Source organism: Gobio gobio, assembly GCF_949357685.1.
Source record: "Gobio gobio genome assembly, chromosome: 23".
NCBI classification, from domain to species: domain Eukaryota; kingdom Metazoa; phylum Chordata; class Actinopteri; order Cypriniformes; family Gobionidae; genus Gobio; species Gobio gobio.
The window spans coordinates 14,617,594-14,761,772 of record NC_137119.1 but is presented as its reverse complement, the minus strand read 5'-3'; the positions used below and the strand labels follow the sequence as shown (position 1 = coordinate 14,761,772).

The following is a 144,179-nucleotide window of genomic DNA, read 5'->3' as shown; positions in this document are numbered from 1 at the left end:
AGTCGAAGGGGGGCCTTCCTTTGGATGGACAGGTGAGTCTCCTGGTAAGTGGAACTTGTTAGAACATTTGGACCGAACAGAGTCTTTAGTCGAAGGGGGGCCTTCCTTTGGATGGACAGGTGAGTCTCCTGGTAAGTGGAACTTGTTAGAACATTTGGACCGAACAGAGTCTTTAGTCGAAGGGGGGCCTTCCTTTGGATGGACAGGTGAGTCTCCTGGTAAGTAGAACATCGAGCAGAGCAGAGTCACTTTATCCATGCATGCACGTGTTTCTTCAGTACAAGCCAAAGGCTTACCACTAGGGTATACTTCTGCAGGGCAGGCAGGGGTAGGCTCACTAAGTGTCTCCCTTCCAGGCGGAAGAATGTTGGCTGACGCGTACTCCAGTCAGCAGATGAGGAAAGTTCACTGAGTGTCTCACTCTATGCGGACATCACATGGGTGGCCGTTGGCGGAGGGATGCGCTGTTAACAACAGGATAGGTTATTCAAAAACACACGCATTTCCCCATAGGGCAAGAGAACTGGCTTACGGCTGGGTGTGCTTCTATCAAGCAGGCAGAGGTAGGTTCACTGGGTGGCGCAATTTAGGCGGACATCACATGGCAGGCCATTGGCGGAGGAATGCTCTGTTAACAACAGGATAGATTATTCAACTGCACACATAATTCCCCAGGGTACAAGAGAACAGGCTTACGGCTGGGTGTGCTTCTATCAAGCAGGCAGAGGTAGGTTCACTGGGTGGCGCACTTTAGGCGGACATCACATGGCAGGCCATTGGCGGAGGAATGCTCTGTTAACAACAGGATAGATTATTCAACTGCACACATATTTCCCCAGGGGACAAGAGAACAGGCTTACGGCTGGGTGTGTTTCTATCCAACAGGCAGAGGTAGGTTCAATGGGTGGCTCACCTTCTTTTGACTCGGGCAGTCATCACATAGAGGAGCACGAATCGAGGGATTTCTTTACTGACAGACAGAGTACGTTATACAATGCATATCTTCTTTCCACATTTGCATAAAGGGGGTATTCACATTCAACACCTGAAATCCTTCTTCAGTGACAACGGATAAGGATAGGAAAAATAGGGAGTGCAACGGCAGTCAATTTAATCCCCACACACTGCAACCTCACTTCAACGCAATACTGTGCAAAACATCAATTCAGGCACTGCATATCCACTCTCACTCAATAAGGCCAGCACTCACCCGTTGGTCAATCCCTCCACTGTCGTACTGAATCCGTTTCTTCAGATGTTGGATGGGTTAAGATGCCTTTTTACTGAAGCGTGGAGGACACTCCCTTAACACTCAATCACACTCATAAGAAGAGACAATAGTTCAATGATGACTTGGTTCAAACGCTCTCTCAGGTGACAATGACACTCGTGATCAGTACACTTCACAACTTCATATTCAGTTCAGTGCAGGTGCATACATTCAATGAAATCCGATACTCATACTACTTATCTCCGTTCTGATGTTGATGGCGTTTCTCCAGTCTGTACTCAACTCTGTAACTCCTTTCAACCATATCCATGCAAATGCCACTTCACCCTTTGTACAGCCGCGCCTTTGCGCACCCTCCAGAAACCTCCGTGAACCAACACACCCAATGAAGAAAGGACTTCTCTCGGGGAAGGAAGAACGCTGAACTGTCTCTCTACTTCCTTTTTATACTCTCCTCTATCATCTCTCACACCTGCTCATCATCCGCCATTAGCCACCATTTTGTAGGGGCACACCTCCAACCGGAACCGGCCTGGTGTTACACCAACAACGTTCCGGGGGGGAACAACTTCTAACGGGACTTAGTTCCGCCTCACTTCGTCAACTTGTGACAATAGCAAGCAGAATCACTGAATGAAAGAAAAACACAAGAACTACAAATGACTTCAGCCACAGCCTTAGATGAAATCAACTGAAGATAAAAGACATTAAATCTCTGAAGATCTCAGCAGAGGAGGATTAAACAACTCCACAAACAGCATTACCAGCTTCACACATTACTAATCAGACTGACTTTATTTCTGTCAGACGTCTACAGAAGTTCTTATCGAGAGTTAACAGAGGTTTAGATGTTGATGTTTTATTTAAAAATGTTTGCTTTAGTTGGGCTCTTGGTTTGATTATTAACTGTTAACTGATAAGATTATAATATTTAATTGGCATTAAATAAAAATATGATTGACGAGTGTCTGTAACCCGTTAAAAAGACACTTAAAAAAAAAAAGAATAAAATAAATAGGCCTACACTAAATATTTTTCACTTAAAAAATTACCAAATTAAGATGACAAAACGAAAATACACTGAATCCGTTTGAAGCTTTGAAGAACCGGAATAGTTTTTTTGTCAAATAAAAATAGCAGGCCTACCTCAATCCACACCTTGCATGGTTAAATTTTTTTTAAAGTAACATGTCTAAGTGATGTAGCGACTATGAGTCAGATAAAATAATAACTCAACGGGGAACTGAATTAAAATGAAAGACTCGAATGACACTATGTATTATAAATAATTCAGAATTAATGTTTACACCTTAACTTATTCGCCCGCCGATATGTAAGGACTTAAAGGGGGCTCTGTTAAAGGGAAACATGTATATTTAGCTCAAATGAATGAATTTAATGAATTCATAGGGAATTTTGAGAGTCTATTTTACAGCCGAGCAAATGACTCGTCCAGCGTTCATTTGAACGGGCCGTAAATATCAACTCTGCAGCGGATATTAATATCCGAACAATAGTGAAACACTATTTAACAGCCAGGTAACTTAGATCGGCAGTTCAAGGCATTAAATTGATAAGCACATAACACAAGAACAGTTATCTTTGAATACAAACGGAACTTTATTGATTAATCTAACACATCAAACTAATATCTAACATAAACACACACGCTCGCACATTCACACGTTGCAGAAAGGAAGAAGGTGAGGAAAGAATAAGTTCTAAGAGAGAGAAATTATGAAATCCTAAGCAATCTATGCATTTATGAAACATGACCTGAAGAAACCATTGATCAGTAATTTAACCTCCTATCGTTTCTTAGGCAGGGTTATTACATTTGATCTAATGCACCAGTTCAGCTTGGAATCAAAAAGGCGTTACTTGCGTTTGGGTTTCGCGTGTCATCTTACAAAGGGGGATTCCCTTCTCCTGGCTGTACAGGGATTTTCCCGGATCTTTGATTCGCTGAAGGTCTGGTTGACGTCTGTGGAAGCCGAACACGTGGGGTGTTGGCGGCTGGATGAAAGTCTTGTGGGCGTTGTTTGAAGTTGGAGCGCGCTGTTAGAAACTCGTTGTTGAGAGACTTTTACGGCGAAACTTAACAGACCCGAGACTTAGCGGAAATAAAATAAACTTTAAGTAAAAGAAAGGAAAGTGAGAGAAAAGCAGATGGCCTGAATGAAATCGTTGTTAACCCATTTTCTCTGAAGTTGGTCTGTCACGATCGTCAGATCGTCTCCTGGTAGCTCCGTTCAGGACTCTCTCTGGTCATACTGCTAGGACTGAGCTCATCTCTGAACTGCGAACAGGCCGCGAACCAGCTCGAACCGAACTGGAACCGAACTTGAGCTGAACTCTGCACTGCTTCTGGTCTGAACTGTACAGAACTGTAGACAGAACTGCAGACAGAACCGTACACAGAACTGAAAACAGAACTGAAGACAGAACTGAACTTTTCGTTCGTGTTCTGAGACTAAACTCAAACATTTGCCCATCCCCTGGATGGGTTCTGGCCAATTAGGCTTCAGGGGTGACTGTGTCTCCACCCCTCCCACAAAATTGGGTTATCTATAGAATTTAGTTTCCTGCTCTTAAGCAGAGAGTAAATTTAGACCTAATTTCTTACTATAAGGACATGATCCATTCTATAAAGATTTCATTCAGCTCATCTGTTGGATTATACCCATACGAACACACCGGTATCAAACACAATGCTTTTTCATCCACTCATTCAATAGTTACATAATTGCATGAATTGTGAGTAATATACATGCCTAATAGTCTAACTAACGTGTATTAGTTGTAAACACACTAACAAGTTATGTCGAAGGCTATTTGAATGGAAGTCCAATAATCAGTTATTTGATGTACTCCATAAGCTAACAGTTTCTGTGAGCTTACTCTGAGTTTTAGCTGTGTCGTGGAGTTCATTTACCGGTCATTGCAAAGACAGAGGTCTGGTTGTTTCTTTGTCTTGTGACAACCACGAGCCCTTTGTCCTCTTTTAACTGAGTTTGGTGGCGAGTCCATAGGAAGTCAGAACTAGTAGCTCTGGGCAGAATCAAGCCCCCATCTCCCTCGTGATGATGATGAATTCCTGGAGCTGAATTGTGCTTTGTTGAAAAGGATGTTAATTTGATCGAATCATTGGAAGATAAGCTCATCTATATGTCTGCGTCCATAATTGCTACAGTGATGTAGTCTGGAGCGCAGCCTGTTGACAGTTAAACTCGCAGCAGAAAATAACCTCTCGCCTTGTTTATACTTTCGTCTGGCTCTGCAGTGCGAGCCTCCAATGCTCGTGTAGCCAATGATAATAATCTTTCTCTGGGGCGTTCCCTGTTTTTCGTGGCCTATAAAGATAGCTTCAGGTGTGGTAGGAAGGTGCGTCTCATAGTCACGTGTGACGTCATCCATTTCCGGTGTGTCGTGGGAGTGTTGGTTTGGTAAGGAGCTGCAGTCGCGGCTGTATTCCTGAACGTTTGTATTGAACTGGGGTTTTATGTACTTATTTGGCTCACGTATCTCTCTAGTGTGGACTGAGGAAGCCTGCGGTACAACGCATGTGGTATCCGATTGATTTTACGTCCTGGAGTTTAAATGCCCTGTGCATCGCAAGCAGTTTAAACCGGTAGGTTGTGTCAATTTATTGTTTGTTGCACTAAGGGTCTGGATTGACCACCTTAAACTTGTATTTATCTTTCTAGTCTACAGACTGAGGGAGAAACATTGCAGTGGGTTTCTCGTCGGGACTTTTGTGGCTGTCTTCGTATACGTTGACTGCTATACCACTGATTATCGTTCAGTATTGTGCTGCATATGGTCACGTTACAGACTGTCGTCGCGGGGTGCTGCGCCGGCTCGACTGCAGGAATGGATGTGTAATCTACCGCGACCTGCATTCACGTGCTGCTGTGGTAAACGTACGTTTATTTGTGGTTACCGCTGGACACTTGCAACATCAGCTGCCTGGTTGCCTGGCGTGCCGCAGATTCGATACGGTGGCCTATTACTCTCGCTTTGAGGCATCAAGTGGTTTAACCATCCAACAGTCATTATTTTGATCTGGTTTCTTTTGGAGTGGCGTAATTATATATAATTTGGATTATCTTCTTGTTTATTCTGTTTGCTTTCTGTCTTGGTTTATGTGAACCCATTGCTTTAAACATTTAGTATTCTTTTGTTGTAAATTAGTTTTGTTTGTTCTGAATTTATTATTATTTTGTCGTGTCAACCAAGTTTGTGAACTGGTTGTTAACCGACTATTCTTTTTTTTTTTTTTTATTAGGTTTGTGTATTGTTTTTTTTGTCATCCACCGTTTCAGTGAACTGGTCTATTAGTGGATGGCAACCAGAAGTGTGTAATTGCTCTTAAATTCATTAATACTAGTTTTATAAGAATGTATGTGAGTATGTATATTTGATTGTATGTTTAACGTGTAATTCTGCTTCTCCCTCCAGTTGTTGGGGTGATTAGTATTCGTGTTTGTGTGGACGACTCTCTCTCTCTGCTAGGTGGTGGTCTCTTACGATTGCAGTGTTCCACATTTGTGGTCTGAAGTGTGAGTGCACGAGTGTTTGCTGTGCTATTTTCAAGAGAAGGAGTGAGTAGTCCCCAGCGCTGGAGAGGAGGCTTAATTGTGTGTTTCTTTTAATTCTCATATTTATATATGTACTAATGAGGTCTGAATAAAAACTGCAATTTTGTATTTCCACCTCTGACTCTGGTCTTATCTCAGCCGCAACCGAACCTGTGTGCTTTAAGTTAACCTTATCAGGTGATTTTTCCCTGGTAAATTGCCTCCCGGGGTGGCGTAGTCGGGTATCTTAGAGGGGTAGAGTTTAAGTCTGCCTTCTGGGGGTGGAGCAACCCTCCCTGGTGTAAATTTTCTAGTTTATGCCCATTCAAAACCAAAACGCGCTGCTACACTCGAATGACTGCGCACGCGCCTTCTGCGCTCTCCGTTGTGCTGTTCTTTGAAACGACAGAGGGCGACTCGGGGTAATTGTTCTATAAACCATCAGGAAACAGCGGCGAGAAGAACATACGTGACAATGTTTACTTTAGTAAACTTGACCAAAACCACACTACGAAACGCCTTAAACAAGGCTTCAGATGGCACTAATGCCCCGGGAATACAGAGATAACGCCTCGCTAGAGTGGCCAGCCTTGGGAAGCGACTTTCATTTGCTTTCCACCAGTCAGGAGCTTGTACTACTGCTGCATTTTAATACCGCATAGCATATTTTGCAATATGAGCATCATTACACTGCTGTGGACGTTGTTTACTTCATTCATGTGTTTACTGTGTGTAATGGACTGAGGATGGGAGTAGGATTCAGTTTTCAGTTTCGGATTCGGCAGAATCTTAACCAGTGGATTCGGTAATCGGCCAAACCCCAAAAATCTGGATTCGGTGCATCCCTAGTTGTGTCCAATCTTAGATCTTTGAGGCTTAAACCATACAGTTAAAGTACTCAAGTTCAAGACTGTTAACTGTAAAGACGTTCGTGTCGCAAATTCAACATCGCGATTGGTTCGGCACGATCGATCTGAAGGACGCATGTGTTCACATGTAAATACTGCCACAACAGGAAGTTCCTGAGGTTCGCTCTTGGGGGCAAAAGCTTTCCGATTTCAGGTTCTTCCATTCGGCAAGCCTTGTAACCGCACATATACAAGATGCATGGATGCAGTACTGGCTCCATTTGGATTCCGGCGAATTCACATTTAGAATTACATTGGCGATTGCTAATATTAGTACAATCGCGAGAGATGGCGCTTCAACACAGAGACAATGTGTTAGCTCATCTAATTCCTCTGAGACTCGACACCAAGAAAAGTGTTCTTTCTCCTGCCCAGAGAACGACTTATCTAGGGTTTGTTTGGTTTTCAGTCACAAGGTGGGCACATCTGTTTCCCGCTCGAACTGAGACCATTCAGCTCACCCTGAGCAAAGTCAGGCTAGGCCAAGATCTCACTGATCGTCAGCACCAAAGTGTGTTGGGTCGCATGGCATCAGCATCCTCGGTTTTCCCTTTGGGGTTGTTGCACATAAGACCGTTTCAGTTGGGGCTCAAAACCAGAGGATTTAGGGCCAATCGTCAAGGCAAATAAAAGTGGTGTATTTTTGTCGCAAATTGTTATCGGCAGATGCCTCCCTGTCAAGTCAAGTAAATTTTATTTATATAGCGCTTTTTACAATGCAGATTGTTTCAAAGCAGCTTCACAGTGTTAAACAGGAAAATAATGCAACAGAATTTTATTCGGCCGTAAAGCCGCTCCGGAGAAAATGGTGATGTAAAGCTAGCTCATTTCAACTATCTGTTACAGTACACAGGAGGCAGACAGACGTAACAGGTAATGGTAGTTTATTTGACCACAGTAGAGCAGATGAAGTAACACAGGTGAGTAAACTGGTTGTAGATAGACGTTGAATGGATATGATAGAGATAGTTACTGTCCTTTGCTTTGCAGATAGATGAACGTTGGAGCTTGGAGATCGCTGGAAAACTGAGGAGCTGACTGGAACATACCCACACAGCTGACGAGGAACACAAAGGGAAGGAGACACGCTGGAGACTGGTAAGTATGCGAAGAGAAGTCCTTGAGGTAAGCATAGCACAGAGTATATGCGAACGAGACCGGACATGGAGTGCTGTGTGAGTGTGTGTTATATAGTGCTGGTGATGAGTGCCGTGATGAGGTGCAGGTGATGGTGATCAGTACTCAGGAGATGGCGTGCGTTGTGATTGGTGGAGGTTGGAACCTGACGTGTCTGTGACACTATCATACAGTGACAATGTGGGCAGATCAGTAATTTAGTTTATTTGGTTAATTTAGTTTACTAATTAGATTTATTTGGATATTTAGTTGAGAATTTAGTGTCCCCAACTGAGCAAGCCAAGCCAAAGGCGACAGTGACAAGGAAACCAAAACTCCATCAGGTGACCTAATGGAGAAAAATAAACCTTGGGAGAAACCATGCTCAGTCGGGGTGCCAGTTCTCCTCTGGCCAATTAACAATCAGGGCACGATTATTATTCTGGCAACTTAAAGGTCAGGGGTCATATTAGATCGGATGATGGATTGATCGATTCATATTAGATTAATCGGTCATATTAGATCGGAATATTCAAAAGATCGGAGTCATCACGCCGGAGACGGGTTTATTGAGGATGACATATCGATTAAAAAATTATTAAATTGCAATTTTCGAAAAATATGAGACATCACGCCGGAGACGGGTTTACTGAGGATGCCATGACGATGAGGTAATTTCACGGCGAGTCTAATTAACACTGTCTCTGCAGACACTTCAGGGTCATGCGTTGGTCATGTCTGGGCGCAGGTCCACCATCTGATCTGGAAACAGCCCGGATCCGGCTGACTGCAGTAAACCTCGGGATAAAACAGAGAGACTAACATTAGAGTAGATGCCATTCTTCTGATGATGCAACGGGTACATCAGGTGTTATGGGAAGTGTTCCCAGTTCCGGCTGACCTAGTTAATGCAGCCTAACAATCATATAATTGAAAAAAGTTTTTTATGTGTATACCATAGTAAAGAGATGTGTTTTTAGTCTAGATTTAAACTGACAGTGTGTCTGCTTCCCGAACAATGCTAGGAAGACTGTTCCAGAGTTTAGGTGCTAAATAGTGAAAGGATCGACCGCCTGCAGTTGATTTCGATATTCTCTGTATTATCAGCTGGCCAGAATTTTGAGACTGCAGAAGACGTGATGGAGTATAATATGTTAAGAGCTCGCTCAAATACTGGGGAGCAAAACCATTTAGTGCTTTGTAAGTAATAAGCAAGATTTAAAAATGTATGCAATGTTAAATAGGGAGCCAGTGCAGTGTTGACAGAACCGGGCTAATATGGTCATACTTCTTGGTTCTAGTAAGAACTCAAGCTGCTGCGTTTTGGACCAGCTGGAGTTTGTTTATTAAGCGAGCAGGGCAACCTCCCAGTAGAGCATTACAATAATCTAGCCTTGAGGTCATGAACGCATGAACTAACTGTTCAGCATTTTGCATTGAGAGCATGTGCCGTAATTTAGATATATTTTTAAGATGGTAGAATGCAGTTTTACAGATGCTAGAAACGTGGCTTTCAAATGAGAGATTGGTATCAAAGAGCACACCCAGGTTCCTAACTGTCGGGCTGGGTTCTGCCTTAAGTGGTCGTCCAGCCCAAGGGGAATGGGAGGGTCATCAGCTCGATTGGCACATCAATGGCCTCGAGTTGATGGCTGTATTTCTGGCCCTGAAATACGTTCTCCCCAATTGAGGGGCTGTCATGTCCTAGTGCGGGTGGACAATACAGCTACAGTCTCATATATAAATCACCAGGGAGGTCTGCACTCACGCTATCTGAACAGAATAGCGAGACAGATTTTTCACTGGGCCCAGGACAAGCTCCTGTCACTCAGAGCAGTGTAAATTCAGTTGAATGTGGGAGCAGATTTACTGTCCAGACAGAAATTACAGATGGGGGATGGAACTCCACCCAGAAGTAGTCAAGCAGATCTGGACCAGATTTTACAGAGCGGAAGTGGACCTCTTCGCCTCTTTTCAGAAAGCGCAATGTCCCCTACTTCTCTCTCAGGCACCCAGCGCCGTTCTTGCCAGGGTTTCGCCATCAAGGGTCTTGCCTTTTATCGATAGCACTGCGTTGGTCGAACAGAGTTTGGTTCTCGGAGATTGTGTATCTCCTCAACGGATCGCCGTGGGCCATTCCGGTGAGGAGGGACCTTCTGTCTCAGTCGGGGCCATCCTAAGTGCTAGGGTTTCCTCCACTTAGAAAGTAAGGACCCACTTTATATTAGGTGGCCTTAACTACTATGTACCAACATTTTAATTAATCATTTGATACAATGCACTTATTGTGTACATACATGTTTTTACATTGTACTTACATAAAAAAAACTGCATGTAATTACGTCTGTATTTAATTTCTGTAGTTACATTTGTAATTACACAGTTGACACTTCCGTTACATTTACATTACATTTACATTTATGCATTTGGCAGACGCTTTTATCCAAAGCGACTTACATTGCATTCAAGGTACACATCTTACATTTTGTCAATTCTTGCTTTCCTTGGGAATCGAACCCATGACCTTAGCGTTGCTAGCGCCATGCTCTACTGTTTGAGCTACAGGAAAGCGTTACACCTAACCCTACCCTTAAACGTACCCATACCACCACACCTGTCCCTAACCCTACCCGTATCCCACCTCAATATCAGCAAAGGTGTTTTGCAATACAATTTGAACTCATTAAGTACATAGTACTTAAGGCCACCTAATATAAAGTGGGGCCGAAAGTAATTTTGCATCCTCATCCTGACTACCTGCCTAAGGTTCCTTTCTCGGCTGTACATCCTGTCACTCTTGAAACCTTCTGCCCTCCGCCGTTCACAATGCCGGGTCAGAAGAAACTTCATAGACCATATTATAAACTACATGTCCAGTCCATGCTCTTCAGGCCTACATCCACCGCACTAGCCAGTGTGGCGTAAGTCAGAGCACCTGTTTGTTTGTCTTGGGGGCCGTAACAGAGGTTCTGCCACCACCAAACAAACCATGTCACATTGAGTCAGGGATGCTATTGCTCTTGCCTATGAGGCGCGCGGTCAGGCTTCGCCTATGGGATCAAGGGCTCACTCCACTAGGGGGATCGCCTCCTCTACTAAAGGCATTAGTAAGGGGTGCCCCCTTTCAGAAAGTGTTTGTGATGCAGCAGGTTGGTCCTCTCCGCACACATTCATAAGATTTTATAGCTTGGATGCTCATGCCACTCCGGGCTCTCATGTCCTTGAGTCGACATCACAAGCTAATGTATGAGACTTTCTTGCATTTTTGTGCACACCTACACAACCGTAGGGGGTCCAGACACCATCAAGCACGGCGGTGTGGGTATTCTTGTTCCCATATGCATTTTGTGCAGCATTGAGTGCAGCTTTTGAAAGGGAATGCTTGGGATTACTTGACTGTAACCCTGTTCCCTGATAAAGCGGAACGAGATGCTGCACTGCACTGCCATGCTGATGATGTCCCAGGACTGGTCTTCAAACAAAAGAGACCTGAAGGTTTACAGCTGGGGCTCATCTATTTATAGCCTCGTGTAGCAGGTGCGCTGATGACGTCACCGACCGAGACTATAATACCTCCAGGTCAATTTCATTGATGTGTTTAAACACACTGTTCACAGTGTGTCGTGATAAGACACTTCCCATATGCACTTCGTGCAGCATCTCGTTCCAGTTATAGTCAAGTAACCTCAAGCGTTTTCATTTAATCTGGGCTAACCCATGTGGGGCCTCCATGGAAACTGAGGTCAAACCCATCTGGGCCCCACATGACTGTGCTGGCTGGGTGGCGGTCTGAAACATTGAAAGAAAATGCTGGTTACTCATGTAACCTTGGTTCTAAGAAGTGAAATACCACCAGAGTATCTGGTTAGTCAGACTGAGAAAATGACTTTAGCTTCCGTCATGTCACCGGTGCATAGTCACTGGACAAAACGGCGCTCTTTAGTTCAAAATATGAAACAGGTTCTCCTCACTCAGTGACGCACCCACTGAGAAACCTGTTGAAAGTGCTCTAGTTATTGTCGAATCTATTGGACGGAACGTGAAAATAGAGACTCCAGCCACCATAGTCAAATGTTTGCAGGGAGCCAGAGTGTCTGACATCAAAACAAATTTACAAGTGCTGACTAATGCTAAATGTAAATACTCTAAGATAATTTTTATGTTGGCACTAATGATGCCTGACTTCTTCAGATGGAGATCACTATAAATAACATTAAAGAGGTGTGTGAACTTGTGAGTAGGATGTCAGAAACTGCTCTGGCCCTTTCCAGTTTATCATGGTGACAAGATACATAGCAGACTGTCGTCACTCAATGGCTGGAAATCTGAGTGGTGTCTGCAGAATAACATAGGTTTCATAGACAATTGGACAAGTATTTTTGGCAGACCTTACCTGTTAAAAAGAGATCTTCATCCCTCCTAGGGTGGTGCCACTCTTCTCTTCTCTCCCAGATAGCATTGTGACATTGAGTCAATGTTGAAATTCCATCAGAATCATCAATTTGGTTGAGGTTAAAATGTCAATGCTAAGTAATATTGGATCAATGTTGAAAATTCTATGCTAAAAAAATAGTTGACCAATGTTGAAAATTCAATGCTAAATAATATTGGATCAATGTTGAAAATTCTATGCTAAAAAAATAGTTGACCAATGTTGAAAAATCAATGCTAAGTAATATTGGATCAATGTTGAAAATTCTATGCTAAAAAAATAGTTGACCAATGTGGAAAATTCAATGCTAAATAATATTGGATCAATGTAGATAATTCCATGCTTTTCAGTGTTGAAAAGACAAACATTGAATCAATGTTGATTTTTGGTCAGCTTAATTCTCCACTGGTGAGGCTTACTCAATCTATCTGTCCCATCATTCAACATGTTAAAGCAAATCCAAAACAATTGGGTACATTTCTGTGAAATGTTAGCACATTCATTATCCTCAAAGGATGAATCTCTACCAACAAGTGTGTGGATTAACAAAGAACTACTACCATAAATTGAACTCAATGGGACGAACCAGTTGATTATTATTAGGCATATTTAATATTAATGTTTTAATTATTGTTTTAAAATCTCCTCCATCATGGAAAACATCTCCAATCCTCTGTTTTCGGCTAGCTGCTTCAGTGAATTCAGTGAAAATATCTACAAAATGTATCAAGTTCATGGATAATTGTGCGTGTATTTATTAATCATTTTGATAGTAAAATCATCCTATATTTGTCCTGTGTACAGGGAGAAATGAGAGACGGTCAGATGAATGTTTTTTTTTTTCTGATCTGCTTTAGGCTTGTTTGTGTTTGTCTGGTCCACTTGGTTATTTGTGTTGCCATGCCATGTGCTCTGTCTATTGTTACTCCGCCCCTCTTGTTACCTTGTTATCTCATTATAGCTCACACCTGTTTTTGTTCGTTTGCCACCCTTTATATTCCCCTCTTGTTTTCTGTCCTGTGCCAGATCGAATCTCTGCTCTGCTGAGTTACCTGGCTCTTGTCTATGGTCTCTGAGACTTAGCTCTTCTGCAAAAGTTTTAGTCTTGACTCTTAGTCTAGTCTAGTCTTGAGTTCCTGTCTACTTTCTTCAGTTTTGGTCATTTCTTTATTCTCTTTATTTGTCCCTGTTTTCCTAAACTAATTTTGAGCTCCCGTCTGGCTAGTTTTCGTTTTTGTTTTTCCCCTCTCCTTTTCTTTTTGCCCCCAGCTCCCCTGTCTGCTATGGCTGCCAGATCCAGGACTCCCTCATTTTTGGATCTTCCCTGCCTGCCTACCACAAAGGATTTCAGCATCCACTGCCAGGACCCAACCTCCACCCTTCAGGTTTACTCATCTCTCTCTCTTCCCCCGGCCATTGTGACGTTACGTCACCAGGTGATCATCTGTGAACTCGCCTACTTCATTGTCTTTGGATTGCACTCATTTCTACCTCCACTGTGTTTACCGTTAGGAGGCTGCTGGACGCTAGGAAGCGTGGTAGAGGATACCCGTACTTGGTGGACTGGGAGGGGTACGGTCCTGAGGAGAGATGCTGGGTGCCGTCTCGGGACATCTTGGACCACTCCTTGATCGAGGACTTCCAACGTCGATGGGCCTCTTCCATACCTGGAGCGTCCGGGGTCGCTCCTGGAGTGGGGGGTACTGTCAGGGTGCCGGTCTGATCTGCTTTAGGCTTGTTTGTGTTTGTCTGATCCACTTGGTTATTTGTGTTGCCATGCCATGTGCTCTGTCTATTGTTACTCCGCCCCTCTTGTTACGTTATCTCATTATAGCTCACACCTGTTTTTGGGGTGTGAATGTGGGGTGTGAATGGGGGGGTGAAGCCATTTTGTATCGCTGCTTCCCCGCAGCTCCGTTGTTGTGGTATAGTTGGTAGGCTGGAGTGTTGTTGCCGCAATGCCGACGACACGCTGTTATTTTCATCCAGATTGCAGGTCCACTTTGTTCAGCCTTCCTAGGGACGGGGGTGCGTTGCAGTGCGTTTAACATACAACATGTTATATGCATGTGTGTATGAGACAGCAGGGAACAGGTCGCATTTGCAGCAGATATAGGTATGCTGCCCATCATAAATCAACACACGAGACAGACAGGGGTCGGAGGAGAAGACCGGAAAATGTTACATAATGGACAATATTTGTCTGTATTTGCAATTTGCAGACGAACACTGCCAGTGTGAATACACACGGGCGCGCGCGGCTCCCGCTGCACATTTCACAGAGGAAAGCTTCCACAATCTTCGAGTTCAATGAAGGATTCGCACAACGGCTTGTCCTGAAAGATGGATTTAAAAACAGAAGCTGTTTACGGGCCACAACCTGTAAGTATAATTTATTTTTCGTCTATGTGTTTTCCTGTAATAGTTCGTATTGTACGTTATAGCAAGGAAGTACACAGATGACAACGCTCATTCATACTTAACCTTATCCGACAAACACCTAATGTTACAAACTTTTTTTAAAAATCTCAACAGCGAACTTGGTATTAGTGTAAATTATTCTTTGATTAGAGTTTTTATGTATTGTTTATCTACGGGCATGCTAAATATGCTTCTGTGTTTGATTTGGCTACTATAGTAAAGCCAATGTTTAGTGTTCATTTTGGGTTAATAGTTCTTGCGACAGATAATTGGCTATAATCATTCAAAAAATACAAAAGTAACAGTGCCATTCAGTAGCGATCACTATAGATCCGCAGTCTATACTCTTGAGGACTGAACAGGTTCTGCTCGATCATCTTCACTAAAATGTTCTGGGTCCGATTCGGGCTCGAATTGGTATGGTTTTATTGACGCCATTGTTTCTAATACTACCAAAGCACAGTCTACCGGTAAAGGGAAGGGCCGTGACGTTTCCGACAAACTTGCACCAGGCGGTTAGCGAATCACAACACATTGGGCCAGCTAACCAATCTGAGCCCATTGCGTATTTTTGAGGGACCGGCTTCATACAACCCGGAAACCATCGGACCATCGTTTTTACAAGGAGGGACAGAGCAGTGTAGAATAAAGGTAAAATATATGAAAAATAATGCAATTTTTTTTAAAACGAAGCATGAACACATGTTACAGTGCACCCCACAAACACAATCAAGCCTTCAAAAGAATGTGTTTTACCACCCCTTTAAGTTCTGTAGGCAGCTATATCAAACTGCAGAAATTTAGAAAACTACGCCTCCAGTTTGTGTTGTAAAATGGATAATCTCTTCCAAACCACTGTTTAGCCTATCCAGCTCCTCTTGTATTAATTTAGCAACTTGATTATTAATTTGTTTCACTTTCACACTTTATTTGTTTATTTACTATTATTTACTATTAAATACAGAATTAATATTAGATAAAACAAGATCGATTTTCACCTGGCTTTTCCATTCATCCCTCCTGTGTGTCTGCAGGTGCTTTAAAGGGGAAAGTCTATACTAAAATTAATTAAATAGTCTTGCATTTAAATTCAGCATGTTTTAACTGGAATGTAAAGATTTTGATCACATTTCAAGTTTCACTTCATTTTGTAGTACATTTGTTATGTATAATTAGTCACATTTCCAAATATTTACTAACATCTTGTTGTTTAGGTGCATTACAAGTGAATGCTGATAAAAAGGAGGTAATCTTTGCTGGGACGGTGTAAAAATGGCTCCGTTACGCCCCTGAAAGGCTTGGGGGCACTGCTTGTGGTGGAAACCCCTGAGTTTAGAGTATTCAGAGTATTTCATTCTTTCTTCTACCTTTTTTCTTTCAGTATGTGTTTATGCAGTAAGATAGTCACTGAATATGTTCTTATCTGTGGCGTCTCCTGGTTCAATGGAGAGAAACATGACCGTCTAAACCTCTTTGCTGGAAATTTTACACACTTTATTAAAATGCTAAATAAATCTGTTAAATTGATCATGTTTTTGTGTTTATTTGAATTTAATATGTCTTTTCAATGTTATAGGTTACTGAGGGGTTAACAGATAACAATGTAAAATTTACAGTATGTTGTTAAGTGTAAATTAAGAGCACATTGCTGGTTACTGAGTTGCATTACTTTTACACTGTAATTCTACAGAAGCATACTGTAAAAAATTCTGCTGTGATTTTACAGTAAATTACTGGCTACTAATTGCATTACTTTCACAGTAAGGTACTGTATTTAATTTCCCAATATACAGCTGTGATTTTACAGTAAATTACTGGCTACTAATTGCATTACTTTCACAGTAAGGTACTGTATTTAATTTCACAATTATTTACTGTAAAAAAATATACAGGAAATTACTGTGAATTTCACAGTACCTTACTGTGAAAGTAATGCAATTAGTAGCCAGTAATTTACTGTAAAATCACAGCAGAATTTTTTACAGTGTACTACTGTCCCATTTCTGTCTTTATTGGCGAGTTTCCATTTGTATTTACTTCCATTTTGCATATGCAGGTTGTCATGTTTTTCACTTGTGTTATAAATTCTGATGTAATTGTTTTAAGTCAAGGTGAGATTTCCTGTTGAAACTGTGGGGGCATAAATAAATACATTTGCATGTAAACTGAAGGATGTTGTTGACTTTGAGTGACTTTTTGATACAAATCATATCAATTGCAGCCATACATGAAAATTAACTGGCATAGAATCCTGCTGTACATAAAGCAAGACTGATTTTATAGTGTTTCTATGTTGATTCAGTGTTAAATAAGTGATTTAATTAAAGTTGAAAAAAATAAAGATTTTATGGCCATCTTGATCTATTTTTCATAGTTTAAATAACATTATTTCAAGGTGCAAACCTGATGAAAAATCAATGTTAAATATCAACATTGTTTCAATGATAATTTGATTCATGCATTAACATTGATTCAATGTTGATTCAGTGTTAAATAAGTGATTTAATTGTAGTTGAAAAAATATTTATTTTAAGCCCATCTTCATCTATTTTTCATCATTGAAATAACATTATTTCAGGGTGGAAACCTGATGAAAAATCAATGTTAAATTTCAATATTGATTCAATGATATTTTAGTTGATGCATTAACATTGATTCAACGATGATTCAGTGTTGGTCTGCTATCTGGGTTGGTATTTGACTAACTGGGGCCCAGGTCAGGAAGCAGACAGACTGGCTAAACCGACCGTCTACTAGCCGCCTCGCATCACATGAGTCATATAAATGTCAGCACATAAAGACTCTTTCACAGTGGCGGCTGGTGATAATTATTTTTATAACGTTTTTTTTTGGCGGGGGGGGGGGGGGGGGGGGTGATGTGGGGGAGACAGTGTCTTCACTTTTATCTTTTTACACATTAATTTCCCACATATAATTGAATGAGGAAAGGAAAAACAAACAAAAAATCAGCAACAGCAAACTAGCATGTTGTAGCCTGGCGTGGCCATACTCAATTCTAGTCAGAATATGAGTCTGGTACCGCTCCATTGAGTTTTGATTATGGGGCGTGTTTCAACCGAGCCAGGAAAGACCTCAATTGGATAGACCCACAACCAATCAGAGCAACGGAGCGACGCATAACGTTAGTTGTCAAATGTCAACAGAACTCAACTGCACTGTGTTGCAAGTCCGTGTTTTTCTCCATGTCCGCGGGTTGAAGCGACCCCAATTATGTGATTATATAAACCCAGGAATGCAAATTTTAGCAGGCAACCTTGCCAAAATAACATATTTTGCCAACCAAACGCCATTTTTTTCCGGAGAACCCCCCGGAAAGTTATTGTTTTGGGCTATAGTTTGGAGTAGCAATTGTGCGCGACATTGCAAAAACACTTGGCAACCCTGTCTGCACGCACGCTGGATTAAGTAACGTTACAAGAAAAAGATGAGTGTAAACGATCTTTGCCAGTAATAAAATAATTTAAGGATACACAGAGTACTTACCAACACGATCATCGTTTCTGAGAGAAATAGTGAAGGTGAATGCATATACGAACAAGTTCTCCGTTTAGGATAAGAGCAAATTCAACCCAAGAGCCTTCGATGACGTGGATGATTACGTTACTGTTGATCATCTGTCCATCATCGTCTAAAGCCCGCCCTGACAATTTAATTGGTCCGAACAGTTTCTGTTCGGGCATAATTACTCCTCTATGGAGCGAGTCCAGACCAAATTGCCCGAGCAAAATATTTTGTGGGCGGGGCTAAATTCGGCTGGCATCCAGGCTAAGCATGTTGACTATTTGAACATAAATTTTGCTCTCCTTTCTTTCTGGCCAGCAAATTTCTCAATGACTCTCTGATTAAAGTCAGTCATCTCAGTAGTGTCATGACTTTTTTATTGTTCAGTCAGATATTTGAGGTCTCTTACCCCCGTTGTTGTCCACAAAACTTCAGTCCCGACACTGAAATAAAAGACAGGGAAAGCAATAAAGGGCATTGCTAACAACACATCCAGCCAGCCACCTACGTTTCTCATAACAAGCGCGTGAAGCTCTGAGTGCAGCTGCATCCTCTGTCACTTGCCTGCTGCTGGATTTGTCAATTTGGATCAGTCAATCTATGAAGTCGAAGTTTAAAATCCATGTTGGCTGAACAAGTCCTACGTCCGAAAAACGGTATACGCATGTGCAAAATGCACTTGAAGAAAACTGTTTGTGTGGAGATTTCAAATGCGGAGACGCGGGAGCGGCAGCGCGAGCGGAGCCGAACCAGCAGGTGCTGAAGACCGAAACAGACATTCCCAAGAGAATAGAGATATTCATCTCACAAAGACGTTGGTGAGTATTTAGCACTGAAATTATTCTCCAGAGTTTTGCTTTATGACCGGGTATGAAGTTTAAAAGACATTTTGTAGAATCACAAGTTCATGCATTCATTGGTTTCATGAGTGTGTTCTCGTTTACCACATAATTATCTAATGGTAGCCAATAGTTTTATTTTCCTCATGTCTTATATGTCTAAAACAATAGGTAATAAGGAAATTAAGTCATTTGTGTGATATGTGTGGCATGCGACTGTTGAACACGGTGCGTTTGGCGCCGGCCTCTTTCAGGGCTTGAGTTATTGCCTTTTAATATCAAACACGTCAAGCTCGTGATTTTCTTATGTCCATTCATTCGTCTCATCCACATTATATAATGAAGAAACTTCTGTTCTGTCTCATGCCAGATGTGATGCAGGGGAGCTTTGTCATTAATGTTAGTTTTTATTTTTATGTGCAGGTTTTTAGCTTGCATTAGCGTGTTTTCTTCACCACTTTAAGACATCCTGTTATGCAGAAGACTTCTTGAATGTATTCAGAGTTTTTCCTTATTGAAAATAAGGTATTTTCACCCAAATATCCTGTGTTGGAAATTACTTGTTAATAAAGTAATGTGATAAAATGTCAACCCTGTTGTCTGTTTCTGTATTTTGCTTAATATATTTATGTTTTTAGTCATTTTTGTCTTTTGGGACAGTGAGAAATAAACAATTGTTACTACAATTTAAAATATTTAATTGGACCAACCACACAGTTTCACTGTAAAACATTTCTCAAATTCAAAATTTTCTAGTGACTGATCACATCTAAATGTTTTAGTTGGTCAAATTGAAAAATTTAGATGTGATCGGTCACTAGAAAATTTTAAATTGGAGAGGCCTTACATTTTTTACAGTGTTGGTAAATTACATTTTTCCATTGGCTCAACATAGTATTTCTAATTGAGCCCATTCAATTCACAGAAATTCAATTTGGCCAATTGAAAATTTTAGATGTGACCAGTCACTAGAAAATTTTGAGTTGGGAAGATTATACATTTTTTACAGTGTACAGAAACCTGGCTAAAACCAGATTACAATATTTTATTCTTATAATTCTCTATGTAGAAAAAATTTTACATTACTTGCAGTTATTTCATTAGAATGAAATAAAATTTCCTTTGGCTGATTTCCTTTGGCTGTGGAGGTGAAGACGACAACTCCCATAAGGCTGGCCACGCAGATTTTAAGCCCGATTTTGAGCCCATTTTGCGATTGGAGGGCGTGGCCCGATTCAAGGCTTGTCGCAAAAGACTTTTAGTCCAGAAAATTCTCAATTGTGTGGGGTCATTATGATTATTTTACTGCTCCCGATTGTGTCAGAGCCTCCACGATCCCAAATAGTAAATATCAAACATGTTTGATATTTCCGACTCTTGATCGGGTTGCCTCTGACGTGATATCCGCGATAGCCAATGAGAGCAAGCAAGCGTCACCTACCAGATGTTGAGTGCTGAAACTTGGCAGCCACAAACATGCCACGAAAGTGGAGTATTGAGAAAGAAGATCACCCAAATAAATTTTTTCTACTTCGTTTTTCACTGTTAAACAGAAGAGCCAGCTGACAACACTGATTGTCCTCCATTTGTTTTTTTTCTCAAGTCACGTTTGATCTTGCGATTCTCTGTGAGATCTTGTGTCACTGTGAAATAATTCCTACAATCAACAAAGTGTGTGGTCTCACAGTCCGACTGAATCATCTAGTGTGTGTGTTCAGAGGATTATAATGCTAAAAATCGGTTGAAACTATCATTGTGTCTGTGGTCTCCCACAGTGTTAAAATCGGTGAAAAAAAAAAATCTAGTGTGTCCCAGGCCTAAATCCATGCTTCTTCACGGTGTCATCAAGCTATGTCTTTGTTATTGTTTTGAATAAGCAATCTCTAGTGGTGAAACTTACATGCTGTGCATTTAAGTCTCCTGCTTCTCGTATTTTTTTTATATCATATACTCTAACTCTTAACATTCTGACATTTGGCTCTCCTCTAAAGTCTCAGAAGAGGGACATGGCTGTTATTTTGCTGTAGGAAAGCGGGAGTGCTTAAATGCTGGGAAAGATAGCAGTGGTGAAGAGGTCCTTGTTGTGCATGCATCATAGAGCTCCGCCGTGATTGTTGTTGCCGTTCTGTTTTCTCTGTCCTGTCCTAGATATCCAGCGATTTTTGTAACAATGCAGCCTAACAATCATTTAATTGATTTCAATAATTTAAATTGATAGTGTGTCATGTGTATGCCAGGGGAAAGAGATGTGTTTTTCGTCTAGATTTAAACTGACAGAGTGTGTCTGCTTAGTAAGACTGTTCCAAAGTTTAGGTGATAAATAGGAAAAGGATCTACCACCTGCGGTTGATTTTGATATTCTAGGTATTATCAACTGCCCATAATTTTGAGATCACATTTTTGTTCTCTGTGCGGGCCTTAACACCGGGTATCCGGTGTGGGAGGCGGGCAAGGCTAAAGACTGCAGCCTCTAGTCAGCAATGGCTCTTTTAAATGTGCTTTAGAAATAAGTGCCTTGCCTTGGCTAAATTTCTGACACTGTCAGAAAATTATTGCATGCTATCTTTGGTTGCCAGACCGTGACAACAGATGTCAAGTCAAGTCAAGTCAACTTTATTTATATAGCGCTTTTCACAAAGTAGATTGTTTCAAAGCAGCTTTACAGTGTTAAACAGGAAAATAATGCAGCATAATTTTATTCAGCCGCATAGCCACTCCGGAAAAAACGCTGATGTCATCAGCCCATCTCAACCATCACACAGCGACAGTGTGGGATTTAGATCAATAATTCGATCAGTAATTTAGTTTAAATGGTTAATTTAGTTTATTATTTAGATTTATTTCGATGTTTATTTGAAAAATTTAGTGTCCCCAACTGAGCACGCCAAGCCAGAGGCAACAGTGGCAAGGAAACCAAAACCCCATCAGGTGACCTAATGGAGAAAAATAAACCTTGGGAGAAACCAGGCTCAGTCGGGGTGCCAGTTCTCCTCTGGCCAATTAACAAACAGCGTATGATTATTATTATTATTCTGGCAGCTTTACAGCTCAGAGGTCATAATAGATCAGAATATTCGAGGGACCGGGGGCAACATGCTGGAGACGGGTTTATTGAGGATGATGTTGATTAAATAATTATTAAAGTGCAATATTCGAATGATCGGAGGCAACACGCCGGAGACGGGTTTATTGAGGATGACATATCGATTTAAGTATTATTTAATTGTAATATTCGAACAATCTCAGTCAACACGCCGGAGACGGGTTTATTGAGATGCCGTGTCGATGAGGCAGTTGCAGGGGGAGTCTAATCACGGTCTCTGCAGACACTTCAGGGTCCTGTGTTGGTCTTCTCTGGGCGCAGGTCCACCATCTGATCTGGATACGGCCCGGATCCAGCTGACTGCAGTAAACCTCGGGATAAAACAGAGACTATCATTAGCGTAGATACCATTCTTCTGATGATGTAACGAGTACATCAGGTGTTATGGGAAGTGTTCCCGGTTCCGGCTGACCTAGTTAATGCAGCCTAACAATCATTTCATTGAAAAAGTGTTTTATGTGTATGCCACTGTAAAGAGATGTGTTTTTAGTCTAGATTTAAACTGACAGAGTGTGTCTGCTTCCCGAACAATGTTGGGAAGACTGTTCCAGAGTTTTGGAGCTAAATAGGAAAAGGATCGACCGCCTGCAGTTGATTTGGATATTCTCTGTATTATCAACTGGCCAGAATTTTGAGACCGCAGTAGAAATGATGGAGTATAATATGTTAAGAGCTCGCTCAAGTATTGGGGAGCTAAACCATTTAGTGCTTTGTAAGTAATATGTAAGATTTTAAAATGTATGCGATGTTTAATAGGCAGCCAGTGCAGTGTTGACAGAACTGGGCTAATATGGTCATACTTCCTGGTTCTAGTAAGAACTCGAGCTGCTGCGTTTTGGACCAACTGGAGTTTATTTATTAAGCGAGCAGGGCAACCACCCAGTAGAGCATTACAATAATCTAGCCTTGAGGTCATGAACGCATGAACTAACTGTTCAGCATTTTGCATTGAGAGCATGTGCCGTAATTTAGATATATTTTTAAGATGGTAGAAAGCAGTTTTACAGATGCTAGAGACGTGGCTTTCAAACGAAAGATTGGTATCAAAGAGCACACCCAGGTTCCTCACTGACGACGAGGACTTGACAGAACAGCCATCAAGTGTTAGACAGTATTCTAGGCTACTACTTGTGGAGCTTTTTTGTCCAATAATTAAAAATTCAGTTTTTTCTGAATTGAGTTGCAGGAAATTACCGGTCATCCAATGTTTTATATCAGCTATGCATTCCGTTAATCTTGTGAATTGGTAAGTTTCTTCAGGGCGTGAAGAAATATAGAGCTGAGTATCGTCAGCATAACAATGAAAACTAACGCCATGCTTCCTAATGATATCTCCCAGTGGTAGCATGTACAGGGTGAAGAGTAGCGGTCCTAGCACTGAGCCTTGTGGTACTCCATACTGAACTTGCGATCAGTGTGACATATCTTCATTTACTACTACAAACTGATAACGGTCGCATAGGTATGATTTAAACCATGATAATGCAATTCCACTAATACCTACATCATTTTCGAGTCTATTCAAAAGAATGTTGTGGTCGATAGTATCAAATGCAGCGCTAAGATCGAGTAACACTAATAGAGAGATACAGCCACGATCAGATGATAAGAGTAAATCATTTGTAACTCTGATGAGAGCAGTCTCAGTGCTATGATACGGTCTAAATCCTGACTGGAAATCCTCACAGATACCATTTCTTTCTAAAAAGGAACCTAATTGTGAAGACACTGCCTTTTCAAGTATTTTTGACAGAAAGGGTAGATTTGAGATTGGTCTATAATTGACTAAATCTGTAGGATCAAGTTGCGGTTTTTAAATAAGTGGTTTAATAATAGCCAACTTAAAAGTTTTCGGTACATATCCTAATGACAAAGATGAATTAATGATATTAAGAAGAGGATCTATGACCTCTGGTAGCATCTCTTTTAATAGCCTAGTCGGTATAGGGTCGAGCATACATGTTGTCGATTTTGATGATTTAACGAGTTTAGCCAATTCTTCTTCTCCGATAGCAGTGAATTAGTGTAATTTTTCCTCAGTGACACTACAATGCTCTGTCTGATGTGATGCTGTAGTAGACGGCTGCATGGTTAAAAAATTATTCTAATATTATCAATCTTACATGTGAAGAAGTTCATAAAATCATTACTGCTGTGCTGTTTACAATCATCAGAAGTTGAAGCTTTATTTTTGGTTAATTTAGCCACTGTATCGAATAAATACCTTGGGTTGTGTTTGTTTTCTTCCAAGAGAGTTTAGAAATAAGCAGATCTATCAGTTTTTACGGCCTTTCTGTATGTGATCATGTGCTCTTTCCACGAATTACGAAATACCTCTAATTTTGTTTTCTTCCAGCTGCGCTCCATTTTTCTGGCTGCTGTTTTAAGGGCCCGGGTGTGCTCGTTGTACCACGGCGTTGGACTATTTTCTTTAATCTTCTTTAAGCGCAGAGGAGCAACTGTGTCTAAAGTACTGGAAAAGAGAGAGTCGATAGTTTCTGTTGCAACATCGAAGTCTTCTATACTATCTGGGATACTGAGCAGATGATACTGATGAGGGAGATTATTTAAAAAGCAATCTTTAGTAGCGGCAGTGATTGTCCTGCCATTTTTGAAGCGAGGGGGCGGCTTTGCAACCTTAGCTAAATTAAGTATACATGATACTAAGTAATGATCTGAGATGTCATCGCTCTGCTGCAGAATTTCAACGGTATCAACATTTATTCCATGTGACAATATTAGGTCTAAAGTATGATTATGGCGATGAGTGGCTCCTGACACGTGTTGCCTAACTCCAATAGAGTTTAGTGTGTCTTTAAATGCTAATCCCAATACATCTTTTCCGTTGTCTACATGGATATTAAAATCACAAACAATAAGTACTTTATCTACGGCCAGTACTAACTCTGATAGAAAATCAGCAAATTCTTTGATAAAGTCTGTATTATGCCCTGGTGGCCTGTATACAGTAGCTAACACAAATGTTGAACGGGTTTTATCATGTACACTACATAGCGTTACATAAAGCACCAAAACTTTGAAGGAATTATATTTGAAACTAGACTTCTGAGTAATACTGAAGATATTATTATAAATTACAGCAACCCCTCCCCCTTTACCTTTCAGACGCGGCTCATGTTTATAACAATAATCTTGGGGGGTGGACTCATTTAAGGTAATGTAGTCGTCAGGTTTTAGCCAGGTTTCTGTCAAACAGAGCACATCTAGATTATTATCTGTAATAATATCATTAACAATAAGCGCTTTTGGGGAAAGGGATCTAATATTCAGCAACCCAAGCTTTATCAATTGTTCATCTGTATTATATCTTTTGTTTATTTTTTGGACGTCAATTAAATTTTTACTGTTGAATGGTTTTGATGTTTTTTTGTATTTACTAATTCGGGGAACAGACACAGTCTCTATATGATAATATCTAGGTGAAAGAGTCTCTATGTGCTGGGATTTATCTGACTCCGGTAACGTGAGACAGCTAGCAGACGGTCGGTTTAGCCAGTTTGTCTGCTTCCTGACCTGGGCCCTAGTGAGTCAAGGTTTAGCTCTAAGACTATGTGCCAAATTACTAGAGAGAAGAGCGGCACCACCCCAAGAGGGATGGATACCATCCTTCTTCAACAGGTCAGGTCTGCCCCAAAAACTTTTCCAATTGTCTATGAATCCTATGTTATTTTGCAGACACCACTTAGACAACCAGCCATTGAGTGATGATAGTCTTCTAACTATCTCATCACTCCTTTTTACAGGGAGCGGTCCAGAACAAAAAACAGCCTCAGACATCGTACTAGCGAGTTCACACACCTCTTTAATGTTAATTTTGGTGATCTCCGACTGGCGAAGTCGAACATCATTAGTGCCGACGTGAATAATAATCTTAGAGAATTTACGATTAGCTTTAGCCAGCACTTTTAAATTTGCTTTGATGTCAGGTGCTCTGGCTCCCGGTAAACAAGTGACTATGGTGGCTGGTGTCTCTATCTTCACGTTCCGTGTAATAGAATCGCCAATGACTAGGGCACTTTCAACAGGATACTCAGTGGGTGCTTCACTGAGAGGGGAGAACCTGTTTGATGTTCTAACTGGAACGGAAAAGCGGTTCTTTGGTCTGCGACTATGCTGCCTCACTGTTACCCAGTTTCCCTGCTGCGAGGGCCCTGCAGCCGGAACCGAAGAATGTACAGAGTTCACTAAGCTATTCGCATCCAAATCAGTGTCTAAAACTGTTACATCCTCACTACTCTCAGATAAAGTATGGATGCGTGTTTCTAATTCTGAAATCTTCTCCGTCAGCCTAACTATCTCCTTACATTTATCACATGTGAAGCCCTGTTCGCTAGCGGAGAAGCCTACACTAAACATGCAACATGCAGTGCAGGTGATAATGACAGGAGAAGACATGACTTACCGTGTTTGTTGATTAATCCAACTTACCACTTACCACAATCGTTTGCTGGACACAATTTACTAATCCAAGTTATGAACTCAGAAAAAGGGAGACCCGGGTGCAGAGATAACAAGCTAACAGGCTAGCGAAATGCTAACGTGTGATGGTGATTTAGATTAAAAGCTAGCGATGTCAAATTTAACGTGATAGGCAATTTTTAAACAATGTATGGTGATGAGTAAGTTATATTTAGCAGTAGAAGAAAGAGGAAATATCAAAATAAAGATTCAAACGTAAGCAAGGCTCTACAGAGCTACAGACTTGAGCTACAGAGCAACAGACACAGCAGGCAGACAGGAGCAATCGATCAGATGTCTTTGAACCTTTCTCACTGTATGAAATAGGACCACCGTTCAGGAGCCACGACCACAGATTTCACTATGATTGGTCATCTTTCGTCTGGGAAAGCTCAAAATCATACAATCAAGTTTCAAGTTTGTTTTTATTTATATAGCACATTTAAAAACAGCAAACATGGCTGAACAAAGTGCTGAACAAAACACAAGTTAAAGAGACAAGGACAAAGCCAAACATTTATGACATAAACTCACAGTGAATTAAAAGCTAAAGAAAAACATTTGGTTTTAAGAGGTTAAAACCAATTTAAAAATGGTTAAATATTGTGCCGATTTGATGTAAAGGCTGTTCCACAATCTAGGGCTGGCAATAGCAAAGGCTCTGTCTCCTCTATGCTTTAATCGTGATTTGCGGACAGATAAAAGTCTCTTATCACCAGACCTCAGATTTCATGTGGGATTGTGTGGATAGAGTAGCTCAGACAAATAGCTTAATGCCAGATTATTTAATGATTTAAAAACAAAAAGTATATTTTGTTAATTTAATTCTGAAATGCCCAGGTAGCCAATGCAGCCATTTAAAAATTGGAGAAACGTGATCAAATTTACGTTTTCTTTTGAGGAACTTTGCAGCAGCATTTTGAACTAATTGAAGTCGAGCAATCGAGTCTTTGGACATGCCATAGTAAAGAGAAATGCAATAATCCAAACGAAATGTAATAAGCACATATGGATAGCAATCTCTAAGGTATTCTCGGAGAGGGAGGATCTAATCTTAGAGAGAAGACGTAGCTGGAAAAAACAAGAGCTGATCACCGCATTTATTTGTTTTTCAAATTTGAGGTTCTGGGGCCCGTTTCAGAAAGGAGGTTAAGTGAAAACTCTGAGTATGTTAACCCTGAAATGAGGGAAACTCTGGGTTTTCTGTTTCAGAATGGGAGGTATGTCAAACCCAAGAAAGCAGGGTAAGTCAAGCCCATTTCTAGGGTAACTTACTCTGTGAACCTAACCTGGTCTGGAGCAGGTTTTCTTCTGTAAACCCAGAGTTTCTTTCGGTCTCCTCCTCTTTTAAAAGTGCCATCAGTTTAAATACTTCATTCATTCATTCACACTGCAAAAAAAGTATTTATATCTAGTAGGCCTAGTAAAAAAATTTGAAATTCTTAAATTAAGATGCAACTTCTATATAAGAAAAATTATATAATATATTTAGTCTTGTTTCCTGGGGGGATCTAAATTAAGTGTATTTTACTTAAAACAAGTAAAATTATCTGTCAGTGGGATGAGAAAATTAATCTTAATGAAAAAGGAAACAAGATTACTTTACTTAACACACTGGCAGATAAATAAAAGATAAATCTCTTTTTTTTTCTTTTACCTTGTCTAATACCTTATGTTATTTTTCTTATGTAGAAAATGCTCCTTGATTTAAGAATCTTTAGACTGGAAACAACAAGACAAAAATACTAAGAAAAGGATTTTGTTGCAGTGCAAGTTCATTCATTCATTGCTCCTATTTCCATCATGCAGACACCGTCAACGTGGCAAAAATGGCATGTCCTTTACAGGATCCTGTAGATGAGGAGGCTGCATTAATTCGTAGAGAGTTAGTCTACATATTGGCAGACTTTTTTGTTATTTTCTTCTTTTTTTTGCCATATCCACATGCATATTTATTTGATCAGCGTATTCCCATCATTGCACCTTCAGAAAATTACACAGATTACTGTATGGAATGGAAGGATGCCAGATGGAAGAAGGGCAGTCCAAGATATTATATGCCATAACCACCACCCCCACAGTTGTTTTATTCACAATGTATTTGGTCATCTTTATTTCCTACAAATACAAAAGCAACAGTTTTTTCCTGTTGGATTTTATTATTCTTCCTCCATCTCATCTGTCAGTGGTGCTGGTGTTTTGCAAGCCTCTGCTTTTTTGCTATTGGCTGAGTAGAAGTCAAAAGTTAATTTAGACTAAATTGACAAAACTAAATATTCAACTAAATATTCAACTACATTTTCAATAACGGATCTGCCCACATTGTCACTGTATGAAACTGAACAGGGCTGGATAACATCACAGTTTTCTCCAGAGCGGCTGTACGGCCGAATCAAATTCTGTTGCATTATTCTCCTGTTTAACACTGTGAAGCTGCTTTGAAACAATCGGCATTGTAAAAAGTGCTAAATAAATAAAGTTGACTTGACTTTATTACCCTGATTAAGAAATGTAACTGGTTGAATCAGAGAACATTTAATTATATGAAAAGAGCATTAGACTAACATAGACTATTATAGATTATGTGGAAGCAGCTGCACATTGAAATAGACACTGAATATTTATTTAATATGTCAAACATTTGTAAAGTTATGTAGCCTACAACCAATATTTTATGCTTAAATCTGATTTAATTGCTTTTTATAGGTAATTTTTAGCTGCTGCTAAATTCTTCTTGCTTCTTTTTTTTTTTGGCTCTTTGAATACCATGAATATTAATATTAGTTCAATAACTTACTGTTCTGCCAGTTTTCACCTCTGATATTATAACACTGATTAAGAATTAAACTTACGTTTGACCCGGAAGTATGCAGATTACTTTTTGTTGGGTGCTGTTGCCATGGTGAATCCTAATTTCGGAGCTCCATTGATAATGGCTTTTCATAGTCGAGATCTTAGTGAGGTGATCTTATCACAGAAAACCCTTGCTACACAATGTTACACAAATTCACAAATACAATGTTTACAGGGCATTAGTTATGGAAAAAAGTTTAGCGTTAAACATTTTACATCATAGATTTTGTTAACAAAATTAACACTTTCTAGCAACTGCCAATTTAAAGAACTTAGAGGTAAGCGATATGACAAAGTCTTTACCACAATATAGTAATTTTACACCAAAATATAAAACAATATACATCATCATAAAAATGGCATTACTAAATAGTAATTCTGCCTGAAATTATAGATGTTATTAATTGAAGCCATAACCTTTATTTCTCAACGTTGTTATGACTGCTAATTACTTTTGGACACTCTTTGACAACCAGCAATTTTTTACTTCCAACAACTGATTGTTTAATACGATTTGTATTTTAATATCCTTGAATGCTCAGTCGTGTACCCGAGTCAGTGTGGCACTGATATATGTGCTAGACAACACTGTGAATACAATATAGCAAGACCTAAATCCGGAGGATCACTCATATCATTACTTTATATTGACATATTGTCCAGCCATATTCTGTTCGGACTAATCAAATTGTCAGGGCGGGTTTTATACGATGATGGACAGATGATCTACAGTACAGGACAGACCTACAGTGCTTGGGTTGAATTTGTTTACTAAACGGAGAACTTGTTCGTATATGCATTCACCTTTACTATTTCTCTCAAAAATTATGATCGTGTTGGTAAAGTACCCTTAAATTATTTTTACAACACCAGCAAAGATCGTTTACACTCATCTTCTTCTTCTACTTCTTCCAGCGTGCATGCAGTTGAGTTCTGCTGAGAACTATGCGTCACTAAACATACGTCACTTACTCCGTTGCTTTGATTGGTTGTAGGTCTATCCAATTGAGTGCAGAGGCATTTTCGCCTCATAATCACAGCCCAATGGAGCAGTATCAGACTCATATTCTGACTAGAATCTGAGTATGACGACGTCAGGTGGACCAGAATTTATGCCAAAATCTAAAAATATTTCTGTTCAACACCAGAAGAGCAGTCAAAACAACATGGCTTCAAATACTAATGAGCGCTGTTCCAGCAGGTAGCAAGTCAAGTCAACTTTATTTATATAGCGCTTTTAACAATGCAGATTGTTTCAAAGCAGCTTCACAGTGTTAAACAGGAAAATAATGCAACAGAATTTTATTCAGCCGTATAGCCGTTCCGGAGAAAACGGTGATGTCATGAGCTCATTTCAATTATCATACAGTGACAATGTGGGCTTTAGAACAGTAATTAGATCAGTAATTTAGTTTATTTGGTTAATTTAGTTTAATAATTAGATTTGGTAACACTTTATTTTGATAGTCCACTTTAGACATTCTACTAACTATAAGTAACTTTGCAACTACATGTCAACTAACTGTCATTAGAGGATTTGTAGACTGTCTGATTAATATTTACTAAAACTTTATTTTGTTGGTCCCCCAACAGACATTCTACTGACTATAAGTAACTTGGCAACTACAACTCAACTTATTCTACTAACCCGAACCCTAACACCTAACCCAGGGGCGTAAATCGCGGGGGGGACGGGGGGGACAGGACCCCTCCAATCTGAGGGCTGTCCCCCCCTGAAAACCATGCTGAGTATTGTAAATAATATAATGATATATACTTAAAATAAATGTGTAAGTAGTAAAACAATACAAACGCAAACGGGACAAAAAAAATGCGTTTTAAGTTTAGAAACATTTTGAGTCCCCCCTCTCCCCTTGCCCCACAGTGGTTTGATCCACCGCGCACCTCAACTAACGTTACCCATAGACCGTAGATAAAGTACCACACAAGTTTGGGGAGATAACAAAGCTCTTCAGACAGCAGTTGTGAAACTCCAGTAAGCTGTTTTATTCACTTTAAACATCAGATGAAGTGATTATTTTCTCTTTAATACAGATTAGGCAAAACACTGTTAACATCACTTGCCCACACTGCGGCACTGCCCCCGGGCCACCGTCGTTTTAATTTTTATAGTAATAAAATCATTTGACACAACTATTACAAACTGAACGTGTCTGCTCAATACAGCACGAGCCGAACGGGCAAACAGCTGACAGACAAGATGATCACGGAAGATTTGGTTTCAAAGCGAAATGTAAAAGCGCCTATTTAAGGGAGTGTGTCATTGTACTGTTTTGTAGTTGTGTTTTTCATTACGAATAATTGGCTAATGAACCCAAAATACAAGCAACCCGCCCCCGAATTGGCGCTCATTCTAAACCTAAAGGTTTTGCTCAATATGAAGTGGCAGATCAGAGGGCTTGCTGCAGTTGAATATCTAAAGATCTGAATATTATAGTATAAAATACTTTGTGGAGGACGCAAGATAATTTAATATTTATAATATGACTGCGTGGTGAACCTTAATCGTATTTAAACAACTATCACTTTGTGTTGTTGGTCAGATAAAATGAAAGAGAAAAGAAAAATGGACATTACATAATTTTTCAGTGCACCAAAACGCCAAGTAGCCTAAGTACGAAATGTTTTTTGTTTTTTGTGGTACACATATCCTTATAAGAAACGATTTTGGCTGTATTATTTGTGTCCCCTTCAAAATTTGCTCTTGAGAAATTTCATGTTTATTGTCCCCCCCAACTGTTAGATGAAATTTACGCCCCTGACCTAACCATAACCTACCAGTCTACTGACAGTGAACTAATACTCTAATGACAGTTAGTTGACATGTAGTTGCAAAGTTACTTATAGTTAGTAGAATGTTTAAAGTGGACTATCGAAATAAAGTGTAACCTTAGAGGTATTTGGATATTTAGTTGAAAAATGTATTTATTTATTGTCCACATCACACAGCACATCACACAGCACACCACATCACTTTATTTCCCTCATAACTGCACCAAACTAACTATCAACAAGTCACATGCAGCTATCAACCTAGTGTCAATAAACAACCTTACACCTGATCATGAATAACAATTAAAATATAAAAGCAAAAATAATTACCGTAATACAGCGAACAATCATTTCATGCTTGGTAGATTTTTTTTAGACTGTAATTGGTCTGATGATATATTGAATGCAACAGTATTCATAATCAAAAAATGTAAAAACAAAAATTAAAGTTGCAAGCAGTGATGAAAGGATTTAAAAAAATAACAAGCATGATTTCATCTCTTTAATGTCTTAGTGTGTGTTTTGGTCATAATTTAGTCAATCTAATTTCAGCTTTTTATTTCATAATTAGGACTTTTAATCATAATTTAGATTTTGTAGTCATAATTTTGAATTTTGAAGTCATAATTTTGAATTTTAGTCCTATTTTGAATTTTGAAGTCCTAATTTCAACTGTTCATCTCACAATGACTTAGATGTCATATGTTTGACTTTTTACCTATCTAATAATGAGGACTTTTAAAATCATTATCATTATCTTATAATTATGACTTAACATGTCGTATTTTCGACTTAATGATAATTGAAATGAGTTGATCAGTAACATAGTTGAATATTTAGTGTCCCCAACTGAGCAAGCCAAAAGCAAAGGTGTTCAAAGGGCACAGTTCAAAAAGCAGAGTCCTCCCTGGACTCGGAATAGGAGGCAGAGTCCTTCCTGGACTTGGGACAGGGGACAGAGTTCTCTCTGGATTCAGAACAGAAAGACGCTGGTCAGTGGCTGGAGCCATCTCTGAATGCTGGTCAGTGACTGGAGCCATCTCTGGACGTTGGTCAGTGGCTGGAGCCATCTCTGGACGCTGGTCAGTGACTGAAGCCATCTCTGGACGCTGGTCAGTGGCTGGAGCCATCTCTGGATGCTGATCAGTGGCTGGAGCCATCTCTGGATGCTGATCAGTGGCTGGAGCCATCTCTGGATGCTGGTCAGTGGCTGGAGCCATCTCTGGATGCTGGTCAGTGGCTGGAGCCATCTCTGGATCTCAAGGACGGGCCATGGCAAGGCAATGCAATTGGGCAGCTCTGGGACAACCTCCTGGACGGCCACGGGCTGCTCCGGGACGGCCCCAGAAGTGCCTGAAGGACTGGAGGAAGCCCTGTGCTTATTCCAAGCATGCAGGTATGCCATCACATAAAACCCAAACACAGCCCTCTTGACAGTGTCCGGACTGAAGGGAACCTCCTCGAGGTTGATAGCAGGCTCTCGGGCGATCTCCGGGCTTGGGATAACTGGTATCAGGTCATCCACCAAAGTTGGGTCCTCCCAGACCACCGGACTTGGGACCACCACGGTCTGGTCCTCCTGGACCACCGGGCTAGCAACCCCCGAAGTCAGGTTCTCCTCAGTGGAGGTAACCGAGGAGGTGGACCTCTTCTTCCTCCTCCTTCTCCGGGTCACCAGAGGGCTGGGGCCTCCACTGACTGTAGATGGAAGAAGGGAACAGTCAGTGGGCTGGGACTCTGCTGGACGTGGATGTTCAGTCTCTCCAAGATGGTAAACATGGTCTACAAAGTCCCAGAAATCAAAATCCGGGCTGAGAGGCATGTCCAAGCAGAGATTAAACACCTCCTTAACCACCGCCTCAGTATGGTCCAGATCAGGCACGTGCAGAGGGTGCTCGAGCCCCTGCCCTTTTTCAAAATGAATCAAAAGTGCCCCTCTCAGACAAATATCAATGATAATATCGTGGTCAACAAAACTAAATAAATGTGATTATAACATGACAATGTATACAATAGTAACGAACGGCTCAAAAGTCGGACAATTTCTGTTGAGGCGTTGCCATAACGCGTTGCTATGGATCGCGTGCGTTTTGATTGACAGCTGATTTTCCTCTGTTCGGAAGCGGCTCTCGAGCCAAATATGGTCCTTTCAGAGAGTGTGTGGCCTTACGGGAAAAAAAGTAAACCAATATTTTTTTTCATCCATAATCAGAGCTAATGTGTTGATTTAATTACAAATCTATATATTATATATTTTAAAGTATTACACAATTCACCAATGCCCGTTTGTCATGTATATACACCAACCAATCGTGATCTGGCAAAGCAAGTTCAAATTCCATTGGCCGATGTGAAGGGGAGCGGTAATTTTCTGTTCTTATTCATAAATCGGTTGAAAATTACATGGACAGAAGAACTAACGTTTGTGGAACGATTTCCTGCGGTTTGTCTCATTTTATAAATTGCATCACTGACAAAATGGATTTTAACAGACAACAAACAAATCCCTGCACAAAACCACAGCAGCAGCAGCAGCAAACGTCGCATTAATGGTAAGTGTTAAATTCACTTGTATTTATGTATATTGATACACCGTTTACCATTTCATGAAACTATCAAAGTTAGCAAAAACCAAGTGCCACCGGCATACAGGGCTATTATGTGAAGATACGTGAAAGGACTTTATTATATTACCATTTTTGAATATTATGCAGCATTATGAAAGTCTCTTATGTTCATCAAGCCTGCATTTATTTGATAAAAAACAGCAATATTGTGAAATATTATTAAAATAATGTTTTTCTATTTTAAAATAATTTAAAATATAATTTATTCCTGTGATCACAGCTGTATTTTCAGCATCATTACTCCACTCTTCAGTGTCACATGATCATTCAGAAATCATTCTAATATGAGGATTTAATGTCAATGATTGAATCTGTGATACTATTTTCAAGACTCTTTGATTAATAAAAAGTAAAAAAGAACATAATGTAATAACATTTCACAATATTAGGCTACTGTTTTTTTCTGTATTTTTGATTAAATAAATGCAGGCTTGATTGAGCATAAGGATAATATAATATATATATATATATATATATATATATATATATATATATATATATATATATATATATATATATATATATATATATATATATATATATATATATATATATATATATTTACATATTGCCCCTTTTTTACATTTGAGCCCCTGCCCCTGAAGAACTCTCTGCACGGCCCTGGTCCAGATGGTCAACTTTGATGAGGAATGAGCATGCAAAGTCTCTCACGTCAGCCCCCTGCTGACGGATGAAGCGAGAGTTGACATATCTACCTAACTGCAGGTGGGGAGTTGGGGAGGACGGAAAAAGAAAGACACCCATCTTCTGCTGAGTCCTCTAAATGGCTGGATCGTTATGTTAGGGTTGAATAACGTAGAAAGGAGCAAGGAATCAAATGCAGGAAGAATATGAAATTTAATTAAATAAGAAAAATATAAACAGAACAAACAAAACACCCATGAGGGGGAAACCCAAACTAAAACTTACAAAACACAAGGATAAGGGAACAAGAAGCCAATGGGAAGCACATGACGGGAAACAGAAGACAACGATCCAGCAAACACAAGGGCCCGGTTTTTCAAAAGTAATCCACAAGGATTTTGGATAACGGATTGGATCAAATCTTGAAAATATGTTTTTCAAAAGAAAAAACGGATTACATAATCGGATTAGATCATGTAATCCAATCTTGGTTTTGACCCGGATCAAACCTTTAGTTTGGGTTTTTCAGAACTTTTTTGTAGGATTTGGATCACTTTGATCCAAAAAATCTGGATTAAACTGATCCCATCAGAAGGGTGGATTCAGCGTGGATTTCATGCCCAAAATGTAATGAAAATGTAATGAAAACTATCTTACAAGATATCCTATTTATTCATAAGGTTTTAATTTTATTTTTTCATCCGTCAGGCTACAGTGATTAGATAGGCTTTAACGTATTCGGCCTCTCAGTATAGGCCTACAGCAAAGTAGAAAGAGTTTGGCCTCATAAAATAATCCCCCAAACAGCTGTCAAAATTGAGCAAAAACAATAAATTTTATTCTGTCACTAATTGATATATATATTCATTACAATCGAAAATATTTTTGTTTTTAGAATATTTATTAGTGATGCAATGATTACAGAATAACCAAAAAAATGCAAAGAATGGCAATCACTGATTTTTGAAATCCAAAACAACTAACTATTGCGTCCCTTGTTGCACGTCCTGTTTGCTCGTTCTGGCAGAATGCAGGAGGTTGGTTAGGGTCTCCAAGGGGCTCAGGTGCATCATTGTCAGCACAGAGAGGGACATTGCGCTTAGTAGCGATGTTGTGCAGGACAATACAGGCAAGGGTTTTTCTTGTTTTTAGTTTTTTTTAAATGTGTGTGTTTTCATTTCAAATAAAAATAAACTTATATTGACCCCACACTGGCTATGCTACTTGTTGCTCTTTACAACAGTCTATGAGTCTATGCGCTCAACGCGCAGTCTATTGAGTCTATGCGCTCAACATTCTATTCATTTTTCTGTCTGTCTAATTTATTTTAAAAATAAATAAATAAATAAATAAATAAATAAATAAATAAATAAATAAATAAATAAATAAATAAATAAATAAATAAATAAATAAATAAATAAATAAAAATCCTGTGTGTTCTGTGTTAGATTAACTGAGACTTGTTACAGCACTTGCATACTGTAGCCTCTGACTGTTGTAGTTGCTTCTATTGCTCTCATTTGTAAGTCGCTTTGGATAAAAGCGTCTGCTAAATGACTAAATGTAAAATGTAAATGTTACATATCTATAGTTCTACATTGTGATTTCCTATCCTGTTTGAGCACTGGTTATCCAGCACTGGTTATCCAGATTTGGTGATCCTAAAAAGTTCCTATCCGGATCAGATTGATCCAATCCGATGTTGCTTTAAAAAATTGTCTCCAAAAGTAAACTGGATTACGTGATCACGGATCGCAAAAAAAGGATTACTAAATCCGGATCAATTTTATCCGGATTAAACCTTTTGAAAAACCGGGCCAAGGAGATTATAAAGGGAACAAACAAGGCAGGATGATGAGGGAGAACAGGTGGGGCAAATCAATCAATAATCAGGTAACAAGAGGGGCGGGGTCAGGACAAGAGACATGACATTACACCCAACATGGCAAACACAAGCACATGACTAGCAATGACAAATACTATCATGTGCTCACACAAAACAAGACAAACCCGGAAGTGTCAGAGCTCTGTCACAAACCAAGAAAATACTAAACGGAAGTGACAGAACTCTGACAGCGCCAGACTGGACATGCACCGTGAATGACAATGCAGCCATGAATGAATGCCCGTGCGGCCGTGCTCATTTTAATTCAGGGGTGGGTTGCTTGAATTGTAGGTTCATTAGCCTATTATTCTTAATGAAAAACACAACAACAAAACGGTACAATGTCAAACTCACTTGAATAGGCGCATTTCGCTTTGAAACCAAATCTTCCGCGATCATCTTGTCTGTCAGCTGTTTGCTCTCGTGATGAAGGAATTCTGACTCCTACTGCGTTTGTGCTGTGACTCTCATTCAGCTCATGCTGTATTAGTCAGGCACGTTCAGTTTTTCATTGTAGTGTCTGCTCTCTAACTGAACTAAATGATTTTATTACTATAAAATTGAAAATGACGGTGATGTAGCCGGTAGGCGTGGCTTGGGAGTGGCCTCATAGGGCAGTGAAGCAAGTGAATTCTGGGAGTTGTTGTCTTTCATCCACATGAGCCAAAAATACATTTTCTGTTTTTTTCTCAGTCTAGAAGGCACCAACTTCTAAAATAATTTCATATTGCTACTACATAAATGACCCAATTTAAATACACATTCATCTTTCCAGCGGTGAAGTATCCCTTTAAAGGGTAACTAAACCCTAAAACAACTTTTTTTAGTTAATGATCTGCAAGACTGGGGCTTTATTAGTGCTGTTCATTAGGGGTGTAACGGTACACAAAGCTGACGGTTCGGTACGTACCTCGGTTTTGAAGTCACGGTTCGGTATGGATTCGGTACAGCAGTTTTACAAAATTGCTTTTTATTAATTTTTATTCAACAGTGGTTTAATGAAAAAAAAAAATTGTGTCTGTCCTTAAATGAATTCAGTTGCCTAATAACTAAAAGTTTCTTAAAGAGAATGCTGTAAACTATATAGGGAGCCCTTACTTACATATTGCTATTAAAGATTAACAACAGAGCCCAAACTATTAGCCTAAATTCATTTGCTATTTATTTTTTAGATATAATAATCAACACTCATTAGCTTCACATAAGGCAGTTTTTGCATTAACTTCTAAATCTAATTATTATTATTTTTTCTCCAATTCGTTGTTGAAATATAATCATTTAGTGGCTGTAATTTTCATGACAGGTTTATTTAAACATACATTATATAAACAAGACATCACTAACAGGCTACTGAGGCTAAGTACAGGGCCGGCCCAAGCCCGTATGGGGCCCTAAGCAGAATTTTATTTGGGGGCCCCTCGGCGCCACCAATACAATTGACTATTATCATTCGCACATCAATGTTAGTAGTTGTAGCTGTGTTGCTTACATCATGTCTGCCTGGCATGTTTTTACCCTTATACAGTTTTTAATTGTGACAGTAGCAGACCCACAAGAGTGGTCAGGTGTTAATATTCAAAGCCTTATAGTACTACAGTTCAGACTGGGATATTAATGTTTTTATTTATTTTTTATTTATTTGTATTCTTTTAAGTAGTCTCTTATGCTGAATATGCTCACTTTTCCCCAGGATTCTTTGATGAATAGAAGGTTCAAAAGAACAGCATTTCTCTGAAATAGAAAGCTTTCAAAAAATCCAAAAAATATTGTACACAACTGTTTTTAACACTGATAATCATAAATGTTTGTTGAGCATCAAATCCTCATATGAGAATGATTTGTGAAGGATCATATGACACTGAAGACTGGAGTAATGATGATAAATTCAGCTTTGATCAATTATATAATATAAATTATATAATCATAAATTATACTTTACTATATATTCACATAGAAGACAGCTGTTTTACATTATAATATTATTTTACAATATTACTGTTTTTACTGTATTTTAAATCAAATAAATACAGCCTTGCTGAGCAGAAGAGACTTTTCTAAAAACAAGAAATGTTGATTTATTTAAAACATTAAACAGAGCTTTTATTTTGGCGGAAATTAAATTAAATTTTTTGCATTCCATTCGACTGTGTAGAAAGAAACTTTTAATTTTTTGAATACAACTTCCAAAATGTAGGCTACACAACTTATAATTCCAAGGGGACGATATAGCACTTGCAGAAAAAACATTTACTGAGAAACTGGAAGCTATGCTGTACTCCGTCCAAAACATGCAGCACATCAGACAGGATATTCGCACTAAACCATAGCGCATTCTCAAATCCATCCATTCATAAAATGGTTACGGGGCAACTGACGAGTACGTTTTAGAGCGCATATTTTCTCGCAGTTTGGACTTTGAACCCTGGCTAACAAGCGAACCGGCCGATGTTTAAGGCCATTTCGCGATTTCAATCATCATAAAATAACATATAGCTTACAGCAATAAGTACTTTCATGTCAAGTCAAGTCAAGTCAACTTTATTTATATAGCGCTTTTAACAATGTAGATTGTTTCAAAGCAGCTTTACAGTGTTAAACAGGAAAATAATGCAGCATAATTTTAATCAGCTGTATAGCCATTCTGGAAACATTTCAAGTATCATACAGTGACAGTGTGGGCGTTAGATCAATAATTCGATCAGTAATTTAGTTTAAATGGTTAATTTAGTTTAAATTTTTCAACTAAACATCGAAATTAATCTAAATAATAATGTCCCCAACTGAGCACGCCAAGCCAGAGGCAACAGTGGCAAGGAAACCAAAACACCATTAGGTGACCTAATGGAGAAAAATAAACCTTGGGAGAAACCAGGCTCAGTCGGGGTGCCAGTTCTCCTCTGGCCAATTAACAAACAGCGTATTATTATTATTATTCTGGCAGCTTTACAGCTCGGAGGTCATAATAGATCAGAATATTCGAGGGACTGGGGGCAACATGCTGGAGACGGGTTTATTGAGGATGATGTTGAATAAATAATTATTAAAGTGCAATATTCGAATGATCGGAGGCAACACGCTGGAGACGGGTTTATTGAGGATGACATATCGATTTAAGTATTATTTAATTGTAACATTCGAAAAATCTGAGTCAACACGCCGGAGACGGGTTTATTGAGGATGCCGTGTCGATGAGGCAGTTGCAGGGGGAGTCTAATCACAGTCTCTGTAGACACTTCGGGGTCCTGTGTTGGTCTTCTCTGGGTGCAGGTCCACCATCTGAACTGGATACGGCCTGGATCCGGCTGACTGCAGTAAACCTCGGGATAAAACAGAGAGACTATCATTAGCGTAGATGTCATTCTTCTGATGATGTCACGAGTACATCAGGTGTTATGGGAAGTGTTCCCGGTTCCGGCTGACCTAGTTAATGCAGCCTGACAATCATTTCATTGAAAAAGTGATTTTATGTGTATGCCACAGTAAAGAGATGTGTTTTTAGTCTAGATTTAAACTGACAGAGTGTGTCTGCTTCCCGAACAATGTTAGGAAGACTGTTCCTGAGTTTAGGTGCTAAATAGGAAAAGGATCGACCGCCTGCAGTTGATTTGGATATTCTCGGTATGATCAACTGGCCAGAGTTTTGAGACCGCAGTAGACGTGATGGAGTATAATATGTTAAGAGCTCGCTCAAGTATTGGGGAGCTAAACCATTTAGTGCTTTGTAAGTAATAAGTAAGATTTTAAAATGTATGCGATGTTTAATAGGCAGCCAGTGCAGTGTTGACAGAACTGGGCTAATATGGTCATACTTCCTGGTTCTAGTAAGAACTCGAGCTGCTGCGTTTTGGACCAGCTGGAGTTTATTTATTAAGCGTGCAGGGCAACCACCCAGTAGAGCATTACAATAATCTAACCTTGAGGTCATGAACGCATGAACTAACTGTTCAGCATTTTGCATTGAGAGCATGTGCCGTAATTTAGATATATTTTTAAGATGGTAGAAAGCAGTTTTACAGATGCTAGAAACGTGGCTTTCAAACGAAAGATTGGTATCAAAGAGCACACCCAGGTTCCTCACTGACGACGAGGACTTGACAGAACAGCCATCAAGTGTTAGACAGTATTCTAGGTTACTACTTGTGGAGATTTTTTGTCCAATAATTAAAAATTCAGTTTTTTCTGAATTGAGTTGGAAGAAATTACCGGTCATCCAATGTTTTATATCAGCTATGCATTCCGTTAATCTTGTGAATTGGTAAGTTTCTTCAGGGCGTGAAGAAATATAGAGCTGAGTATCGTCAGCATAACAATGAAAACTAACGCCATGCTTCCTATTGATATCTCCCAGTGGTAGCATGTACAGGGTGAAGAGTAGCGGTCCTAGCACTGAGCCTTGTGGTACTCCATACTGAACTTGCGATAGATGTGACATATCTTCATTTACAACTACAAACTGATAACGGTCGCATAGGTATGATTTAAACCATGATAATGCAATTCCACTAATACCTACATAATTTTCGAGTCTATTCAAAAGAATGTTGTGGTCGATAGTATCAAATGCAGCGCTAAGATCGAGTAACACTAATAGAGAGATACAGCCACGATCGGATGATAAGAGTAAATCATTTGTAACTCTGATGAGAGCAGTCTCAGTACTATGATACGGTCTAAATCCTGACTGGAAATCCTCACAGATACCATTTCTTTCTAAAAAGGAACATAATTGTGAAGACACTGCCTTTTCAAGTATTTTTGACAGAAAGGGTAGATTTGAGATTGGTCTATAATTGACTAAATCTGTAGTATCAAGTTGCGGTTTTTTAATAAGTGGTTAAATAATAGCCAACTTAAAAGTTTTCGGTACATATCCTAATGATAAAGATGAATTAATGATATTAAGAAGAGGATCTATGACCTCTGGTAGCATCTCTTTTAATAGCCTAGTTGGTATAGGGTCGAGCATACATGTTGTTGATTTAGATGATTTAACGAGTTTAGCCAATTCTTCTTCTCCTATAGCAGTGAATGAGTGTAATTTTTCCTCAGTGACACTACAATGCTCTGTCTGATGTGATGCTGTAGTAGACGGCTGCATGGTTAAAATTTTTTTCCTAATATTATCAATCTTACATGTGAAGAAGTTCATAAAGTCATTACTGCTGTGCTGTTTACAATCATCAGAAGTTGAAGCTTTATTTTTGGTTAATTTAGCCACTGTATCGAATAAATACCTTGGGTTGTGTTTGTTTTCTTCCAAGAGAGTTGAGAAATAAGCAGATCTAGCAGTTTTTACAGCCTTTCTGTATGTGATCATGTGCTCTTTCCACGAATTACGAAATACCTCTAATTTTGTTTTCTTCCAGCTGCGCTCCATTTTTCTGGCTGCTGTTTTAAGGGCCCGGGTGTGCTCGTTGTACCACGGCGTTGGACTATTTTCTTTAATCTTCTTTAAGCGCAGAGGAGCAACTGTGTCTAAAGTACTGGAAAAGAGAGAGTCAATAGTTTCTGTTGCAACATCGAGTTCCCCTATACTATCTGGGATGCTGAGCAGATGATACTGATGAGGAAGATTATTTAAAAAGCAATCTTTAGTAGCGGCAGTGATTGTCCTGCCATTTTTAAAGCGAGGGGGTGGCTTTGCAACCTTAGCTAAATTAAGTATACATGATACTAAGTAATGATCTGAGATGTCATCGCTCTGCTGCAGAATTTCAACGGTATCAACATTTATTCCATGTGACAATATTAGGTCTAAAGTATGATTATGGCGATGAGTGGCTCCTGACACGTGTTGCCTAACTCCAATAGAGTTTAGTGTGTCTTTAAATGCTAATCCCAATACGTCTTTTCCGTTGTCTACATGGATATTAAAATCACCAACAATTAGTACTTTATCTACGGCCAGTACTAACTCTGATAGAAAATCAGCAAATTCTTTGATAAAGTCTGTATTATGCCCTGGTGGCCTGTATACAGTAGCTAACACAAATGTTGAACGGGTTTTATCATGTACACTACATAGCGTTACATAAAGCACCAAAACTTTGAAGGAATTATATTTGAAACTAGACTTCTGAGTAATACTGAAGATATTATTATAAATTACAGCAACCCCTCCTCCTTTACCTCCATGTGCTCTCGGGGGCCCCCTGGTGGCCAAGGGGGCCCTAAGCAGCCGCTTAGTTTGCTTATGCCTTGGGCCGGCTCTGGTAGTATATAATGAATATATATAGGCTAATATAACAAATATATAGGCTAATATAGTGCATGTATTCAGTGAAAGAGTTAATCTCTCTAGTGAATTCACAGCTGTGGACACTGAATGACTTCTGAGGTAAACGTGATTCTACATGACATTGTTTACAAGCTGTTTTATTGTCTTTCCGCGGTTGAAACACCAATGGAGCGATTACACAATATATGATACATTTCAGTAAGTTGTAATGTATCCTCAACATACCTTAAGATATTAATTTATGTTTATTCTTTAGAAGAGATGATCGCGTTCACTCGCGCGCAGCCGCAGCGTGCTGCCGCTTGAAGTTGAACTGATACGCGTGTATCAGTCATCACATTATAGAGCGTTGAAACGGCATTTATCATTTGAATTTCGTAATAAAATGGACTGAATACTCAATATGTTCGTGTGGCAACTCAGATTGAAGTGTGTTCCGCGCTTTAAACAAGCCGACTGTTAACTGTTAAAGATTGCATTCATAACCGTTCGGTACACGCGTGCACCGTACCGAAAGCCCTGTACCGAAACGGTTCAATACGAATACGTGTACCGTTACACCCCTACTGTTCATTGATTCGAGTAAATGTTTTGACATTTGGGTGTAAAGTGTTTTAATTCTACAATATATGGTGTAAAAACGTCTGAGTGCTGCCCTCTTAAGGTTGAACGGTATTTTCCTATTGGATGTTGTTTTTGCCATCGCTCTTCCAACGGCTCACTGCCCACGCCCCTGACACAAGCTCACCACGCCATAAGAAATGTTTTCCCAATCACATGAGAATGGCTTCACTCCAGTATGAACTCTCATGTTACATGAAGTAGAAACATTATGATAGAAACTTACTTGACACTTGCTATCAACATTCTAATGAAGAAAATATGGTTAAATAATGCAGTTGTCAGTACACGTCAGGCTTTTCTTGTGAAATTTTTGCTGCCTGTAATGTGTACAGATACTTTTCATACATGAGACGCGCTTTCAAACCCTGACACACAAGTGGTTGCCGTGGTAACGAACAACAATACCGTAACGTGCTGGCGTATATAGTCTAACTTTTATTTGAGGAAATCTGTTTATAATAATCTTTTAGGTTTGAACTTATTGGTCCTGCACTGCCTATTGATTCAGTTCATTTTAATAAAAATACATTGCATGTATCTGATCTATTTTTTTGTGGCATTCAGTATAAGGACTGTTCATAGATTAGGTCAGTGGTCCCATTCTCACTTGCACTGCTGCTTCGCTAGCATTATCGGCATCGGGACTTAAGACCGCAGTTTGAGCCAGAGGCTCGAACTGATAAGACTCTGGCCCTGTGTTCACAATTCACCCTCCTCCACTTCAGGTGAAAAGTCCTCTACTTCGAATGACAGCTCTGTTACAAATCTACTGGCGTCACTCCAGTCACTTTCCATCTTTGCGAGCCTGACAGCTGTCAATCAATCCATCACTTCGGGTCTCAGGTGCACGCCCCCCACTCAGCCCCGCCCTCGGTTCGTCCCCTCTGTCTCCACTGGGCTCTGCCCACTTTTCCAGCATTTTTCAGATATTGTCAGTGGGTGGAGTTAGGCTTTGATCAGGGGTTGAGTTACCCTTTAACATCGCTAAGGCCTTAAGATTAGACTGACAAAATATGTTGTTGTTCTGGTTAAATCTCTATGAGGAGTTAATCACATGCCATTTCCTGTTGCCAGTAGGTGGCCCTATGACTGTAACTGAATATTGGCAGGTTGATGTCTTCAGGCCAGGACTCTAATAAAACTTGTGAAGTTTGGGGCAGAACGGACATTGTATGCCCAAGTTACAACAAATTCCTCTTCAATGGCGAAACATCAAACTTTGTCAGACTGCCATGGACACGCCCTTCAGCGAAAACTCAAGATCTTCGCAATTTAACTTCGCCAAGGCCTTTAGATTAGACTGTACAAATATGATGTTGATCTGATTAAATCTCTAGGAGGAGTTTGTTAAAGTACAAAGCCTGGAAGTGGCAAAATTTGCAAACATTTTGCCAAGAAAATTCAAAATATCTCACTTCCTGTTGGTTTTCAGATTTTGCACCAGGTGACTTTTTTGTAGGTATTGGGCTATTACATGTGTCTACCGAATTTCATACCTGTATGTGTTGCCATGCTTAATTCTAAAACCCATATCAGACATTTTCACCACTTCTGACGCATGTGCAAGGTTCCATGAGTTTTCAAGCATGTTTAGGCCCTCAAAAAAGCGATTCATTTTGAAAAAGAAGAAAGATAGGCTGAGCAATTATAATAGGGTCCTCACATCTGCTAATAACCGTCAGAAAGGCATCTCCTAATGTCATCCATGCATAGGTGTAGCTGATAGCTGAAAAGCAACCACTGTGAAATCTTCATGCATGCATTCTTACTCTTCCCAAGAAAAGTGTGCATAACCTTGCCTTTGAACCACAAACATTCTGCTTTTAATCTCCATATCTGAATCAAACATAACCTTGTATAGAACATTGTTTTAGGTGGCGTTTGGGCTGAAATCATCAAAGAGCTATTATGGGAAACTCACATTTTTTGATAAAGAGTTCTGATAAATTTTCCAGTGGGATTCAAAACCAACCAATGACTCAACTTTTTTTCACCTTTGAAAGTTTTTTTTAGATCACTGCTTGGAGATACAAATAAACTAAATAATGTAGTAGTCTGTCCTAACTAGGTGCGATGAGACAGGATTCTAGCAGCAAGCATTTAGTCTATCCACACTTAATGGCTGGACAAAACTTATATTGCTTATTATTGCTTGTCGCTTTATATCATCTGGTTAGTACACAATGTTGAGGTAGGCTACTAGAAAATACAAAACAGTTTACTAGTAACATTTAGCTCTCTGGTTGGTTATTGGAAGCATTCTGCAATCAAATATTTTTGTATAATGAGGGCTACACTTTACCGTTGGTTTATTGGTTGTTGCTCCAAACAAGTTATTCCCTATAAACTAGCTGAGCTAGTTTAATGTCTTTCCTAATATTTCACTGTGGCGGAGGGGGCGTGGTTTCGCGAGGTCTGCAGCGGGAGAGAGAGGGCGGAACCGAGCGGTGAGTAAGTAGGTCAAGTGCAGATCACAAACACCTGTGTCTCATTGCAGTAATTGGCGTGGAGAGACCGCATAAAAGCCGCTCCGGGACTCGAGAGAGGGAGAGAGAGACACGCACCACTGGGACTCGAGAGACGACACACTCAGAGAGGAACTGCCCAAACCGACGAGTGATACGGAAAAAGAGAGTTTATGCTGAAGTTTATGTTGTGCGATGTGCACACTGTTTGTTTATTGAGCAACAAGAATAAAAGAGAGTACTCACGAGTCCCAGTACGCCGACCCCGTCTTCTTCCGTCCTACACCCACAAGAACCTACACTACACTGGTGCCGAAACCCGGGAAGGGAGAAGATCGCCGCCGCCATGCAGACCCCGCCAAAGACGCCGCTTGCGGACCTCGTCACCTCGCTCGCCGGTCTTCACCAGGAGCAACACCAAAACCTGCTGGTGGTGAGGGAGGAGTAGCAGAAGCACTTCAAAGCTCTCCTTCATGCCCAGCATGAAGACCGGGAGCTGTTCCGGAGCTGTATTGGCCGAGAGATTCAGGCCGCCCCCCCCCCACACCACCGACTCGGCCGCCGCCCTGCACCTCTCGAAGATGGGCCCGGAGGATGATCCGGAGGCATTCATCGACCTCTTCGAGCGGTCTGCCGAGTCCCGGGGATGGCCCAAGGCGGACTGGCTGATGCGGCTCCTGCCGCTGTTGTCTGGGGAGGCGCAGGTAGCCGCCCACCAGCTGCCAGTCCAGAATCTCCTGGCTTACGACGATCTCAAGCGCGCGATTTTACAGCCGGTTGGCCGGAGCCCAGAACAACATCGGCAGTGGTTCCGCACCCTGACCCTAGATGACTCCGGCCGACCCTTCGCCTATGCGCACCAGCTCCGGGACTCCTGCCGCAAGTGGCTGACGGCCGACGGAAGCGACGTCGAGGTCATTATCGATCGTGTGGTACTGGAGCAGTTCGTCGCGCGGCTTCCTCGAAAGACCGCGCAGTGGGTCCAGTGCCACCGCCCGACGTCGCTGAGCCAGGCCATCCAGTTGGCGGAGGATCTGATGGTGGCGTGCCACGGGGTCGGCGAACCCCTTCCATCTGCTTCTCCCTCTCTCTCTCTCTACCCTCTTCTTCCCCCGCACCCTCTGTCTCCAAGCCTGTCCCCTTCCCTAGGTCCCGCGGCGGCTTGAGACACAGGCCGGCCCCACGATGGAGGATGGGCGGAGCCAGTGACCCACCTGCACCTCCCCGGCAGGCGCCGAGGGGAGGCGCTGTGCTGCCGGATCCTTACCTGTCTTCCTCCGCCCCCGCGCTCTCTCCACGCCAACCTGCTGACCTACTTCCGGCCACTAGGGCAGCGGGAAGGTCTGGGCCGGCTTGTTGACGCTGCGGGGATCCGGGCCATTTTATTGACCGCTGTCCGGTCATGGAGGTCGGAACGCTGGTCCGGGTCCCCGACGCTCTGCAAGCCGCCCCTGATCATTGCTGGATTGTACCTCATACCTGTGAGTATCAAGGGGGGTACTTATCAGGCCTTGGTGGATTCCAGTTGTAACCAGACCTCTATTCACCAAAGCCTGATTCAGCCTATGGCATTGGGTAACAGCCGTGTGGTTACGGTGAGGTGTGTGCACGGGGAAGTGGTGAACTATCAGTTGGTGCCCGTCTCTATTCAGTTTAGGGGGCAAACGCATAGTGTGGAGGTTGCAGTTAACCCGCACCTCCGGCATCCGCTAATTCTGGGAACGAATTGGCCATCATTTAACAATTTATTGGGACATTTGTGCGCGGATGCTTCTTGGGGAAAACGCTCGGAAAGGAAGTTGGCGGTTGCTCAGATGCGGTTTCAGGGGAAACGAGCGAGCTGGAGACACCGGTGCTCACAGACCGCAATGACCTTCCCCTGGAACAGTCCCAGGATGACATGCTCAAAAATGCGTTTAGTCAGGTCCGTTCCATCGACGGCCACCTCTTCCATCCTGGACAACCACTCTCCTTTCCGTATTTTGCGATTATAAAGGATAGGTTGTATCGGGTGACCCAAGACACCCAGTCAAAGCAGGATACAACCCAGTTATTAATTCCTAAAAGCCGCCGGGAAATGCTTTTCCAGGTGGCTCATTCTAACCCGATGGCCGGGCATTTAGGGCAGGCAGCTACATTAAACCGTCTCATGGCCCGGTTCTTCTGGCCGGGCATTCACGAGAATGTACGCAAGTGGTGTGCGTCGTGTCGTGAATGTCAGTTGGTGAATCCACCGGCCACCCCAAAAGCACCATTCTGCCCACTTCCACTGATGCAGGTCCCCTTCGAACGAATTGGTATGGACCTCATCGGGCCATTAGAACGGTCAGCACGGGGGCATCGCTTTGCATTAGTCCTAGTGGATTATGCAACGCGATACCCGGAAGCAGTTCCGCTCCGCACTATTTCGGCGAAAAGCGGCGCGAGCGCGCTGTTTTCTTTAATCTCCCGGGTGGGAATCCCGAAAGAGATTCTCACCGATCAAGGCACGGCGTTCATGTCACGGACGGTCCGCAAACTTTACGAGTTGTTGGGCATTAAATCCGTTCGCACCAGCGTCTATCACCCACAAACAGACGGGCTGGTGGAACGTTTTAATCGCACATTGAAAACCATGATTCGGAAGTTCGTTCACGAGGACGCCAAAAATTGGGATAAGTGGCTAGAACCTCTGTTGTTTGCTGTTCGCGAGGTCCTGCAAGCCTCCACGGAGTTTTCCCCCTTCGAGCTTCTCTATGGGCGCCAGCCTCGGGGGGTGCTGGATGTCCTTAGGGAGACTTGGGAGGACGTACCGTCAGCGAGTAAAAATGAAATTCAGTATGTCTGGGACCTGAGAACAAAACTCCACACTTTGGGACGGCTATCAATGGAGAATTTGTTACAGGCTCAGGACAGACAAAAACAGCTGTACAACAGAGGGGCTAGGTTACGTCAATTTGCACCGGGAGATAAAGTGCTTGTGTTACTCCCTACCTCTAGCTCTAAATTGCTCGCAAAGTGGCAAGGGCCCTTTGAGGTCACACGGCGAGTTGGGGACCTCAACTATGAGGTTGTGCGTTCAGATAGGGGCGGGGCACGTCAAATATACCACCTCAACCTGCTAAAAAAGTGGTCAGAGGTGGAGTCAGTAATGTTGGCGACGGTGGTGAGCGGAGAGGAGGATCTCGGGCCAGAGGCGGTTCAAAAGTCCCAATCTCTCGCTCGGTCTGATTCTGTGTGGACTACCAAAAGGTAAACGCGGTGTCGAAGTTTGATGCGTATCCAATGCCAAGGGTTGACGAACTGCTTGATCGACTAGGGACCGCTCGATTTTACTCGACACTGGACTTAACTAAGGGTTATTGGCAGATCCCCTTGTCTCCAATGACTAAAGAAAAAAAACGCCTTCACCACGCCGTTTGGATTGCACCAATTTGTCACCCTTCCTTTCGGCTTGTTCGGAGCTCCCGCCACCTTCCAGCGTCTGATGGACAGAATTCTCCGGCCGCATGCTGCGTATGCCGCTGCCTATCTCGATGACATCATCATCTACAGCGCAGACTGGCAGCGGCATATGCAGCACCTGCGTGCTGTCGTGAAGTTGCTGAGAAGGGCGGGGCTCACGGCCAACCCAAAGAAGTGTGCGGTTGGGCGGGTGGAGGTAAGGTATCTGGGCTTCCACTTAGGTCATGGTCAGGTGCGTCCCCAAATTGATAAGACCGCAGCAGTTGCGACCTGTCCAAGACCTAAGACCAAAAAGGAGGTCAGACAGTTCCTGGGGCTAGCAGGATATTATAGAAGGTTTGTGCCTAATTATTCGGACCTCGCTAGCCCGCTGACTGATCTGACTAAAAAAGAGGTACCAGATACGGTTCAGTGGACGGAGCGGTGCCAGCAGGCCTTCACCCAGATAAAGGCTGCTCTGTGTGGTGGGCCGCTCCTTCAGGCTCCTAACTTTTCTCTCCCTTTTTCTCTGTGGAGGGTGAAGAGCGGCCGGTGCTGTACATTAGTCGTAAGCTCTCTAAGAGAGAGACTATGTACAGCACCATAGAGAAGGAGTGTTTGGCCATCAGGTGGGCCGTTCTCACCCTTCGCTACTACCTCCTGGGGCGGGAGTTCACCCTCTGTTCGGACCACGCCCCCTTGCAGTGGCTCCACCGCATGAAGGATACCAACGCGCGGATCACCCGTTGGTATCTAGCTTTACAGCCTTTTAAATTCAAGGTGATCCACAGGCCGGGTGCACAGATGGCGGTGGCTGACTTCCTCTCCAGGAGGGGGGGGGGGGGGGGCTGCAGGCCGGATGGCTCCCCGGCCTGAGTCGGGCGGTGGGGGTATGTGGCGGTGGGGGCATGGTTTCGCGAGGTCTGCAGCGGGAGAGAGAGGGCGGAACCGAGCGGTGAGTAAGTAGGTCAAGTGCAGATCACAAACACCTGTGTCTCATTGCAGTAATTGCCGTGGAGAGACCGCATAAAAGCCGCTCCGGGACGAGAGAGAGGGAGAGAAAGACATGCACCACTGGGACTCGAGAGGCGACACACGCAGAGAGGAACTGCCCAAACCGACGAGTGATACGGAAAAAGAGAGTTTATGCTGAAGTTTATGTTGTGCGATGTGCACACTGTTTGTTTATTGAGCAACAAGAATAAAAGAGAGTACTCACGAGTCCCAGTACGCCGACCCCGTCTTCTTCCTTCCTTCTTACACCCACAAGAACCTACACTACATTCACACTTCATATATTACTTCTAAGCAATATTTTATGTGTATCTATTTTGTAATGTAATAAGAGGCAATGTACATGATCCCTTACTTTTTGTATTTTTTTTAATTTTCAATGCTTTATGTTGATTTGGTGTTTTGTGTTGGGCAAAAAAAAAAATATCTCCAGTTATTCATTATTTGAAGGTGTCCTTACTAATTAATAATAGCCTACTTACTATACACTCTCAGAAAAAAAGGTACAGTGGAGGTACAATTTTGTTCCTTGGGGAACAAAATGTATAACTGTTCCTTTAAAGGTACACAATTGGTCCTTAGGGTACAATTATACTATTGTTTTCCGCTACTTAGAGCAGGGGAAGGCAAGTTCAGTCCTAGTGAGTCGCTGTCCTGCAGAATTTGGCTCCAACCCTAAAAGACATAGAAGCTCTTATTGAGAATGAACAAAGGTTTAGATGTTGATGTTTTATTGATGTTTATTGATTGGTGATCAGTGTTTCCTTTAGTTGGGCAGTTTGACTCTTGGCTTTTTATGTGAGTTTGTGTTTTTTGTTAAAGTGTTAACAAAACATAATCTGTTCAAATCAAAATAAGCCATAACCAAAAATGATCATGAAGAAAATTTTTGACTAAACTCATCACTGACAAAAAATATTAATAAATAATATTCACCAATAATACTTTCTTGCCACAGATCAGACATTCTGAATTCTTATTTTTAAATACATTCTAAGGGGAAAAAAGATTAGATGCACACAGATATAAAGAATCAGCTTATGAATCTCAACAATGGTGACATACTTAATGGTGCAATGCATGCTGGGAGCCATGTGTTTTATGTGGTGGCTTAGTAGGGTTGGAGCTAAACTCTGCAGGGTACCACTCCAGTGACGGCCACTTGTACCTTAAAAGGTACAATTTTGTACTCTTTGTTTTTTGTTTTTTTTGAGAGTGAAGGGTTTGGTTCAGGGTTAGTTGCTTGTACTATAGTAAGTACAGGATATGTATGTGTAACAAGGACAGTGTCAAATAAAGTTTTTCCTAAAATATCATTTAATTAAATAAGACTGTCTTGTTATTTTGAATCTATTTTTATTGCTGCTTTTGAAAATATCAGATGGAATGTTTCTAATGATACAGCTATACTTCACAGGAAATGTTAGACGCTTGGAGACCTGTGGGTGAACTCTGAGATTGAAAGCAGGGATAAAAATCGAGGGATGGTATCCACCAGACATGTGACATACAAGACAATTCATTCAAATATGTAAACTAGAAAGAAGCCCTGCAACGTTGACAGAGTGGGCTTGTTTACACGTTGGTGGATTGCACAATGCCAATTCTGACATGTTTCAGTGCCGGCATATTAATCACTCTTGGTAACTTGCACTGTCTTAGGTATAACGTTTGTCATCAGCACCTTGAACAACAGAAGAAACTGGCTGCGTTCCAGACAGACAGCAAGCCGACCTGAAAATTGTGCCAAAACATCCCACCAGTCTCTTTGTAACCCAATGCCAGATGAACAGATAGAGCACAATGCTTAGAACATCTGTTGAGGTGTACAATGCAAAAATTATGAGCACAGCTTCACAAAGATGAGCAAAATGGATGCCATCGTATTTTGAGCCTTCCTAGTTTATGTGTCTGGTCATTGTATACAGTTACATTCTTTGCAATCTCCAGACATCAATGATTCACAAAACATGCTCTCTTGTTTAGATGATGTGGAAATGCTGATACTTTATCAAAGTTACCTGCATGAACAGGAGTTTTCTTGGCTGCTTATTGGCATATGGCCGATAAGCGTCAGTAATGTCTACGTGCAGATCAGAGATCTTTAGTGTGAACTGGCAATGGTTTTCGGCCTTGTCGGGAAGATTAAAGACATTTCAGTGAGTCTAACCTGAACAGTTCGGCATCAGCGACTCATGCATTCATAGTAAACATTTCTGAGCATATTCATGCACATACTCTTCCAGTGTGCAATGATCTTTAGGCTGCTGGGAACAGTGTTAAACTGGTTTAAAAATAAAATAAACTAATTAAAATAAAAAAAGCAAGATGATATATAGATAAATAATATATCTTTCAGTTTTGTGAGAACATCTTAAATCTATTTTTAATGTGTTTTTAGTTTACAAAACAAACCAAAAGAGTGAAACACTTCTTTCTAAGAATATGGTACAAAAAAAGGTCTGAAAGACATTCTTTTAAATTTTTCAGCAAATGATTAGTGAAAGGAGAAAAACATGGAACACAAATAAATATTATGCTTTTGGAAATTACAGTGAGAACCTTTTGGCCTCTTTACTGGCTGAGATTAAATATATCTTTGTACTAAGTGTACCAACAAAGAGGCAGTATTGACAGTGTAATTTTGCCCATTGCATGATTTTGTTATTATGCAGGTAACTGCCCTCATGATTAAAGAGGTAGCACCACACGGCTGTGTTTTGAGCCCATACGCTTAAAGCTTACATGCGTTTCTCCACAGGATGTATGATGTGGTGGTGGTTGCCCAGTGGTTAGGAATATGGGCACAGTGGTTGCAGGTTCAGTGGTAGATAGAGGTGACCTAGGATTGTATCCTGTCAATGTGCCCTTGACCTGCTGCAGTATAAGATGAACTCTACCTAATCTATGAAGATCAAGCTGTTTCATGCTCAATAATGCAAATACATTTTGAAAAAAGTAGAATCTATTAAACACTGTGTCACATGCAATGCAAAACTTGGTTACACTTTATTTTAAGGTGTCTTTGTTACACTGTAATTATACATTTAAGTACTGAGTACTATTAAGTAACTACATGTACTTACTGTAGGATAAGGGTTTGGTTTGATTTAGGGTTAGTTGCATGTAATTACGCATAATTTATAGTTATTACTATAGTAACTACATGTAACATTTGTAACAATGACACTGTAAAATAAAGTGTTACCCAAAACTTTTTAAAATATATTTCATTTTTATTATAGATTTTGCCATAGATTATGCCTGCACAGTACTTATTTTTAACCGGTAAGAGATGTTTTATTTGATTTTTGTTTTTCATTTTTGTCATGCCTAAAACCCCCTTAACAATGGCAAAGTGAATGTAACACATAGTCATGTAACTTATTGCTTTTATAACATGGATGCAACAACATTACAGTAATATATTTTATATTAACACATTAACTGTAATAAAAAAATAGAATAAAATTTTTTCTACTGAAGTCACAGACAACAATCACTAAGCCTACTGTAATAGTACTGCAAACCTCACCCTTCATTTCTTACAAAAGATTATATCATTTATTACATAAAACATTGACACATTGTATAGTCTACACTGAAGTTATGATGAGGTCAAGAGTCACAAGTGGCTGTAATGAAGCACTTCATTACGCTGATTGGTTGAGTTCACGCAGCATTTTGATTGGTTGACTTCATACAGCATTTTATTTCAACCACCATTTTTTAAAAGTCTGTTGCGATGCGTGCAGTAAGAGTTGTTTGTTATTCGAATCAACAATGGAGTTTAACAAATTTGACCAGTAGACCGATGACAAGGTTCAGGCTTTATTAAGCTTATATGCGGAGGACGAAATCTTATTTTTATGGCGCTGAGAACACCAGAGCCTGAGCACACAGCTTCATTAGTTTACGGTCTGTTTAACAGTCCTGTCTAGTATGTTATTAGATAGAACTGTTATACAAAGAAAGTAGACAGTATATGAAAAAGTATTAGCGTTTGCCGTGTGGTTGATGTCCAATGTTGCTAGCTGAGCAGAAATACATAATCATGTTTTGCTTGATACCCTCAACGTGGCATTGGATTTTCTCTTTAGCGTAAAGGTTGAGAGGTCCATCTATCACTGTTTTCCATGTTCGTAGAGTTAGTTTCTGGAGTAAATATATAGATGGTTATCTGTGTGTAGATGGCTTTTGGTTGTGTGGCTTGTGCTGGTGTTTCACGTGCATTCAGCATACACTTCAGTCCACTGGTAGTAGGAGCTAAATTAGTTCCCCCGAAAGGAGTTCCTGTGGTGCAAAACTTTTTTTACAGCCTATGCTGTGAAACACACCAAAATCCGGGCACTTCCGCCAATAGTTCTAGGAACTATGAAAAGGTTGCTCCTTCAGAAAGCCCCTTCAGGGAACTAGGACTAATCAAGACTAAACTGAACTGAGACACAAAGTCATAAAGCTCAGCTAAATTTCTCAATTTATCACAGTGCAACACAGTGCATCAACTGCATTCTACTTTATTACAGTACAAGTTAGGAGAAATTGATTAAAATCAAATAAGATTCAAATTCTTAGCCAAAGGGACACTAATCATAATGGTGATCATTGAAACCAAATGCAGCTATTAACTATTATTTTCAAATTCTTAGCCAAAGGGACACTAATCATAATGGTGATCATTGAAACCAAATGCAGCTATTAACTATTATTTCACAATGCAGCAAATGTGTTTCTTCTTCTTCTTCTTCATATCGCAAAACTGGCCCATTATCTGCGTCCTGGTAATTAAGCTGGGCTTCTCAAAAATGGCTCAGTTCTGAGCTTGCTTGAGTTGATAAGACTGAAGAGGACACCTTTCCGTGAGAATCCTTATCTCAGCAGGAAGAGAAAGCCAAAAATGTACTGTCTTCTTAAAGAGGCATGAATCTGCTGGCTAAGCCACCGCCTTCCTGATAGTCATCTTATAGTCAGGATATTGTGCATCTCCAATGATAAGCAATCTGCCAGCTGCCTCTCCTGAACCCTGGATTCCATCGGGCTATTTGCCTTTTCTCTCCCTCTCCCTCACTCTACCTCCTTCACCTGTTTTTTTGCCCTTCTGTTTTTGATCATCACCAAGTGGCATTACTAGCAAAACAGCCATTAGCTAGAAGCCACATCTGAGGCGCAGCAGGGGCAGGATGGTTTTCCCTCTTTCTTTCTTCCCATGATTGGAGCTTCTGAGAAAAAAAAAAGTGGACGTTTGGAAATGTGATCACATTACACTGATATAGTGATTTATTTCTATGTAGAAAAGAAAGCATTTGTGTGTAAAAAGAGATGCACTGATTAGCTCTTCACAGATGAGAGAGAAGGTGATCAAACAATTGATTGTGTAATAGATCTGTCCTGACGTAGTTGGACCGTACAGAGATAGGAGACTCATCTGGTCATATACTCATAAGTCCTGGAGCCATAGGGGCCATTAGGGAAAAAAACGATAAGAGCTGCTGCCGCATAAACATCACCACTGAATGAAACCAGAATGTTCAATGATATTAAACTATTTATTGTAAAAGTTTTTTTTTAAATTTATTTATTTATTTTTTGAACTTGCATTTATAAATTATATGTAGTTATAAAGGCTTGACATTGTTTCTTTTATTCTATAATTTAAAAAGTCAAACAGCATTAGTAAGTATTAAACTATTAAATATTAAATTTAGGACATTATGCAATGCAATTTAAACAATCAGAACAATTTAGCAGCCATATAGCAATTGGGGTGGTGAAGGTTCAGAAGGTAAGCAGCATTTACATTTTCTTGTTTTATATTCTACTCTCGCAGACAAAAAAAACAGAATAGAACAACACACCATGTACAACATGTACATGTTTTCAATGATCACGTTTTATCTGCCTTGTTTGTTCTCTTCATTTTTCAAAACACAGCTAATTTTCATGACCATGTTTTCTTGCGTGGGCCTTTGCACATGTCAGTCTCTGTTTGAGTAGAGAGATCTCTGATTGCCAGAGATACGGGGCCCCGATTTCAGCCTCTAGTCCTTTGATGAGTCCACAATAATGCTGTACTTCAGAAGCTGATAAGCATTTCAGTTGATATTATTGTCTTCTGTATACTGATGAAAGTGGACTACACTGTGATGCTGCTGAACAGGTTTAGAACATTTTTTAGGAGTGGGGGGTGACTCCATTAGATGGTGCCATTTTTTTTCAATTATTATTTTTTAGGTTACTGCTAAACTTTAAAAGAAATTATATTTTCCCACCTCAGTATCAGAGCCATAAAATCCACAGACTGTGGGAGCCCCTCCAATTCTGATTAGTGGTCAACCAATATGGGTTTTCAAGGGCCAATTCAGTTTTCAAATGGGCAGCCTTATTAATCTCAATAAATACCCCCAAAACTAATCCTGTCACTGTAAGTCTGGAATTCATATAAAATATATGAATAGATCAATTCTGCTAGTATCATTCAGATTTGGTGTAACTGATATTATTAATATCAGTTATGATTATGATATAATAATAACTGATATTTCTTTTTCAAAACATGCTTTTTTTTAAAAACAAATCTGTTTATTCTAAATGTTTTAACGAAAGTAACAAGGGTTAATATCTTTAATGTTATTTACAAAGCTATCTCACAACTAATTCTTATGTATTTCACGAGGTGGCTAATTTGTACGAATTTGTACAACCTCACTCATATAAATTTGTATGATTTGTGTAAATCCCAGTGATAGGGGGAGGTCATTCGTATGAATTCATAGGAATTGGGCAACTCGTCAATTTAGCAAAAATCATACGAATTCATACGAGTGAAGTCGTACAAATTCGTACGAATTAGCCACATCATAAAATATGTACGAATTGTCGTGAGATCAGCCTGTTATTTACAGAAAGTATTATTGTGCATTTAGTGACAACCAATCAATCAATTAAACACTAAAATCTGGTTTTGTCAATAACAGAATTAAAATATTGTTTATACTTACATTGTGTTTTGCCATTACAAGTATAAACATGGTGGTCAACAAAATACCAGTGTTTTAACAGGAACAAAGGCAAATTTGGCATTTTCACAGAAAAATAATTATCAACAAATATACATGAAAATGGCACTTCCACTTTAACAGCAGAATAATAGATTCTGACAAGATTCAGAAACCCTGATAATTTAAAAGTTAATTGAAAACCACACTTGGTTTACCGTCCAAACATAACTTTTTAAAAATGGTTTTCAGTGATAAAATGCCCCTCTGTAGTGACCTCCAGTGTGTGCCCCTGCCTTCAGGCTGCACTGGTGTTTGGAGTTCTAGGGTAATGAGGGGGAACAAAGAACAACACGCAGGAGCTGCCCAACATAAACATACAGGGGAAAGTATTTAGTACAAACTATGAGCCCAACAAGGCTGAGTGCAGTCAACGGCACCTAATTCTGCTCTTTGTAATCTGATGCGTACTATAAACACACATCACACCCACTCACACTCACATAATCGATGGACAGTGCAAAACTCAACATGAACAGGCACACCTGGCTGTCAGGTGTAACATAGTCAGGTGTGTTTCAGGGAGTCAAAGGTTAGGGGTGCTGTTTGATTTATGATGAGGTGATGATTTGAAAATAGTACATGGAAAGTCTGTTGTTGTAGTGCAAGTGGATCTGATTGTCTATATAAATCAAATATCTATATAATTGATACACCTCATTGCAGTACTTTCCGGCAAAAGTTTAAAGTGAAAATCTTCCTATGTCTTTTTTTAGATATCTTATTTCTTTTTGTGAACAGCCATCAGAAACCATATTACTGTTATTTCAGTGACAAATGAGTTTTTTTTTCCCTTTGTTTTATGTATTACCATCATAGTCAAGTCATCAGTAATTCACTTTTTTTAGCAGAGTTTAATAAACTATTTTCATTCAGTTTGAAGAATGCTTTACTCTACATTACATCAGTGTGTATCCCCTTATAACTTAAATGTCAAACTTTCACTTCACTTTCATGTCACACCCTCTTACCTAAGCCTTCTGCATACCTCTAGTCAGGGCTACTGCTCCCTATAAATAGATCATGCAGTCCAATCCCTGGGCGAGTATTTCTTTCATTTAATACATGTATTAAGTACCAAAAAGACTATTTGTCACAATCACATGTCTAATACAATTGTTAAAAATGTATGTCATTTTGTAAAACCTACAGTCTGGTTGCGGAATAGCGGAAATCATCAAGAGCCCAGAAAAAGTCAATATAGTATCATCAAAGGGCCAAAATCCAGCATGTTTCAGAATTTTTGATCAGTAATGTAGTTACCAACTGAATTCATCACATGAACATCAAGAGGATCATGTCATCTATGTAGTAAAATGACACACTGTGCACATTTGTGTTTACACAACAAATGTGGACAACTCCAAGCCTGGAGATATGTACATTTAGATCTAAACCAAAACGCTGTTTGTCTTGCTTGAGTTGTTACTACATTGTTCTAGGTGCTCCTCTATTCAAACTAAATATAAAATAAATAAATAAATCAAACAAAATTCAGTTTGTCTGAAAGGTCTTAAATCATAATCCCTTACTGAAATTTCCAGTATGTATTAAATACAGTCTATCTGTGTAGCACCGACAGCATCAAATCCCACCTGTCAACACTTCATTGGTTTCACATGGAGGGCGCATATCGTCTTTGGCTTCAAGTGAAAGAGTCACTTGACTTTTTTAAGAAAAAAGAAAAAATACAATTCAGTCCCTGCTGTGGTTTTGCGCTGTTGTCAAGAGTAAACTGGAAAACTGAATAAAACATATGCAATATTCATATTACAGTGACAAATGAAAATTAATGGAAGGTAGCACAAATGTCAACATCAGGTCATTTTGTGTGTGTGGCTCCAACACTGAATGTGGAAATGGAGGTGGCAGAATAAAATACACCCCTATGAAACTTAACCCAGACATATGCAGGATATACCGCCTTTACGGTGATGCTTAATGAATTCCAATGCAAACCAAATCAAGTTGAACTTCTCAATGACAGATGGATTACTCTTGCATTAAGTCAAAACAGATTACGCTATGGATTTTTTAAAATTTATTTTTATTCTCTGAATCACCAACCCAGGATTGCCAAATTATAAGAAGCCTCAGATTGAAGAGCAGATAAACTAAATGTGAAATAATCTTACAGTCAACAATCAACATATTTATCACATCTTTCAGTTCAGATTTATTTGTTCCTCACCTTTTTAACATTTAATTTTTGTTGATTTAATGCTAAGCGTATTTAGAAGTTCACTGAGAAATATTGGGTATAATAACTATCTAAAGAATAGTTTTAGTAATAATAGAATTGTAAAAAAATATATTATAGTGAGATTTTTATTTTCATGAAACAGGAAATCACCGCTGCTTTGTTGGCTTATACAAAATGAAAACCCTTGTACTGCATGGTGCTGTAGTTAATGTTACTATTAGGGTGTGTTTTGTTTTGGGTGAGACCTAAGCCGCACAAAGCCCTTCCGATTAAAGTGCAAAAACAAAGAACAGTAACTACCATCATGTTGACATATGACATCTTTAACTACCTCACTGCCCATCCGGCCTGACCTTCATAGGCCTGTATCAAACAGTATGGCCCACTGGCTTTCACCTGCTCATATTCATCTCATTTTGGTATAAACACTCAGCAGCACTTCCGCTGTGGGACAGCACGCTGACCTCTGTGACTGTTAAGAGTGCTTGACTCTCTTGCAGGGCCTTCAATCTGTGTACCTGTGCACCTTGACTATGAAAATACACACACACACACACACACACACACACACAAAGACAGAACTACTGTCTTTTACTTTTGTATTGTATTGTACAATACAACACAAGATGAAAGTTAAATTTTGTTAGTTAGATCAGTTAGCGTTTTCAGCTGTCACAAGAGGTCTGACATTTATACTACGTATAAGATTTTTTTTTATTTTAACCACTTCTAACATAATTGTTGTATTTGCTGAAATGAACTTAATATGCAATATTAAGGCAGAATACATATATGTATTCTGCCTTAATATTGCATATTAAGTTCATCAAAGAAATCCCCCAAAAAGTTATTTAGATTTTCTTTACCTTCTAAAACACCAAATATCTACAGAAAGTAGCCTACAACATTCAAAAATTCCATGAGGTCTATGAGGTCATGGCGATTGATTTTGATTTAGCCTAATTTAATCTAAATTTTAAAATAGTGTGGGTTTTATTAGCTAATGATAAACCCCTTAAGTTATCACTATAGCCTATATTTTGAGACAACAGTTATGGAAATGATTTCTTTTTAGCATTTCCTTTTACACAAATTATGTTTCTCCATTTTCAATCAAAAGAAAATATTTTTTTTTTAAAAAGTACTGGAACCATAAAAAAATAAAATAAAATAAAAATCACATTTAGCTCCTTTCTACCCTTATAATGAAAGTGAAGGTGATAGGTATTAACAGGAAGAGTGCAGTGAATGGGTGGACATAAAGAAGTAATGTCTTATTCTCCAACTGATGTCAAACTTTCTTTCCGACTTAACTCGCTATGATCTGGATCTGAGTAAGCAGATTGCGCCATCTGTCGGTGAAACAGTTAATCATACACCTTATGCGCAGCAATAACCTTTCTTACTTTTTTTTAATAGGCTAGTCTATGCTGATATTTTACCAGTGCTATATATAACCTCACAAACGTGAATCTGACTGCATATTAAATGTTGTATTTGCTTTGATGAACGTTACCAAAATGTGTCCTTTATTTTTTCCTTATTCATCCATTTTAATAAAAACGACAAGATTAGGATTTTATGAAAATAGAATGTTGTTGAGTTGCATTAAAAACGTGAATTTATGAGAGTCAGCGGAACTGAGGCACAACAAATTATCGGCCAGTGGCAGCTAAACTAATTCGGACTCGGCATCTTGTAGAGAGGGTGGAGAATAGTAACTTGTAAAATAAAATGACTCGCATGAAACCTCGACTGACCAGTGCCTCAGGGAAAACATCACAATAAACATGAATTCTTCTCTCCTTTACAGTTTTTTACAATCGCTATGACATTTTTTCCCATATTTTTAACAATTTTACTAAACTCTTAACGCAGTTAGCACAACATATGTCTGTGTACCAGAGCCGTTGAAAAACAGAGTTACGACACTCCCATAGACTTCCATAAGAACTGAGGAATGCGGAAGTAAAGCGTGAACCCCATTCATTTCAGTGTATCTCAAGCACACTCGCTTGCAAATTGATGAAATCACTGCATATTTTGAGATTTTATGACATTAGTTGACCTCTCAGGAATATTAATAGAAGTGGTATTTTATGAAGCGCGTTATAGTTAAGTTTATTGTTATAGATGGTAGACTCTAACTGCAGTTAGATTACGTGAGCAGCACTGCAACAGCTACTGTATCCAGATGCTATCGGTCATATTTCAACAGTTTTTAGTCTCTCTGAGATCTTTCTGTCCAATGCATTTCTATGAAGTAGCCCATTCAAGGTATAACGTAGCCTATAACGCCTTTGAATAATAAATAGCCTATGAATAACGCCTGGATAAAAAGAGTTGAATTAAATTGGTTGCCCTGTTTTTTTAAACACTATTTAAAACTTCTTTCTTAGGTTAAATTCTGTTTATGCTAGAATCATTCATTTATATTCACCTGTTGTGTATGCTTATGTGAGTATCATAAAATAACATTCGGACGTTAACATCATTTCAATTATAAAAGAAATTAGGCTACCACTAGTCTAGAGGAACACTTATTGGCTCATTAGCCATTTTTTCTCTTTTTTTAAATGAATTTTTATAGATCATCAAATCACTATTATAACTTTAAAATATCTATTTTTATTACTGTATTTGTACTGAAGTGTTAAATATATAGGCTAATTGTTGTGAAAATCACAAAGTCTCATGAAAAACAAAAACTAAGACTAAACTTCACAATAAATCTTTAGCGTCTCTGTGCTTTGTTTGTTATGATGAGAGGATTTGTAGATAATGGAAAGATTTGTGTAAAATGTAAACGTGCACTTAAAATTCATTCAGCTTTTTGAGACTAGGCCTATATAAAACTTGTTTTAGTCGGTATGGATTCTCATTCCTGGTAAATTAAACATATGACTGGTCATTCATTTAAACAGAAATGCCCGTGATAGGCTAACGCTGTAAAATCATGCTCACATGAACCCAAATAAAATAACCAGATCACTCAAAAAAAAAAAAACATTAACGTTATTTCTTCTTTATCTCTCCCCAGAATAAAACGCTACTGTAAAGCCTAGTCGAAGTCGATGCACATATTGTGTTAATATTTACCCGAAATTGCTGTAAATATAGTGAAACTGCTGTCTGTCCTGCTTAATCCTATTCAAACAGATTGACAGCACAGAGTTGTTTGGAACTATTGAGAGCTCCATGAACCACGTGACCGCGTAGCGGCGAGATCAATTGAGTGTCGCAACTCTCTTTTTCTATGGCTCTGGGCTACACCAGAGTAGCATTTTATTCTGGGGAGAGATAAAGAAGAAATAACGTTAATGTTTTTTTAAGTCTATTTTAAGTTTTCAAGTCGTAACTCTGCTTTTCAACGGCTCTGGGCTATACTATTAACATTGTTGCTTTTAAACAAAATGCATACAGTTAACACATTTAAAATGCTTGAACTTCTTTTAGGCACAAGCTCAACCAAGACCAAAACACTGGATTTTTACTGCCAAATTTACCAATGCTTTAACGCTGCATGTCAGAACAGATAACATCATGTTCTAAACATATAATTATAGGCTAAAGTCAATGTAAACAGCTGTTTATATTGTGAAGTGAAACATAAATATATCCCCTGAATTTTATTCCATTGGTACTGAGAAACAGCTGATTGAAGTTAGGCTATGCAAATATATAAATCACAGCTGATTACCATCTAGGAATTGCTCAGGTGTTGATGTTCTTTCAATCACATGACCATATGGTAAAAGAGGGCCTATTTGGGTTTATCTTGTGTGAAAAAGAGACAATAGAGAGCAACACAAAGAAAGTAAGAAAAATGCCTGCAATTTTTCTGTCTATTGTATAAGGGCAGACCGGACACATAAATAATGCAGTTTCTGTAATTCCATCTAGTGTTAGTGTTTTTATGACATTGTGCTATGATTGACTAAATGTTCCTGTTGGAAGAGAACATGTGTTAGTGTTTTGGTAGAAATAGTGTGTTAGTGTAGGCCTATTATTGTATTTTGAAAATTAGTGTTGGAGTTTAGTTTACAGTGTGTGATTTTGAGCATGAAATTAACCATTTTGGATCAGAACGGGGGCCTCTGGCTCCAAGTCACTTGCGAGCAATCTGATTTCATTGGAGGTGGCTCATCAAGACGTAGAATACTTTTCATCCAATCAGAGTGAGCTAATATAGACAGACGTCCCATCCCTCCAATGCAAAGCAAGTAGCCTATTTATATGACATATCGGCCACAAGGTTTTTTAATTTTTAATTTTATTTATGAACATGCAGATGTTATAATCATAACAGAATGACAACGAGCAATAGAAAAAAATAGCTAGAAATACATTTTTATAATAATAGTAGTAGCTATACATTGATAATAATAATAATAATAATAATAATAATAATAATAATAATAATAATAATAATAATAATAATAATAATAATAATAATAATATTTAGCTAGAAAAACTATGTTGAACGTTTAGGCCTATTTGTTAAGTTAAGTGGAATTAAAATTAACAGAGAAAAGAGTTTTCTTGTTAAATATTGTAGGCCTATTAGGCTACTTAAGTTTTACATTCACAAATGTAAACGGCCTCAAAGAAAACCTAATATAGCCAATTTCAAAACTGACATCATGATTTATTTTTTAAATAAAAATGGCTTTCAAACTGTACAGCTTTCAGAACTGTGGACCTTTACAAAGAACTAAATTCCTCCTTTTTATTTTGAGTATATAGGCTTCCCTTCTTTATAGGCACATTATAGGCTACTTCTGTCATGGTAGCCTACATTTCTTTGAAAACATTTTGACACATGAACATTTTGCTTTATTGTTGACTTCTGTCTTGCAATAAGGTACTTCAGTTTCTATTCATTCTTCAGTTTCTTCTTCGCTTCTTCATTTCCTTTAATTCTCACTAAGCCTAAATACAAAACAATTGAACAAAATCCGCTCTTTTGAACAACAAGCCCCATGAACCTTTGCGCATCCATGTGACTCCAGACTTCCGGCTGGCTCTATGTTGTTGTTGGCTGTCGCGACTCGCGAGTGTCGGTTGCCAGGGTGAGGATGGATCACACCTCTTTAACACAGAGATAAACTCACATTGTATCTCTTTTAAACACATCTGCCATATCTACACACACAGGCAACGACTAACAGGGAGGAGTGCCATCACAACGGGTGAGTTTACGGAGCAGAACTGTGCGGAAGATCAGGCTAATGAGCAAAACATGTAACGTTACAGTCATCCCACAAGAATCAAATGAAAACACATTTCAGATTAATAATGGTGAATGATAATGAATAATTCAAAGCTAATGGCTCTTTATACGTCTTTATTTTGCAATACTAATAAATAACCTTTAGGTTTGACATATTATGCTGGTTATGTTTAAAAGCATTCACGGAACACTCGTAAAACCATGTTTCTACTTACATTTTATGTTTATAGTTTGATTTTCTGTCCCCCAATGTTAATTCACACGTGTTTAGCTTATTGAGTGACCTTGAAGAGCATTTTAACTCCATGTGTCCTGTAGATCCCGTAATACCTCTTAAACCAGATTACTGGCAGAGATCTGGTTTGTGAATCTGTAACTAACCGTTACTCTGTTTCACATACAGAACACCATTCATGTTTGGTCTCATGTATTTGGGCATATTTATAATGTATTAACATTTTAAGATCTATCTAATGATGTTACATTACAGTTATTTTTGGAAAGACCTGAATGATGTTATATAATCGGCCTGATGAATTTATTTCATTTAAATGTTCTTTAGCCAGACTCTAAAGTCCACTATATATAGTGTCGCCCTGCACCGGTCAAAAGCATTAGAGTGAATCTCATTGCGTTTTTTTAAGTACATATTTACATTACATTAAAGGGTTAGTTCACCCAAAAATTTAAATTCTGTCTTTAATTACTCACCCTCATGTCATTCCAAACCCGTAAGACCTTCATTCATCTTCGGAACACAAATTAAGTTATTTTTGATGAAATCGGAGAGATCTCTGACCCCTCCATAGACAGCAATTTAATTACCACTTTCAAGGCCCTGAAAGGTAGTAAAGACATCATTAAAATAGTCCATGTTATTGAAGTGGTTCAACCTTAATTTTATGACGCGACGAGAATACATTTTGTGCGCAAAAACAAACAAAAATAATGCCTTTATTCATGCTGTTGACGTAGTACATACAGGGTAGCGTTTCCGAGTTACGCTAGAGCTATGCCAGAACGCCGGCTTACCATTGGCTGAAGCTGTTCACCACGACACATGCGTGTGATGCTGACGCAGGAGCTGGCCAATGTAAACTGCGTAGGAGACTGACACAGATGAGAAAAAAATTGTTGAATAAAGTCGTTATTTATTTTTTGCCGGACAAATAGTGTTCTTGTAGTTTCATAAAATTAAGGTTGAACCACTGTAGTCACTAGGGGTGGGAATCTTAAGGCACTTAACGATTCGATCCGATTCCGATTCTGGGAGTAACAATCTGATTCCCGAAACGATTCTTAACATACTTTTTTGGTAACTAATTATCCTGCTGTGCAAATACATGAACTTTACATTTTAACCACAATTGGAGCTAATATGCTTTTTTTTATAGTTAGAATATCTGTTTGACAGTATTGCCATATTAAAAATTACAGGGAGTGCAGAATTATTAGGCACGTTGATTTTCTGATCATTTTTTTTTCCAGGCACTGCATTTTCCAAAGCTGCAACCTACCTAGAGTCTCCAGAAGTGCAAGGTGTCAGGATCTCAGAGACTTCAGTTAGGTAAAGAATCCTAAAAAATGACCCCCACTAGATAAGAATCACAAGCTGAAGTGTTGTAAAATACATGAAGAAGGTTTTTTTATAGGCTTTATGGACAGATAGGTTGAGAGTGACTCTTGAAGGACCAGCACCACATCCTCTAGTACCACTGTTTGAAGAATTCATCTTCCAGAATCTGGCAGTACGTTTTGGGAGTTCATTTTAGTCCATCCTGAAGTCCGTTTTGCAGAGATGGACTAAAACTGAACTCCCAAAACGTACTGCCAGATTCTGGAAGATGAATTCTTCAAACAGTGGTACTAGAGGATGTGGTGCTGGTCCTTCAAGAGTCACTCTCAACCTATCTGTCCATAAAGCCTATAAAAAAACCTTCTTAATGTATTTTACAACACTTCAGCTTGTGATTCTTATCTAGTGGGGGTCATTTTTTAGGATTCTTTACCTAACTGAAGTCTCTGAGATCCTGACACCTTGCACTTCTGGAGACTCTAGGTAGGTTGCAGCTTTGGAAAATGGTGGCGCTGGAAACTAAGGGGTTCCTGATGGTTTCACCCTTAATTCTTCACCTTAATTCTTAATTCTTTTGCAGTTAACAGGTGTCTTTTCTCCGCCACATGTTTTTGTCTGACCCTGCTGACCCAACGAGCATTTCACTGTCCAATGGTCATGCCTTAACTGCAATGTCTAGTATTGCATTAGTATTGCATCCTTCTCATGGGCATTTAATACTTTTTGACTTTTCAGTCTGAGTTAAATCTCTTTTTTGGCTCAATTTATCTGTAAAAGAAAACATGCCTAATAATTCTGCACACCTGAATATAAGGTGATTTTCATTTCCAGCCTTCATGAACAATTCTATATCACTTATACATTATTAAATACTAAATCAATAGTAGTTATTAGGATTACTGTGGTTTGGAAATGGTCAAATGTGCCTGGAAAAAAAATATGATCAGAAAATCAACGTGCCTAATAATTCTGCACTCCCTGTATTATGAAGATTTATTTCAATACTTTTATTTTATTAACAAAGTTATAGCCTATTCAAGATGAACAAGCTCTAATGAAACCTAGTAAGCCATACAATTGCAAAGAACAATCATTAAGAATAAACAGTTCTCAATTTACAACTAAGTGTGACAATTTTTCAGTTTCTTTAAAACATTTAAAAAAATGTCTTTAAAGCAAAAAAAAGTTTACTTTGGTTAGAGCCACAAAAAAATCTTAAAAACATAGGAATGCAGAAGAAAAAAATGCAGAAGAAAAAAAAAACTTTAGCGCTCACTGAGAAGCCAAATTCAGTGTGTGTCACATTCAGTCACATGAGAGAACTTGCTGAGCTGCAACAGTCATGTTAGAGACATTCAACGAATCACTCACTAAAACAAAAGTCTTTGTTCAGAATTTTCCATTCGTTTGAAACATTGTGCAGTAGTTCAGCAATATTCGATAAGTCATTCCAGAAATTATGCCACGGATATGGGTAGGTTTATGTATATCCCGGCCACCACATCGGAGACATTGGAGTGTTATTAAGCATTAATGGCAAGGAAAGCGCCTTATAGCCTACTTGAGCACCACTTCGTTATTTTGGCTCAGAATTTCGTTTGTTGGAAATATGAACTTAATTTAGAAATGCTTTTGAAATTAAAAACTTTGCATTTAATAAGCAAAATACATTTTTGAAATGGGGAGGCAGCCGTAGCGAGCGCAGACACAGAGCAGCCAGAGAAACGGAGGAGTGACTGCTGTAAGGCGTTTGAGCAAAACTGCGGAAAAACTGCATAAAACGTGCGGGTGTTGAACCATCTCACCGGGAAAAGTGTCCCCTCAGGTGCGATGCCCCTGAGCAGGTCGTAGTTTGTCCATTTTATCTTAAACGAAGCCAATTCACCAGCATACGAACGTTCGCCTATCAACAGATTTTTCACGCACGCACAGTGGTGAAGTGGCCGTTTGATGAACACAGAATCGATTCTGAATTTTTGAGGATCATTGGATAACGAATCGTGATGAATCGATGCATCAACCTTTTCTCCCACCCCTAGTAGTCACATGGACTATTTTAACGATGTCTTTACTACCTTTGTGGGCCTTGAAAGTGTTATTTAAAATGCTTTCTATGGAGGGGTCAGAGAGCTCTCCGATTCATTCAGACCCATTGCCACGTGTATAAAATCAAGAACCATGCTATGCAGTCTGCATTTATAAACATTTCTGGAAAAAAATGGGTTTGTTCTGAAGACCTCAGTAAATTTAAGTGTGGTATTGTGTTAGGATGCCTCCTTTGCAATAAGTCAGTTCGTAATTTTTTTTATTATCCCTGCTAGATATTCCACTTTTATTTCACCATTTTTATTTGAAAGCGGAAGCATTTCGGAACAGCAGCAATTTGAAGCGGAAGAGCGCTTTAAGTCACAAAGCGGGGCCCGGAGTGTTGAGGTGCATGGTGCATAAAAGTCACCAACGCTCTTCTGATTTAATAGCTGAAGTGTTCCAAACTTCCACTGGCATTAATATCAGCATACAAACTGTGCAGAGCTTCATGGAATGGGTTTCCATGGCCGAGCAGCTGCATGCAAGCCTCACATCACAAAGTACAATTCCAAGCATCAGATGGAGTGGTGTAAAGCACACCGCCACTGGACTCTGGAGCAGTGGAAATATGTTCTGTGGAGTGACGAATCACACTTCTCTGTTGGCAGTCTGATGGGTGACTCTGGGTTTGGTGGATGCCAGAAGAATGTTATCTGCCTTACCTATAATAGTATGGGGCTGTTTTTCAGGGGTTGGGCTTGGCCCCTTACTTCTAGTGATAGGAAATCGTAATGCTACAATGCTATACTTCCAACTTTGTGGGAACATTGTGGGGAAGGCCATTTTCTATTCTAGCAATACTGTGCCCAAGTGCACAAAGCAAGGTCAATAAAAACATGAGCCCCGTTTCCACCGAAATTACCCGGAACAATTTGTACCAGGAACTTTTTTTACAGGACCTTTTCTCTCTAGACCTGCTACTGTCTGCGTTTTCACTGCGGTCTAAAGTACCGTGAAGATTAGGCAAATTAGTCTGGTGATGTAGGACTGCGCGCACCTGCTCCTCCCAGTCAGCGACGGACAGTAATCATTTTTGTGCGACACTGTCTGCAACTATATAACAAGTATGGAGGAGATTCAAGCAGCGCTCCTTTTGCTAGTTATGTATTGGTTTACTAAAGAGGTCATTAACAAAACGGCGGAAAAGACACACTGATACTAAAGCATATTCTTAAAGCTAGATTTAAACTAAGACGTCGTATGTTATTATCAGCTATTACGGACATTGACCGTTAGATGGCTGAGACGAACGCGTGCCATCGGACAGAAAGAGCAAGACTGATATTTACTGAACGCAGAACGAACCTTGCAAAATACTTTTAAAAATGCCGGTTGAAATAAAATGCTGCATGAACTCAACCAATCAGCATGTTCAGCGACCATGTCCCACCCCCGAAAGTTCCTGAACTTTGAAAAAGTAGTACCTCGGGCTGTACTACCTTCAGAGGGGGAAATATTTACCCGGAACTTCATTTAGACCCTGGTTCCTGCAGTCGAAATGCACCAAGTACCACCCCAAAGTTCCTAGTTCCTGGGGAAAGTTCCTGCGGTGGAAATGCGGCTATGGTTGGATGAGTTTGGTGTGGAAGAAATTAACTGGCCCGCACAGAGCCCTGACCTTATCCCCATCAAACACCTTTGGGTTGAACTGAAACAGAGATTGTCAGTGCCTGGCCATATACAATTTTCGGTTTATGTAGCCTACTATAAACTATTTGATTTGCCTGTCACTGTCATTTTTCTATGAAGAAAACATGAGAGTATGCATGCATATTAATTAATAAAAATGTGGCTTGCATTAGGACAATATAGGCTATCTATGTCTGTATCTGTGGCCGAGAAACCACGCTGTAAAATGGGCTGATGGCGCAATGTGGCTGTGTGCATTGTCCTATTTGCCAAGTTCAAGGGTCCATAAAGACAAGTTCATTGATACATCTAATATCATGGCCTTATGTGCTCTTTAACGGATCCTCTGTGGCGGCCGTGAAACCACACTGTGAAATGGGCTGGTAAAAAGTGCTCAAATTTCGGATTCCATAGTTTGTCTAGTACAAGGATGAATTCAGCTTCATTTGTTTGAAGGCTGAGACTCCCCTTTATATTTAAAGCCCTTTATGTTTATGGCTCTGCTCGCAATCAGGGGCTGGAAATTTCTGAAATTTCCTAAAGTTTCCAAAAAATTCCTGGAAAGTTTCCAAAAAATTCCTGGAAAGCCCTGCGCAATAAGCGCTGTAAAAATTGAATGAAGAAAATAAGCATTTCTCTGTCACCTGTAATTAAGGATGCTTTAAATCCGACAATAATGACGTTTTTTTTATCTTGTGAAATATGAAATATGAATACATTTTAGGCTACTGTTCCAATACTTTTATATGGGACAATATAAATATACTGCCCTAAGAAATCCACATTTTTATTATTTTTCACTGTACCAATGTTTTTTATGAGCCTTTAAACTTGGCATATGCCAATGCACACTGAGCCTATTTTGTGGCACGGTTTCACGGCCGTCACAGGGTTAAATTCGTCAAAGTGGACATAAGGCCTTGTAATATGTTGCATGGTATCAGCCTTTTTATGGACCCTCGGACTTGGCAAATAGAAAAATGCACTCAACCGTGTCATCAGCCCATTTCAGGGTGCAGTTTCTCGGCCGTCACAGAAAATGCTTTAAAGTGGACATAAGGCTGTGATATTAGAGGTATACTGGCCTAACGAAAGCCAAATTAAAAGCAAATTGATTTTTATTAATTCATGCGCATACATACTCTTGTTTTTGTAATAGGGGAATGGCAGAAAAGTAAATATGTAGTATACTGTACATAAAACTGAAATTGTAACGCGTGAGCATGCAAAAAAAAAAAAAAAAATCCTGTGAGATCTAAATAAAAGTCCCTGTTTAGAATAATGAATAATGATACGGTACAGAGAGTTTGGGAGGAAAAAAATATATAAATAAATATACATAGAAAAGCAAAAATACGAAAATAAATAATTATTTCTACATTTATTTTCTTATTTATGTATACATTTATTTTTTTCCATATTTATTTATTTATTTATTTATTCTTTTATTTATTTCCACATTTATTAATTTCTACATTTATTTATTTTTACATTTATTTATTTCTACATTTATGTATTTCTACATTTATTTCTTCCTACATTTATTCGTGCGTAGGGTAATGATGAGGGCGTGGTTTATCTCAGACATAGCAATCAAGCTCAGAGTAGGCGAGGGCGAAGGGTTGAGGCCACAGTGACACCCTGTGGTCGACATACAACAAGTAAAGCTTACTGATGTTCATACTGTCTGTGACTTCGATAGGTATATGGTCAAAATCTTAAAGGGTTAGTTCACCCAAAAATGAAAATTCTGTCATTAATTACTCACCCTCATGTCGTTCGACACCCGTAAGACCTCCGTTCATCTTCGGAACACAAATGAAGATATTTTTGTTGAAAGCTGATGGCTGAGAAAGGCTTCAGATAGGCCTCCATTGGCATTCAGTACATTTACACCCACAAGACCCATAAAAGGCACTTAAAACGTCGTTACAAAGTCCATCTCACCACAGTGGCTCTACAATAATTTTACGATGCGACGACAATAGATTTTGTGTGCAAAAAAAAATTTTGTGCCGCTCATGACTGGGATCTCAGAGGCTCTGCTCAGAATGCTGCTTCATCACTGCGTGCAGTGCCGCGCAAGTTCTGAGGAGGGCACTGTCAAATTATTTGTGAATAACTACATTAGGCATATTGCTTGATTTATAGGTTTTATGTCTTTGTGTTCAGTTCAGTCTAGAATGTTTCAGTGGTAAGCGAGTCCCCGGCTTAAGACGTGTGATTAATAATAAGACCACACTAAGAAAACCCCATTATATTCAGTGATGCTGTGACTGTCCACACGTGAAGTGACACGACAACAAAATTTTCTATTGTAACCAACGCCTCGTTCTATTTTGGATCTTTGAAATAGCCTATGTGTTGTAGTTTGTCACGTGTTGTGCATGTACAAATAGGAAATATGAATGTGAAGTGAATAAGTGGTCTCGTTCCAAATGCATTGATCAATAAGCTTGTGTCGACTCACTGTAGCCTATATATGTGCAGCTTCCTTTCTGTGTGTTCTGACCGCTATGGAAAGTATAAGAGCTTCCATTTCAGAGTCCCTGTCTGTTGAAGATGTTGTTCATGTTTGTTAGCCCAGGACATTACAAATCCAGACCAGACGATGTTCTACGGCCATGTCCGGAATAAAGAGTAGCCTATCCATGTCATACAGTAAGATTTAAGATTTTGACCATATACCTATCGAAGTCACAGACAGTATGAACGTAAGTAAGCTATACTTGTTGTATGTCGACCACAGGGTGTCACTGTGGCCTCAACCCTTCGCCCTCGCCTACTCTGAGCTCGATTGCTATGTCTGAGGTAAACCACGCCCGGCCTCATCATACCCTACACACGAATAAATGTAGAAATAAATAAATGTAGAAATACATAAAAGTAGAAATAAATAAATGTAAAAATAAATAAATGTAGAAATAAATAAATGTGGAAATAAATAAAAGAATATATAAATAAATATGGAAACAAATAAATGTATACATTAATAAGGAAATAAATGTATAAATAATTATTTATTTTCTTTTTTTGCTTTTCTATGTATATTTATTTGTTTATTTTTCTTTTTTACATATATTTGTATATTTATTTATGTATTTATTTCTTTTTAATAATGGCAGGTTTGGAATTCCATACATCAATCTCATGTTTGCAGTAAGCGGGCAGCTTTGTCTCTTGTGGAGTTCTCGATTATTGCTCATTACACACGCACAAAAAAAAACAAACATGCAGGAACCTTGGAGAGATGTTTGCTCAGCCTGCAAATCCCATTGGCGGCTATCTGATGGTTGGAGAGCACCTCTAGTCTCAAAAGCGTGACCATGATGCAAGATTCTATTGCGATCTCACAACATGTGTAATCTGTAGCCTGGCTGACACATTTGCCCCATAATACTGCAGTCCAATTTAAAAAAAATCATGCTAACAGAAAATGTAAATTTACAGGAGCAATGATTGAAGAAATTGATGTAATTTTGCAATAACCTCTTTATCAGGTATGTGTTCAGTTGCTGTAGTGTTCTGTCCCATGCAGCAATAATGCAGGAACACATGAGATGGCATTTCTCAAATAACCAGTTGAAGGCCAAAATACAACACTGAGAAGGTTCACTGCGCTCAAAGACAAGTTTTATTTGTAAATGTTTGATTGGAGTATAGTATCTCCTTTTAGAGATCTCATTAAATTGGAAATGGACATTGATAGTTGATGTCCTTTGGTTTGACATGCTGTACTCTTACTCTACATTTTAAAATATTTTAGACAGCATTTTACAAATGTTCTATAACTATTCATGCAGCTTTCATATTAACTAAGAAACTACATGGAATATTTAATAAAAGGCAAATGATGAAAACCTAAAATATGTCATCATCAGTTACAGGACCTAAGATACAGTCAAACCAAAATGTATTCAGACACCTTCAACATTTTCTCACATTATCACAGTTTATTCACTATAGTTTAGAAAACAGTAATAAAATATGACAAGAACACAGAGTCAACTGTGTCAGAACAAATTAATATTGATAATGTCAGATAACTTTGATAGAAAGGTATGTAATGGATTTCAATCAGCCAATCAGCTGTCAGCTGTATACACTTTGCTTTATACATTCATATCAATTTTAAAGTTGTCATGAAATCAAAATTTACTCGATTTATTTTCATTCATCTTGTTGCTATTGTGAAATTTTTATTTTTTATACATTGTTTTCCTCTTTGGAATCAAAATGTCATAACTTGTTTGATAGCCATATCTACATGGTATTAAAATCGGTCGGAACTTCAGTTTTATGCAGACTATGTTGAAATGTTTAAAAAACTTCCATGGATGCGTTATGCGTCAAGTACTAATAATAAACAAACTATATACAAACTGCACATACATCAGTAATAGTTCTTCAAATTAATTTGCTATCAGTAATTTCTTGAAGCATAGATTAATATTAATAAATTTGATGGATGCAACATGATGCATGGCTTTTACTCAATAGACACAGTAAATCTTCTATTTTCTGTATTTGTTTTCAGTGCCAACAGTGGGATGGAGTGGCGTTCACTGCTTTACTTCTCTTAAGCTCATCTATAGGACAGGTATGATCAGGTGATCTGTGAGAAGAGACCGTCAGTACTGTTTCTCTGGGTGAAGGTGAAGATGAACCGTTACACAACATTCAAACAGCTGGGCGATGGGACCTACGGCAGTGTTCTGATGGGGAAAAGCAATGAGTCTGGAGAGCTAGTGGCCATTAAGAGGTGCGTCAAACAATTAAACAATAAATGTCCAAAACTTCAACTAATGTCCAAAGCATCTGTTTTTCTTCCCAGCCTATTAGTCACTTTGACTTTGTATGAAGACACCTTCTAAAGAAATGGACAGTTTAGGCAGCATAACATCTGATGATTATAGAGCAAATTCAAGTGAAGTTTAGAATGCTTGTCAGTTGAAAAAATTGTGCAATCTTAAATTAAAGAAAAGGACATGAATTAAATACAAATATGAATTAATTACTATTTTAAACTGTTCCATCAGCCACCAAAACATACGCATGGTTGTGGGATATCATAGGCAATGAAAGAAGCATCTATATTGCCTTATGTTGCATCTTGTTAAGACAAGATGTTATGCAATTGCAAGCATTCGATTTGGACATGTCTTAATGCTTTCCTGTGAAGGCAGCATTGATCAGGTTTCAGACACATGCAGATCTGATTCTCTTCTGCTTCTCAAAGGCAGTTTTAGCTAAGTATGTAGCATTTGAGGTCAACATGAAATCAGAATTAACCACATTTACTTTCCTAAAACACGTTTATTAGTGCACACCATTCCAAATAAAATTATAATCTTTCATCAAAATGTAATAGCTTGCTCTGCCAGTAAACCGTCTTTACATTTTGACTTACACTCCAGTGCCCTCTCTTCTACATCCAGTTAATTCCTGAAGTATATATTCAAGTCCTGTTTAACATTTTTTTTTTCTCTATCTGATTATAAAAGGAAATATTAACTTTAAGAGTATACTGGATGCCATTTAGTCTTGCACCTATTCTGAAGAGAGATGGATGGATTGCCTTTCAGACAGTGAAGACGTTTAATCTGTTTAGTAGTAAGAACCATATCTATGGTTTATTGTAATTAAAGTGTTAATCAGCCTCTTGAGTTTGTATGTTTCAGCCTTAAGCTCATTTTAGCATTCCTCAAAGTCTTGACATTAGAAAAATCGGACACACAAACAAACCAAAATTGCATCTGCACAGACTTTCCAGTATGTTACTATGTTAATATTTTCTCTTTTAGTAAGTGTCATAAACCCACCTCACCCAGACTTTCCTATGGGAAAAGTTCAGGTTCACCAAACACATGCATCTGCTCATTGAATGGGGGCTGCATGGTGATGTGAATTATAAATGCCCCTTAGGTGTAGTAACTGTGCAGGAACAGGCGGTCACTATGCAAATTGATACCTGGGTGACAGTGAAAGCGGTGAAAGTGGCCAAGCCCGCCTCAGTATCAACACCACTCTCTCTTACATAATTCCAAGTGGACTTTGAGGCTCAGATCTCATTCAGTCCTGTATATCAGCTGCTGGTGAGGTGTTATTATAATGATAATAAGAGTTCTAGACTTCTTTAGTTTCTTTAGCTGGTCAGTATAGAAACAAAGTTCAAAGTAGATTTTAAAAGTTCAATGCAAGAACTAAAATACAGTAAAAATCTATTTTAAAATAATTAATAATTTTCACTAAAGGAACACAAAGAAGAGTGGCATTACATTATATGCACCAGTATAACTACATTATAATAAACACTAAACAGCAATAACTACATAACTATTTTTTACTACACATGCACATCAATATATAAAAAAGACATGAAGACTTATGTGAGTATTTCTTATGATGACACTGATAAATTGTTGAGCTGGAGTTTAGAAACGATTCTGAGACTAAAAAAGTGATTCTATGTAATCATGAACACACCTGATGAAATCACTTGTAAAGGTATATTAGCATTGTTCTATTAATAACGGGGTGGTTAATTCTGAGGGTTGACAAACCGTTTGTTGGCAATGAAACTATGGAGATGAGATCAGTCATTGTGTTTCTCACAGAATGAAGAGGAAGTTCTACTCTTGGGAAGAGTGCATGAATCTGAGAGAGGTCAAGGTACGAATTCAGAGAACACAAATTCAGGAATAATTCATCCAACAACAATAAAATTTAATCAGATGTTTAGAATTTACACTGTGCCCTAACTAGACAATGCGACAAGCTATTTGTCCACACCAGATGTGACAAGGCTACTAGACATCACAAAATTGGTCACAAATCACAGCCAATCAGAAGAGACTGTGGGCGGGCTTTACAAGTGCTCTCACACTAATAAATAATCAAATTTATACAGACAAATTCAATCGGAGATATATTAAAATATTTCCTGGCTCTTCCATTATAATGGCAATGAATGGCAGCCCAAAACTGCAGTGCTTCAGAAGGGCTTTCCCCAGGAGGCTTTTATTATGGATGGATACATTTTTTTTGGGCTTCAAATTTTGGGCTGCCATTCACTGCCATTATAATGGAAGAGCCAAGAATTTTTTTAATATAACTTCGATTGTATTTGTCTGAAAGAAGAATGTCATAAACACCTAGGATGGCTTGAGGGTGAGTAAATCATGGGGTAATTTTAATTTTTGGGTGAACTATCCCTTTAACAGTAAAATTCAAACTAAAATTAAATCTTAAAAAATAAAGAATTTCCAAGGCACTCGAATGGTGTAGAAAAAAACTCACACCCTGACAAAGGCTTGTAAGCCGCAACGCGTAGGTGTACTTGTCACCTGTTTTAAAAGAATAAGCCATGATGAATTAAAGGTTTTTTTACTTTTTCTACACCATTCAAGTGCCTTGGAAATACTTTATTTTTTGAGTTGAACCATCCCTTACATCCAAAGAGCAATATAAGGAATTCACACCCCATGCAGCACTTCTTTTGCATTCTCTGGTTTTTTTTTTATTTAATCTTTTTAAGATTATACAAAGCACATAATCATTGTTATTAGACACAGTTTTTTTTTTTTTCTCAGCTGTGACATCGCAGAAATCGAAACCATTCCAAAAATAAAATACCTTGTCGCAAGGCCTGTATCGCTGATGTGCTGGTTAGGACACTGTTAAAATGTTAAATCTGGATGTTCATAGTGTTTCTGCTGGTTTTCTTCATGTTTTTGTTTCAGTCACTGAAGAAACTGAATCATGCTAATGTGGTGAAGTTAAAAGAGGTGATACGAGAGAACGATCACTTGTACTTTGTCTTTGAATACATGAAAGAAAACCTCTACCAGCTCATGAAAGACAGGTATGAAGAGATTCCATATTCCATCTACCATTTCCAGCTAATAAGTGCCCATGATGCCTTTGATATACAAATGAAGTCAAACTTAACCTTGGTCACAATGATTTGAAATGGTCATTGTGGTTGATGAACAGCTGTGCTGATTCTTTATCTCCAGAACCAAATTGTTCCCAGAGTCAGTCATCAGGAATATAAGCTTTCAGATATTGCAGGGACTATCATTTATTCATAAGCATGGTAGGTCACAGGGTCTTCATATTCATGTCCAACAAACCAGAACAACTGAGTCTGAGTCCAGTATAAGATAGACCTACTACAGACTGAATCTTTGGACTGTTTCTGCTAAAGACTCAGTTGTTCTTGACTGTATCTCTGTGGTGACAGGATGTGTGAGTATCTCAGCTGCTGCCAAAATGTAAAACTAAATCCTGTAAAATCTGAAATGCCCATGACTTCCCATCAGACACATTGTATTATAAGCAGCAGAAGGGGTCATATCATGTTTATTAAAATATGTTTATTTTATGTTGGTGCCTTATGATTGGCTAATCTCTTGCCATGTGAAATGGTTAACAGCACTTACTCGCAAGATGTGAGTTCAGCAGATTTGTGTTGAGTTCAGCATAGTTTTCCCTCAATAGTATCCCTCAATAACATTTACAGTTGTTGCTGAAATGTGCCTTCAAACTAAGATAAAACCAAACTGGATCTTATTAAACATTAATTTTAGCTACTCCTTTATAAAGGCTAATTCACACTGGACTGACAGATGCTGACCAACGGCAACGCACCCTTTCGTCCAGTTTTGTTGGATCAGTGTCTTTTGCCATTGGTCGGCTGTTTTCGCCGACTGAACATATTCCATATGTTTTTGGTCAGTGTCTGTTGCAGTGCGAATTAGCTTTAATGTTGATATTGATCAGAAGGATATGATAAGCAGCAGTTGCTTCTCACTGCCAGAAACAGCCGTTTGACAGATTTTACCACTTTTTACACATTGTTAGTCCCTAGAACTTTTAGTGTTCTTCTAGTTCTTCCAACATTTATCCTGCTCATTACTTTACCTTGAATTGACTAATTGAATTTCTGAACTTTAAAAAGGTGTTGATGCTAATGTTTCAAGTTGCTGGGAAGCCGCTTTCTAGCTTAGTTTCAATACATACTGTTTTTTGTACTGTGGAGGACATTTTGAGTTCTGCAAGATGCAGTCTGTTTTCATAGTACAACGACCTCTTAAAATTGACCTCTTTTCCATGATATGATCTCTTCGAAGAAGCTAATACGTCTTCAGTGGTAGCTTTCTCTGCTTATACTATTTTCCCAAGAGCTGTAACCAAACAGAAAACCATTGAGTCTCACACGTCTTGTGGATGAAATACTGTCCTCTCTTATCCTCTGCCTCTGTTTCTTTTTTTCTTTTCTCCTCTGTCTTTTTTGTGTGTGAAATTCTCTGACATCAGGGAAAATAAGATGTTTACTGAGAATGAAATAAGGAACATCATGTTTCAAGTTATCTCTGGTTTGGCATTTGTGCACAAACATGGTAAGATTTCCTCTTTCTATACACTTTCATTTGTTCTTCTCTAATGCTTTAAGGAGCTTTATAACACCCTTATGAGCTCTAATTAGTCCTTCTATTTAGTACATTTTTAAATTTGGGATGTTTCTTTAAATTATTATTATTTTACACCCACTGTCAGGGTGGGAAATTAACCTGTTCACCGACCAGACACAGAGGCTTTTTAATCATTTTTAATCATCACCTTAAGATTGGATATATCTTAAAGATATGAACAATATTTTTGAAAAATCTGTTTAAAATCTTGTACACATTGCCACAAGATGAACACTTCGGTCATGTCAGTGGCTTAATTAAAGCAGTTCCCGTTCCAATGGGAACTCGCACTGTGCCCTAGGATGCTAATAGGGAATGTCTCCGGCATGACCAAGCTTACATTCGTAATACGAGACATTTTATATGGAGCAGGTCATCTTTTTAACAAAACAGGTGTCTAACAGGTTGATAGCCACAGTGTCTGGCAGGTAAGTAAAAATACCAGCCACTGCCAAAAAAATAAGTGGATTTGACTGGTAATAGGTGTTAATTTTCCACAATGTACACAATCCAAGTTTAATGTGGTATTTGTTACTTAAAATTTTTAAAAAGCTTTAATGGTGTTATATAGGCTCCATATCTCTGTATTTGGGTGCAAACAATACAGATAAAGACGCTTTCTAATCTGCATGTTGACATTTACTATCTCTTTGGCATGAACCTGTAGGATTTTTTCACCGGGATATGAAACCAGAGAATTTGCTATGTATGGGTCCAGAACTGGTGAAAATTGCAGACTTCGGACTGGCTCGAGAGATCCGCTCTAGGCCTCCTTACACAGACTACGTTTCAACACGATGGTAAGTGTATATACAATAGTTTAATAGGACATCACATTAGCCCCTTTCACACAGCAATACCGGTAAATTACCGTAAAATTGCCAAAATGACTTTACTGGTAAATACACAATAAGCGCTTTGGTTTCACTATCTGTTTAATTTGACAACATCTTTTTGACGTCCGAGTGACAGGCATAACGGATGATCAAACAGAACGCGTGTTTGCTCTTAAAAACACGACACTTGCATAATAGTATCCAACTGCAGAGCTGCAACGCTGGTGCATGGAAAAGAAGGCTGGGTCTCGAGCGCGACATGTTGAAAAAGTGGCGCAACGGTCAAAGATGATCATTTAGTACTGAAAACGCACCTCTTCCATGAGCACTTAACCTCATCTTAAAAAAAAAAAAAACCTTTTCCTTCTATTTTCCTCTACTCCCTCCCTACCCTAGCGTATGATGCTTTGTGTAATAACTTAGTACTTCAGGCACTTTTTGTGTTTCGTTGCCTCTTCATGACGGATCGCTTCTTGTACTCCGAAGTTGTAAGTTCCCTTTGGATAAAAGTGTCTGCTAAATGCGTAAATGTAAATATTTAAATAGAACTATTAAAAACCTTACTGTAAACAGCGCGGAGTAATCACGTCATCTTCATAAGTCTTTATGATTGGCCCAAAGCAGACGTTCTGATTCCATACGTGAATATACCAGTAATCTTCATTCCGTGTTCAAACAACACACATTACCGGTAATTTACTGGTAATTTTCCAAATTCCCTTACTGGTAAATTGCCGGAACAAATTTACCGGTATTTTTGAAAAGGTCCTGTTCACACATGATTTATTACTGGTAATTTACCAGTAATTTACCAGTAAAGACTATTTGTGTGAAAGGGGCTATTTTCACTATTTAGGAGAGCTGAGGATTGGATGTGGACAACAAATGTGCGATTTTACAACCTGAAAAATGCACAACAACATAAACCAAAGCTAAACTAAGTTAATTTTGTGTATTGAGTACACATGTATTGTGTATGAAGACATGGCCATAATGTTACTGGAGGGCTAAGAGCAATTGTGTAATTTTAAAATACAAATATGCCTATTCTTTTAGTGAAAGCAATATATGTGCATTTTATCTGGTGCTAATTCTTCTGACTGTCAGGTATAGTATGTGTTTCTAGCAAAAGTCAAAGTGGGATAAAAATTATATGAAATGAGTTAAATCCTTTTTTACTATAGATCAGCTAATAAGTCAAGGACAGTCGTGATACTTGAGTAAGATATTTTATGTTTGTAAATAATTTGTTATGAATGATACCTGCTAATGACAGTGATGGCATCTGCAATTCACTTTCAACCAACAACAACCTAGAGATAAAAGAGAGAGCTTAAAAGTTCTATCAAAATTCCTCAAAGTATAACTGAGCATGTGCGACTGCAGCAGATTCCCCTACTGGCTGAACATTTCAAAGCTCTCTCTTATGTGTTTGTGTTCAGGTATCGAGCTCCAGAGGTGCTGTTGAGGTCACCAGTGTATAGTTCACCCATAGACATCTGGGCAGTAGGCTGCATCATGGCTGAACTCTACACGCTACGACCTCTGTTTCCTGGCAACAGTGAGGTGGATGAGATCTTCAAGATCTGCCAGGTCCTTGGTACAGTAAAGAAGGTATGATCATGTGAAGATGTACCAACTTTATCAGGGAATTTGGAGCAGTCACAGCAGCTTAAGGTGTCGTCACACTAGCAGACTTGATTTTGAGGACGGTGATTTGTCAGTCTTTCTGTGTGAAGAAAAAGCTAATTGTGACCCCGTCTGTGAAACCCCGGCTAAAGTCGCATAATCTAATTAGGAGATATAGAGCGTCAAAGTAGTCATAGCCATAAAAATGACCAAAACAGGCAATTTGTGTTTATTGCTGTAAATGATAGATTATACCAAGGGCTTTGAGATGCAGTACTCAATTTTTCATTTATAATATTATAAATACTGAAATTAATGATTTTATTGACGCTACGTTTTATTATTTTGCACCAAAAAATACCGGACGTGGGCCCTCTTAAATATTGATTTAATGTTTACTTTCGACGCAGAAACAACTGCTGATTCTTATATCATTCGGTTCAGAAACGTATTTTTTACAATTACAAAGTGCAAACAGACCATAATATCAATCCGCACGACCAAGGATCAGATCAGTGTCGGGAAAGGCAAGAAAACGGCGACTTAAGCCGGGTTCCGATTTCTGTGTGGATTTCTTTGTGCCATCACCGACATTTCAGGAACAGTTTATTTGTTTCCTAACTCCACCTTCTGCCTATACATCTATCTTATTTTAAAGACATTTAATGGCTGCTAAGTGTCTAAATAGTTTGGTTTTTGGATGCCGAGGCGCTGAGTTTATGAATTCGCTCTCTGACAGGGCGGCCGAGGCAAGTGAAGTGCAAGGAACAGAACAGCTGATAGTTTAATTAATAATGATTAATATAGGCCTACTGTTTTTTGTAGGCTAAATAAAGAACCCGTATTATATATTAATATAAAAAAGTTGCGTGTGTCCTTCGGAAGCAAAGCTCTTGTGTCTGATGTTTTGGTTTCGGTTTGTAAACCTATACGAATAGAACATGTATGAATGAGAACATAAAGTGCAGGACGTGCTTTATGTAGGCTAAAAGAGTTATTAAGCACAATGAGCCATGAAAAAATCCTAATGAATCATAATATAATCGAATTGTGAGACAAGTGAAGATTCACAGTTATGACTAACTATGTGCAGAAAGTTTGAGACTGACCTGTTAACTTGTTAGGGCATTAGACCTAGTCCTGGATTTACTCCAAATGTTACACAGTGAGATTTTCTATGGATGTTTTATATATTAATGGATATATATAGGCCTATTAATGACATATTCTACTGAGATTTCATTTTACTAATAAAGTTATAGCCTACAAATCATTAGAGGGAACTGACTTGGTAAATCAAGCTCTTGTGGTGCCCCCATTCGTTTCAATGTTTCACGCTTTTTGGACATGCACATCATAATAAATAGACTTGTTTTACAAAACTAAGAATTTTCCCATAAATGTGTCCTATATCACTGAAAATGGGAGAATCTTAGCTTTAATGTGGTATATGGCACATTATCAGAATAATAATGGTTAAAATGTTTTACAATTTCAAAAATAAGCTTGATTTTAAAATTGGAATTTCTCAAAATCATGATTTTCTGAGGCCGAAATTCAGCTAACTTTTGACATGATCTTACTCAGTCAATATTAAAGATATCAAGGTTATATCTACACAGAATGTTCTTTACATTATGTAGGATGATTTTATGTATAAAACAGCGAATGACAAAAAAATGACTTTAGCTGGGTTTTCACAGACAGGGTCACAATTGGTCACGATCATGAGTCAGCCCCAGTGACTGAATGATAATTTCAAGCAAGTTTGGTTGGGCCATTAATTCAGAGTTAAGTCCTCTGATTCTCCAACGACTATATAAATGAGTCTTATAACTGAAAATTGTCTGGAAAAATTTGCTTGTGTGGCATAAGATTTTGGGCCTGTAGAGACTGACCTCCAGGCATCTTTCATATGTGAAGTTGAGCTAAATGCGACTTTAATAGTCAAGTCAAGTCACCTTTATTTATGTAGCATTTTTACGATACAAATTGTTTCAAAGCAGCTTTACAGTGATAACAGATGCAACAAAGTGCACATTCTATTATCATTTTTAAAAAGAGGCTGAAAACGTATCTCTTCTCCCAGGTGTTTTAATTAATTTTTTTAGAATTGTTTTATTGTCTGCTATTTTGTTTTATTCTGTTTGTCTATTTAAATTTATCTTACTCTGTTCAGCACTTTGGTCAGCTTCGCTGTGTTTAAATGTGCTTTATAAATAACATTTATTTACTTACAAAGTTTGTTTTGGCTGTACAGCAGCTCTAGAAGAAAATTGTCCAGCTTATGTAAGTTCAGTGTTGATTAATTTCCATTGTAAAAATCATTAGTTATAAATTTACTGTAGTTCATTTATCTATACAGCAGCTCTAGAGAAAACGGTGACGCCATCGTCCAGCTTCGTTCAGTTGGTGTCAATGCAGGCAGATCAGTAATATTGCTGAATATTAAAGGGTTAGTTCACCCAAAAATGAAAATTCTGTAATTAATTACTCACCCTCATGTTGTTCGACACCCGTAAGCCCTCTGTTCATATTCGGAACACAAATGAAGATATTTTTGTTGAAAGCTGATGGCTGAGAAAGGCTTCAGATAGGCCTCCATTGGCATTCAGTACATTTACACTCCCAAGACCCATAAAAGGCACTTAAAACGTCGTTACAAAGTCCATCTCACCACAGTGGCTCTACAATAATTTTACGATGCGACGACAATAGTTTTGTGCGCAAAAAAAAATCAAAATAACACCTTTATCCAACTTGTTCTTGTCTTCCGTGTGTGCCTCCACGACGCATTCGCGAGAATATGACGTAGCGCCGGGGTTCGGGAATCCATGAAATGCACACTTGCTCCCATTTTGAGCACTACGCGGAGACCTAAAGCACGATCAATGTAGAATTCAACAGCTTAGATACGCATGTCTTCCTCTGCTTGTAAACAAATCGCTTCTGGGTCATGTGTCCGAATGCAGGAGATGCGCCTATTCTCACGCATGCGTCGTGGAGGCACACACGGAAGACAAGAACAAGTTGGATAATGGTGTTATTTTTTTTTTTTTTTGCGCACAAAAACTATTGTCGTCGCATCGTAAAATTATTGTAGAGTCACTGTGGTGAGATGGACTTTGTAACGACGTTTTAAGTGCCTTTTATGGGTCTTGGGAGTGTAAATGTACTGGAGGCCTATCTGAAGCCTTTCTCAGCCATCAGCTTTCAACAAAAATATCTTCATTTGTGTTCCGAATATGAACATAGGTCTTACGGGTGTCGAACGACATGAGGGTGAGTAAATAATGACAGAATTTTCATTTTTGGGTGAACTAACCCTTTAAGTGTCCCTAACTAAGCAAGCCAGAGCTAAATTGTTGAATTATTGTCTGTGATCATTTTATGATAGTAAATAGTAAATTTTATAAAGTAAACATTGATTATTTTCCCTTGCAGTCAGACTGGCCAGAGGGTTATCAGCTAGCTGCTGCCATGAACTTCCGATTCCCCCAGTGTGTTCCTACACCACTGAAAACACTGATCCCCAACGCCACCAATGAGGCTTTAGACCTCATGAGAGATTTCCTCCATTGGGACCCAAAAAAAAGACCCTCTGCTGCAAAGGTAAATGTGTATGTGTTCATGTAGACTCTAGGACTTTTGGGATTGTAGTTATGTATGCTATCTGAAAAAAGTTGCAGTCAACCACTATTAATGGTGTAGAAATATTACATGCTTATCTACTTATAATAGTATAATGCTTCTTTCCACAGCAAGCATTTCACATTGTTTGCATATAAAATGGCAATTCAAATTTGTTACCTAGCTACAGAGCCGGCCCCCCCATAAGCGAATTAAGCGGCTAAAGGCTGATTTATACTTCTGCGTCGGACCTACGCCGTATCCTCTACGGCGCAAGTTACGTGTTGGTTTTCATTTATACTTCTGCGTTGTTGTCTGTGCAATTCCATATGCAGACTGCTAGTTGGCAGTGTCCACGGGCATGTTGATGGTAACCCACAGTATCAAGGCAAAAGCCCGAAGAAGAAGCAGTCGGAGTATCAGCAGCCGTCATGGCGGCAGATATCGGCTTTTCTTGCGGCTTGAGTTGTTGTATGTAATACAAATTAAGCATCTCTAGTTGATTAGTAGAGTTACATAAGAGGCGATCTGGCGCTGGAATGCGTTTTTGAAATCATGCAGAGTGCTCGTGGCGCTGTTTTAAGTATCGGTAGCTCGTGCAGACAAGCGGTTCAATCGATTGCTATTGCGGAGACTTTATTAATTCCGTTGAAATCACAAAACGAAATGCACCCATTGTGATGTGTCCCTGTTCTTGATATACAATCACTGATTAACATCTTTGGTTTTAATGAGAAAATAAATAAACTATACACAGCGGATCTATGTTTTTATTCACTAACATAAAGAATCTCTGCATTACAAAATATTGTTATATAGCAGATATAAGGATGAAACTATCATCCCATTTCTGGACACACACACTTCTATCGATTTTTTTTATTTATTTATTTATTGACCTGAGGGAGGGGTTCTGGCAGACCAATCACAGCGCTTGCGGTCCGCGTAGAATTGACGGGTTGTTACATTTTTGGAGTGGTGCGCGTCACCCTACGTTGTAGGGTACGCGCGCATCACACAGCCTACGGCGTACACTCGACACAGAAGTATAAATTGGCCTTTAGCGTCACCACTAGGGGGCCCCCAAATAAGCGTCACCACTAGGGGGCCCCAGAGAGCACATTAAATGACAGCTTGATTTTTTACAGCGCTCAATCTATCAGTTGCAGTTCTGTCGTCTCCATCCCAATACTGTACAACTCAACGTATGTAAAAGACTTTCAAACAGCGCCAGATTACTGGACTTTATCTTTTGCGTCTGATTGCGCTAATACTGTCAAATACACACAAGGTTTATATAAACACAGTTGGTTACATTTACATTTATTAATTTAGCAGATGCTTTTATTCAAAGCGACTTACAACTGAGGAATACAGGAAGCGATCCGTCACAAAGAGGTGCCTGAGACACAAAGTTTTGGACATTGCTTAGAGTAGCATTAGCTAGAATAGGGAGGGAATACAGGAAAAAATTAGTTTTTTTTTTTTTTTTAGATGAGATGTGTTATGAACCACCCAGCCAAATTTGAATCATCATAAAATCCGCCAAGCAAATAAAATAGCTCATCAAAATCTTGAAAAAATAAGCAGCATTCTCTGCTCTCAAACGGTGGGGGCGTGTTCGCTGTCTGCGCCAAAACCATGCCCACTCGCGGGAAAGCTGCCGTAAGTACACAAGACAACACTCACGTACAGCTCACGACGACACTAGATGTCGGCAGGACAGGAGGATGAAGGCCAGGGCGGGAGATAGTCGGTTCGGCCCCATTCTGCAGCGGATTATCAGTGAATCCCAGTTGTCTCCGATGAAAGTTTGTAAAACTATCCGTTGTAAAGTCACTGCAGTCAGCTCTCCATCAAGGTAGCTCTTCACAAAATGAATCCTCCTCTTTTTGATATCATCGTTTTTGTTTTGTAAGCTGTTTTGTAAATTGTAGGCTGTAGTAACTAATGCTACTGACAGTAACTCGAGATAGAGCAGGTGAACTGATGCGACTGTGCTCTACATATGACAGTGTTAGGGTAGGAGCCAGGCTCAGTGGCTCCAGTGTGTCATCAACAGTTATGATAGTGTTGGGGAAGGGGCCATATGCTCAGTGGCTCCAGGGCGTCATCGAGTCACCGTTTTAGCCCCGCCCAAAAAATCCTGAACACAGCAAACTGTTTAATGGTCTTAACTTCACAATTCAGTGCTACACAGTTCACAGTCTTTGTAACATGTTTCAGAAATATATTTAGAAACAAATCTCAGAATTGCCTTTACAGGGACTTTAAGTGCTCACGGAAGAGATGAGTTTTCAGCTGTCTTTTGAATGTTTGTGTGATTCAGTGATTCTGCATTCTGGATGGAGGTGGAGAGATTGTTCCACCTGCAAGAACCAGTGGATGAAAATGTTCTGGATAGGGATTTCATGCCTCTCTGTGGTGGTTCCACGAGCCATCTCTCCTTTGCCGAGTGAAGGCTTCTGGTGGGGATGTAGACTTGTAGGAGTGAGTCGAAGTATGCGGGTGCTGAGCTTGTGGTGGATCTGTAAGCAAGCGTCAACGCCTTGAACTTAATGCGGGCAGCGAGTGGTAGCCAGTGCAGCGAGATGAAGAGAGGTGTGACATGGGCCCTTTTGGGCTCGTTGAAAACAAGACGCGCCACTGCGTTCGGAATCATTTGAAGCATATTGATTGCACACGATGGAAGTCCAGCCAGAATTGCATTGCAGTAGTCAAGCCTAGAAATGACCGGGGCCTGGATGAGAAGCTGTGTTGCATGCTCCGTTAGGAATGGTCGGATCTTCCTGATGTTGTGCAGTGCAAACCTGCATGACCAAGCTGTCTTTGAAATGTGATCTTTGAAGGACAGCTGGTCATCAAAGGTTACTCCAATTTTTCTGACCGACCTTGAAGGAGTAATTAGGGATGAACCTATTATCTGGTTGAAATGAAACGTAGAGCTGTGTCATCAGCATAGCAATGGTGTGAGAAGCCATGTGCCTGTGTGATGGGTCCCAGTGATGTAGTAGTGTAAATGGAGAAGAGGAAAGCTCCAAGCACTGAGCCCTGAGGAACCCCGTGGTCAGTTGATGTTCTTTGGATACCTCCCCTCTCCAGGCAACCTTGAAAGACCTACCTGTGAGATAGGATTCAAACCAGTGCAGCGGAATCCCTGTGATGCCCAGTGATGAGAGGGTGGAAAGAAAAATCTGATGATTCACAGTGTCAAAGGCAGCAGATATATCGAGGAGGACGAGGACTGATGATTTGGAATCAGCTTTCACAATCCACAGGGCTTCAGTGACCAACAGTAATGCAGTCTCTGTTGAGTGGCCCCTTTTGAAACCTGATTGGTTGACATCCAGCTGGTTATACTGTGAGAGGAAAGATACATGTCTAAAGTGAAAGTAATCAGTTGAGAGAAAATCAGATGCGTGTCTGTATGTAGATGCATGCAGGTCTTAAAGTGACCTTGTCCTTAAAGGGATTGTTCACCCACAAAAATGAAAATTCTGTCATTATTTACTTACTCTCATGTTTTTCCAAACCTGTATTAATTTCTTTATTTTGCTGAAAAAGATATTTTGAAGAATGTGGTTAACCAAACAGTTGCTGGTCCCCATTGACTTCCATAGTAGTTAAAAATATACTGTGGAAGTCCCTGGGGACCAGCAACTATTTGGTTACTGACATTCTTCAAAATAACTTATGTTCAACAGAAAAAAAAAAATTAATTGAAGTTTAAAACAACTTGAGAGTGAGTAAATTATAGATTTTTTGGTGAACTATCCCTTTAATGTTAATAAATGTATTATCTTGTTACAGGTCCGATCTGATCTGTTTATTTTATGTCATTTTTTAAGTATTTAATTTAATATTGTTCGTTTTGTACATTTAGATGTATTTTTTTGTATAAGATACTGTTTATCTTAAAGGGTACATAACACAGTTTCTGACAATCTCATGTTAATCTTGAGTAGTATTGTATCCTTCATATCTCCGAAGAGTCTTTACTTTTATCATATTTATAAAAGTACCGATTCTTTCCGAAAACAGCCAAACTCGTGGAGGCGTGCAGTGGGCGGAGCAAAAGAGTCTCACACACACACACAGCAAAACAAAACGTCTACCGCTTCGACACATGATCAGGACCAAACAAACACAGTTGCACAACTCCATTGCTGCTTCGGAAAAACATACTGCATCCACTGTTTCTTAACACTGGGTTATTTGGGAAGCCGAACAAGGTTATCTTTCCCTCACAACCAAAAACACACTTTTTAGCTTGATAATTCAACCCTTTAACAGTGTAAATAAGTCAGAATGCAGAATTAAGTTATTTGTAGTTGATTGTTCTGCACTTTTACATGTTTATCCAAAAGAAAATCAAGTGGTGAACTTGTTTACAGTAAATGCATAGTCCGCTGGTTTATTGAGCTACTTTTCAGTACGTTACATAAAGTATGCCACTTAGTACTTTAAGACTTTGAATATTAAATAAATGAACCACTCTTATGGGTTTGCTACTGTTACAATTAAAAACCATATAAGGTTAAATCATGCCAGGCAGACATTGATATGATATAAGCAACACAGCTACAACTAATAAAATTGATAATGGGTGTGTTAGATTTATAGTGTGCGAATAATCAAGCATTGACAGTAGTCAATCATATTGGTGGCACTGAAGGGGCCCCCAAATAAAATTCTGCTTAGGGCCCCATAAAGGATTGGGCCGGCCTGCCTAGCTATGGTGGTAAACAGATGTCACTAGTATTAAAGTATCTAAACAGTAATAACATCTCAGATAGGTTTGGTTCACCAAACCAAATTGTGAAATAACATAAACAGTCTTGAAACGATTATTTTTTCAATTTACTTCATTTTAGACATTAACAAACATCATTTTTGAATCTTCTTATGTAGACAGTATTAATGTTTGTGTAAGTAATTGTTTCTAAACATGATTTCAGGCGCTCAGATACCCCTACTTCCAAGTGGGACAAGTTCTGGGTCCCCGTCCCATGACCCCCGATGTACGGAAGGCTCAGATAAAGACAGTCCTACCCAGTGAACCCAGATCAGAGCTCCAGTCTGTCTCAGAACCAGTGCTGCCATCACAGACTAAAGGCCAAAGTAGAAACTCCCATCAGCCACTGCAGCAGATTCCGCTCCCTCAGTCTCTCTCTCAGCCAGACCCTCTCGCTTCATACACACAAAAGGTACAAAACCTCCATAGTAAATTTAGTCACCATGAAATCAAAATAGGCAATCCTTATCCTTTTATTATAAATTATATATATATATATATATATATTCATGGTATAATAGTTTACTTGCCCCATTGATTCCCACTGTTTTGATTAAAGATTGCGAGGTGTGTATACACACATATAATTTTTTTTATTATGTGCCCTCGCAATCTTTAATCAAAACAGTGGGAATCAATGGGGCAAGTAAACTATTATACCATGAATGAATATTGAAAATAGGCAACTCATTGTCAAGTTGTCAACATTTACAAAAGTTTGTACATATCAATAGTTAGAATAATTTAGTTTTTTTTAAATGTTTTTATTAAACGTAATCATATTAGAATGATTTCTGAAGGATTTCATAAGAATATTTTTTTTTTAAAGATTTCACAATATTACTATTTTATAGTATTTATAAAATAGTATTACTATTTATAATATTTATATATTTTAATCAAATAAATGCAGCCTTGGTGAGCAAAAGAGACTTCTTTCAAAACATAAAAAAAATCTTTGTCTTGTAGTGTAACCATATCACTAATACTTTTTATATGTTAGTATAAGACTGTTGTAATAGAAACACTTACCAACCTTGTCTTTGCAAAGTTACTGTATATCCAATCAACTCATGAATTCATGATGAGTCATGATTAGCAAAAAAAAACAAAGAAAACCCAGTGTTACTCTTACCCACGTGAGGACACCATAAAGGGACATTGAAGACAGGCAATTTTCTATACAGCCCCTTTTCCTTTTTACAGGAATTACATCAGTAACACATAAGCTGCTTTTCCACCGTCGGGCCAAACGGTTCTTAGAAGGAATGGTAAGGAATGGTTTCAGTTGTGTTTTCTCTTGAGCCTGGTATGGCACGGCACGATTACAAACCGTTCTCGGCCCGGAATTCTCTGCATGGCTGTCTAACTGTGCTGGTAGAATCTGTGAAGTGAAATCGCCACTCAGGATTGGTCACTTGTCCGTTACCTGGCTACCAGTTTCCCTGTAGCTGGCTAAGAACTTTATTTGAGCGACAAAACACAAATTAGTAATAAAATTCAAATAAATATCTGATCATCCTGCATAATGCGGTCAATATTTACATCTCATATCATCAGTAAACCGTTGTGTTGCCAAGGCAATGACTGACGCTTTTGTATAACATTCCAAGGAGCAGCCGTTATCAGCCCCACAGTGGGAAATGAAACCAGAACTGTATCAGCTGGCCTGGATCGGTACGGAATAGAACGGTTATGCAATGAGAACCGTTCGGCCCGATAGTGGAAAAGCTATAAACCATAACCAGAAGTATATGCACCTGTATGATGGGTGAAATTATTTTCTGTAGTAATGTCAGTTTCAGTACATAAGCATAAAAAAGAAAATGCCCCAAAATGTTACTTTAAAGGGATAGTTCACCGAAAAAAATTTAATTACCCAATGATTTACACACCCTTAAGCCATCCTAGGTGTTCTTTCAGACTATCGGAGTTATATAAAAAAATGTCCTGGCTCTTCCAAGCATTATAATGGCAGTAAATGGCAGCCCAAAATTTGAAGTCTAAAAAAGTGTATCCATCCATTATAAAAGTAATCCACACGGCTCCGGGGGGGTGGGGGGTGGGGTTAATAAAGGCCTTCTGAAGTGAATCAATGTTTTTTTTCTAAGAAAAATATCCATATTTAACATGTTATAAAGTTGACCGCCTTCTGTATTCAACTTACGAAAAAAGCAAAACTGGTGCGGCAATGACGTCGGTCGTAGCGTAAGCATTTTGAACTGCGAGAGGCGTTACACTTTCTTCATAAGTTGAATATGGATGGCGGTCTGCCGGAAGCTAGATATTTTAGTTTATAAAGTTTTAAATATGGATATTTTTCTTACACAAACCCATCGATTCGCTTCAGAAGGCCTTTATTAACCCCTCGGAGCCGTGTGGATTACTTTTATAATGGATGGATGTACTTTTTGGGGCTTCAAATTTTGGCCTGCCATTCACTGCCATTATAAAGCTTGGATTAGTCACAACATTTTTTTATGTAACTGATTGTATTCGTCTGAAAGAAGAATGTCATATATACCTAGGATGGCTTGAGGTTGAGTCAATTATGGTATAATATTCATTTTTGGGTGAACTATCCCTTTAATAACAGTACTAAGGGTATGTTGAGGTAGTCTGTTACTTATATAAGCCAAATGTCCACTGAGCCATTTCTACCTTTCTTGACAAAATAAAATTGTGATAAAAAAAAAAAACTATTCTCTGTTGCATTGATGAACATCATCAGAATGATGCTTTGTGTTTCTAACATGAGGTGGTTGGGGGTGAGAACAGTTTGATCGGACTGAAGAATGGTCGGAGAAGGTGGGGACAGACAAACATGAAACCCTCAGACAGCTGGGATGAGTCTGACTGTTCTGATACCGCAGCTTCCCTCTCTAAAAAACCCAGCAAAGGCCTTGAGGAGGAGAAAACTACTCCACAGTATGATCGCTATATTCAAAGATTAACATCAACAGTTTTTACACTGATTTTATCTATAGTCAATGAGCACACTATTCTGAAACCTAGTGAGCAGCCTTGGTCTACTGACCTACTAACACAGCATCCAAACTGAAATGGAACCGTATGATTTGAAATGCTCTTCATGGGGTTATGTTTGTCATTAGCATGTTGCTAAGCTTACAATGTGATGCTCTAATAAGCATGAAAAGACACAGAACACATGAGGATTGGGTAAAGTAGCACAGTTTTAAGTTGTATTATGTTAGGTTAAACTATTTTTATCAATATGTTTTAGTACTAAAAAGAAACACTTTTCTTTTGACTCTACATTCCACCATTTTTAAATAGATAAAAATGTTCTGGGACCTGCTACCTTACATTTTGTCCATAATTAAGTTTTTTATAAAGCTACATAATGTTGCTGCTTTTTAGCAGTCTGTGTTGGGAACGTGCCTATGAAACCTACAAATAATATCTAGTATCATGGCTGCTGACTAGGTTTGAGAACAGGGCTCAAACCTCTGTATTCTTTCTCTATTGCACTTTCCATTCCAATTTCATTTCAGATTTGACTCATTCCTCTTTTTATGCTATGAAAAACTAGGCCCAAGGACCCGAAACCCCTTTACACATTTAGCACTGTAACCAAGTTACCGAACACCAGCAGACTGAACCAACCAGACTCTAGTCACCATAGCACCTCTTCAGCCAGACAACATTACCTGCGCCAGTCCAGATACCTGCCAGGTAAGATTTCAGTTTGATTTAGTCACTTCATGGGTGGTGATTGATCTTTTGTGTATAAATAGCAAGCGGTGCACAATACATCATATCATGAACAAGATGAATGATTGTAAATGCATATCAAACCCAAGCACAATGCAATTCCTGACACAGCTTTCCACACGTCTTTAAAATGAATAACCCTGCGTCAGGGTTTCCGTGGGTCTTAAAAAGTTTTAATTTGACCTTCCACAATTTAAGGCCTCTAAAATTGGTCTTAAATTGGATCAGAAAGTCTTAAATTCAATATCATTGCATTAAATTAGGGCCCCATGATTTCTGCGATGCAGGAAACGTGGACGGAATTGCAGAATCCATTCATAAAATTTTTATTTACTGTATAATGCAGAATGTCATGGAATTTGTCAAATTTTGGATGAATAAATCAAAAGTAGATCAGAACTAGGGATGCAACAATACAGTTTGTCCACGGTTCAATACATACCTCGGTTTTTAACCACGGTTTCCGGTTCGGTTCGGTTCTGATGGCTTGTCACATAAATTTTTTGTTATTCTATTCTTAGGCGACAGGAACAGCAAGAGGTTAAGGAGAAAAAAGACTATTTTTTATTGCAATACTCTTTCTTTATTTTACTTAAAAGAATTGAAAAACCTACCTTAAACTTAAAACTTACTATTCCTTGTATTCCTAGTGTATTTTATAATATAAAAAAAAAATATATATAAGATTTACACTGGCAGCTCAGAGCTGTACAGCAGCATTAAAGTATGAAATTGAATGAATGAATGAATGAATGTAAAAATAAAACACTACATAGACTTCACTATAAAATATACATTGATTCTTAGCTACTGTATTAGTTTTTCAGTCAAGAGTAATGAGAGATTTTCTCTTTGTCTTTTGTTGTTGTATTAACATTAAAGGGATAGTCATTCAAAATAATAGAAATAAATAATAAATAATTCATTCAAAAATGAAAATTCTGTCATCGAGAAATGAATATAGGTTTGAAACAATATTAGAGTGAGTAAATGATGACATAATTTTAGAGGTGAACTGTCCCTTTAAGGACTGCGTGTTCACTACTGCACTATTGTCAATTTAAAGGGGCTATATGCGTTTTTCTGAAATTTAAACTCGCGACTGACACCTGTGGCCAAAAAACAGAACTGCTCTCATTTTCTGATCGCTCTCGCAGCGGTGGTGACGTCACATCCGCAGACAGCGCGGGAAAAGACGACCCGCCAGAAAATAGGAAAAATAGGATACAGGCTTATAGGTGCACCCACTGTGAGCGGACAAGGTGTCAGTAGGCTCATCAGGAGATGTTTGAGTCATAAATGGTAAAATAAAAAGGCTATTGTTACGTTTATTTTGGGGAAAAAGTTGCATATAGCCCCTTTAAGACCTGCGTGCATCTAATATTCAAACACGCGATTTTACTTTCACTTTAGACATAACCGACTGTGTTTATGTTAACCATGTGTGTATTTGACAGTATTAGCGCAGTAAGACGACTATTTAGTCCTTTAATCACGTGTTTGACAGGCGTTTAATGCGCACGCTCTGAAAAACGCATGTTAAAACCGTGCACGCGAATGAAACCGGCAAGGCTTTAAAACGCATGCAAATAATGAACTTTCGTAATTGTGAATAACTATAGTGTTCCGTGAGTATAACTCTACCACTAACGTGTGATGTGAATGTATGTCGCGTTGTTGTATATTGTATATTGGGATGGAGGCAAATTATATAATTTGTAGAAAAATAATTAATTAAATGCAATACCGAAAAAAAAAACGCAATTCACAAGCGCGTATTGAACCGTGAATGCCGTACCGAGCGGTTCAATATTATATTGAGAATTGTGGCATCCCTAATCACAACACTTAAAGGGGTCGTTCACCCAAAATTTTTAATTGTCATCATTTACTCACCCTAATGTCATTCCAAACCGTAAGACTTTCGTTCTTCATATAAAGCGATAGAGTCTCTTCTGAAAATTTGGAATAAACTGCTTGATTCATATGAATTCGTTTTACGATCTCTTTATGAACTTTTTGAAGCGTCAAAGTGGAATTTGCTTAGACTGTCAATGGAGGGACAGAAATCTTTCCGATTTCATTAAAAAAATCTTCATTTGTGGTACGAAGATGAATGAAAGTCAGTCAAATTTAATCTAACCATTAAAGCAGAGTCCAGAAAAAATAAAACGGAATAAACTATAAAAAAATTAAATAAAACCGATTTCATAGGGCTCTAAATTTATTTGCAAAATTAAATTGCATGCACTGCAGAAAATGTTTATTTTTTTCAATTATTTTCTGAGAAAGAAAGTTGCCAGAATAATAATCATACACTGTTTGTTAATTGGCCAGTGGAGAACTAGCACCCCGACTGAGCCTGGTTTCTCCCAAGGTTTATTTTTCTCCATTATCCCACCTGATGGAGCCTTTGGCTTGGCTTGCTCAGTTGGGGACACTACATTTTCAACTAAATATCCAAATAATTGGTCTTAAAAAGGTCTTAAAGGGATCTCCTGGTTTTAAGACTTGTATGGCTTAATATAACAAATGATGTCTATTACTGAAATATGTAGTATAAAACCCATGAAAGATCTATGTTATTTAAAAAATCCATTATATATTTGGACAATGGGCGGCGCCATTTTGTTTGCGTTCTAGGTCGATGACATAGAATGGTTGCACTCTGCAATCAACTGGCGCTACCTGTAGCTATTTTTACCACAACACAACTCGAAAAATGTTTCAGAGTTAAACAAAACCAATCAATTGCTTGGTTGTGCACACAAACTCACACACACAAACAGATCGGCGAGCACACACACACGTGTGTTTGAGTGTGTTTTAAATGCAATTACATAAATCTACGTCATCGACCTAGAACGCAAACAAAATGGCGCCGCCCATTGTCCAAATATATAATGGATTTTTTTAAATAATGTACATCTTTCATGGGTTTTCTACTACATATTTCAGTGTCTTGCAGGAGACAAATCACAAGTGGCGACTGTCAATACAATCTTCATATCATTTGCTTGAAGGTTTACATTTCTCAACTTTGTTGAGCCACATCGACTTTGTTGAGACATAAATCATTAAAAGCTAAGGAATTGTAAACATATATTCCTTTCATGCAGCAAATTGCTTTGTGTGTGAAAACCCTTTTCGGCTATTTTGCTTAAATTAGTCAGAGTTTTTACTCATTGATTCTGTCAATCTTAGGGTTAATAAGCAAGAACACACCATCGCTGAGCAACAAGGAGTCTCAACAAGATTTGTGGGACACCTCAGCTCTGATGAACAAACCTCTCGCACCCATTGGAGGAGCGTCAGTGTCCAGAATCAGCCCAGGTGAGCACACAGCCACACACCTCATATCATATCATCAGACTTCAACAATACGCAATACACTATTTTTTTTACTCAAATTCATGTGCAATTATTTTAAGACACAGTGCTTGAGGTCTTTTAACCCTTTAAACCTGAATTGTAACTCTTATGGTGCGTTCACACCAGACATGTTAAGTCAATGCTAAGAACAGAATAGACATTCTGCGGCGTGAATTGAGCGTTTCGGGCAATTTGAAAAATCTGAACTATGGCAGATATTTGTATCGCGTTAACCAATCAGGAGCTTGCTGTAGTAGTGACAACAATGAGGACAAAATCATATGTGGATACCCGGAGCTGTACGATACATCTTCGTACTTTAAAGAAACAGGAATAAAAAGGATCTTGCTTGGAAGAAAGTGAGTGAGGAGGTCGGACAGTCTGGTAAGTTGTAAAAAGCACTCTTTACTCAATTTGAGCTATATATATATATATATATATATATACACATATTGAGACTACAAGCTAGCTAAAGCCGGCAAAATGAGTTTATTCGCCGTATTTTAAAACAATCCATGTCAGCCATTTCGTAACGAGACTGGAGCTGCCTGGCAGAAGCCCCTTCCATGACGCGAATTTGCGTCAGTTGTGAAGTGTCACGTGCGAATGAAGCGAGTAAACTCAAAATGTTCAAGCGTCCAACTACGCGCGAATGGCATGATTTATTAGCACGACTGCTACGACCAACATCTACTGACTTGCAAATATAAAATGCAACATGACATGACATATTGATCAACTCGACATGGCACTAAAACTTAAAAATACTTACCTCAAGCTCCATTAAAAAAATGTGCATGCCAAGTTGGCCTCTTTTCCCTAACAATGACTGAGTCCACATTCTCCTCCTTCGCTTCTTTTTTTCAGTGCACATTAAAACCCACAATTGCCACAATTGAATCACAAGTGTGATTCCTCTTGCTCTATTTGTTTACCACTAGCGCATGCTGATGACGTTTTATTATTCTATACTAACTTGCGTCATAGCCTACGATCCAATAGGTGACATCGTATAGCCGTTTAAGTTTATTAGATTCATGTCATGTACAGTGTAATTTGTAGTGATCTTATAGGATTGTGAAATCTCACAGTCTGTAGCAGGCATAAAGATTGCTGTAGTCAAAATGTTCACTCCTTCCTGACATTTCTTGTAGAATGTGAATGAGTAAGTAAAGGACATTTTACTGCCTTTATGTATGCAACCTTGGGGTTGAAACCTTTAAAATCGTCTCATCCTTTGACCAATAAATATGACCAGGATCAGAAACAGTTTTTTCAGAAACACAAGAATAAGTGAAACATTGAATAAACAAATGTTTTTTATCATAGTTTTAAAACCAAAAAGGACCATGAGTCCTCCTTTATGCATTCTAAGATAAGTAAATGAGGCATTGTAGCAACCAACGCAAAACTCCCTTAGCCCATAGCTTAGTAGTTTTAGCCTAGTATTTGTCTTGCTAATTTGCTTAGAATTATGAGACCCCACATATAGGGGTGTAACGGTACACGTATTCGTTCCGAACCGTTTCGGTACAGGGCTTTCGGTTCGGTGCGCGTGTGTACCGAACGGTTACGAATGCAATCTTTAACAGTTAACAGTCGGCTTGTTTTAAGCACGGAACACAATTCAATCCTTGTTCCCACTCGAACATATTAAGTATTCAGTCCAATTTATCACGAAACTCAAACGATAAATGCCGTTTTGACGCTCTTTAATGTGACGACTGATCACTGTATAGGTGCGTCAATTCAAGCGGCCGCGCGAGTGAACGCAATCATCTCTTCCAGAAGAATAAACACAAATTAATATCTTAGTTGAGAATAACACTTACTGAAACGTATCATATGTCGTGTAATCGCTCAATCAGTGTTTCAATCACGGAAAGACGTCAAACAGCTTGTAAACAATGTCACGCAGCATCATTTAAGTCATTTGATTCAGTGTCCACAGCTGTTAATTCACTAGAGAAATCAACTCTTTTACTAAATATGTGCACTATATTAGCCTATATATATATATATATATATATATATATATATATATATATATATATATATATGTGTATATGTATATGTATAAATATATATATATGTGTATATGTCTTGCTTATTTAATGCTATGTTTAGATAAATCTGTCATGAAAATAACTAGTGATGCACCGATCATGATTTGACATGGCCGATTCCGATACCGTTTTTTTTTCAAGAAAACTGGCTGATTCCAATACCGATTTCCGTTTTTTTTTTTTTTTTTTTTTTTTTACACAATAAAAGAACTAAAGTATACATGAGCAAGATGTTTATTTGGTATTTAACAGGCTAAATTGGCTTTTGGCTAATGAAATCAAGTCCGCAATCTGAAATTAACGGGAAATTGAATTGGAAATTAAAAGGCTGAAAGGTGAAATTAAAGGCAACAACTGCATATTCTGCAATCCAAACAAAGATGTTACTTAAATCAGCATTTGTTTTTAAATTCAGTGTAAAGAAAAAAAGTCTTTACCAGTGAAATTAAATAAAACCAAAGTATTTAATTGTTAAATACAGGGCTTAAAAACGGAAAAAAAATATCAATCGGTTCACTCCGAGCAGAATCGATATTATAGCGTTTCCGTTTTTGCGTTCCTCAATAAACATTACTGTTCCGAAAACGGTTTAATTTAAAAAAATACCGGTTAATAACGTTATTTTAATTTAGCCTATACTTTAAACAAATATGTATAAATAGACTTATTTTCACTCAATAATAATATAACGCATGGTAATTAAACTTGAATATTTATTTCATAACATTTTTAAAACCACAACAGAAATACATGCATTAATTACAAAGCATAAACAGCGGGACAAATATTGACCTGTTTTAATGGAGCGGAAAGTGGCCCTCTATATGCCTATTCTTTTCAGAAGAGTGATAACATTCTTTGTACATAACTTTTTTTCAACACGACTTGTTTTAAAAATTGCATGAATAAAGAATAAATAAACTGGATAACCATTGCTCTTTTAATGCACCGTCAACTGCTAATTTCAAAGCAAACACTGTGCAACACGTCCTTGCATCACATAATCAAATTCAGTCAGCTAATAAAGCTTGATCATTTCATGCAATATAACATACCATTTAATACGAAGCATCAACCATCTATATAGAAAACATTGACCTGTCCTGTATAGGCAATCTGAAAGACTATAGGAAAAATGTTTGATAGATGCTAGTAGCTTACTTGGATAGGCTTAAACGAAATCCACAAACTAGCCTAAATCAGACTATTTGAGCTTAAAGTCCGTACTGCTTATTTAAACGTTCGAAAAGAATGTCCTCCAATACCTGCACATTCATTGTAGACCTCAGCGGGGAAAGAAATGTACTTGAGGCATGAAAATGCACGCTCTATACTGACTTGCGTAACCGGTAGATTCATAGATGACTGGTGCGCGGGCATTTCACTCACGCTTGATACGTCAACGTCACATGCTGTACTACTCAATTCATGATTGGTCACTTCCAAATTAAAATATTAAAGAGAACGATAAAATAACGTTATTAACCGGTTAATGGTCATTTCAAATTAACGTTTCTGTTCAGAACGATTCAAATTGATTTTGATTTCGTTTTTGTTCCTCTTAAAATTCTGTTCGTTTCCGGTTTTCGTTTTCGTTCCTTGAACCGGTTCAGAGCCCTGGTTAAATATAATTGTAAATCAAATAAGGTTTAGTGCAACGAAAAAAACTAAGATGCTAAGGCAGGTGCTTTTTAAATCAAATTAAGTCAATGTAATTTTAAGGTAAAATAAAAATGATCATCCTATAGGCTACAGAACTGATAGAATTTCATTTCAAAAGTGCATGCATGTTCTTCTTTAGGCTACAAAAAGAAGTATTTCGGCTTTGTCACAAGTTAGTCTGTTTCGTTCTCATCCGATCCAACACGTGAGAAGCTGAGCTGAACAAACGCTCACTATCTACGCTTGTGCAGGGCGCGGAGAGGTAAGCTCGCGCAACTTCAGCTCGCGCAGGAAAGCGGCTCTTCATTCCCTTCAGCATATATCTCGTCTCTTCCCTCAGTTCTCCAGTTTCCGTTTATAACACACAAGTGACATGTTCGCAAATGATTGCAATATAGGCGTATGTGCACGCGGGCGCACTTCCGGAAAAATCGGCAGAAAAATACAAAGAAAACCGGCCGGTTGCCGATCACGCACTAGAAGCAAAAACCGTCCAGTTCCGGTTTTTGGCCGGTCAACCGGTGCATCCTTAAAAATGACAGTCACTAAGATTATATTTCAACAACGAATTGGAGAAAAACATAATTTTATAATTAAATTAATGCAAAAACTGCCTTATGTGAAGTTTACATGTTTGCACACAATGTGTTATTTGAGTGTTGATTATCCTATAACTAAACATGAATATCAGCTGAATATAGGCTCATAGTTTGGGCTCTGTTGTTAACCTTTAATATTATAGTAATAATGTGCAAGTAAGGGCTCCCTATATAGTTTATAGTTTACAGCATTATCCTTAAGAAACTTTTAGTTATAATTTAATTCATTTAAGGACAGACACAATTTTTTCAGTAAACCACTGTTTAATAAAAAATAAATAAAAAGCCATTTTTTAAAACTGCTGTACCGAACCCGTACCGAACCGTGACTTCAAAACCGAGGTACGTACCGAACCGTCAGTTTTGTATACCGTTACACCCCTACCCACATAGTGTTCATCCAATCATATTGTTAACTGTCCCACTGTCGCACTACTGTGTTGTGTATCATTCAGAATTTCATTGACAATGCCTTTTAAATTCAAAAATGTTATTTAAATAACTGAATTTGAATTAACATGGCAAACAGGATGCAGATTTGTAATTCAAAATGGAAATGAATAAAGTAGAATTAAAATAGGAAACTGTGTGCAGTATAGTTTTGATAGAAATTGTAACTGTAGAAATGATACATTTTTGTTTTTTGCATTTCCCATCAAAAACACAACATATAATTAGGTAAAAAAGATACCTATAAAAAATATAGAAATGCCTATAAAAATTATGGTAGACATTTGGCAAAATCTGTTTCATGGCTGTATAATTGTTTTGGACAGAATAGGACTTTAAAGAATTGTTAAAGCATTTGAGAAATATTATTCTACATATCAAAGCATAATTGGTTAAAATTATGAATACAATTATTTATGTTTTGTAACAAAACTTGTAAATAGATAATTAAATTATTTTGTTGTGACTGTTTTGAATTTCTTTGAATAGCAATTTCTACATTTGTAACCTTCCATTTCAAATTCAACAGCTAGATCATTTTTATTAAAAAAATTTAATTGACATGACAACAAAATTCAGAATTTTGCACAACCCGGCTTCATGTTATTCTAAGTCTTGTCTTTTTTTACTGTACTGTCCATCGTTTCTCCCTGCATGGATTCAGAGGAAAGCAGCAGTAAAGCCACAGATAAAGCAAAAGAAAGGACACTAGAGCAAAATGAACAGGTCAAAGGTACATAAAGCAACAGTGCTGTTCTGCTTTTCACCACATTTTCATTTTGTTCTGGGGTGTAAATGTCTAAAAGACATTTCAAGAAAAATTGTCCAGTCATTGAGGAAATTAATATCTTAATACTGACCTTTGGTAGAATGAGTAAAAATATAGAGAATCAAACACTTCTTTGATTGTTTGTTTAGCTGGTGGTGTTCTCTTTATTGATTCGTTAGTTGTGGCCTCTGCTCACAGGAAACTTTGTAACCACCACATACAATCTCTCTGGAGGATACATGCCTTCTTTCCAGAAGAAGGAAGTGGGATCCGTAGGACAAAGGATTCAGCTCGCCCCTCTCGGACACCAGCATGCAAGTAAGAGTTCAGTTTTACAATTCAATATCTAATAATTTACTTCTCTCCATGTTTTGACTTTCTTTGTGTTAAGACATCATTGTGGAATCATGATTTTTATGCTTTTCTACATGGCCGGCATATATTGATATAATTATGTTGGCTTCGCAATACTGATATTGAATTTAAAGGTTGAGGGCCCTATCATACACCCAGCGCAATGCAACAGCAGGTGCAACGCAAGTGTTTTTACGTTATTTAAATAGCAAATGCATTTGCGACCATGGATGTGCTGGTTTTGAGGCAACTGAAATAGACCATGTCATTGACCAACAAAAAGCTGGTCTAAACTCATCAATATTTTTTTGTGTTATTTAAAGGGTGCGTTAGTAATATGCGCCTATAGGCGGGTGCACAGTGCAAGTACACTCTGCTTATTATACACACAAGGACACGCAGCAGCACACAAACATGCCAAATATTAAAAATAAAAGGATTACAATGTAAAAGATCATTATTGTGTACATAAAGATAAAAATGCCCACATCATAATGGATAGTCATTGCATGTATCAAATTACCTATTTGCAGTAATGACGAATGAAATTGGCTACTTATTTAACCAATCGTGGCAATACACACATGTATTTAAACTGACTTGTCAGGTTGAAGTTGTCTATATTCCACCATTTAAATAGCGAATCCACCATAATGCAAGTGCAGCTTAGCCTGGCTCTGCCCTCCAACGTACTTCCGCTCAATTTTCATTTTCCTTCAGTACTCCGTCTGGGATTGCTGTATATTCTTTGGTTTTCTCCCATCAAATTTTAACTGGTCCAATCAGCGAACAGAGGGAGTGGCTGAGAACGATGGCATTGATGTCGTGCTCTAGTTTGAGTTGACATGCGTCACGACCAAACGTTAGCGATTGGTTATGGCAGATCCAGAGTGGCTCTAGGCAGATCCAATAGTTTTAAACTTCAACAGAGTACCCGCCTTCAAGGAAGTAAACGCTTGTCAATGGAGAGTGGGCAAACTCTCTGTACAAATGAAATGTACGAGAGTCTGGTAGGACCAGGCTAAGTGCAACTGTCTTTTAAAGATAATAGTAGATGAGACTCTGATTGGTTTATTGCACGTTACACCCAAAACAGGGACAACCCTTTTAGACCATGTGCTGGGCGCGCCTACCATTTTTTCTGTCGTTAAACTAGCAAAAGTGGATTCGGACATGCCCTAAATGCACTTGCGCCGTGTGCTTTAGACCATTCACTTAGATCATTAAAATAGGGCCTGAAGTGTATACTTTTGTAAAATATTTTCTTCTGTTTACACTATTAAAACATTGCTCTGTTTGTTTGAGCAGCCCGACCAACCAGAAAATTTCCAAAACAATAGTAGAAGGCACATTAATATTCATGATGAAATCAGCCTTCCCCCACCATCCTATACATGTCTATATTACTAGTCTGACATGGCAACATTGCCTCAGATAATGGCTTAATGGTTTGAGGCTTAAAGGTATGGACTATCTGTTTGTCCCAGTCTTGTTTAAAATCAATTTGGTGACACTTATAATGCCACAAAATCTACACGCTTACTTCTACAGAATACTTACTATTATTCTTCTGAGCCACAAAATGTTTAACTCCTCCTAGAGCTTTCAAGCTTTTCTTTTTTTGTGTTCTTGCTCTTTACAAAAACTCACACAGGTTTGCTTTATATTGCTCTACACGTCTGTTTCTAGAGCTCTTTTAAGATCTGTTGTATCTTTCTTCATTCAACTATTCAATCACTCTCTGTCTGACTCTCAACTCATTTATATCTGCTCTTAGTTGATCTCTCTGCCACTGCTGACTCTAGAACTGGCAAAGCTAAACCTTCAAAGTCCAAATCTTCCTCTTCAGTTTCAGTCAATGAGATCTCTGAAGGTAAAAGCTCAGAACAATAGTTGTCTTAGTCAACATCTCTTCTCAGGGTCCAAAATTAAGGTCGCGCCAGGTTTTTTAAATTTTTTTAAATTAAAAATTATTTATTTTTTGTTGTTCTTTGTACTGTGGGATTTGTAATGGAATCCTTGCTATTAGTGACAACAGGGATGGAAATTAACTTTTTTGTCCACCGGCCACTGTGGCTGGTGGATTTCAAAATCTACCAGCCACTCAATGTTTTTACCAGCCACTTTCTTGTTTTTAACCGACAATGTGTAACTGCATGTGAAAATTAATACTACAAGCTCTACAATACTTAAGCAGTTTATTTAATCTCAAGTCTCAATGAAATACTGACATTTTCTCTTTCTCTCTTATACACACACAAACCATGAACTGATATACATTTCATTAAAGTAGGGCAGATTAATGGATGTGACATTTGGATGATTTGTGGTCTTTTATGGCATCCAGTTTTAGGTTTTTAGTCCATACAATGAAACTATTAGTTTTGGCATCTTCTGAAGCGTGTTGATGACATATACTGAGCAGAACATTGTCAGACTTGTCTCGTTGTAAACTAACCAAATCGCAGGACTCCCCATTGTCTACTTTTCTCCATCGTTCTTTAAAAAAACTTTTTTTCACCTTCGCCTCTTTGTCCACTGGCTCCTCCTGAGATGTTTTCTCTGCAGACCTCTTAACGCCTGCGATGTAACGCCAAAAAATTTTTTGAAGGTGTGTCTCCTCTAAAAGTGTCAGCCGTCCAGGTGAAACAGTATGCTGTTTTTATTTACCTGCAACTAGGGGTGCACCAAAATGTCGAAAATGGCTTTATCGGTTTCGGGCCGTAATAAAAAAAACAGCCGAAAACGTAAACCGAAAATGAATGTCACCCGCCCCTCCCATCCGTGCGCAAGCGCTTAGGTTTCACTCACGGTCGAGCTGTTATCACGTGACACGTCTGCCTATCAAAGATTAAGCATGTCAGGGGTATGAGAACAAATAGAGACGTATCCAGCTGAACTACCCATTGCCAGAAGCAACAATCCCCTTGACTACTGGCGCGAACGATGGCCGCTTTCCATTGCTTGCGCGGATTGCACACAGGTATTTATCAAGGGGGTAATCCAGCCCTCGGAAAGCGTACCTTCCATAGGGGCAGCCATTGCTAACCAAGCCATCACCTGCTGTTAGCATCCCATTGGCTCCCATTAATTTTGGCCTCACTTTGACAGCGAATATCTTTACATCAGAGGCGTTTAAAGACTCCATTTGTTTATTTCTAAACAAACACGACAATGTATAAAATGCTCCATTACCTTGTATCTTACACTATCGCCCACGTAGAAGCCGTTTTTGTAAAAAATAGGCTAACGATTGCGTCATAACGACACGACTCCGTCGCGCTGTACCGTATAGACCCAAGGAGAAGCTCGCTGGCAATCTTTTACTGTCTACGAGGCAATCGGGGGGACGTGGAGGCATAAAGAGTGATAAAGTTAAGGGAGAAGCATGTCGAGAAGACCATAGAGAGCCAAAAGCAACGGGACAAAATATTTCAACAACGTGATTCAGATTTCTCTTTGCACAACTACTAGAAGACTTACAACTCTCAGACAGGTTGCTCACGTCACATCTACATCGTCAAGCTCAGTCATCAGGAAGTGAGTGCTTCAAAATGACTTCAATTTTTCTCAGTGAAGTCTATGGGCTCGCTTTGTCCATTTCTTTTACTGTCTATGGTATTTATCTGCCCCAAGCAGTGTTGCCAAGTCCGCGGTTATCCCGCGGGATGTTTTTCCATGTCCGCGGGTTGAAGCGACCCCAATTATGTGATATTTAGACCCAGGAATGCGAATTTTAGCAGGCAACCCTGCCAAAAAAACACATTTTAACCCCCAAATGCCATTTTTCCCGGAGAACAGTGACAGACATTGAGAGACTATTCAGTGCAGCATCTCATGTTCTTAATGAGAACCATTCTGTGATTTTGTGTGCAGTTATTCAGATAATTGTGGATCTTTTTTTGCACAACTGTTAAAAAACTATTTTATTTGATGGAACATAAAACTTGAAGAATAATATTAGGCCTATTTGGTATTATTATTTATATTTATTGTTAAAAATATTTTAGGTTTTGTTATGTAACTTAATAAAAGTTTGATTATTCTATTGGTTCCTGATTTTTTCATTTAAGATCCATTAAATTCAAGCTATATATATATATATATATATACACATATATATTAGTATCCGTTTTGAAAAGAAGCCATTTTCGGCTTCAGTTTCGGTTTTCGGCCAAGTGCATCCTAAATTTTCGGTTTCGGCCCAGAATTTTAATTTCGGTGCATCACTACTCGCAACGGTGGCCGGTAGGTGAAGCGAGTTTACTCGCTACAACACAAAATCAACGGCTTTTGGCTGGTGGCGGGTGCTAATTTCCATCCCTGAGTGACAAGATACACTGAACACATTTTCACTTGCAGCATCATATAAAAGTTGTTTGTCTGCGCCTCTCGGTGAAACTGCAGCTGTCACACCAATGTTAAGATGCATTAGAATGTTCCCTCCCCCTTATATTACCGTTTTACCAAAGCAAGGAATACTCCACATGTAAGTCGCTAGAAGGTTTGTATGTCTTTGATTTGAATTACTTGCACCAGACTGTCGTTTTTATATTGTAAACCAAGTGATGTTGCAGTCCTAATTAAGTTACTGGCCAACTGGTTTTATTTATCAAATACAGTTTTTACTTTCGTTTGGCACTTGGCAAGTGTTAATTTTGGACTCTGACTCAAACACACTCTTTGCCTCTTCATCATGTTATTCTCTCATAGTAGCTTTAACTTTGGCTTTGCTGATTTCTCAGATTATGATGGATGGAAAAGGAGAGCAGACCGAACCCAACTCAAAGGAACAAGTTACTCAGCTCTAGGCAAAAACTCTGCCAATCTCATCGCTCGTGCTCCACCGGTTCAGCCAGTGCATGGGCGGGTTGACTGGGCTGCAAAATATGGAAGCCATCGCTAGTACATCTCATGTGATCTACAGCTGCCGTGAGGACTAAAGTCTGTTTCAACACTCGTGAATACTGTAAAAATCCATGGCTGCTTAATTGTTCAATAAAGGCAAGAATCTGTGAACAATTGTGGCTGTTTAAAAACTTAACATGATCGTCTTTAACTTTCAGTTTTGTTCAGTTTATGCATCCAATGCCTGTAATCCTTTTACAATGAAATGGGCAGATCTATATTCCACATATTACATCTATTTTTTGTAACCATTTTGACATTTTTTATAGTATGTAGTTTTTAAATATATTCTTGTTTTCTTTTTATGCATTAATGTGATTCATGCTGGAAGGCAGTGTTATTTTTTTATTTTCTTGTATCATTGATGTTAGCATCCCTTGTTTCATTTTTTTCTGTAAGCAGTACTGAGAATTATCACATGAACATATACTGTAGATAACCTTTATTGAGTTGGACTGAACTCAGATCAATAAATAATGTTTTATAAGTATTTTATAAGCATAAAATGGGCATGTTTTTAACAAGTCTTTAATTCAGAAATTCACCTTACAACAATTTGTTATTGTACATTTTATACAAAATACCCATAATGACAATGAGCTATAATTACATGTTGTTCAGCAAGAATGACTACATTAGAATGAAAGCAGGCAGTTATTTCTGTTTAGGTATCATGATTGCTGAGGTTTCTGTAGCATTCCGGCTCCAAGTTTTCCCAGCATCAGGACACTGCAAGGAACATTTAAAGGACTAGTTTATCCAAAACTGAAAATTCTGTCATCAAGCTCTATAAAAGACTAATTTTGGTCTGTTCCATACTCAAAGCTATTGGATGACTTGAAAAAATTATGCAAATTTATAATTGACTGCAGTCATGCACATCTCCAATAAAATAAATGTTTTTGGAATAAGACAGACTGAAAGATTATGTAGGACGAAGTGCTCAGAAGTCCAGGAACAGAATTATAATGTAATATTTCTGTTTTTCCGCTTTGCAGATTTGGCTGGATGCATGAGTATGACTTACTTGTCTTTTTATTAGATGTTAATTACTTGTCTTTTTTTTAGATGTTAATTCATTTAAGTGTTATTTTACTAACAGCCAAGAACAGAAAAAAAATGTAGGTTTTAGAGAAATTTGTATGTAAAAAAATTTATGAAAATATCACAAATAATAATAGTGAAAACACTGAATAAACTAACTATTTTGATTACACGCACATATGCTATTAAATTACTGCAATATTAACATGATTATTAACTTAAAATATCAAAGGGGTTTGGCTGACAAAAAATTTGTGAATCCCTGTATTAGACAAATGAAGTGTGTTGTGTGTTAGATACCTCGCTCCAGCGATGAGACCAGCCGGAATGATTTTGCGCGAGTTATAGAATCTCTTCCCCATGATAGCAGCAAGTGTTCCGGATGCAGCTTAGAGAGATAAACATTGAGATCACTTCTAGATCACTTTCTGGCTGCAAAAACAATAATAATTGCTGCCCTGAAGAAAATACAAACCTAAAGACACCCAAATATTTTTGGGATCTTGTGATGTCTGGTAAGCACCGAAACCAGCCAAACCCCCAAATAGTAGTCCTGCTGCAAGGGATGGGACACTACCTGCAGGGAAAGGGAATTAAAACAAAGTATACTAAAACGCTGATGAATGGTAAAAATTGTATAAAGTGATATGAGGTATTCGGAGTACAAAATAAAGGCTGTTTTGTTTTTTGTTTGTTTTAGCATTTAGATGGCATGCCGAGTCACTTTTACTTATATAGTGCTTTATACAATAGATATGGGTTCAAAGCAGCCTAACAGTAATAAACAGGATAATAGGGTAGTTAAAAAATAAGCAGTAAAAAATGCTTTAACTGCATATTATGTAGTCTGATGTTTGAGAAAATATAAGGGGTCACAAACTTAGTCAACTCTTTCACTGTTTTTTGAACATTTTTACTGAAATGTGTCCTATGGTGTGACATATAAAGAATTAAGAATATAGGGGTGTTGCCCCAAAGGACAACCGAAATTAACACTTTTATAGTGGTTCCAAAAAGTTACATATTTGAACAATTCTGAGACCAAATCTTACCATGTACACGTCATGGGCTTCAGTAACATGACCTTGAATGTGGTGCTTCAACTAATTAAACTTTATGATTTTAAAATGATTTAAAATCAGGATATGGTGTCACACCGGAGGACATAGTTTTCAGTGACAAAATGTATCAAGTTCCTATATGCTTTTAGAAATATATGGATGAAAAAAAAGATTGTCATTTACTAAAATAGACACTTGTAAAATGATGGTGGAGATATTAATTTATTAAAATCAGCTAACCAATATCAGCCTGACAAGCTATTGACCAGCTTGGCCTCTAATGTAATGTACATGGTAACCTCTTGAGCTTTCTCATTACCTGCTTTGACATAGCCTATGACTCCTCCAGATGCTACAAGTGCTGCGTATCCATAACCAGCCCAGTCCACCGCCATCATCAATACCTGAACACATACAGAAACATTTTAAACACAGCCAGTTTACAGCCAGTGTGTGCCTTGTTTGCAAACGTGCACCTGTTTAAAAACGACAACTGCAGTAGAATTCATGGCTAGATTATTGTACAGCTGACACACTGAAACTTACTTACATACTCTCTCTCTCTCTCTCTCTCTCACTCACACACACACACACACACACACACACACGGAGAGAGAGAGAGAGAGAGAGAGAGAGAGAGAGAGAGAGAGAGAGAGAGAGAGAGAGAGAGAGAGAGAGAGAGAGAGAGAGAGAGAGAGAGAGAGAGAGAGAGAGAGAGAGAGAGAGAGAGAGAGAGAGAGAGAGAGAGAGAGAGAGAGAGAGAGAGAGAGAGAGAGAGAGAGAGAGAGAGAGATCTCAGATAAGTGCATGACTGGTTCATAAACCGCGTGTCTATATCATATCAGCAGAGACTGACAAACACTGGCTGTGTTTATTCAAGATATTTAATGGTGTTACTCGACATATAGCCTATATTACAGCACTACAATATAATTATTAATGTTAATACTTGCTGCCTGAGTCTGTTTTGCCTGATGTCCTTGCCTGGTGATGCGTAGGGTGGTCGACTCAATTGCGTAAAGTTCCTTATGACGTCATAATGACTGACAAACTCAAACGCCAATGAAAATCTACGCATCTGACGCACATCCGTTACAACGTTTCTGAAGTGGACTTATGGGAAATGAAGTTTACTCCAATTTCTAAATTGTCAATGTCTCTCTAAAGTTCACCAAAAATCTTTGATTGCTTGGAACAGTGTGCATGACCTTTCTCCCAACAAAATACTGTGGAACAATTTGAACATTTTAATCCGAAATAAATCGATTTTCTTGTTTGACAGGTTAATTGTTTTGATCGTTGTGATTTCCCTCTGACAGCAAGGACTTTTACAGTTTGCCTATTGCTTACACACTTTTTGCAGAATTTGCAAAAATATACACACAAGCCAATCAGACATAGCACTTGGAGATTAACAACTCACATCTATGCCAAATTGAAGAACTGCAATCAAAACTTAACACTCCTTTCTAAAAATGAAATTATTGCAACAAAACCATACACACAAGCACCATCTGAATTACTCTTTGATATCACCAGCAACACGCTGATGGGCTTTATATAAAACACTACAGTCTTTGTGTTTTTTATTGTCATTTTCTCAGACTCAGTCTTCTGTAAAACTCAAACGTATAATTTCTGCAGTAATCAAACAAGAGTTGAAAAAAATAATTTAAAAAATTTAAGAAATAAAGAAAACTTGAATCACAAATCATCAAATTTAGCAACAAAACAAAAGTAACAAAAATACAAATGGCTAATGGATCCCGCCTTCAGTTCGGATCTGGCCATTAGACATCACAGGCAATATGTCCTCGCGGGCTAGGCATTGTGGGAAATATTGCATTGTGTGCCGAATCCACCCTTGGATTGATCCCACCTCAATGTCTCCGCATGCCTCTTCCATTGCTTGCAAAAGAGTTAAGCGGGCGTGTGGTTGACGATCATATACTTTCCACCACCACGCTGAAAATAATTCCTCGATTGCATTCAGAAAGGGGCTGTAAGGGGGCAGGTATCAAAGTGTGAAATGGTTATGGTTGTTGAGCCAATCTCGGACCAGAGCAGCCCGGTGTAAACTAACATTATCCCAGATGACAACAAATTTGGACTGATGTGGATGACCACATACCTGGACTGCTGTGTCCTGCACAATTGCATCTAGAAATGCAATGATCTGTCCTGTATTGTAGGGACCAAGAGTGGCATGGTGATGCTGGACTCCTTGGACACTAACTGCAGCACACAAGGTGATATTTCCCCCACGCTGCCCAGGGACATTTACAACAGCCCTTTGTCCAACTACGGCCCGATGCCTGGTTTTGGCCAGATTGAAGCCTGCCTCATCCACGTAGATGAACTCATGTGGCAGTTTGGCGGCATCAAAATCCAGTTACAGAAAATATTGAATAGTGTTACTGAAAACACATACAGTAACTACAATGTCTATATTTTCACATATAGGGGCTGGGTTGGGTCGGTATAAACACAAACTACAAGCTACAGGAAGGGCAGGTGGCAGCATAAACCCTCATTCCCACATATAGTATGTAAAGTAAAGTGACACATACCACATAATCAGGACGCAGATCCTTGAGCCTGACACTGTTCCTCTCAAATGGTACCCTGTACAGCTGCTTCATTCTGAAGATATGTTTCTGTAGGATACATCTTAGTGTAGAAATGCTGACCCTGTTGATATTGTTGAATACATTTCTATTTGCTATTATGCATTGTTGCAACTCACAAAGTCGGATAGCATTATTTTAAATGATGGCAAGCTCTTGTTGTTGAGTGAAGAGCTGTTCCCTTCCACCTTGAGGAGGTCGTCCAACCATTCTGTAGAAAATGCCACCACAAGATGTCATTTGGTTAGGATCTTTTTCACATACTGTACTTTCAAACAGTACTGTAAGATCACAATGTTATTCCTTTACGTATACTTCACAGCACTATCCATTTTTGTATAGTACAGTTAGTACAGTAATACTGTAATATGACAGAGAATCATGATTCATGTGACATACAGTAGGTACAGTCTGGAGTAGAAACTTAGAGATATACCTGAAGATATACCTCAGAATGTCCTTATTATCGATGCTACTGTGGCGACTTAGGTTAGGGTGGACTCTTTGCCCAGCCTCCCTCATGGACAGGCCATGATTTATCACATGGTCCACCAAGAGTAGCCCTGATGTCATCTGATACACGTCTCCGCACTGGTCCTCGTCTTTGTCCTCGTCCTCTTCCACGTCCAACTCCTCCTTTTCTAATGATATAATCTGCATTGTTATCCCTGAAATTGTTTTAATTCAAATTATTTAGGTACAATAAACATAAACTCCAACAGATTTGTTCAATGACTAAATGTTTTTCGTTTGTTGTACGATTTGCATGATTTTTTTCATTCTATTTAATTGTTTAAATTAAATGTACTTAAAGAAGCCTATTTTAGTCGGTTGTCAATACAACGCAATACAAGGAAGATGCTGATTGGCTCTTTGAACTGAAGTCAGGCATGGATGCAGCTGCACGCAGTTTTATCAACGTTTGCTGCAGTATAGGCCTTGTAACTTTACATTTTGGTCTCAAACAGCTAATACATTATTAATCCCTAATAAATTAGATGTATAACAGTTAGCCAGTAAAACAAAATGTAAGTTTAGGCTGTGTTTACACTCAAAAAATTATTTTACGATACTGTTGACTTTATTTAAACAATTTATTTTGTTTAAGGTTTTCATTTTGAAATAACTAAATAAATCAACTGAAGATAAAAGAAGACATTACATTTCTGATGATCTCAGCAGAGGAGGATTAAACAACTCCACACACAGCATTACCAGCTTCACACATCACTAACCAGACTGACATTATTTCTGTCTTACCATGATGGTGATGAGTGTTTGTTTTAGTTGGCCCTTGGCTCTTTAACATTAGTTTTTTTTTTCTTTGGCTGCTTTAACTGTGTGTTTAAAAAAACACTTTAGTTATGCCAAGACAAGCCAAAGAGAAAATGTGATCAGGTGACTTTGCCTTATTGATGATGATGACATCATCATGTAGAGGCTGAATCACTAATCTCATTCACACTAAAATGTTCTGGTTATAGAGGTAATGTGTTATCAATTTTGTGTTTACGTGATGTTATTAATGTTATTCTATAGCACGAGATCCAGCACTGTTATGGTAATTGAATAATATTCAAGATTTTAAAACCATGTAGTGCTCAAAAGGTTTAAATCTACGGCATTATGTATACACATGCAGACATCAAGAATCTGCGTATGAATCTCAACAATGGTGACAATGAAAAGCTTCATGCTGCAGTGCATGCTGGGTACCACCAATCAAAACTCCCCCATGGGTCCCAGCATGCATTGCGGCAAGAGCCCAACTAAAACGAACACTCATCTGCATCATGGTGACCGAAAATTTAAGTTAGTTTGTTAGTTCAATTAACTAAAAGTTTTTAATTAAATGCTGTTGAAATCTTAAGTACATTAAACTGGAAATGTTTTGTTTTTTCAACAAGACAAAATTAACTTTTTTAGGGCAACGAGTTTCCATAAATTGTTTAGGTTCAATCAACCTGTATAGGCTTACAGTGTGGGTTTGATTTTTTTCAGAGATAAGTAAAGTAAAAGTAAAAGTAAAGTTAAAGTAAAGTATATGAATATATTGACCAAACACCAGTACTGCATATGGATGAAAATGTTTATTTCTCTCCACGTTGTAAAATCATTCGATTACTGAAATTCATGCATTTTCAAAGGTTTGTTTTTTTATATCTGCTGAGGTTGGGCTGAACTCTCTGTCCAGCCTCTCTCAATGTCAACCCATGGGTACTCAGTACTAATGGTCCACCAAGGTTGAGCGAATCGCATCTGATAAATTTGGTCCCCATCTTTTTTGTCCACATCCTACTCCAGGTCTACCTCCTACCCGGTGGACTGGGCTACCTCTTCCTACCCCCCTCTACGCCCCTCCCCCTCTTACTCTGTCTTCCTCTCTTCCCCTCTCTTCCCCACTCTTCCCCTCTCATCCCCCCTTCCCCTCTCTTCCCCTCTCTTCCCCTCTCTACCCCTCTATACCCCTCCCTACCCCTCCCTACCCCTCCCTACCCCTCTCTTCCCCTCTCTACCCCTCTCTACCCCCTCTCCCATCTCCTCCCATCTCTTCCCATCTCCTCCCCTCTCTACCCCTCTCTACCCCTCCCCCTCTCTTCCCCCCTTCCCCTCCTTCCCCTCTCTTCCTCCCTTCCTCCCTTCCCATCTCTTCCTCTCTACCCCTCTCATCCCCCTTCCCCTCCCTTCCTCTCTTCTCCTCTCTACCCCTCTTCCTCCACGGGCTCCCCCTCTCATCCTTACTCTTCCTCTTACTGCGACGTTGCCTTCCATTTTTGTTGAAGACAGGTGAACTTACCTGTTGCCTTTTTATAGTGCTTAAACCTGATTGGTGTGTCTACAATTAAGCACCAGTGTGTGTGCGCACCTGGTGGCTGTGTTTAACCAATTGGTCCATGGGTGTGTTCATTTGAAAGCCTTTGCTTTGAAATTGCAAGGAAATGACATCATGAGACATATCTCTGTCAAATGCATGCAAGTGTGTTTAATGTTTTGCAAATCACTGTGTGTAATGTTTAGCAAAAAGTGTGAAGCTGGCAATGTGCTTACAGTTGTGCAAATCTAGGCTGGTGTTTTGCTCCTTGAGTGTTAGGTTTTGCAAATTGTGGGAAAGATTTCATTTTAGTGTGTAAGCAATTGCAAAAAAAACTGTAAAGTGCAAAGTTGACAATGTGTTTAAGCTATGGTTACACTGTGTTTAAGGTATGCTACAATAAGTTTAGGTATTGAGGCTTTGGTCTCAGCATTCGGTTTTAGTGTGCAAGCAATGGACAAAAACTGTAACCTATAAAGCTGCGTCGGGCTGAAACTAGTTTGTTTGTAAACTTTAAAACTTGTTTTTTAACAACTTATTTGTAAGTTGTTTGTTTGTTTTACAATAGCAAACTGAGTTTAAAGCAAGTAATGTGCTTATAGTTTTGCAGACCTGGTCTAAAGGTTAGGTATATGAGTGAACGGTTTCGCTAAGTGGGCCTCAAGTTCTTTTCTTTTAGTGTCTAAGCAATTTTAAAAAGCTGTAAAAGCAAATAAACAAATTAAGAATATATTTCTACTGCAATCAGTGTTCCTGTTCCTTGTGGTCTAGCAGAGCAGAGTTAGGACATTATTGTTGCCATGGTGAAACAACAGTCCAAAGTCTCCAGGAAATTTGATCTTTCCCACACACCTGCCAAATGCTTTTCCTTTAGTCAACCAACATCAATGCCACTTAACAAACATGTCCTCTCCCGGTAACAGCATCAGATCCGATTCTGAAGTTACACATGCTGCTTCATTTTGTGTTTTTGATACTCTACAGATCATCTAGGGGTCTGTTCTCTTGTCCTTGGTTCTGTTACAGAAAGCAGGGTTACACTTTATTTTGATGGTGCACTTTAGACAATCTACTGAGTAACTTTGCAACTACATGTCACCTAACTCTCATTAGAGTATTAGTAGACTGTCTGCTTAATATCTGCTACACTTTGATGCTCCCTAACAGACATTTTACTAAGTAACTTTGTAACTACATGTCAAGTTATTCTGCTAACCCAAACCCTAACACCCAACCATAAACTAACAGTCTACTAACAGTCTGCTAATACTCTAGAGTTAATTGACATGTAGTTGGAAAGTCACTTATTAGAATGTTAAAAGTGGGCCATCAAAATAAAGTGTAACTGAAAACAGATTTGGGAAAGAAAAAGTAAAATGAATAGTTGCAAGGATATGACTTACTTTACAGGACAACATTATGCTTGGAAGTTGTGGCATGGCGTATAAAACTGAAATTGCCTGTTGTGTATTTAAAAAAATAATAGGCTACTAATAAAAATAAAATAAAAAATAAAATAAAAAAACAATATATATATATATATATATATATATAATATATATATATATATATATATATATATAGTTTTAAATAAGTATTCAGCAAGGCCTCCTAAAGCTGAAAGTATGTAGACATAAGCCATGACCCATAACCCATTTTTATTCCAGTTTAAACATCTGCCGTTATAGACGAATAAGGGTTATGTATGCAATCTACAGTAATTAAGCAAACAGTAATTTTGTTGCAGTTTTAAATATCATCGTTAGATGGCGCCAGATGACCAAATGAGAAACTTAGAAATTTAGTAGTCATATTTAATAACATGTTGTTTGTGACAATACAAAAATTATTATTGGAACAATTGCATGTTTTATTTGATTTTGTTTATTTATTTAAACGTGTTTTCAGTATTTATTTAAAAGCCATATGCTCATATATAGGTATCAGGACAGGCGTGTAATTTCTGATAAATTATAACTTTTTTAGGCTCTCATTGAGTCAACAGAGAAGGTCAAATGAGTCATTAAGGGTAAGGGATTTTAACTGGTCGATAAGATGGACAGGCGAACATGTGGAAGGGAAAGGTATGATTTCCTAAAATCTATTGTCCAATAGAGGGCGCCAGACAACATCAGATGAATTAAAAGGAAACTACTTCACAAAATTCTCCAGTCTAGAAAATGTCTCTCATATTTCACGCTTGGAACAAAAAGATGAACGACTTTGATTGTAATGAAATATACAATAGTCTTGTCAATACTGATATTAATCAAGAACTAACCAATGTCTTAGATGTGTAAAAGAACAGCTACAGTAGGCTAAACCTCAGCTTTTTTTTGTTTTGTTTTTTTGACGGAGCCGCATTTTAATGGAGCTTTTTTGACAAACATTTAGTTCTTTAGAAAAAAGATGAGGTTTAGATTGGCTATATAGATAATAGTTACGAGCAACAACAAAAACAATAAAGTAAAATTCTATGTATTTTTGTTTCCATAACACTGTTTGTATTAGGCTATAGGCCTGCAATTTCTATTCTAACCTGTTGTCACCAGATCTTATTAGATATAGTTTAAATTTTGTAATCATAAAGTGTATCATATTATTATTATTGTTATTATTATTTTTTATTTATTTTTTATTTTATCTTTTAAACAGGTCAGAATGACATCTGACCACACTTCATTATCAGACTGGTGTACATGGATTTGTGCACACGATGTTTTTGTGCTTAAAGAAATTATTTAATCGCGTCCACTTTCTTCTTTTTTATTTATTTTTTACTTTATTTTAATAATTAATGTTATAATAATACTTCTACAACTAGATGTCTTTCTGTTGTGTGAAGTTAAAATAAAGCAAAATAAAAGCATGTCTAAAGCGACAGGGGGTGCCATCATTTAGGCTACAGCAGGCCTATAGCCTATTGAATATAGGCTCGTTTCTCATCTGGCCCATTATTAGTCACTCCGAGATGCGTATAGTTATTTTTAAAATATTTTGTTAATTCACACACACACACGCGCGCGCGCGCGCGACTATTTCAACCGAAGAGCTCTGTGTTTAAAAAATATAAAAAAAATAAAATAAAAATCGCCCCTCCCTGAATGTCACATTTGTAATAGGGGTGATATAGGCTATTTGTTTTATTATCTTACATTACGCTCAGTTACTTTTATGGTTACATAAACCGAAAAATTCCAGCGCTGCCCTTGAAGTAGTGAAATATATTCAATTAAATTTAAATGATAAAACAGGCTACTAACACTAATGTCGCATATACTGTAACTCTAATAGGCTACATTATCTAAAAAAATCTGATAAATTTTTATGCATGCTGCCTGTGCAAGATTCAGTTTTAATATTTGACACTTTAAACAGCAGGTGGAAAAGTCACTCTTGCTGCTTTCTGTCCATGTTAATGTGCAGCAGGAATCTCAACATTGCTTTTACCTTTTCCAGGTGTCGTTGCCTTACACGTGCCCTTAGCAGAGCGCATGCGCCGTGAGGTGGTCCTCTGTTTTTATTGCCAGGTGAGTAGATTTTGTTCAGGTAAAGTGAAATTTTGCTTAAGGACACAAGACCCAATGAGATAACACGGTGTGATGTACCACATTCAGAAAGAAGACACAAGGATGTCACTAATGGGCAAAATGGGAGACTGGGTAAGTTCTATTCCTTTTAATGTTAATGAGGGTGCACGCTTTTACGCTTTAAGTGAGAATAAAGTCTTTACCACGGTAGCTTTTCAACAAGTTTTCCAGGCCTATTGGTCATTAACCTTTGTAAATAAAATGCTACACACAAAAGCTGTAGGCTATAGAACACGCAGCAAGGTTTGCATTTAAGACTGCGAGTGTGAAGGCAATGGCGAAACAACGGTGAAAAAAATTGTCTTATGATCAGAGTTCCCTAAAAAAGCAAATCTTACGCTTGTAGATATTGGATACGTATTTGTTTTATTTTGCTCACTGGTTTAAATGTTTTAATTGTATTAATTCAATTCAGATATTGCAATTTCATTCTGTGCAGGCACACTGCATAATGCATTTCCAATAACATAAACGGGACAGACTGAATGTATTTATTATTTTCTTTATAAAAATTCCCCCCACTGTTTCCCCAATTGTATTTTGTCACACACGATCCTTAAGTCGATGTGGTCCATTATTGCAAAAAAAGAAAAAAAGAAAAAAAAACTTTTTTAGAAAATAAAAAAGAGAAAATTAAAAATTTGATTCGTATAGGCTAGGCTACTTTGTGAATATAGCGCCATAAATAACTGACATACTAGATTTATTTAGACACGAGCATTGTGAATAGGGAATTTTCCCACAGTGAAGATTGCCAAATAGTGTTAAAGAATGAAAACTAGTTGTGCTTTTCTTTTGTGCGATTGGTTTCTATGATGCGGACCCCTAATCAATAAACAGCGAACAACAAAGCAGCGCACCCATCCATTTCTATTGCGCGTTTCTCTGCCTCTCTTAATCGTCATTGTGTCTTAGTTTCTTTCGGCCTCTCATTAATGACAACTGGACTCACCCCACCAAAAATGGTAATGGAGATAAGGGAGAGACAACGCCTTAGAGTCGGCGACCTGTCTCCTGACCCCATTCACATTTAACAAGCCATGTTGTTGTGTTAATTATTTACATTTATCAAATTGCGCCGTTACACGTTCTAAATAGGTGTATACCTACTGAAGAATCGACTTTTTTTGCATAACAGTGTTGAAAGTATTTTACAGGCCCAGGCTCACTATAGGACTAAAACAACAGTTTTACATTTGTCAGACTGGAAGCAGTTTGGTTTGCCCACTTAAGCACGTGCATGCTGCAGTAGTTTGCCATTGTTTAATATATATTTTACAGGTTGCTCTTGGGTTGCAGATTCGAACACTTAGAACTTAAATGCGTGTATGCTATGATAGAAAGATATATGTTTTCCTGGTTCAGGTTATTCTTGGCCTCTATGAATAAATTCAATTGGATGATTAATTCAAATGAAAAGGTGAAGTCCTCCTTCAGCACTGATTTCAGCTCATGCATTTACTGCTTCCTTTTGAAATACAAATGGAACTCAGTAAAGGTATTCTTACTGGAATTCTCGTTGTAGTTTCTACCTGTGTATATTCATTGGCTTTGGTCTCTTGATATGCTAATGAGGGTTATTACAGTAGCGCTCGAGTCTCTCTCTTTCACCATTAGAGGGAGATCTGAGCGCGCAGCTCAAGCCTTGTGCACTGTGTCAAACTCAAGCGAAGGCGCACTTCACTCTATCCACAACCAATGAAAATGCTTTGGAAATTAACTGATAATATTAAATATGAAGACTTCGAGGTAAGCGGCTTATCCAGGCTTTTAATACAAAATGTTGCATGATATTTACCAAAATTCTGAACGGTTTAACTTTTCAGTCAGTCAGCTTTAATTTCAATTTTAAAACTGGCTTGCTGTGTGTATCATTTCATTTAACACAAGTACAAGTGATACATAAAATACGGCATGATCCAGAACACGTAATTGTTTTTCAACAAAGTAATAAAACAACAATAATAATAATAATAATAACAATAATAACAATAATAATAAACATATCACCCATTCATTGCCTGTAGAATTTCTATAAGACTAAAAATGGATAATTAAAATGGATCATTTGTAATATCGAAATGTGTGTATGAAAAAAAGAAACAAATTTACTAAACGTATGTTTGGTAAACAATCAAATGTTGCAGAGGTTAAATTCGTTTAAAAAATGATTTTAAAAAGTTTTTCCTGTTTTTGGCATGGTGTGTTTGTGGTGAATGCAGTAATATATGGGAGTAGTTTTTATGGGAGAGTTGCGAAGCCAGTAAAACGTGTTTTCGCTCGTTTGTGGAGAATCACACACGCCATGATCAGGAAAGAACCTCTGCACTCCGCGCGTCCTTATTTGTTTCTTTCCGCGCATGGACTCGCGTTGATTGTATAATAAATAATTCCATTCGGTTTCATAATAATCGCGCGTGATATGAAAACGGAGAGGGACATGTATAGGATGAGTATACACTCGTAAAGTTTGTTGAATATTTGCTCTGGCGGTGAGTTACGCTGCATCGGCGTGTGTTGATGTGTCTTGGCCGTGGTTAAATTCGTGGTGAGCGATTCTAGTGGGCCATGGAGCACGAACAGACGAGGACTAATGTGAAAAACAATGAGGTAGACGAGCATCCAGTGAACAGTAAAAATGTGCCAGGCCAGATGCCCTCAGCGGTCGCTGGATTTTCACCAGAATCAGAGGTGCACATTGTTTCCTTCCTTGTGTTCTTCCCCCTCGTTCTGTCTTTCTTTCACTTTTGCTTGCCCTCGAACCTTTTAAAATGTTCCCCCCTCTCTCTGATTCGTCAGACGCAGGAGAATGTCCCTCTTTTTGTCTCTCTCTCCCTCTCTCTCCCACTCACTCTCTCTCTCCTCATCTCTGATTAGATATACTGATTCCTCATTCAATGGACGTCATTTAGTGCAGTCTGCCTTGAGTTGCTTCCTCGCTTCACGCTCGATTTCCGACCATTCTTCTCTTATTAAGTATTCGTGTAATATTAATAGTCATGAATATCTACTATTAGGAGTGCAGGGGAAGAGGCAGATCTGTGCTAACATGAGCTCAAGCGAGGGAACAGCTCACTGACAGAGCCGGGAGACGCCAAGGGGATCTAAGAAACTTTAGAGAAAAAGCATTGCATCTAAAGAGCAGATGAAGAACATTGGGAATTTACCCAGATTCTGATGGATTATTGCTTTATTTGAACGCTGGCCACCGCCACATCGCCCTACAATTATTATTGGCTTGATTTAATTTGCTCGTTCGTTTTCGTTTCGTTCCTCTGAAATTCTTGCCTTTTGAAGTCCTCGGGAATCTTCGCAGATGTTAGTGCACAGTTTTTCCGCGATGGTGAGTGACTGTCGGGAGTAAAGATCTGAAGACTGCGCTCAACATTTACTCTCCGATTGTTTTTTTTTTTTTTTTTTTATCCTGTCGTTTTGTCTGTTCCATCATGCAAGCTGTTCTTGGTAGCATCAAATGCTATTACAAAGACTTTATACTTGATGTGAGCTCTGGTTATTTTTCTTTGCCTCTCAGTAGGATGTTTAATTGCTATACGAATGACAAACTATTGATGTGCATTTTTAATGTAGAATAACGTATTCTGATAGTCGTCGGGGTAGCCTATAATTATAATTGTAATGTAGTGTTGTTATTTGTTATTGTTGTTCTTGAAATCAAAAGCCTGTACGGATTTCTGTTGAAAACAAATTACTTCCGAAGTGCGATAACAAATCACTTCTGGTTACTATTATCATTATTTTTTCTAAAAAAACAAACAAAAAAACAACAACAACAATATTAAAAAATAGAAAAAATTATATATGAAACAGCACTAAAATAGAACTGTATCGTTCTCTCTCTCCTAAGGATCGCCATGACGGGACCAGCAATGGCACAGCCCGGTTACCCCAGCTGGGAAGCGTGGGCCAGTCTCCGTACACCAGCGCTCCTCCGCTCTCTCACACGCCCAACTCAGACTTCCAGCCGCCATACTTTCCGCCACCCTACCAGCCCATCTACCCGCAGTCTCAGGACCCTTACTCTCACGTTAACGACCCGTACTCCATCAACTCTCTGCACGCCCAGCCGCAGCCACAGCACCCAGGCTGGCCTGGACAGCGGCAGAGTCAGGAGAGCAGCCTGCTGCACCAGCACCGCGGGTTACCGCATCAGCTGTGCCGAGAGTACCGCAGAGAAGTGCTACTTCCCTCGGGTCACGGCATTGAGACTGGACTCACGGATTCAATCCCTATCCATGGAATACCTCACTCGTTAGAAGATGTTCAGGTGAGGAGAAAATATAGCATGCAACCTCCGTTATCCAGATTTGCTGCTGGTGCTAATAATCTCGGGCAGCCAAATATTGGGTCACATATTTAAGTTGATCTTAATAAAGATGTTGTTTTTTGGAAAATATCATGGTAACGTAAAACACAACGGTTTTTGCCAGAGTAACTTTGTAAAAAAAAAAAAAAGGCACTTTTTAAAATTAAATTTTAATTTTTTAAATGTAGGTTATATTTGCAGTGATGAATTACGTTCGTTATTTTTTCCTTAAATATAATGAACATGCCATGTTTTGTGAGGAAACAATTTAGAAAATAAATTACATTTTTATGTAAAATTAAATTTTTGAACGGCAGCGCGAGTAATTAAAAAAATAATAGGCTATAGAGAAAATCCAATATTTCTTTCATTATTTACTGGATTTCTTCTATTCACTGTTGTTCACCCCAGCAACACAAAGTTAATGGTGTGCTGATCTTTTTGATTAATATTGTCTGTCATTTTTGGACGTGATTATTGGCTGCCCCCCTTTTCATAAGTAATTTGATTGCAGTGTGCCTGACGAATCGAGCTTAGACAAAATTCTCTGTTCCATCACAACTGCATGTTTTCTGGTTAATTCTCTTGGTAGATACAATTGAAATAAATATATTTACTACTATTATATTTTATGATATAATACAACATCGTTTAAGCTTTTATTATTTCAGTAGCGCATGCTGAACTCACATACTTAGGCCTATAGGTTAAATATTTATTTAAAGATGCCGTTCATAGTGTGCGTATTGTCATAAAATTATTATAAGCGTTTGTGCTTTTTTTTCCTCTTTGGGTTGCATTTAATTTCGTTTGCAAAAAAAGTACGATGTTTTCAAACTTTCGAAGATTATTAATAGCCTATGCTTTTTGATCTTTGCAGCATGTTGATGATCAAGGAATTCACATCCCAGACCAAACTGTAATCAAGAAAGGTAAGCAATTTCCTCTCAAATACCGACCGTGCCTGGTTCCACTAGCAGCTCTCCGCTCGTAAAGTCTACCCGTGCTTGCTGGGAGACGGATCGGGTTAATTTGTAGGCCTTGAGATAGCCTGGTGATAAGGCACAACCCATTTTAACAAAGTATTCCGTAGCGAACACCATTGTCTGTGTTAATATGATGGTGCTTGGCTTAGCTTAGACAGTGACTACATTTAAAATGGTAGCCTTTAATGAAATTTGCTCGTTCAAAGATGATGTGAGAAACGCATGTAGAGGCTTCGTTTATGAAACAGCCTACTGTATAATTTTTCAATTTAAGTCATTTTTGCAATTACGTCCCTCTTTGATTTGTTTGGATCGTCGTTGGTCAATGTGGGCTCAAGGAGAATGAGTGTTGGGTCGAGTTGTTTTCTCATAAAGTGCGCTGCAGTGAGATATGGTTTTCTTCGCTTTAACAGTGTCAAAGCTTTGACATGTTAAATTTGATGCACCACGCATAAATCTACAAAAATACTCGTTGCACATAGGCTACTCGTAATAATTGCGATCTCACGAGTTCGTTTAACTCCTCTTGTCTCTATTAGTCTCTCCTGAGCTATTAATGTCGCTAGTGATCTATCCAAAAGTGCCTGTGCTTTTGTTTCCGGTTAGCACATAAAGTAACAACGGACGCTGCAGCGGGATTTAGGCCGGGACACTTATTTGCAAGCGCTCGTGTGAGTCTGAGCAGTCTATTTGTATTTGTGGGTTTAATTCCATGGCGTTGTGTGGCATGGTTTAACGCTTAAAACTAATTTGGAATTAAGAGAACTAATACGCATTTTTTTGTAAAGTATTGGATTATTATTACTATTATTATTATTATGTTATTATTCTTGTTTATCAATTTCTGTTTTTATGATGTCCAAACGGTGTACAATTTGAAGCAATGCCATGCATGTTGAACTGTAATTTTCACCGAGCTTGGTGTGGAGTCACCGTTTCGATATAATATGAAATATTTTGATGGCTGGGCCACTTCATTACTTGGGGCATATTCCAGCAGCTACATTCATGAGCTGAATGAAAAGCTATTGCTGTGGTATCTATTTTCCTTCCTCTCTGATAAGACCATACTGCCTTTGATTCCACATAGGCGTGCGAGATGATGTGCATATAAAACCATATGTCTAATCTTACTCAAAGGCTGCCTGCTGCATAGTAATTCATCTTTTTCCATTTGGTTGGTGCTGTAGTGTCGAATGGGGGGTCTAATTATGTTCTTTTTTTTTTTTCAAGGTCCTGTTTCTATATCCAAGAACAACAGCAATGTGTCTGCCATCCCGATAAATAAGGACGGGCTTTTTGGAGGTGTGGTAAACCCAAACGAAGTGTTCTGTTCGGTTCCTGGTCGTCTGTCTCTTCTCAGCTCAACGTCAAAGTACAAAGTCACAGTAGCGGAGGTGCAGAGACGCCTTTCTCCGCCTGAATGCCTGAACGCTTCCCTGCTCGGCGGAGTCTTGAGGAGGTAAGCTGGACGTCCATTGCCTATATCAGTAATTATATATTATCAAGCGCTTTCTTCTTTTAAAGCCTTTTGAAGTCATACCCCAACATAGGCAAACTATTGTGGCCTACCCAAATGCAATGAGGACATGCTGTCATGTATTTAATAAAGACGATTTAATGGACATTTCCTTAGTGTGGCAATTAAATCTGACATGATGACAGTGGGTTAGTAACAAATATGACAAACTGTGATTTTTAATTTTTGAAACATTCCATCGCACCCCCCAAAACAAAGTTTTTAAAAGTAGAGGTCTTGCTTTAAGCATAAAAAGTTACTCGAAGAGCTGTTATAAACAATGCTGTTGGGAACACACGACTGTTATTATTATTATTATTATTATTATTATTGAAGTTCATGCGCGCTCCAGTCTCAAATAGCCTATAAATATTATAAATTATAATATAAATAAAACGTAATAGCTGTATAATGTATAATGATATAAATGATGTAGTATATCTCAGTAAGAGAAATAACTACACGTACTAATTGTTTTTGTCATTTATTTCAAAGGGCCAAATCTAAGAATGGCGGAAGATCTTTAAGAGAAAAACTAGATAAAATCGGATTAAATCTACCAGCAGGGAGACGCAAAGCTGCCAACGTTACCCTCCTGACGTCATTGGTGGAAGGTAAGTTTCCTGATATATATATTTTTAATAAAGCAGGTGCTTAATGCAGCTTTCATTCCAAATCAGCATATTCATTAATCCGTGAAATGGAGAGAGTTTGTCTTGCAAGCAACAATGCAGAAGGATATAAGAAAAGACAACGGAATTAAGACAACGGAATTAATTTTGTGGGTTTACTGGAGTCTCTCTCTTTCTCTCCCTCCCTTTCAGCAGGACCACTTGTTTTTAAATTTGAGCATGGTGTGGATTCGGGTGTCTTTGGGGCCTACTTTGTACCATGTTAGCAGTGTTATTTTATGGCATTTTGTTTTGTACATTTGCTGTTAAAGGCACCACAGCCGAATTTGTTTATACAATGTATTATTATTATTATTATTATTATTATTATTATTATTATTATTATTATTATTATTATTATTATTATTATTATTATTATTATTATTATTTTATGTGGGGATTTTATCCTTGTTGGCTTGATGCAGTTGACCTGTAGGTTGAAAGCCTATTATAAAATATAAATGAGTTAATTATGTTGCACTGCGAAGATGCCATTGCTGTTGAATAAATCCATTTTGCTTGCAAAGTTGGAGGTGATTATTCCGTGCAGTGATATTTGGTGTGCCATGGGTTTTAAAGGTGAAAGCTGGAGACGGTTCATTGGTTCCTGTTAATCATTGCCGCTGAAGACTGAATGTAATATTCATCGTGCTTCATTGAAATTTAGTCTTGTATGGTAATGAGCCTGAAGAAATGTATGATTCCTGCGAGATAAGGGTGAGGGGTGGGGGTGGTGGACACGCAAGCAGACGCTGATTTAGTCGGAGGACATTGGCTTTCTGAAGTGCTGTTATTGTTTATGATCTGCTCCATTTTATGGAAAGCAGTTTAGTAGAGTTGAGCTTTGATGCTAATTGGCGCATGCGTTCTTCCGGATTCTAGGCTTATGACAGGAAGGCTCGCAGTAAAATTCCAACTGTTTCAGGAAATTAAACCAAAGACTTGAGAAAAACCTATCCGGAGTAACCTATTTTACATGACTAAAATATAAGAAGGAGGTTTACTTTTAGCCGTTTGAAATGTCTTTCGTGTAGGCTAAAACATTATTCTATATTGATAGAAGATTCACGAATCTTTGGTATCTTGGTATCTTTTGGAATTATTATCTGACGGTCTGTTAATTGCAGAAGGAATGTGCATCCTGAGGCATGTATTTGACAAAATTCTACTACCTAGAAAATAAAGGTGCATTAATGATGTCAAAATTGATAGATATCAATGTCCTGCTCATTGGCCGAGAACGTTAATTGGATGACAATTATGAGAGATGTTAATTACTCTACGTTTTACTACAGTAACATAAATACCGACTCTTGTTTTCTTCTAGGTGAAGCTGTGCATCTGGCCAGAGATTTCGGTTATGTATGTGAGACTGAGTTTCCAGCCAAGGCAGTAGCTGAATACGTGAACCGACAGCATTCAGACCCAAATGAACAAGTCCAAAGAAAAAACATGTTACTGGCAACGAAGTAAGTGCTATTCTCACTATATTTAGATGTCAACGCGCATTTATCTGTTCATGACTGCGTCTTCTCGCGTTAATTGTCGTGTTCTGTTTGATACAGAGCTGCTAATCATTTTGTAGGCTAGATTTTAATAAATAGGGCTCGATTCAATGTCTGCTTTTTGGAGACCAGTGGTTTCGTAAAATAGGCCTACACAAATATTTGCACTAGCTAGGCTATATGTAACGAATTTGTATTTTTATAGAAATAATTAATAATTATGCCTACATAAAGTCAAGCTATACAAATATATATATATATATATATATAAGATAATGAATAACTAAAAAAAGTAGCTATCAACAAGACGACGCTCTTCTTTAGACGTCATGGAGCCTAATAAGTGCAATCCAATTCTCACGTCTCCGGTTGACGTATTGCTGACGTACATGCGACACTCTTTTCAAACTGAACTTGAGTTGTCCATCGCTCTGATTCCACACTGCCCAACGAGCTGCTGTCAGAAGGAATACGTGTGCCATTCATTAAGGGACACATAAGGAGCACATAGTCTTACTAATACATTTCTGACTTCATACCTTCAGCTGTAATTAGCTTCATCCTGACACGCATCCTGCATTGTGTCTCCTTCTAGACAAATCTGCAAAGAGTTCACGGACCTGCTCTCTCAAGACCGCTCGCCCTTGGGGAATTCACGTCCACAGCCCATTCTTGAGCCAGGGATTCAGAGCTGTTTGACCCACTTCAGTCTTATTTCTCACGGATTCGGGACTCCGGCCATGTGCGCGGCCCTCACAGCGCTGCAGAACTATCTGACGGAGGCCATTAAAGCCATGGACAAAATGTACCTGAACAACAATCCCAACAGCCACAATGAGACGGGGTCGAAAGCGGGTGACAAAGACGAGAAGCACAGAAAGTGATGTCCAACAACCACCTCCCAATTGATATATGACAAAATCTACATAAAACACACTAGTGATCAAGATGAAACACTGAACGCACCATCTCCCGATTTTGACATTTTTAAATATTTTTGATTTTTTTCAACAAAAAAAGATAATAATAATAAAACAGTTCACTTTGGGATTCGCAGACAAGGCATTTCTCTAAATCAAAATAAAGCAGTGTGCCAATGAGAGGAGTAGCTACAGATCTGCCACAGCAGGACTTTTCATAAACTCACTTTGAATGAGTTCAACGGACTGAAATTCAGCGATTTCCCTTCAGTATCCCCATTTACGATTGTAGCCATGTGACAACAAGAAGCTGAAAGAGGATAGATTTTCTATCAGTATTGTGAATAATAAACTTGAAAAAAAAAAATCCTACAGCTCCATGCCATGACTTCAAGAACTGACTTTTCACTCGACCAAGCGACCAACTTGAACTTTGAATTTTAACACGATTCACGGTTATATGAGGGAATCTGTGTTCATGTATGTATATATTTATTTATGTGTAATTTAATGGGAATTGTAAATATGGTACGTCTGTTCAAACTTCTTTTTTATTTATCTGGTGCCTCCTGTTTTAGTGGGTTTAAATATTCGCTTAGTTCTTCATGTGGTTTTATGGTTCTTAGAAAACAGAAGTTTGGGGAATTCTTCTCTGGGATATTTCAATTCAGCCCTCTTGTAGCATGTTGAGGCGACATTGAAGCAAGTGAACAAATTGAAAAGAAATAAACATCCATTCTCTATATATTATCCTTATGCCATTCAGTTTTAGATCGAAAAAGGTCATTGCAGAGACCCCGATGCTAGTTTTGTGTTTCTATCTTCTTGTTTTTATACGAGCTTTTTATGTGTTGTGCCAATCACCTCTTGTTCTTCCCTCAAAGCACCACAAGAGCAATAAATGGATATTGTCTTATGAATTCTTCTTCTTTTTTTCTTTCGAATAAATTCAACATTTGGGACCATCTGATATCTTGTGCGTCCACTGTCTAAATTGGAGGCGGTTTTATCTGTATTGTAAAAACCTGTGCTGGCAATAGCTCCCATGCCTGTCAATGTATTATAGTTCTTTGTTGCCCAGAAAAAAAATAAATATTTGATACGCTTCATGTCGATTTTTATTCATTACTTTTTATTCACTGCTTGCTGCGATGTATTCCTCTCTCTCTCTCTCTCTCTCCCTCTCTCTCTCTCTCTCTCTCTCTCTCTCTCTCTCTCTCTCTCTCTCTCTCTCTCTCTCTCTCTCTCTCTCTCTCTCTCTCTCTCTCCTATTCAGCACAGTTACTGTAATTGAGTTTAACTCTCCCTTGACGATTGCTCCATGCAATAAGCAGTTGAACCCATTGTTTCCCTCAAGTATAATAATAAAAAAAACTTACTTTCAACTCTTAGTTCAGAGTACAGGATCATTCAAATATGGCAGGGAGCTTTTTTTGCCAAGCCAAATGACACAAAAAAAACAATGAATTCTCTTTCGTGTTTGAAGTGAATGTGTGTAGATTTAGCCCTCGAGCTAGAGCGCTCTTTAAATCAGTCAGATGTAGAATCCAGCTGAAGGTTAGTGCAGTCGCCATTTCCATGCCTTTATTTGTAGACGCCGTGCACCTTACTTTCCCTAATACACAACCCATTCTCACTCCCAAGGCGTCAAAATCCGAAGCATGGTCAAGTGCTTTCAGCGTCACGATAAAGACGCCAAAGTCACCCCTAGGCGTCACTATATTGACGCGCTGAGTGCTCCATTGATTTCAGTTGTTTACCCAATGCGTCAGATCAAGACGCATTTTATTCTTTGCATTTGTAAAAGTATACATGATTTTATTAATAGTTTATTCATATTTAAAGGTTACTTTTATATTTTGGAGCAGCTAACCCAACTCCTACCCTAAACCTACCCACTCCTAAACAATATAGAAACACATAACAGGCAAATAGAAGTACAGTCACATCTATTTATTGCAAAAACTGACTAAAAACAGTATAAAAGTATTAACTCATGTTGCATTCCAAGTCTTCTGAAGTCACACGATGTCTTCATGTAAAGAACAGAGTTGATCTTAATGTTTTAATCGCTGAGATGATGATCCCGCAGCTCCGTTAACGCACTCATTCATATCTCATTCAAATAATACACACGCCTCTTTAGTATGACGCATTCGGTCACAAGACACACGAGAACCAATGACATTTTACAATCAAAGCTGACGTAATGACGCAATTGGTCACGAGACATACTAGAGCCAATGCAATTTCACTATGAAAACTGACGTAGCGGGCGGCAATATTTGAAATTTTATGTGTTCGTGATCTTCTGCGGATGGAGACGCTGATCGCTTTTGGGGATTTCCTTCACACAAATCAATCGCTTGGCCTCGGAATATTTGTATTTTTTGAATAAATTGTGCATGCAGTCGACTCTGCCTGTTATATCTGCGTTTTATACCACACAAATGGGTAGGTTTAGGGATGGAATGGGGTTGGGTTACATGTTAAAACGTGTCTAGATAGCGTAAATAAAATGATGCTGGCTGATTAAATTGAGAATCACAGTCCAACATGTCATAATGGCAAAATCATAACCCAATATATGATCATCATGACGATAACTTTCCCATGCCCAACGCGTCTGTTTCTGACGCCAAAGGTTTCTCATTGAAATGAATGGAGCACTCGGCGCGTCAATATAGTGACGCCTAGGGGTGCCTTTAGCGTCTTTATTGTGACGCGGAAAGCACTTGACCATGCGTCGGAATTTGACGCCTTGGGAGTGAGAACGGGTTGTAATACACTGTCAGCCGTGCTATGATAAATATTTATGTCATTATAATGCAAATCCATGGTTTGCTGATAGGTTTACAGTTCGTTTGAACGAAATTGTAGGCGTCAAAACGAAAAGCAGCATCCATGTCATAATTTTACTCATCCAATTTCGTTGAGTCATTGGGTAGGCTACACTTGCAGATAGTGTCGTGCCCGAACACGCATGGTTATTTTGGGCATTGCATAACTCAGATTCAAATAGAGTTTGATTGTTTATTGATAGTATGCGCCTGGAAATCAATCTCCATTAGGGTTTGCTGGATTTTCTGTGTGTATTCTGGTCATGTACAGGAGACGTCTGTCATGGCACTGAGGAAAGAACTGCCTGCACAATATTTTCACCAGTGGCTATTCGTTTAAAAAAATCGGCATTTTTCTGTTTGTGCTCAGACAGTCTGTTCGACTCAGATGCAGTTGTTTTCAAATAACATGAACGGAGCCTAACTGTACATGTCCTTGGCATAATTGCAATGCACAGTGCAGCAGCAGGTGAAGCGAGGCATTGTCTGTCAAGACTGTTTTTGTTGGCTGCTTCTCAGATTGTGTGTGGGATTCTAACCTCGGGCACAATAGCTCTCCCAGAAAGGATACCCGGCTGCTCCTCCTGTTCAGGCGTAGAAAAAAAGCGCATGAATAGTCATTTTAAGGGAAATCACAATCATGTTAAATCGTATTCATCGGAATTAGGGATTCCTTCACGTGGATCTGTGTCATTAATGCTAATGCCATTGATTAAGTATATTAGAGGTCCAACGAATTTTTTTAAGCAGAGAAAGCATTTGTATATACACCACACAAGCATGAGCGTTGATATTTTTTTTGTAGCCTACATCAACACAGAGACCGTACATTGAAATGGTGAGATTTGTATTTTACTTTTTATTGTTCTTTTGTTTTTACCCATTTCGTTTTAGTTGAACCAGTTGAACACAATGCCTTGCAGCAAAATACAAATATATAAAAACGCAGAGTAGGCTAGTGAAATTGGAGTTTACTGCAATACCCAGCAGAATTCGGTTCATTCACTATATAACCTCCCGCACCAGCTGTATCAATTACACATAATTTGTCTGTAATAATTAACATGTGTTGTTTTATGTCATTTTCCCCAAATAATTGTTCATTTGTTGAAGAGAATTTTGCACAATTATTTCGATTTAAAAAATAGAATAAAATATACTGACTTAAAGTAGGCCTGTTCTCTCTCTCTCTCTTTCTCTCTCTCTCTCACACACACACACACACACACGCACGCAGGCACGCACACACACAGTCTGTTATGCATGTGTGCACACAGTGTGTGTCGGTAGAGGAGGGTTTGGGTTTGATAGACCTTTACGCAGGCGCGTTTGGATTTGCTTTTAACTCTTTACTTGTAACTCTTGTTTTATTTTGAAGTTGCTTTAACAATCTCAGTACAAACGAAAGCCACGGACTAATACGTTTTTCGTGGGCATCTTGTGATAATCATAAAAATAGTTGCAGTCTTATATGCTATTCTTAATAACAATATTAATTTGACAATAAATACTTTATACAATTAAATTAAATCAACAAATGGTAATTGAGTGAGCGTGTTAAATTAGTGCCTCCGTCATATCTTCATCCAGAGGCAGGTTGAAATTTGCTCCATAGCCTTATCTGTAGTAGCCTAGCATAACAGTCACATATGTTTCACATTGATATAGGCACAAGTATCTGCAGCACAGTTCGCTAAACCGTACGAATACACAAAGTGTCTCTTTATAATCTCATTACATGCGTTTATCATGGACTATTTTTGTTATTATCCATGTAGGTGCATTTATAACGTTTCCCCACATTCATTGATTACCACATTCGTTGATAACATGCAACGCATCTTCAGATAGCCTATTTTTTTATTTTTTCGCACTACGTGCTGGGGAGACAAAATCCTTGATACTGAAGAATATTTTGGCCTTAGTTCAGCACCTCTGGACTTGACAGCTCCCGTCAAGGAAACTTTGCGTAATATCGAGCAATCTGGTTTGGTAACCGTTGCGCCCTAGTTAGATAACGACTACGAAGTAAGTTGAGGTGATCATAAGAGCGTGATATTCAGTATAATCAGTAAACCAGTTATGTATTAAAATAGCACTTGATATGCTTGGTTGTTGTGAGCGAATAATGAATAAATCGAAGCTGATTTAAGAAAAGCATATTTTAGTTTTTTTGTTTTGTTTTTGAGTAGCTAATAAACTCAATGCGTGGTAATATTTTTCACTTTCGTTAATTTAATTAAACGCATAGCGATCTATAAAATTCTCACCACCATAAGTATGAGCAAACCTAATGAAACAAATGGAAACGATGGTTCAAACAAGGGTTATTTTGTCTTATTATAGTCTATATTGTTTCACGCAAATTGCATATCTAAAACCATGATACTTAGGAACGCTTTAGGAGGGGGAAAACGCAAGCGCCTAGACAAATGACACACGTCCGCAATCGAATGACGTGATTCTAGTTTTCAATAAAGCGCAAAATGGTTAATTGCGCTGGACTCGTAACTTCATCACCCCCTCAACTGACCCCTCCCGACTAAATAGAGTGGGCCCCCATAATGTCAAAAGAGGTCAGAAGCCTCATCAAATCACCCATTATTACTTGAGACACAAGGTAATCGATTCGATAGCATTAAGTGCCTTTGAATAAACAGATTATTGTAAATAAGGGGACACCTCTATGAATGCAGAAATGTTACGTTTAAATATAGAATAAGGTCCGGATAGAACGGTTCTACCCCCCCCCCCCCCTCACCCCCATCCTTCCATCCCACTCCATCTCGGAGTCAGCGCTTCATTGCTTGATTGTTAACATTTACACTATTGCCAAAGGGTGTAGAGTACTTACAGAACAGAAATCTAAAATATACGCTCTTAAAATATGGTTCGGCAAAGAACCATATACTGAGTTGACTTATGGTTCTTTTTACTTGATGTTCCAAGAATCTTCAAATCAGTATATTAGTTTCTGGATTTTCTAAAAAAAACTAGGCTAGTATAATTTTATTTTCCTCAGGGGGTCTTCTGATCGTAAGACATGTTAATAATTATAAGTAAAGGAAATTGAAAATAAAAGCTAAATAAAATAAAGGGCGAAATAAAATAAAAAATACATAAAAATAAAACAGATACAAAAGACAAACGTGACAATTGAACAATGCTACCCGTGTTGATGAGTTCCATCAATTCAGTGTCGTGTTTTTCATTCATTAAAATCTGAAACGAACTACACGTTCTGACCTCCATCCAATGTCTTTACACATAGTATTCGCACCCCACAATAAAGCATCTACGACTGTTATGTTTCGCCCTTTTCCTACAAATAGTTGATATTCTAGGTTCTGCCTCCCTCTCTCTCCTCTCATTCTCTGAAGCCAGCCGGGGGGAGTGTCGCCGCGGGCCAAACATATGCTTCTTTCCATTGCACTAATCCAAATTCAGCGTGCAGGAATAATTGCTGGAGTGGCCGTGCTTTCGCAGGGCTTTGTCCCGCTCTGGCTCCCGTCAGCCAGGCACACGCCATTTCAATCAACTGCTTTTGAGGGCTGTCTCTTTTTATCAAACCTCAGAACCTCGCCAATGATGTGAACATTTAACAAACCGTTTCACGCTTCACCAAGAGCATGTAGGCTACATTGCGTATGAAGGAACCTGCCGTCTCATTATTGCATCTTATTATTCATATGCTTGTTTGTATTTCCTTGTTGGTTAGAGTTATATTTATAGCGTTGTTCACCCGGATGTAGGCCTATTCTGTCAAAGTGATGCCTCACGGGGTCAATTTCATCGACGAGTCAAATGATCAAATAACTGTGAAATTATCAAAAGCCAAATCTTGTGACAAATGAGCTCTGTTTAGTGGCTATTTCTTTGACCTTTTGATGCTATTATATAGGCTATTAGTCTATATATTATTGACTCGAATAAAATATTTAATTTAGAAACAACAACATATTTAGGCTAGTTAAACGGAATGGTTGAACAAACGAGTCATTACAATACATTTTGGAAAAAACAAAACAAAACAAAACAAAACAAAACAAAACAAAACACCAACAACAACCAATTGAATGAAATAGCCTATTGTCAGTTGGCACCCGATAGGCCATTCACCTCTTCTGTCGCGAAAGATCATGCTTGAGTAAATAATCTTATGTCAATGCAATATTGTTCTTCAGAAATCAGAATGTAGAACGTCAAAATAATGACATATTTTCAAAAATTGATTGGCTTATGTGAATGACTATAAGTTCCAAGGGATATATGAAGGTCAGGGGTTATGCAGTGCCGTTATAGGCTACAGAAATAGAGTAGAAAATGGGGAAAATACAAGAAAGTTATACAATAAATTTTACTTTTATAAATTTATGTTGCGGTAATAATACATATAACCGATAAAAAGAAGTAAACTTTTTGGTAAAAAGACTTAACATAAAAAAATAAAATAAAAAATAAAAAACTACACTGGGCTAATTGGCTATTGGCTATTGGCTACTGAATTGTTTGTTCTTGTAGCCCCTGCAGCAAAATTGACACACTTTTTTGTTGATTCTAATTTTAATTAAAAATAGCTATTGCCCACAATAATAATAATAATAATAATAATAATATTAATAATAATAATAATAATAATAATAATAATAATAATAATAATAATAATAATAATAATAATAGTAGCAGTAATAAAAAGGACGACCCACTTTATGTTAGATCTTTAATTGTGCATTTACATTTACTTGTACATTTTACTACATTGTAGGCTATGATTTACCTGCGTAATACCTGCATGTCTGTTTTTCTGATATGTTGAACGCTATTTATTTTATATATTAATCTTTTTTTTACTCTGTCTTAACCTTTTTTTCTGTGAATCAACGATGAAAAAGTAGTAACTAAAACGGCCCAGTTGCTTGAGAATCGCATGTTTTCACGGATAGGGGAAGGACAAGAGAGAGAGAGAGAGAGAGAGAGAGAGAGAGAGGGAGACTGAATTAATAGACGTGATAATTTCACACTAAAGAAGAACAGTATTTCATGTGGCTCTATCTGTTCCATCAGAGCGCAGCTGTGCTGTTATGATGAAGTTTGATGATGATGGTCTGAATCTTCCTCCAGGCGACTCATAGCTGCAGGCAGCGCCAGTGCCCGACCCTGATAAACGACTTAAACACACACGGGCTCGCCAGATCACTTGTGTTGCTCTCTTCATCCCCCCCCCCACACACACAATACACATAACATTCAGTTTGGCTTATTGCACCTCTACCGGATATATTTATTTACACAAATATCAGAGGGTACTGCACAAATGCGAATCTGTTAAATCTGTTTAAATTAGAGTGGATCCGTTTAAATTGAATTAATTTGGTGAAATTGTTATTTACACACACACACACACACACACACACACACACACACACACACACACACACACACACACACACACACACACACACACACACACACACACACATATATATATATATATATATATATATATATATATATATATATATATATATATATATATATATATATATATATATATATATATATATATAGGTCTACATTGTCCAGACAATTTGTCAGAAAGAAACCATCACGCGGATTTGATCAATTATCTAATTAGTTAAATGCAACATCTGCAGCTCACCTTTCGAACGCATTAAATTAGACACACGCACACACACGCACACAATTTACCAAACAAATAACACACACAAAAAGAAGTAAAACTGCATGACGAAAAGTACAACAAAAAAACATATTCTGCGAAACAGGTTATCTCAAACCAACAATTTGAATAATAAAAAGCTCTTTAGACGAGTTTATTTGTCATGCAATTTAAGACGCGTTTTAACAGTAGAGCTGATGCTGGTTGACATTGGGAAAAGTGAGTGTTTAGATAAAAAAAAAAAAGTATTTACTTTTTTTTTTTTGTTGTGCTCCGTAAATGTTTTAAGAATACATGCTCTTGCAATCTTTTCTGTTTCATTTATATTCAATCCAGACACTTAACCATGCAAGTTGTTCAGTGTCCATTGATGGATTTCTACGTTTTTTTTAAATAAAAAAACAATATGTAGGCCTATTGTTCTCTTCTCAGAATATGCTGAAACAGAGTCTCAAACATCTTTCTAACATTTTTCCAATGTTATGCGATAGAGAAGACTTTAAATCCGCGTACAAGAATTGGGTACATCTGAAAAGAATCGCCAAGTATATTTCAACACTGTTGTGGGACTAGTCTATATAGCCCGCTGCTAAACAGTGTTAAAAAGACTTTAAATGTTTAATCCCCAATAATTTTTGAAAGCGGTTGATTGTACTTCCCCGATTCGCAAGACAAAAATATATTTTTTAAGAAAACACCATGGTTTTAAATAAATTATTCTAAAAATGGCCAGAGAGTTTGCAGCACTCTGAAAAGATCCAGACCCCTTTCTCTTCCTCTTTTATCAGACCTCTCAGCATTTGGAGAGAACATGGGAGTGTATGTTTTTCCTTTTATTTCTTTTGCACATGTATTTCTTTTAAACATTTCAGCTTCTGGGAATGTTGATCTATCAATGAAGGTGGTTTAATGCTCCATCATGCATCACAACGTATTACTTCTCCTGTGGTGTTCCTGGATCCAGGCAGAAAAAAAGGCCATCGCTTGAGAAACAGGGTTTTATTTTGGTTGGGGGAGATTCCTGAGAGTAGGGACCTACACAGATAACTAATTATAGGAACATAGGATAAAAATTACAGCGGTGTGGCAATAACAAAGCAAGCATTTGAAATTCATTTTATCTTGCTACTTTGCCAGAACTCTTTTAGGGCATGAACAGAAGATGCTTATAAGAAATGATCCTGAGTCAGTGAAGGTGTTTCCCAACAATTCCCATTTAACCCACATCTCATCTATTGCATCACCTCAACTGCATGAACCACTGAAATTGTTCAGCTTATCATTACTAAAAGAATTGCAGACATCTCAGGAGAGTTCAAGAGTAAACAATTTCTTTCAGTCACATTTGGGTTTGGTTTATCTGGTTAGATTTTATTATCATATTTGTTTAAGTCTTGTTGATGAGCCATCATTTCATCAGAAAGATGGCAAGGGAATGATTGGTAACTTGAAGGCCATGATTCAACATGTGAACCAGTCATAAGTCACATGGGTATATTTGTGGCAATAGCCAACAATACATTGAATGGGTCAAAATGATCAATTTTTCTTTTATGCCAAAAATCATTAGGATATTAAATAAAGATCATGTTAAATGAAGATATATTGTACATTTCCTAGCGTAAATATATAAACATATTATTATAAGTAATATGCCTTGCACCCTCAGATTTCAGATTTTCAAATAGTTGTATCCTATCCTAACAAACCATAGCCTACATCAATGGAAAGCTTTTTTATATATTCAGCTTTCAGATGATGTATACATTTAAAAAAAAAAAAAGTTGACCCTTGTGACTGGTTTCGTGGTCCAGGATCACATATACAGTATATTACTTGTTAAAATTGTGATTTGTCATTTTATCAGCTTCAGGCTATTAACTAAGTGGAGAAATGGCCATATATGTCCCTTCAAAGGGCAAATAAACAACCAAGTATGTATGATCATGTGAACATAACAAAATAGCTTCAAAGACAGTTGCACTGTCACTTCCCTCACTGATGTTTGCTATCAAATGCACAATAAATATCTCATCCTTGACTGTGTTTAACACAAGTTTCATTAAAGTAGTCCATTACTTGTAGAGCCTGAGGCCCGATAGCAGCAGGAGAGAGAGAAAGAGAGAGCGTCAGAGAACGAAAGAAGGATAGAGAGCTGAGAAAAGCTCATTGATAATTAAGTGTTGGTTGCTCACTGTGTGAGGTGTCGCTGTACTTTGCTTACCAATCCAATAGCTGTTGGTCTCCTCCTCCGTTTGTGCCGGCATCACGCGCCATCTAATAGGCTTCAATTAGAGCAACGGGAGCTGGGGTTAATTATGACTTAACACATTTGATTGAGTGGATCAGATCAGCAGTGATGGGGACTCAAGGGAAGAGGGACTCATTTATTAGTCTCTATTTGTGTCCTTGTTTCACAGTGTTAAAGATGGTGGCTAAATATTGTCGGTGTGGGACTCTCAAAGCTTCTTGTGTCAGATCACGGCAGGCGTATTTGCGTGCCACATTCAAACCATGTGCTTTGCATGTCTATAACTGCACGCACCTGCCCCTGTAGACTATCAATAGTGAAATGGGATATAGGCAAGAACGCAGACCAACATAATACTGTTTGCAGTTAGAAAAGACTCACATCTATAGATTATGGCTTATCGAGAAAAAGGAGGTTTGACCCTGAAAGCGTCTAACCATTCCAATGTAAGCCAGAACCTCGGCTGATTGCGAATTCTGGAAAAATCTGGCTGCCGAAAGATTCTGTTGCTTCCCTCGGGACATCATCACGGCTGTTTCCCTCTCCAAGTATTCTCAAATGTTAAAGTCATCCTTCAGTAACACAAAAGCAAATTCTAACTTAAGGTCCAAAGACACAAAATCAAGGAACCATCACTGAAGAGTAAATATTTACAGTGGTAGACTTGAAAGAGTGGGAGAGAAAAGAGAAAATCTAAAGATCGAAAAAGGACAGCAAAAAGAATGACAGAAAAGCAAGTGATTTATAACAGGCAAATTGATTGTGATCATTATGCCAAATAAGCGGCTTCCTCCCACTGTTGAGCAGATCCACACAATAAAAGTAAGTTGGGAATGAAGCTTTTGACAGGCTGCTAATGAATCGCTGTAGGCCCATCTGCCTCAATGCAAACAGAAATGTGGTTGGATCTCGTGAACTGTTACCACTGTCACTGTAAACAATAATTGTCAAACATATTTACTCGCAATCATTTTAGCAGATGTCACACTTTTTGTTTCCGCCCGGCTTTTGTATCTCTCCTTTGCAGACGTGCCACTTGCCCTGAACACACTTTTCGCTTGAATATTGAGCAGGTATTTGCGGAGGTGCTTCGGGGCACAAGGTTGTGAGGGGGAGAGAGGTTAAGAATGGATGGAAAGCGAGAGAGAAGGAGATTATCTGGCCCCCTCATCAGGAGAGCGGCCCACTCCCTACCCATGATGCCCTGAGGCCTAGGGGGGCAGCCCTGCCTTGCAGTCATGCACCTCTTTATCACCCTAATCTGTTAATTGTGGAAGCTCAATTGGCACATGGTGGCTTTTTATTACAGCCTACCCGCATTAACCAGACAGAGACTGTGGCAGAGTCTGCGCAGCCCCTGCGTCCCGTCGTCCTCTACTCTTTCCTCTCATTCGGTCTCTTTAGTGTCAGCTTTAAATGGGCTTGGCCCAAAAGGTGAGTCCGTGCACAACTGATCCTATCTCTGGTGTAGCCTTTTCTCATTTTTCCTCCCCTCCTGCTCAGTTTCTTTTGTGTGACTTGAAACAGAAAAAAATGAAAACAAAAGAGAACATGCTGCTGATTTTTGTGTTTATGTGTTAACCACATGGAGAGGGCCGTCTGTTTCAAATGGCTCTTTTACTAAGACTGTCTGACTTAATTTCCTCGAATCAGATGCTCTGCATCTTTCAAAAGACAAAAGCACTCATTTTGATAAAAGTGCGCTTCACACTGACAATGTTAGAGAAAGTAAATTGTGGTGTTCTGCATGCGTGAAAAAATCATGTAAATAATATATAGGCAACATTATGGGTTATTCACGCAATGTACTTAACATGAAAATATAACCAGTCAAATTTAAGCAGCCCCAGAGCAGTGTAAGGCCCGTTAGTTATTCAAATCAGAGCAATATTTGAATTCACACTTTTTGTGAGAAACAATGTTTTCTCATATGAAATAATAGGAAGATTTCAAACAAGACGTACTTCAGCAAGATGGTATACTTTTCGCATATATAGACACAATCATGCATAGACACTTTTTCCTGTACTGTTACAGTAAAAACTCCTACAGCCCATTATATTTGCAGTAAATTTACAGTCAATTTTTACAGTGTAGCTTTATAAATAAGAACAAAATGTAATTTGTTTATGTAAAGCTAATTATGACTATTGGCTAACCTTTACCTTACCCCTAAAATAAAACTTTTAAAACATTGTTGGCTTTATTTATTAATCTTTGTTGTTTTTTTATCTTTGAGTTCAAAATAAAAATAAGGTTCTATCAGATTTAGCTCACTTCAGGCTTTGAAACACACTTTGCCCCAGTATTCTTAATCAAAAACTGTTGGGATGAACTGAAAGTCCTGGCCACCAAAAATGTGGTATTGCAACTTGGTGACAGCGCAATAGAGTGAGCGATTTATGACAGGCTATTAACGGTTGCTGTTCTCCGTCACTGCAAACAGGTGTTTGACTAATCTACTGAAAACTCCATTTAGAAACACTTTTTCTGCACTTCATTGGTACCGGCACATGTACACGAGCATACTCAAAGAATCACACACATATGCAAGCCATTCAATTGACCCATTGTCAGTTACGATACGATGATACTAAATAATTAATTGTATTTACAGTACATGGTAGTACAAAGTACCAGAGTACCATTTCCAAAGAGAAAAACAAAACGCATAGTATTACCAGAATTTTTTTGGTACTTTTTTCTCTGATGTTGTGTCAGTGTAGACAGTCTGGGTGGATGAGTCAAAATGCATCAGAATAACAAATTTTGTGAAAGATTGAATTTGATCATTTTATTTAATGGAATTTAGCAAGACTGTTGGAGAATAACTAATTAAAATGAGGAACACTAACGTAACTGCATTTTTTGTAGAGTAACAGTAGTTCAGCTGTTTTCGCAGTATGATGTAGCATGACAAAATGCTGCATCACTGTTTTTATTGTCAAAGTGCACACAGAAAGCGTTACATGCTGCGTGAGCTGACATAATAAATGTCAATCTGCTATGATTTTACACAGACATGTAAATGAACTGATTCATCCCTGTGTGATGTTTTCAACATAGCACACATATATCTGTTTAAG

General features: G+C 38.6%; 3 protein-coding genes across 22 annotated transcripts; 2 read left to right on the top strand and 1 right to left on the bottom strand.

Moving 5' to 3' along the window:
* The first annotated feature begins 65,466 nt into the window (after positions 1 to 65,466).
* Positions 65,467 to 109,783, top strand: mak (male germ cell-associated kinase). 14 transcript variants are annotated; one of them, XM_079806897.1, is made up of 17 exons: positions 65,487 to 65,528; positions 65,614 to 65,648; positions 75,520 to 75,744; positions 77,600 to 77,654; positions 78,725 to 78,846; positions 80,304 to 80,386; positions 81,126 to 81,258; positions 82,737 to 82,908; positions 86,368 to 86,535; positions 91,512 to 91,760; positions 94,107 to 94,276; positions 94,902 to 95,044; positions 98,288 to 98,416; positions 103,897 to 103,965; positions 104,200 to 104,319; positions 106,133 to 106,228; positions 109,101 to 109,752. In XM_079806897.1, the coding sequence occupies exons 3-17, from the start codon at positions 75,644 to 75,646 to the stop codon at positions 109,259 to 109,261; spliced, it is 1,971 nt and encodes a 656-aa protein (XP_079663023.1). In that variant the 5' UTR covers positions 65,487 to 65,528; positions 65,614 to 65,648; positions 75,520 to 75,643; the 3' UTR covers positions 109,262 to 109,752. The 14 variants fall into 14 exon arrangements, with proteins under 14 accessions (XP_079663031.1, XP_079663033.1, XP_079663036.1 ...); XM_079806902.1 differs by lacking the exon at positions 106,133 to 106,228 and adding an exon at positions 79,001 to 79,080 and having other exon boundaries at positions 65,500 to 65,528; positions 109,101 to 109,751; XM_079806899.1 differs by adding an exon at positions 79,001 to 79,080 and having other exon boundaries at positions 65,503 to 65,648.
* On the bottom strand, positions 109,776 to 112,432 carry tmem14ca (transmembrane protein 14Ca). 2 transcript variants are annotated; one of them, XM_079806913.1, is made up of 5 exons: positions 112,322 to 112,432; positions 111,688 to 111,772; positions 110,783 to 110,884; positions 110,608 to 110,695; positions 109,776 to 109,992 (listed from the first exon to the last, which is right to left on the bottom strand). In XM_079806913.1, the coding sequence occupies exons 2-5, from the start codon at positions 111,764 to 111,766 to the stop codon at positions 109,935 to 109,937; spliced, it is 327 nt and encodes a 108-aa protein (XP_079663039.1). In that variant the 5' UTR covers positions 111,767 to 111,772; positions 112,322 to 112,432; the 3' UTR covers positions 109,776 to 109,934. The 2 variants fall into 2 exon arrangements, with proteins under 2 accessions (XP_079663039.1, XP_079663038.1); XM_079806912.1 differs by having other exon boundaries at positions 112,318 to 112,390.
* A 7,878-nt stretch (positions 112,433 to 120,310) lies between these two features.
* On the top strand, positions 120,311 to 131,431 carry tfap2a (transcription factor AP-2 alpha; the record flags this gene model as incomplete). Of its 6 annotated transcripts, XM_079806487.1 has the most annotated exons (8): positions 122,096 to 122,146; positions 123,714 to 123,740; positions 124,263 to 124,682; positions 125,602 to 125,653; positions 126,941 to 127,169; positions 127,722 to 127,840; positions 129,225 to 129,366; positions 129,998 to 131,430. In XM_079806487.1, the coding sequence occupies 8 exons, from the start codon at positions 122,096 to 122,098 to the stop codon at positions 130,284 to 130,286; spliced, it is 1,329 nt and encodes a 442-aa protein (XP_079662613.1). In that variant the 3' UTR covers positions 130,287 to 131,430. The 6 variants fall into 6 exon arrangements, with proteins under 6 accessions (XP_079662615.1, XP_079662617.1, XP_079662613.1 ...); XM_079806489.1 differs by lacking the exons at positions 122,096 to 122,146; positions 123,714 to 123,740 and adding an exon at positions 120,311 to 120,469; XM_079806491.1 differs by lacking the exon at positions 123,714 to 123,740 and having other exon boundaries at positions 122,010 to 122,146.
* Between the last annotated feature and the right edge of the window lie 12,748 nt (positions 131,432 to 144,179).

Excerpts from the sequence above, each read along its gene's own strand:
- tmem14ca (XM_079806913.1), bottom strand. The coding sequence starts at position 111,766 with ATGATGGCGGTGGACTGGGCTGGTTATGGATACGCAGCACTTGTAGCA. Across the intron at positions 110,696-110,782 it reads AAATATTTGGGTGTCTTTAG|CTGCATCCGGAACACTTGCT; the intron begins GTTTGTATTTTC and ends TATCTCTCTAAG. Across the intron at positions 109,993-110,607 it reads GGTCTCATCGCTGGAGCGAG|TGTCCTGATGCTGGGAAAAC; the intron begins GTATCTAACACA and ends TGTTCCTTGCAG.
- mak (XM_079806897.1), top strand. The coding sequence starts at position 75,644 with ATGAACCGTTACACAACATTCAAACAGCTGGGCGATGGGACCTACGGC. Across the intron at positions 91,761-94,106 it reads TCGCTTCATACACACAAAAG|GTGGTTGGGGGTGAGAACAG; the intron begins GTACAAAACCTC and ends TTCTAACATGAG. Across the intron at positions 94,277-94,901 it reads GAGGAGAAAACTACTCCACA|GCCCAAGGACCCGAAACCCC; the intron begins GTATGATCGCTA and ends ATGAAAAACTAG.